Here is a 144,179-nt window from a genome sequence, read left to right on the forward strand (position 1 = left end):
ATAGAGCTTTTTGGTAAAGCACATAATTCTACTGTTTACCGAAAAAGGGAAGGAGGCCTACAAAGAAAAGAACACAATACCTACAGTGAGATATGGTGGAGGTTCAATGATGTTTTGGGGTTGTTTTGCTGCCTCTGGGTGCCTCGAATGTGTGCAAGGCATCATGAAATCTGAGGATTACCAAAGGATTTTGGGTTGCACTGTAGGGCCCAGTGTCAGAAAGCTGGGTTTGCGTCCGAGATCTTGGGTCTTCCAACAGGACAATGACCCCAAACATATGCCAAAAAGCATCCAGAAATGGATGGCAACAAAGCGCTGAAGAGTTCTAAAGTGGCCAGCAATGAGTCCAGATCTAAATCCAATTGAACACCTGTGGAGAGATCTTAAAATTGCTGTTGGGAAAAGGAGCCCTTCCAATAATCTGAAACCTGGAGCAGTTTGCAAAGGAAGAGTGGTCCAAAATTCCGGGTGAGAGGTGTAAGAAGCTTATTGATGGTTATAGGAAGCGACTTATATCAGTTATTTTTTCCAAAGGGTGTGCAACCAAATATTAAGTTAAGGGTGCCAAGAATTTTGACTAGCCCATTTTTGGAGCTGTGTGTGACATTATGTTCAGTTTGCTTTTTCTCTCCCTTTTTTTGTTTTGCTCCAATACACACAAAGAGAATAAACATGTGTATAGCAAAACGTGTTAGTGCAATACTTTTCTGTGAGAAATACTTGATTTTCTGGAAAAATTTCTAGGGTGCCAACAATTTCGACCATAACTGTATGTGGGTGCAATCCAGACAAGGAGAGAAAAATGTTTTCACCATAGCAGAACAAAATAGTGAGTTGCCACATCTCTAAATATATAGAAAGAATGAAATACCCCCCAAGTAAACCTTCAATGGCAACAGCACAGAGCAGTATGTAAAATTGGTCTTTATTGAAAAATAGGGAGATAAAAAAAAAAAATCATCACATATATGACGATTAATAAAAAACACACAAAGACAGTTAAAAAACATTTTCTTGTAGTAGAATATTGGTACATATGTCTAGTAGTTACTCTCCAACGTTTGAGAAAACTCTTCGATACCCAATGCATTTCACATAAGCCCTTTCCTCAGGGGTATTTCTATAGGAGAATTTGTATTCTGATAGATAATAGAGCAAAACTGTTTATAATGCAAAACATACATTGGCATAGCATAATGAACAGGGTACATCCCGGATTCATGAGCGACCTACCGATATGAGGTGAATGGAGCAGCACTCAAGTACACAGATTTTCAGGAAAAATAGAGTTGTCAGTGGATGGCAGAGTTGGAGATCTGGTCTCCGTTTCAGCCTATCATGTCCGACGGATGATACCGAGTCACTCTCTCCCAAGGTAGAGATATTAAGCTGGTAGCGGGAACTAGAGATAGAGTAAACAAAGAGAGAAAGGGAGGTGACACTTGTCTACCACACCTTCCCACCAGCCATACTGTTGGAAAATAGCACTGCATCATCAAAACTATAATTTTTTTTATTTTAGCAGTGTATAAAACAAATGACCTCTTAAGCACTACATTAATTCCATTTACCTTAAAAGCTAAGACAAAGGGGTATCTCAGTAAGGGCTGGGTCAGGCCTTTCCATAATACTTCATTTCAGAGGGAGATGGGAGGTATACTGGGTAGAGTCTCTCGCTCCCTGTTCTGCAAAGATAGAGACATTCTAATGGTGTTTGAAACCATCGCCTATAAATATAGGCATTTTGCATCTTGTATAAACAGCACTTCAATACCAGAGGTCTGTATACATCAAAGCAGCCAGAGAGATTAACACATACCTATGTATGGGGGTCGACGGAGCACACCGTATGCCCTGGCAGTGTCTGCATATTAAACACTGTAGACAGAGACTTAAATATGGCGCTGAACGCCCATGCATGTGCGCTGCAATGTGGTAATCATGCATGCGTGGGACCCAACCAATTATATAAAAAAATAATAGTTTGATGCAGTGCTATTTTCCAACAGTATGACTGGTGGGAAGGTGACGTAAACAAGCGTCACTTCCCTTTTTCTGTTTCTCTCTAGTTCCTGCTACCAGCTTAATAGGATTTTTTGTATTCACGGTAAAATCCTTTTCTCTGTAGTTCACCGACCGACACAGCTCCTCTCTTAGCCATTGGGTTGTTATGCCCTATTACTAGGAGATACTAGGCATTAGTTGTAATACAACACTCAGAACTCTTTAGTTCCGCCCAGGGGGCGGTCCCTTGAGCAACAACCCTCCAGCCTGCCATGCAGTCATCAGCACATCAACAAGCAGTATAACGTAAAGAGAAAAAAGAAGGGCGGGTCCTGTGTCGGTCGGTGAATTATAAAGAAAAGGATTTTACGGTGAGTACAAAAAATCCTATTTTCTATTATATTCACCGACCGACACAGCTCCTTTCTTAGCCATTGGGATGTCCCCAAGCAGTGCCAAATGAGGGGTGGGAAAAACAGCATATAAAACTTCATCCACCATGGCAAGTGGGAACTAGTGAAACTTTACCCACAAAAAACAAAAGTGCGTGGAGAAATCCACCACAAAACCACAGGTACCCTCAACAGGAGTGACTACCCACAACCGCACCAAAAACGGTACTGCGTTTTTACTGAAAAAACAGGAAGACAGAAAATATATTGCATATTCAATTGCAACTATATGCCCACCTGCAAAACTTTGCGGTCAAAACAGGCATCTGCCGATGCACTGACGTCTACCTTGTAGAACTTTGTGTACGTGTGGACAGACGACCAGGTCACCGCTTTACACACTTGAGTGACAGATGCTTGGTGTCAGAAAGGCCCAAGACGTTCCAATTGCCCTTGTGGAGTGGGCCGTGATCGGAAATGGGGGCACCTGCCCCTTCAAGGCGTAGGCTTATACTGCAATCTGTCTGATCCACCTGGAAATGGTGGCCGATGAGACCGCCATGCCTTTCTTTGGACCAGCTACCAAAACAAACAGTGAGTCTGACTTCCGAAAGGGAGCAGTGGCAGACAAATACACCTTAAGAGCCCGAACCACATCCAGAGCGTGAAGGGCTACTTCCTTAGGGTGTTTCAGCTTAAGACACAGAGATGGTAACAATGTCCTCATTGATATGAAAAGCCGAGACCACTTTCGGCAGAAAAGACGATTGCGGACGCAACACCACCTTATCCTTGTGGATAACCAGATAAGGCGACTTGCAGGACAAGGCTGCCAGTTCCCGAAACCCTCCTGGCCGATGTGATGGCCACTAGAAAGACCACTTTCTGGGAAAGAGTCAACAGGGGAATCTCCCTGATATTTTCAAACAGCGGAACAGTTTTAGTGGTTCGGAGGGGCTGGTTCGGAGGGACTGGCCACACTCAGGCCGTCCCTCCCCTCCTGTTTTCTCCATCATTCATCTCTCTGTCCTTCTACGTCTGAGTGGGCAGGTGGCTAGGTGGTTGTGATCTTGCACGTCGCCGCCCCTCTGGGAGGGTTGCAACCAAGGCATTGACCGTTCCCTCCTCCCCCGCCCGCCGGCCTGAGGCACTATGGGAGTTGTAGGCTTACATAGCCTCATCCCACTGGCAAGCATGCGCAATAGCGCTCTTTTCGTTCGCATCAAGCCGGCAACGTAAGACGCCGGCTTGATGGCGGGGCTTATAAAAAGCCAGCGTTACACCGTCATTCCTTGCTAGCTGCAGCCAAGGGTGACGCTTTATTCTCAAGACTTTGTACTTACCAGTGAGTTATCTGCTACATCTATTCCATATTATTATAGCTGACATTCTTTATTTGTCTGGATTCGTCTTTTTTTTCTTTTTTCTTGATTCTTACACTTTGCATTGTTGCTCAGCTCCTTTTTAGCATGCGCATTTAATTCTTTTTTTCTCTTTGGTTTGGTCTTGGCTTTGCTACACACACTCTATACACTTGGGCTACCATCATGGTTTTTACCACCTCTGTATTTATCTATTAGTCTAAAACCTTATGTTTTGGGGTTCCACTTTTTAATTTTAATTATATTTTTTTTATTTATTTATTTTTATCTAATTTTCGTTTTTGTCTTTTTTGATATTTTTTGTTCAGCTGGTACTCTTTCGGTAGTTTCTCTTCTTGAGTATTAAATTATCAACGCTCGCCCATATTTCTAGTCATTCAATTGATGTAAGTACTCACCGAAATTTTTTTTTTTTTTTCTTTTTTCATTTTCATAATTTTTTTCTTTTACTATTTCTTCCATTTTATTTTTTATTTGGGAGGGTGTTTACCCCCTTTAGGTTGACTTATTTTAGCAACCTTTATATTTATATTTTTATATCTTTTTTTATTTACCTATATCTACTGAGACTTGCCAACAATTCTTTTTTTTCATTATATACTTTTATACCGTTTTTTTAGCCCCCTGCGACCCAGCATGGTTGTGGTTAACTCCTGAGGTGGACAAATTCCCTACTTTATCATCTACGTAGTGGTTTAAGGTGGGTTGTTTTTTTTTTTTTTTCTCAAGCCTGCACATGTACTTATCGATATTCGACACACTACACTTTTGTAAATATTTTGTTACTATATTTTGTATTTTGATTTTGTTTGAAATATTCACACATCCCCCGAAGAAGCAACCTATTGCGAAACATGTCGGGATTATGTGTGATTAATGAGAACAACCACTACACTGCATTGTCCTGTGTTTTTATATTTCAAGCATAATTGTTAATGATTTTAACTTTGAATTTAATAAATATTTGTATCATAATTCTGTATCCTATTCAATAATGTTTACTATCTAGTCACTATTTGCACCGTTAAAATCCCTAATTCCCTCTCTTGCTTTTGATTCATTTTCAAATAGCGTTTTTTGAAGCACCGATAACACCAGGTTCAGATCCCACGGGGGTAACGGTGGATGCACCGGAGAGACTACATGTCGCACCCCCTGAACAAAAAGGTACTCACTAACGAGTGAGACGCTAGGGGTCGCTGAAAAAAAGACAGCAAGGCTGAAATTTGTCCCTTAATGGTGCTTAACGCCAATTTCTGGTCTACTCCCTGCTGAAGAAACAGCAGTATCCTGGATATGGAAAAGGAGCGCGGATGCCATCCTTTCTCCTCACACATGGCGATGTAGGCCTTCCAGGTACGATGATATATCTTCCGAGAAGATTTCCCTGCCCTCAACATAGCTGGGATCCCCGAGTCCGATAGACCCCAGTTCCTCAACACCTGGCTCTCAATAGCCATGCCATTAAAGCCAGCGATGGTAAAGCAGGATGGAGGATCGGACTTTAAGACAGAAAGTCCTCCCGTAACAGCAGTTGCCATGGGGCGTCCGCCACCAAGCGCACTAGGTCTGCGTACCAAGGACGCTGAGGCCAATCAGTATAACTGGGATCCCCTCGACTTCCACTCTGCGACACAGACGTGGTAGCAGTTTTAGTGGAGGAAAGGCGTAGATCAGCTGGCACTGATCCCACGGAGCCACCAGCACGTCTGACGCATCTGCCCACGGATCTCTTATACTGGACACGAATCTCGGCACCTTCCGATTGAGACGGGAGGCCAGAAGATCCACGTCTGGTGTGCCCCACCTCAGGCACAGTAGCCTGAACACCTCTGGATGCAACGCCCATTCTCCTGGGTCCAGCATCTTGCGACTCAGATAGTCCGCCTGCTAGTTCTCCACTCCTGGGATGTAAATGGCCGACAGGGCCGGTACATGTCGCTCTGCCCACCGAAGTATGTGAGCGACCTCCCGTGCGGCGGCTGAGCCCCTTGTCCCCCCTTGGTGATTGATGTATGCCACAGCCGCGGCATTGTCTGACTGGATCCTGATTGGACGCCCCTAAAGTCTCATCGACCATGTGGAGAGGCACAGCCTGATCGCTCTTAGCTTGACCAGATTGATCGGCAACTTGGATACTTCCGCTGGCCAGAGGCCCTGAGCCGACTGAACCCCCATCACTCCACCCCAGCTGGATAGGCTGGCGTCCGTAGTAATCCCTGTCCACTTCAGGAGGTAGGAACGACTTCCCGGACTGAATCATCGGGGACCTCAGCCACCAGATCAGAGTCTGACTGACTGGCTCACCTGGCTCTGTCGATCCAGGAACAACTGAGATTTGTCCCATTTTGTCAAAATCTCCTTCTGCAGGACTCTGGTGTGGAACTGGGCATATTGTACTGCCTCGAAAGGGCTACAGAAGCGAAGCAATGGCCACTTGCGGTTCATCAGCAGTTTTACCACGGATCTGAGAGTTTGTAGTTTGTCTGAAGGGAGAAACACTCTCGCTGCCCTGGAGTCCAGTAGCAAGCCTAAGTACTCCAGACGCTGGGTCGGTACGATCACCGACTTCTTTAGGTTCAACAGCCACCAAAATTCTTGCAGGGTCTGCATGGTGATCACCACATCCTCCTAATTCTGAGGCGGAAGATGCCCTCAGGAGGACATCTAGGTACCCCACGATCATGAGCCCACATTGCCGCAGCCACGCCAAAACTGGAGCCAATACCTTGGTAAAGACTCGGGGGGCTGATGCCAGACCAAAAGGGGAGTGGTAGTGGGCTTCCCCGACTGCAAATCGCAGAAACTTTTGATGCCGAAGGCATATGGGTATGTGCAGGTATGCATCCTGGATGTCCAAGGACACCAGGGAGTCCCCTTGATGGAGTACAGCGACTACTGAGCGAACCGATTCCATTCTGAACCTCTGCACTATCACAAAGTGATTGAGGGCTTTTAGGTCCAAGATTGTAGTTCCCAAGAAGGAAGGGGTACGTTCAAACAGATTTGAGTAGAATCCCTGGAAGCGTTCCGATTCCGGGACCAGTACAACCATCCCACGACTCAGCGGGTCCCTTACTGCCCCCAAGAGGGCCTCCCGGCGAGCTGGGGATATGGGTATGCTGGAGGGGAAGAATCTGGCGGCCAAGAGAGAAAATTCATCTTGTAGCAGGAGGAAATCAGATCGCAGACCCATCAGTAGGATAGTCGAGAGGACCACCGGGCTGCAAACTCCCGAAGACGACCCCCCCCCCACCCGAGACATGGGTGGCGGAAAAACCTTCATGCGGTAGCACTTTTGTTCACAGGCTTGTTAGGCTTGCGCTTCCAGGGATGTTTTTGTCCTTCTGTGGTCGTCCTGTCGGGCTGGGGATGTTTAGCCGAAGCTCCAGGCGGACGAAAAAGCAGTATGTGAGCGGAAAAAGAGGGCCCTTGCCTACAGTGTAGCACCTTAGCCTTCCTGGCCTGTAGGAGTAGGGTACTCTTACCACCAGTGGCATTTTTAATAATGACATCCAAAGAGGCTCCAAAGAGCCGGTCGCCAAGGGAGGGAAGATCCGCCAGGGCTTTTTTGGATGCCCGGTCAGCAGACCAGCATTTTAACTAAATCAGGCGCCTCAGCACCACTGCTGACACTGAAGCCCCGGATAGCAGAGGAAGAGTATCCAGGGCCGCGTCACAAACGTACTTAAGGCCTTGCACTAGTTGGTCTGCTAGTTCCACGCAGACAGGAGAAGCCTGTTGCTCTCCCAATTCGCGGTGCAACAGTTTTGCCCACTCAATTAATGTCTGCAACACAAGTGCGGATGCCAGTACTGCTCGCACGGCTGACCCCACAACCGTAAACAAGCAACGAGCCACTGCCTGGGCCTTCCTGTCCGTGGGATCCTTAAATGCAGGAGTCCCCTCTACCGGGATTGTGGTTACTTTATTTAACCTGGATACTGGGGGGTCCATGACCGGAGAAGCCAACCATTTCTTGAGAAGGCTCTCCTCAAAAGGGTAACGCACCGGCATGGATTTGGGGACCGAAAAGGCCCATTGCGGGCAACCCCATTCCTTGTAAATGAACTTGTCAAAATAAGTCAGATACGGGAACCCAAAGGGGACCGCTAAATAAGCAGAGGGATCTGCTGGCTCCTGAATCTTCAGGGTATCATGCACAGCTGTGATAAGTGCTCCAACAAGCACTTTGTCGCGCACGGACCCGGACGGGGACGCATCCTCACCATCCTGGTCAGCATCATCTGCTAAGACAGAGCAGGGGTCACCAGCCTTAGCAGGACCAGAGTCTGCGTCAGAGCTCTCCCCAGAGGACGGGGGGGGTCAGGGGCTGCTTTTTTGCACCATTTTCTCTACGTGCTGCCACCATCTTGGCAACTAATGAATTGAGGACCACTGTCAGGGTGTCCATGGGCGCCCGGTTGCAATTGCCTGGATTTCGGGGGAAGAAACACCAGTTTCTGAAGCCATGCTGACCCTACCCTGTCTGCCACCCGAAGGGGACTTAGGACAGTGACAGTCCCACCCTCTTTACTGCCGCTGGCTGCGGGGCTCTTTCCCACTGAACTCACCACCCTGAGGAGTTCTGCGCTATTCAGCAGGTAGTGCCTGTAGTCCCTGTTGGCTCCCAGGTGCAGAGGAAACAGTGATGTGTCGGTGAAAGCAGCTGCAAATGGTGCTAAAACCGCTCTGAAGTGTGCTCAGCCTTCAAGAAAATGGCTGCCCAGTGTCCAGCACAAGGACATAAAACACAGGGAAAATGGCTGTGAGGGCACAGTAGCCCATGTTGCTGCTAGAGAACACTAAAAAACGTGTTTAGGCTTCAAGAAAATGGCTGTCAGTGTCCTGAATAGGAAATTACCAGGAAAATGGCAGCTGAAGCCCAGGAGAGTTTGCTGCCCTTGCCCACACCTAAAATGGCCACCGAAAGCAGCTCCATGAGGTACAGGGAGAAATCAATGGCAGTGAGCACAGCGCTGCGCAGGACATCAGCATGTCCTCTCTCAGACCCCTTCCAGGGGCATGCAGAACAGGACCCAGCTAGCTAGCCAGCGCAACTCCCCCCCCACGTGAGAGCCCTTGCATAGACACCCACACATGCCGCTCAACAGCCACATGCAGCATCCCCCACAGGGAGGGGGGAAGATAGGGACAGGGAGAGAAGAGAGGGAGGTGGGGGACCCCCCGAATTGACCTCCCAGGGAATGCCCAGCTGCTCAGCCCCGCCGAGGCAGGGAGAGCTGTACTTACCGGTCCTGTGACGCAGACATCAGTAGCCCAGTCATATGTATGCCCTGAAACAAACGCTCACGACCACCTCTGGAGCTGAAGTTTCGTTGTAGCGCGTAGCTGCGGCCTGCACACGCTCAATGGCTGGAACTGGGGAGACTACAAGGATGAGAGTATCCAGCCTGTTACCCAGCCGGCTGTTGATAGTAGATCACAGGATCAATCATCTTGCGCAAAAAGTCAGGCTTCTGCAGAAAAAAAAAGCACAGACTGATGGGCCCGCAGGGTTCCTAGGTCCTCCTCCTTCACTAGTCAAAATAAAACTGATGACTGCATGGCAGGCTGGAGGGTTGTTGCCCAAGGGACCGCCCCCTGGGTGGAACTAAAGAGTTCTGAGTGTTGTATTACAACTAATGCCTAGTATCTCCTAGTAATAGGACATAACAACCCAATGGCGTTGTCAGTCAGCGAATACAAGAGAAATTCTCTTACCTTAGGGGAGAGTGACACGGCATCATCTGTGGGACATGATAGGCTGAAACGGACGCCAGATCAGACCAGACCTCCAACTACGCCATCCACTGATAATGACCACTCTAGTTTTTCCTGAATATCTGTGTACTTGGAGTGCTGCGCCATTCACTTCATATCGGTAGGTCGCTCATGAATCTGGGATGTATAATACAATGATATTCCCACGCTACCAAATGTGTGTGTTTTTTTTAATAATATGCTGCAACACTGAAGGAAATATCAGAAGCCAGAGAATATATAAAGTGAAGGTAGTGCTGCGCTATGAACCTAAATACTGTGCGTAATAAAGTGCTCAATGAAAAATATGTTTGAAAGAGGCTCAAATGTTCAAAGGTCAATATATATCTAGTCCTAGGCAGTATAAAAACATGTTGCATACCTTGCGATTTCTTTGGATAAAACAATAAATCAATAAGACAATAAGTATATCAAACACTCAAATGATTCTTCGTAGAACAGCGATAGGAAATATATCCATATGGTGTGCACATGAAGTGTAAAAACGGTGCTCAATAAGAAGGTGCACTACTATTGCAATAAACACTGAAGGAATAGGTAAAATCCTAAAATGCATACAAATGTTTCCTCCATATAGGTATATGCTGCGAATGTTCTTATAGGCTAAAGCAAAAAAGATAAGTAGTGTCCATATAAGGTGCAAGGTAGAGAAGTGGCTGTATATTAGCAGCGTCAGCATAAAATGACAAAGTGCTGGTGACAATCCTCTGGCATAAAGTGCTGATGATACATCTATACATTACTCTTCACAGGAACCAGGAAGTCACCAACATCAGCACTTTATGCCAAAGGATTGTGGACACTACTCATCTTTTTTTGCTTTCACCTATAACAACATTTGCAGCATATACCTATATAGAGGAAAGTTTTGTATGCTTTTATATGCCTTTTAGGATTTTACCTATTCCTTCAGGATTTTTTGCAACAATAGTGCACCTTCTTTTTGAGCACCGTTTTTTCACTTCATGTGCACACCATATGGATATATTTCCTATCACTGCTCTACAAAGAATCTTTTGAGTGATAAACTTTTATTGTCTTATTGATACACTTTTATCCAAAGAAGTCGCAGGGCATGCGATTTCCTATGGATATATTTCCTATCATTGCTCTACGACAAATCTGAGTGTCTGATAAAATGTTATTGTCTTATTGATACACTTTTGTTGTTTTAGCCGGAAAAAAAAAATCACAGGGCATGCGACATGTTTTTATACTGCCTAGGATTAGATATATATATTGACATTGAATATTGCCTCTTTCAACCATATTTTTCATTGAGCACTTTATTACGTACAGTATTTAGGTTCATAGCGCAGCACTACCTTCACTTTATATAAAAATCTGGGATGTACCCTGCTCATTATGCTATGCCAATGTATGATTTGCATTATAAACGGTTTTGCTATTTCTGGTTATCTATCAGAATACAAATTCTCCTGTATGAATACCCCTGATGAAAGGGCTTTGAATCTGAAATGCGCTGGGTATCAAAGCGTTTTTTCAGACATTGGAGAGTAACTACTAGACATATATGTGCCAATTTATTCTACTGCAAGAAAAAATAGGATTTTTTTTACTCATCGTAAAATCATTTTCTCTTAAGTTCATTGACGGACACAGCAGCTCTTCTTGACCTTAGGGTTATATCGCCCCTTTAGGAGAGGACTAGGCAGAAAGTGTTAAAAACAGCAACACTTGCACAGTACCGGAGGGTGGTCCTACTGGCTATAACCCCTCACACTGCATCCAGCAGCTCAGTTAGTTAAAAGCAGTACAAACAGAAATAGGAAGGGTGAGTGCTGTGTCCATCAATGAACTTCCGAGAAAGGGATTTTAAGGCGAGTACAAAAATAATATTTTCTCTATCGTTCATTGACAGACACAGCAGCTCTTCTTGACCTTCCCCAAGCAGTGTCAAAGAAATGAGGGGTGGAAACAGCAAACAATAACTCTACCCAAAAAAGCCACAGCTCCTCAACGGAGGAGTTGCAACCTTAAACAGCCGCCTGCAACACCTTGTAAAAGTGTGACCGGATAACCAGGTCGCCACCTTACACGCCTGAGAAACAGACACTTGATGTCGGAAAGCCCAAGAGGCACCAACTGCCCTTGTAGAATGTGCCGTGACAGGAAAGGGAGGAGCCCATCTCCTTATGGCATAAGCCTGAACTACAGTCTCTGATCCCCGGAGAGATGGTGGCCGATGAGACCGTCAGTCCCTTCTTTGGACCAGCCACCAATACAAACAGCGAGTCCGACCTCCGAAAAGGAGCCGTAGCAGACATACACCTGCAGAGCCCAGACCATGTCCAGGGAATGCAAAGCCACCTCTTTAGGGTGTGATGATCGAGGAAATAAGGATGGAAGCACAAGGTCCTCATTTAGATGAAAGGCGGAAACAACCTTTGGAAGAAACGAAGGCTGCGGACGCAGCACCGCCTTATCCTTGTGGAGAATCAAGTAGGGAGACTTGCAAGACAAGGCCGCAAACTCAAACTCTCCTGGCAGATGTAATGGCCACTAGAAAGCCCACCTTCTGAGAGTGTCAATAAGGGAATCTCCCTAATGTTTTCAAACGGCGGTTTCTGAAGCACCAGATTCAAATCCCACAGAGGTAGCGGTGGCAGAATCGGAGGGGCCACATGTTGAACCCCCTGAACAAACATACTCACCATTGAATGAGCCACCAAGGGTCGCTGTAAAAAAAAAAAAAAAAAAAAGGACAGCCAAAGCTGATCTCTGCTCCCTAATGGTGCTTAATGCAAGTTTCTGATCCACTCCTCACTGAAAAAACAGCAGGATCCTGGAAAGTGAATTTGTATGCGGACCCCATCCCATCTCCTCACACATGGAGATGTAGGCCTTCCACATATGATGATAAATCTTCATAGTGTATATTACCAAATCCGACAGATATCGGTCCCTTAGCACCTGGCTTTCAACAGCCACGCCGTTAAAGCCTGTGACAGTAAAGCAGGATGAAATATAGGACCTTGCGACAGAAGGTCCTCTCGCATCGGCAGTCGCCAAGAAACACCTGCCACAATTTGTACTATGTCGGCGAATCACGGACGCCAAGGCCAATCTGGGGCAATCAAAATCACCGGAATCCCCTCGGGCTCCACTCTGCAAAACAGACGTGGTAGAAGTTTGAGAGGGGGGGGGGGAGGGAAGGCATAAATCAGCTGATAAAGCCCCCATGGAGCCACCAACACATCTGCCGTGTCCGTCCAGGGAGCCTGGCCACAAACCTCTGTACCTTTCGATTGAGTTGAGAAGCCAGGAGATCCACATCTGGCTTGCCCCACCTTACACAAGGAGCCGAAATACATCCGGATGTAGCGACCATTCCCCCTGTAGCATCTGACAACTTAAGTAGTCCGCTTGCCAGTTTTCTACACCTGGAAAGTACACGGCCAGGGCGCTCTGCCCACCACAGGATGTGAACGACCTCCAGTGATGCAACCGAGCTCCTTGTTCCTCCTTGATGGTTGACATACGCCACTGCTGTGGCGTCCGACTGGATCCTGATTGGACACCTCTTCAGCCTCTGATCATGTGGAGAGGCACCGCCTGACTGTCCGAAGCGCCAGTACATTGATCGGCAGGCGGGATTCCTCCTGGGTCCACCGACCCTGGGCTGACTGTACACCCCAAACTCCGCCCCAACCAGTCAGGCTGGTATCCGTTGTGATCACCGCCCAATGAAGAGGAAGGAAAGACTTCCTGGACCAAAGGGCCAGCGACCTCAGCCACCAGAGCAGGGAATCCCTGACTAGCTGGCTCCCCCTGAATTTGACAATCCAGGGACAACGAAGATTTGTCAAATTTGGACAATATCTCCTTTTGCAAGATTTAAGTGTGGAATTGAGCATATGGCATCGCCTTGAAAGTGGCTACCATGAGACCCAGAACTCGCATGCAAAAACGCAGCAACGACCACCTGCGGGACACCAACAACTTTACTGCAGCTTGAAGAGTCTGCAACTTGTCCGAAGGGAGAAAAACTCTCGCCTGAGGAGTCCAAAAGCAAGCCCAGGTACTCCAGGCGTGGAGTCGGCACCAACACTGACTTCTGTAGGTTCAGTATCCAAACTCCCGAAGAGTTTGCATGGAGATTGCCACATCCTCCCTTAATTGAGGCGGAAGCTGCCCTCAGAAGGAGGTCATCCAGGTAATCCACGATTGCAATCCCTCGCTGCCTCAGCAAAGCCAAAATTGGGGCTAGCACCTTGGCGAAGACCCTCAGTGCCGATGCCAGACCAAAAAAGGGAGAGCTACAAATTGGTAGTGCTCGTCCCCAACCGCAAATCACAGAAACCTCTGATGCTTGATGCATATGGGGACATGCAAGTATGTGATGATGTCCAGGGATGCCAGAAAATCCCCCTAATGGAGTGCAGCGACCACTGAGCGAACTGATTCCATCCTGAACCTTTGTACTTTCACAAAGCTGTTGAAGGCCTTCTGAGTGGAAAAGGAGGGCCCTTGCCTACGGCGTGGCTCCTTACCTTTCCTGGACTGTGGGAGCAATGTACTCTTACCCCAACATTATTAATAATGTCATCCAGCGAGGCTCCAAATTTTTTCTCCCTGGAAGGGCAAGTCCACCAGTGCGTCCTTAGATGCCCGATCCACAGACCAGCATTTCAGCCAAATCAGGCGACGTAGCACTACTGCTGATACCGAGGCTCTAGAGAGCAAGGGGGCCCTATCTAAGGCCGCATCAGACACATACTTAAGGCCCTGCACCAACTGCTCTGCCAGTTCCATGCAGACTGGGGAAGCCTGTTGCTTCTCAAATTCATGGTGCAACAATTTAGCCCATTCAGTCAGCGTCTGCGATATCAGGGTTGTGGCTAACACTGGCCACAATGCTGACCCCATCACAGTAAACATGGACCGGGCAACCGCCTCGGCCCTTCTGTTGGCAGGGTCCTTGAAAGCAGAAGTCCCTTTCACCAGAATCGTGGTTACTTTATTTAACCCGGATACTGGGGAGTCAACAATCCGAGATGTCGATTTCTTCAGGAAACGCTCCTCAAAGGGGTAATGCACCGCCATGCGTTTCGGGACTGAAAAGCCCCACTTCGGTTTTTCCCATTCCTCATAAACTTATCAAAATAAGTTAGGCAAGGAAACATCTTATGCGTGCAGGCCGGCTTGTGGGACCCGAAAGGGACTGACACCTCTGTAGATGCCCGCGCCATATCCTCCATTTCTAGGGTATCCTGCACTGCTGTAATAAGTGCTCCTACAAATGCCTTTTCCTGCGCTGACCCAGACACTGAGTCACCCTCACTGTCCTAGTCCGCATCCTCCGATGCATCAGAACAGGGGCCGCCTTCCAAGCGGGACCCGAGTCTGAATCAGAACTTTCCCCAGAAGACGGTGGGGGAAGGGAGATTTTCTTACCCCCCCTTGCTCCCGCACGTCACTTCCACCCTGGCAACAAAGGCCTCCAGGACTGCCGACAGTGTCCATAGGTACCGCAGGCGCAGGGGAACCAGTTGCAATTACAGGGACGTCTGGGGAAGAAGCACCAGCTTCTAAAGCCATGCTGACCCACACTCGCCTGTCACCACTTAGGGACCTAAGGCAAGTCACACAAAAATCCACCCTCCTAGCTGTACAGACAGAGCGGCCCCCCGCAGGACTCACCACCCTGACCCAGGTACTGTGCTGCTGCTGTCCGCTCTCCCCTGTGCCACCCACGAGCTGTCTGTGTGGAAGCTCGCTGTTCTATAAGGAAACAAGCACCCAGTGCTAGAGGCAAAAGCACCTGAGGCTACTAGAAAATGGGCGCCAGCCGCCTCAGCAAAAAAAAAGTCTGAGAGCGCTAAGAAAATGGCCCCCTAACTACTAAAAAATGGCTGAAGGCAAAAAAACTGGCTGTGGCTACCACAAAATGGCCACGGCCCCAGGAAAATGGCCTCCCTACATGGCTCACACAGCACAGACATCCAGAAAAAGGGAAGAGGATGACCGGACACCCAACACCTAGCGCAGCCCCCTGCCAGGACCCAGAGGACCCCTGGCCAGGTACCTGCACCGCAGCCCCATGTGCCCAGTCAAACAGCGGCCCATAGCATGGGGAGGAGGGAAGTGACAGGGAGAGAAGAAAGGGAGAGTAAGAGACCCCCTATTCAAAGGGAATGCCTAGCTGCTCCATGCTGCCGAGACAGGTGGAACCATACTTACCCCAACTGCAGGAACTGCTGGACGCATTCCAGAGACTACAAGGATCTACATTATCCAGCCTGTCACGCAGCCTGGCTTTTGATTGATGATCACATGAATCAAAAATGCAGAAAAAAGAAAAAAATTCCCAGGACCAATGGTCCCATTGGGAGCCAGGTCCTTCTATATTAGGCAGAAAAGAAAACTAAGCTGCTGGATGCAGTGAGGGGTTATAGCCAGTAGGACCGCCCCCTGGGCGGTACTGTGCAAGTGTTGCAGTTTTTAAACACTTTCTGCCTAGTCCTCTCCTTAAGGGGCTATATAACCCTAAGGTCAAGAAGAGCTGCTGTGTCTGTCAATGAATGATAGAGAAATATGTTTTTTGTTAACTATCTGTGTTTTATCAATCATATGTGAGTGATTTTTTATCTCCCATTTTATAACAACCAATTTTACATACTTTTCTGTGTTGTTGCCAAAGTCCCACTTAGGGGGTATTTCATTCCAGAAAAAATGACATGAAGGGCCTTTACAAGGTAGCTGGCTGGGCATGTGCAATGAGTGTGGCAAGGTAGCATCCAGAGGATAGATTGCTATAGGTTGACACACACAGTAAAAGGAGCCCATGGAAATGGCAGGATCAACCAGGTATTTACTAATAGGGAAACCATTTACGGTTATAAGTTTCTGTACACTGGTTTAACACATACTATTTTTAAGACAGAAACAGATACAGTGTTTGGGTTTAATGACACTTTAAATACCAGTTATAGTGGGAAGGTCTTTGCTGCCATAAAAGCTCTAAAAAGGACCTATGCCTGAAATCGAATGCTGATCCTGTAGGGGCAGGGTGATTAATACTGCATCAGTTAGATTTGAAACAATCCCTTGGAGGCCTAGAGGGGTCAGGTATACTCTGCCAGCGCTTAGAGCTTCTTCAGGCAGATTGTTCCAGTAATTGTGCACAAACTGACAAAATCATTGTGGATAGAAGGGGTCTTGAAGATGATTTAGATGAGGATGACCCTATAATAGGATTCCCTGGGTCTAGGTTACCGTGCCTGCTCCCCACAAACCCAAGAAGCTGGTGCTATTGAGGGTTGTAGGTGGTTAGAGGTAAGCAAGTCACTGTAGGCGGTCAATGGAACAACACAGAAAGATTCATGGAATTAGTGAGTCTTCAGCCCAACCAGCCTTACCCACAAAGTGAGTCTTGAGACTGGGTCACACCATGGTTCTGGACTTGAAAAGCACTCTGTAGCCAACAGTACAGAAGGGTCTGGAAAAAGACACAATGCAGAGCCCAGTGCCTGATGGTTACATTTCAACCATCTTCTAGTTCAACAGTCAGGGTATGGCCTTTAAAGCTGATGCTAAGGTCATGCTGATTATCAGGATCGCTGTTGTGCAGGGCCTAGTCCAGCTGCGATTCTGAAGTACCGATTGACCCAACGGAAGAAAACATCTTTGTGCAGTAGATATTTTGATTGAAGAAAAAATACATTTATAATAGGAATTACAAAGGACAACAACAGTTACACTTTTTTCAGCAGAGCTGAAGTAAAGACATCTAATTTCTTTCTTCCATTTGATGCTTTGTTACTATGTTGTAGTCGGCTATGATTAAGACTGCTTAGCCGTATCTGTTAACCTTTATGCCTGCGTTCACAAAGCAATGGAACTAATGTGCTAGCTGTGTGCAGGATACTTTTCCTATTTAACCTACTAGAACTCTAGAAAAAAAAAAACAAGTTATGATGGTTAGAGTTTGGGTTATATGGAGCTAGCTTGACATTTGTCAGTGTCGGAAATGTCCTGTACAACCTGACCGTTTAAGAATCTCCACGATAAACTGCGGCCTACAGGAGTTTTGCACATTATACAAATATAGCAGTTGCATCATCCCGCATTTCTGTCTGCTACCTAATGGCCATGGCCAGCTGAACACTGCAAGATGGAAAGAAAAAAAAAAAGAAAAAAAAAAACACAAGACATGCCACTATTGTCCTTGTACATTTATTAGTGAACCCTCTCAATTCAGCCACAACATTAAAAAAAATAAATGATTGCACTACCAGGTCAAGCAAAACTAGCAACTTTCATTTTAAAAAAAGTACAAATCTGTTAAAAATTTCAATCAGTATACACATATATATATAATACAATATTACTAGTTAAATGTTAAATGCTACAAACCAATATTATTCCAATGGAATGGAGGAAAAAGAAAACACACTCTGATAGCTTCAAGAACCATTTCTATATATTAGCATTTTTTCAAATACATACATGGGAAATGAGGTAACCAGTAAATGTGCAAGTACCAAAAGCAAAAATAAAGTTTATATATAGAGATATATCTATATGCTTATACCAACATATAGATATACAGTTCTAACACAGAAGACACCTCCGGGACCCTGAGTAAGGGAAGCCACAACTCTGGGGGAAGGGGGCAGGAATGTTAGTGGAAGGGACTAAATGAACAATCAGCCCAATGTGAGTAGGGGTCCAGGAGGTTAGGATGATACAGTAAACAATCCACTATATCCCACCATAGGGGTGCTTGAAAGTAATGACAAATTAAAAATGTGTGTGTATATATATGTATATATACACACACACATCTGCAATCACAGACATCCTAAACCAATGGGTTGTACTTCTAGCAAAATGATAATGAGGAGCCAAGTGCTACAGCTCAGACAGCACTCAAATTATGGTTTCTATGGTTGTGGAGTTCCAACTAAGATTAGTGGAAGAACTATGCATTTTATACAGTGGAGCAGAGGGCAGATGAAGGAATAACCCCTTTAGCGACTGGACTGGGGAAGGCCTTCTACAACAGGACTGAGCACTTCCCCAGCAGTTGATGAACTTCTAACGGATATGCAGCAGATACTGCTGTTGTCTTGTGTAAGTCTGCTAACAGGATTCTGAAGTGTTGATAGATATATACAGTAAGACCTTTGGTAACTTGTGTGCTGTAAAACTAGGGCTTGATGTGGTTTCTGCTGCAGTTGCTGCTGCCTCTTTTCCATAAGCCCCACTGTGGCAGTTCTACAAATCTGACTTGCTTTTGAGGGGAAAGAAAACGGTAAAAATACAATCACGCTCCAGCATATGGAACAGTTTACATTCTCCACTGTTCTCACCATTAGCATATGGCTTTAATCTCCATGGGCTGCCAATATGCAGAAAAAAAATAAAAAAGACTGGTTCATCTGAAGCCATCACCTGTATGATCAACAAGTGATAGGCTAAGCTTGGCTTAGGGTGAGGTGTGGACCATATTTAGATGATTGATACAAGGGTGAGGATGACAGATGAGTGTTCAGTGCTTTGTAATTTGTGTATTATTTAAACATTTTCTTGTTTATCCATCATGCAGAATATGTAAATACAGCTCAGTGCATCAGTATTTATCAAACTATACAAATTGTCCTGAAACCTTCCAACAGTGAGAACAGCGAAGGGGATGGTGGAAAGGAAGACGTGTACAGCTGAATGGTAACAAACCCTCTGAGATGTAACTGCAAGAATGGTGTCACTATTCCTACTACTTTAGATGGGTCCTGGAAAATATTATAAAAAAAAAAAAAAAAAAAAAAAAAAAAAAAGGGAAGGGGGGGGGGGGGGGCTTTACTGAAAATAAAAATGGTTTTGCCTACAGCAACCAGTATGCCAAGTAAGCAAGGTGGTGATCCTATTTTTTTTTTTTTTACAATGTGGCTGAAGGAGCACCAACCATTGTATTTACAATTTTTGGAAACTTCCCTTCAATTGCCATGAACACTACAATTAAATTACTCTTGATATATTTAGGGAGCTTTTACGCCGATGCAGTGCGGTTTTCCATACCACAGGTGCAGTGCAGTATGCCCGCAGTGCTGGAAAACTGCACCTCAGTAGTGTCAAAACTCCCTTATGTGGGCCATTATTGGGTTCATTTGAATGATTCTAATCACTTCAAGCAGTGCAGGTTAGCTGTGCTTTGCCATAGAATTCCATTATATCCTGCGGTTTTGATGCGTTCTGAAAGCATAGATGTCTATGGCAAAACACTGCTAACCTGCAACAAAAACAGAGGTATATTGCGCTGCATCCGCCGTGCGGGAAAAGCACGCCTCATCATTATGAAAGCGCCCTTATGTGGGCCATAATTGAGTTCATGTGAGTGATTCTATCACTTCAACAAGCAAAAATCAGCTGGTAAGTATAAAGTGCAGGTACCTATAGGTGCATACACTTGTGGTAGCCTTCAGTTGCCCCATTCTGCCCGAATACCATGTTGTAGATCTCATGTGTGAGAGCTTGCACACTCTCTCCTGCCCCTCTATCATAATTATGGGCCAACAGCTGTATAGATTGCCTCTCTGGCTAATAGGGAGGTACAAGGCAGGAGGGAGCAGGTAAATTTGAACTTTGTCAGAAGTGCTGAAATCTTACCAGATCTGAACAGGTTGGTGTTCTGAAAGCTGGTCATGTTTAGCAGTTTATACTGCTCACCAGCTTTTTTTTCTTGTTTAAGTTACATAGTTTTGCATTTCAGTTTTGGGTGAGGCTAAAACAGTAAGTTTTAGAAAAGCACTCAATGTGCTGCAGAAACTCGACTGGTGACTGAAATGACCACTTTACCACCCAAAAAACAGAAAAATAAACATTTTGGTTGTAGAAATACTTAACATCCTTTCTGTTTTATGGCTCAGAGTTGGGTAGGGCTACACAGTGGTGAATGCAAGAATGACTATGTTGAACTGGTTTACATAGTCACTGTGAAATGTCCAGCAGTTACCCACTGTAATGTGCTATGGGCCACTCTTTTTGCTGAATTACATTACATTTGGTCTAAGAACACCCCATCGCACACAATCCCTGCCCGAGTGTGACCATTACAGGCAACAAAATAAAAAAACAAAAACAAAATCCCAAAAAATAGTTCAGGTGCCTTCTGCTTGTGAACAAGTGCACAGCAGGAATCAGCTCAGCATGATACATACCCCTATATAATGCTTATCCCAGTCCCACCCACCCCCCTCACGTCACTCCACAGACGGCCAAGGGTTAGCAGATACCATATTCCAAGCTGCTCAGACATGCATATTGTGAAACATTTAGACAGACTCTTTCTGTCCGACCATTAAAACGCGCACACAGATCGAAAATGATTGGTTGGCTCTTCTTGTTTTCATTGCTGTTCTATCATGCAAACTTGAACTAAAAACGGATACAAATCATTAAATAAGGCAGCCGCTTGCCCACAGGTGACCCCGTGTTCGTTTGCTCACAGGGAAGCTTGAATGGGGAAACTGCGGGTGCCGAGTGCAATCACTAGAACATAGCTTGGCGTGCAACAGATTTGACCCTGTGGCGTCACACCAGCCTGCAACTGTGTGATCTGCTGCCTAACACACACTATGGAGGCATTACCAGGGCTTCTGCTAGCAGAAGACAGGAGAAGGAACACAGGCAAACAGCTCCTGCACCACTAGACTGGCCAATACAACATCTGCTAGACAGCTAGTCTAAAACTATCTAACCAAGGATATTGCTAGAGCAGAGATTCCTGCAACACAACTGCATTAGCAATAATTACTTGCATTACATGAAATGGCACATGGCAGTAGTGACTCGTTAGTAGAGGTAAAGAAAGGGTTAGCTGGTGATCAAAAAACTGCGAAGAGCCCTCATCTTCTTTTATCTGTTATTTAGCAGAGACAAACTGTGATGCCTTCCTAGTTTTCACCTCTGCTCCATTAAAAAAAAAAAAATTACTGATCTAAAGCAGAGCAAAGGTTGAGATTTCTCACTGGGTCACAAAAAACATCTATTGCGTTACTGTAAATCATGCTTGTTTCAAATCACACCATTTCATTGCTCTCAGGTAGACTGGAATGGATTGCTAAAACCACACACGTTTGAACAAAGCTGGAGACAAGATTAAAAACAGATTACGGAACAATACTAATAGAAAGTTTAAAAAGGCCAAACTGATTTTACAACCTTCTCTGAATGTGATTAGTTCTCATGGCATCAAGTAATAGAACATAAAATGCTGGTCCACAGAATTAAAAGAAAATAACAAAACCGCCCTCTAGGGCTTCAGTGCAAACATATTTAAATAAGCAGCTGTGACATCCCCCTTAACTAAGGGACTAACAGAAGAATTTTGCAGACAGGGAGCCCCTGGTAATGCCTCAAATTCCCGTTCGGGGGTCAGCACTGGCCTTAAAGATCCAGGTCTTTTTTATTTGTATTTTTTTAACCTGTTAGCCTCAGCTACTCACATTGGAGGAAGGGAGAAAAAGTTACTCTCCAATGTACAACCCAATTCATCTCCAACACACCTCAAATCCCTCCCAAGTCCCACAACTACAATACATAATGTAGGAGCTCAGCTGGGAAGTACTGGGGTGTAGAGGTACTAGGATGGAGACAGTGGAATGTATGACTCGACACCACCTCCAGATTCAAAGCTGCTGTGTCCTAGCCGCTAGGACAAGTGCAAGTGGAGGGGGAAGCTGAAGCATCCGAGACAGGCAAGGAGGCTGGTTTACTTTATGTTGATCCCTCTGGGTTTGTGCACTGGCAGGAGGTGAGAGGGAAAATTCCTGTCCTCACTCCCCATCTCTGTGAGCTTCAGAGGCATCAGCCCGGCAGATGGGACATGTGCGGTTGGACTAAAGAATAAAAAGAAAAAAAAAAATAAAAAAAGTCAACAATATACACACTACCAAACCCCAACATTAATTTACAAGAAATCAAAATCTTTTAACCTGGATCGGTCAGGCATACTATTGCAAAGGATGTGGGTAGGCATTAGCCTACACCCAATTCGAAACATTTGAGAGTACCTGGAGTCCTGTCACATTGTGTTTATGGACCTTGCACAATTTTTATTTTTTTAATAAAAGGCTCCATGGTATCATTGAAGTCAGGAGTAGGCAACCTTGGTCCTCCAGCCGTTTTGAAACTACAAGTTCCATGAGACACTGCAAGACCCCAACATTCACAGGTATGACACCTAGAGGCAGAGACATGATGGGATTTGTAGTTTCACCATAGCTGGAGGGCTGAGGTTGCCTTCCCCTGATAAGTGTTCCTGGGAAGAAGAAGCAACCCTTGACAGAAACTTGCATAGTTAGGTTGAAAAAAAATAAAAGACACAAGACCATCTAGTTCAACCATTAAAAAAAATAAAAAATAAAAAAAAATTTGCATTTAGAGAAGCTGTTGTATCAAAAAATAAACCTCAGAGAGAAGGTTGGAGTGAAAAGAAAACTTATCTGGTATCTCTGTAGATCATATTTCACCCTCTGCATGGGAATACCAGTGTTTGGCACTTTAAGCTCTCACTTACCTCCTTAGTAAGGGCTCATTCACATGTTTGTTGATTATAAACAATGAAGTAATGCTCATTAACATGCCTATAGCATTTATGATGCGTTTCTGTTGCTTTGAAAAAAACTCGCTAGCTAAATGTTCATGAAATTGTTGCTTTTCTAGGGGCAAGTTAATAAAAGGTTACTAAACCTACAACAATAAAATCAGTCTGTATATGCAGTAAGGCATGCTTGTTATACTCACTGTGGAACCTAAGGAGTTAATCCTCTGCATTGTGCAAAGACTGTTTTGATCCTGCCTTCTCTGACCCTCTCCTTCCACAGTCCCCAAACCATCTCCTGATCAAACAGAGCTTTGAGGGCAAGCTGCACATGCTCAGTTTGGTGTGTATTTCTAGAGTTTTTTTTTCTTCTTGGAAATAAATTTTTTATCAGCACAGGGCCCTTTAGAGCTGTCCAGAAAGAGTCAGGGGTCCTGCAGCCTCATAGGACAGTCAGGGGAGAATGAAGACTCCTCCTACAAGCTTTAACCAGACAAAAGACGGCTATAAACTGCTAATGAGAAAAGGTATTTAGCAGTTTATATTTGCTAAAACGATTGCATTTTCATGTTCTGTGTACTGTGGGAAACCAGATATAGTGAATGCAGGGCTCTGGGTTTAGCAATACTTTAACCATACTTCAACCAAAAATATGTAGAATACATAACGGCCTAAAAAAGTGGGATATTTATTATTATAGCAAAAAAGTAAGAGCTAGTGTTTTTTTTCAAAATTTCAAAAGAGATGATCAAATGCCACCAAAAAAAAAACAAAAACCTCTTCCCTATATTTGTGGGGGAAAAAAAAAAGCACATAAATTTTGTTTGGGTACAGCAACGCACAACCGCGTAATTGTCAGTTAAAGCAACGCAGTGTAGTATCGCAAAAAAAATTGACTGGTCAGGAAGGCCGTAAATTCTACCGAGGCTGAAGTGGTTAAAGGGAAAAGGATGTTGAGAAAATGCTCTACTTTGAGGCATGTTTTAGGTGGTGCTGTGATAGACATTTTTGGGAATTCTCTGCAACATGGATTTGTATACTTTGATCTCTTGACACTTGGCTTGGTTTCTTTCCTTTCTGAAACAAAAAGCTTTGCCCCTGGCAAAAATATGCAATGCCTCTGCTCCTGCCTGGCACCATTGCATGCTTGATGCTTCTGCCTGCACACAGAAGCAAATGGTGTTAATGGCTGGTTTGTAAAAATAGGAAGTGTCTGGATCTGCTCTGTCCAGGTTCTGTTATTTCCCAGTGCATTCTGGGATACAGGAACCACCACTGTCTCTCCACCATTGCCCAACTAACACTTTATAAACGCTTCACTAACACGCCATAAATGCTATAGGTGCAGTTACAGAGAAAATACCATTGAAATCAATGGAGATGGCTGCCAAGTGTCCATGCCTAATGAAAGCAACATGCTGCTTAATTTTTAACACAACGCACCGGTGTGTACTGCACTGTGTGGTGCCCACTGTTGTATTCATGGCAGGTGTTGAAAGGTGGTTATGAGGCTTAAAAATTACTGAATAAATGCAGCATAAACACATGATATCGACAGACACAAAATTAAGGCAAGTGCTGAAAAATTCTAGTCTGGCTAAATTACATACACGATATGGAGAAAAAAAAAAAAAGAAGAAGTGTACAGCAACATACCTTGAGCCACTTATCAACACATTTTGCATGGAACTCATGGTTACAAGGTAACACTCTAAGAAGCTGCCGACTTTCAAAGTCACTAAAGCACACCACGCACCTGTAAGAGATCAACAGATTTACTTACAAAACTGCCAATCTGTAAGTGTAATGTATTAATGATTAGGAGGTTGTAGGCATGCTTTACTGAAGAAAAAAAAAAATTGCTTTATGTTTAAAAAGTGGCAGTTGTTTTCAGCATATCCCAATAAACTTTGAACATTACAAATCACATGGGCCATTCACACCATACATGCATGAAAACAGATAGGAACTGAATGGAAAAGTGTGCAGATTTCACTTACAGAGACATCAGTTTAACTCAGTTTTCATGCGTGTCAGTTATGTGCCCTAGTCACACCAAAGTTGAGGTCATGCGAGTTTTACATACACGTTGCAAATTCCTGCACGGAAAAAGATCTGCACGCTGTGGTGTGAACGGGGCACAAAGAGAACCATTTTTTTGGGGAGGTTTTTTGAGCCCATGCAGAAAAACGGACGTCTCTGCACCATCGTGTGAAGTTTGCTTTTGTTAAAAAAATAAAGCTCCATTCATAAAACTTTAAGTGCTTGTTTACACCATATGTGCATGAAAACCGATAAGAAAACTGCAGATTTCACTTGCAGAGACATGAGTTTACATAAGTTTTCAAGCACGTCAGTTACGTGCCCTATTCACACCACAGTGTTAATGTCATGTCTTTTTTCCACGCAGAAAACTGCATACATGTTATAGATTCCTGAGAAGAAAAATAGGATTTATATAACAGCTTACCTGTAAAATCCTTCTTTGAAGTACATCACAAGACACAGAGCCATAGTAGTTACTATGTGGGGTCATAGGCCACCTTTAGGTGATGGATAATGGCACGCCCCAAGACAAAAAGTGCACTCCCTATACAACCCCTCCCACTTATACTGCAGCCTGCAGTACACTGCAGGCCAAAGGCGATATCCTCATGACCTTTTACATCTACTTGATAGAATCTGGTAAATGTATGGATTGAAGACCAAGTTGCGGCCTTACAGATCTGAGCCATGGAGGCTTAGTGATGCACTGCCCAAGAAGCACTAACAACCCTGGTGGAGTGCGCTTTAATATGAAAAGGACAAATTTACCTCTTTAAACCATAAGCTTGAACAATCATAACTTGATGAATCCATTTAGAAATAATAGATTTCTATGCTGCCTGTCCACTTTTAGGACCATCTGGCAAAACAAACAAAATATCTGTTTTATGAATCCGAGTGGTCACTTTCAAATAGACCTTGACCGCTCTCACCACATCAAGAGAATGTAGTGGCTTTTCTTCCACAGAACAAGGTTCTGGAAAAAATGAAGGCAGAACAATATCTTGGTTTAAATGAAAATCTGACACTACCTTCGGTAGGAAATTAGGACGAGGTCGTAATACAATCTTAGCCTTAAGAATAATCAACTATGGCTCTTAACAAGAAAGAGCAACCAACTCCGATACTCTTTTTAAATCAAAAAAGACGTTTATTGGGCATCAGAAAAAAAATAACAGGATACATAGGCAAGAACCAAGTGCAACGTGCACTAAACAAAAGGATATCACATTTGACATAAAATTACCATTGGGTATTCTGCATTTCTATACAAAGCAATCAGGATATCTCAGATAATCAGGTGCCTGTAGCAATTAGACCATCCAAAGGAGTGATATTCCTGTGTGTGTATATATATATATATATATATATATATATATATCTATCTATATCTATATATCTATATCTATATATCTATATCTATATGGAATACAGCAGATGACGGGTATTATACATTGCAGCTTATGGGCCTTAGGACTAAAGGGTAACATCAGGCCTTTAGTTTATACTGGACACTATTATTATGTCTCAGCTGTTATTTGGGATTGGTCAGTGCATGTGGACACATCCTCCATCCACCTATCCCATATTTTGTTGAACTTGGCTGGGCACCCTCTATGTACATACAGCATCTTTTTATAGGGGAGTGTGGAGCTAACCGCTCCCATCCACCGCTGAATAGTTGGAGTAGTTTTAATCCAGGTGCGGGCGATTTGCATTCTGGCTAAAAAGAAAATTCCTTGTAGAAATATGCAGAGATATTTCTCCTCTTCAGGGAGAGAGATGTTACCTAGTAGACACTGGCGGGGGCACAAGGATAGGGAAAAGCTCATGCGGTCGTGGAGAAATATAACTACCTGGGACCAGTAGTCTTGAAGTTTCTGGCAGGACCATAGCAAGTGGTAGAAAGTACCCTGGGGGTCTCCAGACTTGGGGCATGCCGAGCTATAATTGGGTTTAAACTTAGACAGACAAGTTGGCGTTAACTCAGTTTTTTTGTTTTTGTTTTTTTAACACTCTTTCCCCAAAAAGGATGGAAGAAAAAACAAAAACAAAAAACACACATTGGGGCATCTGGTGGGGAGAGGGAACCCCCCTGGAGGTCTTGTTGCTGGCCGGAGGAGAAAGAAAACCTGCTGCTTCCTGGATACAACGTGGCTCTTTGAGAAGCATGAGACGCAAGTGCTCTATACAGCCCCCAGTGGTGACACATAGGCATGACAACACTTACTAAATTTAAAGGAGACATTCATAAGAAAATTGAAAAAATTTCTTGGAAAACTCCACTTACCTTTCCCGCTGGTTTCTGTGGTAAATCAACAGACCCAATCTTCACCCTTAACGGTGGGTTCTGTTAAACCTTCAGGAGCACTGGGGATCCTCGAGGAAACCCACAATCCTGGACCTGTATTAGCATCTCCGCCAATAAAACTTTATGGCCTTAATATCAAAAAGTACTGGATCACGGGGTCCAGCTCTCTAAAAAGAGAAGCATTACAGGCAAAACCTTGTTTATTCGGATACGAGACCTGGGTACCATTCAATTCGGTCACAAAGACACTTTGAATGGATCCGGTCTGCATGGCTTGCCCCAGCAAGGATAGATCCAGTGTAGTTCAGCACAGCACACCTTCACTCGTGACCAACACCTTAGACACCCAGCAGTGGGAGGAGTTATATAGGAGTGCACTTTTTGTCTTAGGGCATGCCAGTGTCCATAACCTAAAAGTGGCCTATAACCCCACAAAGTAACTACTATGGCTCGGTGTCCCGTGATGTACGATAAGAAAAATCTGCACGTGATACCAGTGTTGTGGTGCGAACAGGGCACATAGAGAACAATTGTTTTTGTGTGCCCTTGCTGAATGCTTGCAGAAAAAACTGATGTCTCTGCACCATGAGAACGAGACCTTATCCTTTTCTTTGGAAACATCACACAAAACGTGGAAAATAGCTGAAGTGCACAGATTTAAACTATTTTTTTTCAGGTGTTTTGAAACTATGATACAGTGGTGTGCCTATGCCTACATAGTTAGGGACTTTGTGAAAACAGCTTCCCATTTGGAAGTCACATGATTACCGGTGTTTTAGGAAATAGTTTAGGATTCCTTTGCTTAAATGCTAATGGAGGTTCTAACTGTCATGCTTTTTAAATAGCTTTTTACCCTCAAGGAAGAGATGGCCTAAACAAATTAATTCAAATGTTCCAATCTGACTAAACAGGAAGTTAAAAGGAGGAGGAGGAGGAGGAGGAGGAGGAGGAGGAGGGAGGAGGGAGGGAGGGAGGGAGGGAGGGAGGGAGGGAGGGAGGGAGGGAGGGAGGGAGGGAGGGAGGGAGGGAGGGAGGGAGGGAGGGAGGGAGGGAGGGAGGGAGGGAGGGAGGGGAGGGAGGGAGGGAGGGGGAGGGAGGAGGGAGGGAGGGGAGGGAGGGAGGGGAGGGAGGGAGGGGAGGGAGGAGGGGGGGTGTGGGGTGTGGGGAGGAGGGGGGGTGTGGGGTGTGGGGAGGAGGGGGGTGTGGGGTGTGGGGAGTAGGAAGTGTGGACACTTTGCTTTTGGGGAAGGAAGAGAAAATACACCCGGCAATGTGCTCTGAACAAAAACAGAACACTGCCATTGGAAGCATCACCAAACTATGTATCAGCCATTAGAGCTAGCTGCTACCAAAGTCTCCATTTAAATAATCTTTAATATAGTTAATAGATTAATGTAGTATATTGGTAACCAAAAATTGCATATATTTTCTTTACCGAGTTCTGTAGGACTGCAAGTGTGAGTGTAGGTCCAGGTTAAGTTTCTTTCTACAATACCATTCGTAGTTCGTATATTTTAATCAATCATTATAATATCCATTTATTAAATATTTCACTTAAAAGTGACTATTACAGGTAGTTATATTGAGCTGTCAATTTACGCAGCACTTCACATATATATTGTACATTTACATATCTTATGAAAATACATCTGAAAAATCTCTACAATTTCTTATGAATATTAATTTCACAGAATACACTGTTAAAATATGTGTATTAAAATACCGTATTTATCAGCGTATAACACGCAACCCAAAGTTTAGGAGGGAAGTTTAAGGAAAAAACCTTACATTTTAAATGCCCATCAATGTAGCCCTCCACTGTCCCCCTGCAGCCTTCCACAAAATTGCAGTATGGTTCGTTTTAAAATTTACCGCCGCCATCTTCGGCTCCTCCCGCCGCCGAGATCTTCGGCTCCTCCCGCCGCCGACAAAGACCGAGCCGAGGGTACTCGGCTCTGCTCGCAGTAACACCCCCGTCCCGCCCCTTGTCCTGGCTCCTGTGATGGACACAACACCGGGCCAATGGCGGGACGTAAAGGCTAGGAGGCGGGACTGGGCGTGACAGAGCGGAGCCGAGTACACAGTACACTCGGCTCAGCTCGGTAAATGTCGGCGGCGCTCCACAGAGCGCAGATCGGCGTATAACACGCACCCATGATTCTCTCACCCCCCCCCCCCATTTTAAGGGGGAAAAAGTGCGTTATATGGCGATAAATACGGTAAGTATGTGTTATTTAGTAAAGCAGGTTTATAAAATTGCTTAGGCCCATAGGAGTGTGAACATATAAAAACAGGAGGTAGAGGGATCTCCCTCAATACTCACAATGTCTGTTCAGACTGGTGGCTCTCAAGGTTGAAGCGGTATGATGGAAGCTGCTCAATGTTGGCTTTGGTGAGTCCACGGGGTTTTGCTTCTCCTAAGCGTTCAGCTAAGTTAAGCAATGCCTAAAAAGGAAAGATCAAATTAACTGAATAAGGCAAGTCAAATGTCTCACTGACAAGTTGAATACATACATTTCACACTTTGTTGGTGGCTGGCTCACTAGGAGAAGCCACGGAATACAACAGACATGTACAGATAGCATTTAGACCATTGAGCTTCAATGCCACAATCCCAGGTGTAAAGTGTAACCCAAGCAATACGGCTCTGTGCACACTTAAAGGCCTGGCAATTACAGGATGATGGACAGTTCTCAGAATTGCCTGCCAGGTGCCAAAAATCTGCTGGGATGTGCTGCAGTTTGAGTGAGCTCAACAGGCTATTTTTAGATCAATAAGGAAATTGGGTACAACGTCACCAACGTAATACGGATTACATCAGGCATGTCTAACAATATAGTAACTTATATTTTCTCCACTAGAAGGATAGCATAATGTAAAAACACAACTTTGCAGCTATAAGCTACTAAATAAGTAGCTTAAGCTACTTAAGCTATAGAACAGTCATGAAAAAAGGGGAAGAAAAAAAAGAAATTATAAGAGGAATTCAAAGTTAAACCAACCTCATAGTTCTCCATTTCCACATCGTCCACATCCAAATCCAAACTAATTGCTGGGCCAACAGAAGTGGGAGATACAGGAAGCATGGAACTGAAAGAAGCATGTGAACAATGGGATGATTCAAACACTGTACTAAATTAGTATTTTTTTACAAAAGCAAGAAAATAAATATTATATTTTTTTTGATATTATATTACACACACACACACACACACGTATAGTAGCATGCATATTGCTGGGACAAATGCATGAAGGAAATCTAAGAGATAAAAAAAAAAAATGTAATAATAAAAATAATAGTGATAGCGATCCCAGGATTTACAGCAAGAAATACTCACAGAAAGTAGGGGAGAAAGCTGGGATAATATGAAGGAGGCAGTGCAGGAGGCGGAAGTGGTTGCTGCAGGCGATATCGTTGGGCATTTATTCGCCGTGGCATCAAATGGGCATATGGCTGCAAATTTGCAAAAGTAAAAACGCAATTATACTTGACAAACAAAAATCACTTAAAACCATAAGCAAAACAAGACAACAATAAAAATAAAATAAACTAAAAAAGGGGATACTAGGTTCAAGTTCATTTTCTTTTTAAACGTAGATATTTCTAACCTGTAATATCCAAACACTTAACTGGAGAAGTGTAGGACTGTGCACTTACCACTGGAAAGGATAACTCCTGGTGCAGTGCATCATGGGAGAGGTAATGCATGGGCGCAGAATGGGGTATTGCAGGCACAGGGTGAGAGTGGTGGAATGGGAAATTGCCCATGTGATGTTGGTCCCCTCGAAGCTCTAACTCATTGTCTATCCTCTGTAGTGGCTAGATGGTGAAAATACAAAAAGATTAAAGAAAATAAGCCATGCAAAAAAATAAAACCATAATATGAATGCCATGGCAATATAGCTAAACATACAATATGATGTTCAATTAGAAATACATATGCCACTCTATACCTCTCACGTATCTAAAAGGCAAAACTGTTTTAGATTTTTTTTTTATTCGTTATTATTAGGTATTTCCAAGCAGACAAGGGCATGGCTGCACCATTATTTTAGTTTTAGATTAGTAAAGGGTTCAGCAACCTTGTGAAAGCATCTGATCTTGGATTGCTCAGATCCTTTTAAGGGCAAGGAGAGATCTGGGGTCTAATAGACCCCAGATGTCTCAGAAAAAAAAAAAAAAGGTACAAGGAGTAAAAAATAAATAAATAAATATTTAAAATAAAAATTTAAAGCTCCCCCATCCCTCTGTGCTCACGCGCAAAGATTAACGCACACATAGGTCCCACACGCATATGTAAACGTGATCACACCACAAACGTGAGGTACTGCCACAAACATCAGGAGGAGAGCAATAATTCTAGTGTCAGACTTCTTGTGTAACTCTAAACTGGTAACCTATAAAAAGGTTTTTAAAGCATTGCCCAAGGAGATTTTTAGGTACTGTAGTTTGACACAGTTCCACGGGTGTACACAATTTGAAAGTGTGACATGTTATGCATCTGTTTACTTGGTGCAACATAATCTTTTCCGTTTTACCAAAAAAATTGGGTAAACCGCTGCACAAATTATATATATATATATATACATACACACATATATACACACACATACATACATACATACATATACACACAGTGCCGATTTATACATGTATGAGAGAAATGTAAGAATTAGCAGGGACTGCAAGTGAAAACTGAAAACTGGGTGCCTGCTCTGATGAATCCTAATTACGCTGTGGCATGCAGATGATAGGGTCACAATTTGGCATGAGGTTGAACAGGAGAGGTTTGTAAAATGACATGCAAATTAAAAAAAAAACGTGAGGGAAGTGCACGATACCATCAAGTTAGCGTATGCTAAACTAACTAAAGAATACTTCATGCACCTTGCGAATTCGATACAGTAAATTAAAGCGGGGTTCCATCCACATCTTTGATTTATTTATTTTAATTACTATTAATCTTGCATAATGCATATCAAGCTATTAGTCATTAGCGCTGCCTTTATTATATATTTATCTTACAAAATACCTCAGACTTTTCCTTCTTATGGATTCCCATCTAGCTTGGGGGCAGGAGAAGCCCACAAGCATATTCTTCCTGGATAAGGTGCTGATGTATTCCCAGCATGCACCGCCAGTTCTCGCATAAGCGCAGTAATAGCATTTAGCGGTGCTGTAAACTATACATGTTGCCATCACAACAGGCGGTGTAGTCGGATGTGCCCGCCCCATTGTTATGGCATCCTAGCCTTCGGCACTGCCCACTGACTCCTGGGAAACGACACACATCTCCCAGGAGCAGTAGCGAGCAGAGGAGCTGAGGGAAGTGATGTCAGGAGCCGCGGCTAGGAAGGAGAAGATTTAAGGAGACCACATAGCAACAGGGATTAAAAGGTAAGTGTAGCGCCCTGCTCCTAATGAGCAGATGCTATTTTTTAAATTTAGTTGTCTGAAGCTGCAATTGGGCTCAGGCTAATTATTACAAAAAAGTTCTGGCTTCTGTGCCAGTCCAGCTGGGTTGCACTGGTTCCCACTTGACCGTAGGTGTCGCTGTCACCACCGGCAAGTGTGGAAATACAGCAGGCTGGATGTATTGAATACCACCTCTTGTTCGGTGTAGCTCAGTGGGAGTGGTTTTCCTGCTGTGCATTCTGGGAGAGGGTATTTAAGGTACCGACGCCATTTTTGGTGGTTCATTTCCAGGGTCCGCTATCCCGACCTCGTGGCCCTCCTGGCCTGGGGTCTGCGTCGCATGGTCCTGCTCCTCAGGGCCGGCTGGCCCAAGGCTCTGCAACCGAGAGGATAGGCCCGGAAAAGTCTTGGGGCCTACTGATCCAGGGGTGGTCCTGTGCTGTCTCATCTGCAGGGAGAAGCCAAGAAAACTGGAGAATCCAGGGGTGGACTTTTCTAGTAGAGGACTGAGCGCAAGGCTGGTATCTCTGGAGGAGCCTGGAAACTCAGAGGACGCAACCTGTATCAACACCCATACAGTATCGCTGGGTCGGCTGAAAGAAAACTGGAACTGTATGGCAGTTCTTTAAACCTCTCAAGAATGCTTTAGTTTAATTGACAAGTCTGTGGCAGAGACTTTGTTGAGCATGTCACAGGCTGCTAGGTCAAGTGAGAGGGGCCTATCCGGTGGTTGCTAGATCCAGTCTGTGGAGCCGTTTGTCCTCTGGATCTGACCAATACCTCTAACCCACAATTACCAGGTGCCTGAACTCCCCTTAACCCTTTGACCCTCTATTGAAGGACTTTGTGCTTATCCTGAATGAATGTTAAAAAAAAAAAAAAAAAAAAAAAAGGACTAAGTGTCGGATTCAACATTATTTGGGCTACTTTCCAACAGGACCCCTGTGACGGAGAAGCGAGCAGGTGAGGAAACGGTAAGCCCAAATAAAACCAGCAGCTCCTTCGGGGGTCAGTGCTACATAAGTTAAAAAAAAAAAAAAAAACACCACACATTTCTCCAAATGTAATTTATGTTATTTGCTGCCCATTTATGTAAAATTATTTTTTATGGGTGGAACTCTTAAAACACTTTAAATATAGGCTGGTATGATGAAGGTTAAAAGGGAGTGGTTAAATGTGTGAAGATGCTGACTGCAGGCCAATATCACTAAAGCTAGAACTTAATCCTCGTACACACGGTTTGATTGTTGTACAACCGAGCATCTGATTTTTGTCACAAGCACTTGTGCAGGATTTTGTCTAGCATACTACATATCCGCAAATTGTCATTCGACAAACATGAACCTAGTGATGTACTATGAGAGCATAAAGAGGAAGTTTATTTGTCAAGCGCCAACCTTTGGGCCCCTTCTGCCAATTTCATGTTGGTAGAAGTTTGGTGAACATTGATTCGCACTTTAAGTTATTTTTATTTGGATGGTGGCTAGCATCTCAAATTTAATTTGTTTGTTCTGCACAATAAAAAATTGTGTAAAATACTTGGCTATGTGTTTTTCTTCAAATGACAGTTTTGGCAGTAGGCAGTTACATTAACCACTTCAGCCCTGGAAGGATTTACCCCCTTCCTGACAGGGGCCATTTTTTGCGATATGGCACAGTGTCGTTTTAACTGACAATCGTGCGACGCTGTAACCAAACAATTGGCATACTTTTTTTCCCCTTAAATAGAGCTTTCTTTTGGTGGTAACCTCTGCGGTTTTTATTATTTACGATATATAAAATAAAAAAATAAAATAAAAAAAAGCTACAATTTTGAAAAAAATATATTAATATTTACTTTTTGCTATAATCAATATCCCCAAAACAACACATGCCTCTATATTAGCTTATGTGTCCATGCACAGGCATATTAGAAGAGGAGCATTTACAGATTGGGAGGAAAAAAATAATAATAATTACCAACATGCTCAGGAGGGGAGATTTTTAGCAGAAACAATGTGAAATGTGCATAAATGCTAGACAAGTTTAGGGGCATTAAATGCATTGTAATGGCTAGAATAATTTGATATTTTGGCATTAATGCCAAGTGTGGCTTTAGGTGCATTTAAGCTTTTTCCTGCCAGGGGGTTAAGAGCGTTTAGAGGAAAAATTAAAATGCTCAGTATACATGAGCCCCAAGTATATACATTTTCTATTTAAACCTGCCAGGATAGAAATTTGACAGATAACAGTACTGACTTATTTTTAAAGGCGCAAGCTACATAGCGGTCATCCTTACTCTTTCGCTACTTTACATCACTACAGTGACATTAAACAAGAAATGCACATCAGCTGTCCTAACTTGTTTTACACAATAAAACACTATGAAGTTAAGAAACATTAAAGAAATTATAGTAGCTCCCATATACCCACCCTGATAGGTTCTTTTAGGCTGGGTTCACACCACAGAGATACGGGAACGCCGCGAATCCGCGGCGTTTTCCCGCATCGCATGCCTCCCGCCGGCAGTTCACACTGCCCTATGCGAACGGCTGGGAGTGTCAATGAAATGTTAATGACACCCCCAGATACGTCCGCATATCGCAGTGCGATCTGCAGACTCGCACAGGAATCGGATCGCATGGTGTGAACACCCATACGATCCGATTCTGCTGCCGACTAAAAAAAAGGGTCCCGTGCGAGTTTGCTGCGGGAGCGATGCGAATTCAGCCATACTATCTGTATGGCTGAACTCGCATCGCTACGGAGATGGGATGTGATTTGCACTGCAGTGCGGTGCGAATCACATCCGGATCTCCCCCCGCAGCAGTGTGAACCCGGCCTTAAATTAAATTATCAAACTTGAACTTTAAAATGTGCACATGCACCCATTAGAGATCCAACTTGTAGCCGCAGCCTCTTGTTTTGTTGAGAACAGGGGGGCAAAATTCTTTATATCCAATCAAATGGACCTGAGACAAGTGGGGCAGGACTCCAGCTGCTGTTTGTTAAGCGGGAAAACACACAGGGTATCTCATTTATGCTACTGCACTGAAGAAGTGGAAGCAGGTCCTGCCGTTCACTTAGGGCTGCTTCACACCATGTCCTCACAGAAATCGCACAGGAGCGCCCTGTGCATTTCAGTGCAATTCACACTGCATTCAAATTGCAGTCCATTTGCGAACATAAGCAGGTGTATAATAAGTTGACACCCCAAACGCACGTTGCAAAGGCAGTGCATTGCCATCACTGGATTGCATGGTACTTTTATACTAGTTGCAGTGCATTTTTAAAAGTAGTGCATGCAGAGCAATTTTTTACCATTCAAAATGAATGGGCTGAAAACGCACCACACAAAGCCACGTGAAGAATGCAAAGTGCTATTACTGAGCGGGCATGATATGAACCAGCTCTTAAAGTAGAAACCCCTGCAAGTGATGAAACTAATGGAAACCAGCTCTAGATCACACACAAGAATCACATAATAAACTTAAGTACCACAGATGCACACTGAAAGAAAGGTCACGTTAGAAGTACAATGCCATACAAGTACACAACGAGTCATGGTATATAAGCCCAGCAATACTTTTTGGACAAGATTCTGAGGCGTGGATATCATTAGCATTACAATCTCTTATCTAGCTGGTTGTAGAACCTCAGGCTGTAAACCAAGCATTGGAAATCACACAGGATTATAATTCAGGCCAAAAAAAAAAAAAAAAAACACAATTTGTGTCATCTTGGCACTTACCACTCTCTGTGGTTGTACTGTAACAAACGGGGTCAGAGAGGCCAAATGAGGTGGCTGGTGCGGTGGCAGCGGTGGGTGAGGGTGCAAGATGTAATGTTCGCTGGATAAGAGAGGAGGAAATGGCTGGTACGAGACAGGAAGCTGCTGCATGGTGCACCCTGGTATGATCTTCAAGAAAAGTAATACTGGTTATTGTTTCAAACTAAATAAATGACTAATTAGTGCAAACAGTTTATAGGTTATTTTAATAAGACTTGGTTTTATTTTATCACATCAATAAACTGGTAAATTACCCAGGTATTACAATTCGTACAAATAGTTTGTTAAAAACTGAGTGTACTATGCTTACTCAGGGCAAAGCAACATGTCCACCTTGAAGATGAGAGGGGCTTTTTCCACTCATTCATCTGCCTTTCTGTTCACCAACTGGAGTAAAACCTATTGCTTCTGGGTATAGAAGTGCATGACTCTCTCCCTGCAGCCAACCACCAGACTGCTGTCTAGTGGGAGCAAAGAAAGGGTACTTAACTCTGTGTAAGCTCCAATCCAGTATTGAAAAATAGGGGGATGGGGGTAATTGGAAGGCAATTATGTGCTCCTCACCTTCCCAGCTTTCCCTGAAAGGCATTTTCTAAAAGATTAAAAATGTAAGATGTTTTCAAAAAGATACACCATCAATAAAACTGTATCCCACAATTAGCCATTATTAGACCCAATAAAACTTTGTTAACCACACAATAAAAGCCTTACAACACTGAATCCCTTACTCTAGCCTGCAAGAGATAAAGTGATACTTAACTTATAACACAATTTATTTTAATGAACACTCCACTGAGGCACACGTAAAGTCCCACTCTACTTCTTTCTGAATTAAGTGATACTAAACTCTGGTTTAAATCTATTCAAGTAAAAATTTTTAAAAGGGGTTTTACTTCTCTGAGCACCTTCATTCACTCGGTGGAGATGCGCTCTCCCTCTCTCCACTGGGTCCCGACTCCTAATTGGATAGATTGATAGCAGCGAGAGCCAATGGCTGCTCTGCTGTCAATCAAATCCAGTGACATGGGAGCCGGGGGCCAGGACCAAGTCTGGCATTCATGTCTATGGATGCAAATGCTGGACTCGGGAGGGCGTCTGCAAGGTAGCCCCCTCAGGAAAGCGCTTCTTCTAGGGGGGTTATCTGATGCAGGGAGGAGCTGCGAGAGCCCCAGAAGACGATGATCGGGGGCCACTCTATGCAAAACGAGCTGCACAGTGGAGGAAAGTATGATATGTTAGTTAAAAAAAAAAATGAACTTTCAAAAATACCTTCTATTGCCCTCGGCTGCCTCTGCCCCTGACTATCAGTTAGGGGGGTGGCTACATTCATTCTCTATGGCCCCCACTGTATATAGGAACATAGCCATCCTCTCTTGCTCACTCTTGAGATGGACTAGGGGCTAAGGGATCTGTAGTGCGCAGAGAGCACTGCACATGTGCGCGACCCATGTACACTGCATTATGTTTAAAAAAAACTTCCAATACTAGCTTCCCCCCTACCTCCCTAACACTTACCCGAGTCCTACATCGATCCAGCACTGTGCCCAGCTCCAGCTCTTCTTCAGATTAATTTGCTCCTGCTATCAGTCAAATCCTATAACAGAGCAGGGAAAGGGCCAAGTCACGCTGTGTGCGTCTATGGATGCACACAGCCAGACTCCAGGGCGTGCCCACACCTGTGCCGCCACGCCAAGCAGCTTGCTATGGGGGAACACACACAAGATGAGAGGCAGACAGCTCCAGCCGGGGACCCCAGAAGAGGAGGTAAGGGACCGTTTTGTGAAATACCATTGCACAGAGGAGGCAATTAAAAAAATAAAATAAAAATTACATTCACTTTAATGGCAAACGCTCAAAACCTTGACCAACACTACCTGCTCAAGGTACACATAAACGAATGTTAGTTTTTCAAAAATGGGTTTGAACTATTTTTTGTATAGTGTATTGCCAGCAATTCATTCAAAAATGAAAAAAAAAACTAGTTACCGCGTTTAGCCACGTTTCGTTTATCTGCGTTTAAAATGCCGCTAAACACAGCTTCTGAACGCATTTTTTTTGAGTTCCAAAAAAAGCCTCTAAAATGCAACTGTCTAGAAACGATTATAAATTCTTTTCAAACATTTTTATTAAAGTATAGATAACGATACAGTCAAAGTAAATACAGTAATCTTAACAAAATCAAATGTATATTCAATCAGCAACTGCCATAAACACGGAAATATCAGTATACCTTCTATTAGTATTATCACCTTAGACTGCTAGTTGTTATTATAATGTAAACCAAGTGAATATGGCGTGTTTAGAGCTAGCTGTACAACTGTGGTATTCTTAACAGGATAGGCAGCTAGGTGTAAGATATGTAGAGGTCGAACATGCCTCTCGGGTAATGAGTGGGGATTTCACGGAGCGCCGACCCTCAGTACAAGGAGTGTGCAGTGCAGGGGAATTTAGAGGTACAATTTGGGTAGTCTATATGCGTGAAGACTCCAGCTCAGTTGGCCATAGTTGACGGAGGGGTTCTAAGGGTTGTGTCTAAGACCAGCAGAGCTATAAACAGGCCCTGTGATTCCCATCCATCCACCCCTATTGTGAACTCGCTGTGAGAAACGATTATAAATTAACCTGTGTACATTTATCGATAAGATAACAGAGGAGAGTCAAGGAGCAGTTAAAAAAAATGCACAACTGCTCCTAAACATCCGTTTACCAGCAGAAGTGTACATGGAGACGCCATCAGATAAAGTACACTTTAATCTACCAGCTACTAAACAATACAAATCTAAAACAAACCCTTAATTATCTCAACCATTAAATGGATACCACTGAAAACTATGTAAAATTTATTTTTCCTAAAACGTACAAGGTTAAGGAGATATTCGCTCTTTCAAAAGTCAGTGACGTCAGCAGCGCATGCTCTCTGAAGAAACTGCTTTATGGTGCATGCACAGGGGTGACGTCATTGTGGCTCAGCCATTTAAATATTTGGAGCCTGCAAACCTAGAAAAAAGACTGAGTAATGGAGCACTGTCAGCGCTGACATTGCACCGCTGGAGGGCTTCCTTCTAAGGTATTTTATAATGTGCTAGTATGCAATGCTCCGGTTTCAGTTCCCTTTTAAGCTGTTCATTTCCTCCATTTCTGTGCAGCCCATGTGACTATAGAGTCACATGTGGGCCTATACACCGTGGTAAATGACACTCCTTCCCTCCCCTTTCATGTTCCTTTATTACTAAACAGTATGGAGGCAGGATATTCATCTCCCTGTTAGTCCCAGCACATACACAGGCCGGAGGTCCATGACACAGCCTCCTCCAGATATCTTTACAGTCTGAACAAAGTGAAAGCTATTGTCAAGTTAACTTAAACTCCACCTTTGAAATATAGGATTTGTACAAAGCTTTAACACACTTTGGCGCTATTCATTTTTTTGACTATTCTGAAAGCTTTTTTTTCCCTCACGTGACTGGCACAGCACCAATTAACGCTGTGCAGACACAGATTCATACATCAGCAGAGTATTAGACATTCCACCCTCTGAATGACAGGAAAGAACCTACGAAATATAAATTTGACCTATGAGCAGCAATGATTAAACAACATTTTTGCCTCTTCATCAGACTGATGCTGCATCTGTCCCCTGCTGCCTCTTCAAACCAAGCCACAGCACATCGCTGATGGCTCAGTTCTCTTACCTCCATGCATAGAGCTGCTGTCAATCAGCAGCTCTCCTGCTCTGCTCCTCCATGCTCACTGGAGCGCTGAGCTATGGAGGGACGGGGAGCAGCTGCCTCAGCAGCTCGCTGAGAGGCTGAGACTACCATCAGTCCAGGCAGCTGGCGGATCCAGACTTCCTAAGTCCCGATGACACGCTGTCTCGACCAATTCCAGTGACATCAGACTGATTTCCTCTAAAAACGGGTCATAGGAGTGAAAAACGAATTGCACTCCTGTGACCCATAGGAGAACACCAGCCTAAAAAGCTCAGGCTTGACTTCTCCCTAAATAAAAAAAGGTACTCAGATGTTTAATATTACATTTAAAAACGAAAAAAAAAAAAAAAACTTCACAGCAACTATTGCCATTTTTTTAAAGACTTACTTACCGGAGGAGGCAGGCAGCAAAGTGGGTAGTGCTGGCTGCTGAACATGACAGAACATGCTGGCAGCTGCTGCGTGCTGCACCCTGGGATGTGCTGCCCAGCGTGCAAAGGGAAACCTTGAGTTACTGTTGTAACAGTGTATGAAAGAGGGACAGGTCCCTGGTGCACCTAGCAAAAAAGGAAAAAAAAAAAAAAAAACTGAAGTTGTAAAACATAAAAAACACACATAGCACTACTGTAAATATGTACAGCTCTAATCTCTAAAGCCAATCAATTTTCATGCCTCAAGTTTACCTAAAACAATTCATCTTTTCAAAAGAGCTTCCAGTTTATCTACAAAGTGATTGTTCCGTGTATTCCTATAGAGTGCACTACAAACCAAGAGACATGGCATCTAGGTTCAGCGTCTATAAGTGCATTTTCCATAAAACATAAATATACGGTTCCAACAGCACCCAAAGCGCAACAGAAAACTGCACTAATCCTGTTAACAGCAACACATTTATTAAAGCACCTACTTATCCCAAGATCAGCAATCTCACTGGTTCTGCCAGTTAAAATTTAATGGCTGAGAAGCTGTCTGGAGATATCTTAACACAAAAAAAAAAAAAAAAAAAAAAGAAGAAGAGGAAGGACTTCACAAGTGGAATTATATCAAAGAAGTCATCTTTTTTTCTTTCCCAAAGTTTAAAACTAAACACTTCCAATCAAAGCCACAAACTAAGAAAGACCCTGAAATCAAGCTCAGGTGGTGTAGTGTCACAGTTTGATGCCTATCACAGGATGGTGCGGAAGTGACGTTGTTGCGTACTGCGCATGCGCGATGCGCTCCAAACGCTCGCGCCGTGCGTTCCAACATAGTTTCGGCAATACAGTTCAGCGAAACCATCACATAATGTTACGGAAGTGATGTTACACACAACACAAACACGGCCACGTTGTTGCGTACTGCGCATGCGCGATGCGTTCCAAACACTTGCGCCGTGCGTTCCAACATAGTTTCGGCAATACAGTTCAGCGAAACCATCACATAATGTTACGGAAGTGAAGTTACACACAACACAAACACTGGGCCGTTCGTTACAACACTAATACTTCCCTTGTTACCTAGTAGGTTTTGCATTGCTGGGACTTGTAGTGCCTATCCTGAGCTACATGCTTCAATGTACAGTGTCCTCATCCCTATCCCCATGCTTCAATGTTCAGTGTCCATCCTTATCCCCGTGCTTCAATGTTCAGTGTCCTCATCCTTATCCCCGAGCTTCAATGTTCAGTGTCCATCCTTATCCCCGTGCTTCAATGTTCAGTGTCCTCATCCCTATCCGCGAGCTTCAATGTTCAGTGTCCTCATCCTTATCCCTGTGCTTCAATGTTCAGTGTCCTCATCCCTATCCCCATGCTTCAATGTTCAGTGTCCTCATCCCTATCCGCGAGCTTCAATGTTCAGTGTCCTCATCCTTATCCCTGTGCTTCAATGTTCAGTGTCCTCATCCCTATCCCCATGCTTCAATGTTCAGTGTCCTCATCCTGATCCGCAAGCTTCAATGTTCAGTGTCCTCATCCTTATCCCTGTGCTTCAATGTTCAGTGTCCTCATCCCTATCCGCAAGCTTTAAATGTTCAGTGTCCTCATCCTTATCCCTGTGCTTCAATGTTCAGTGTCCTCATCCTTATCCCTGAGCTTCAATGTTCAGTGTCCTCATCCCTATCCCCCTGCTTCAATGTTCAGTGTCCTCATCCCTATCCGCGAGCTTCAATGTTCAGTGTCCTCATCCTTATCCCCGAGCTTCAATGTTCAGTGTCCTCATCCTTATCCCCGAGCTTCAATGTTCAGTGTCCTCATCCCTATCCCCCTGCTTCAATGTTCAGTGTCCTCATCCCTATCCCCGAGCTTCAATGTTCAGTGTCCATCCTTATCCCTGTGCTTCAATGTTCAGTGTCCTCATCCCTATCCGCAAGCTTCAATGTTCAGTGTCCCATCCTTATCCCCATGCTTCGATGTTCAGTGTCCTCATCGAAGCAGGGGGATAAGGATGAGGACACTGAACATTGAAGCTCGCGGATAGGGATGAGGACACTGAACATTGAAGCAGGGGGATAGGGATGAGGACACTGAACATTGAAGCTCGGGGATAAGGATGAGGACACTGAACATTGAAGCTCGCGGATAGGGATGAGGACACTGAACATTGAAGCTCGCGGATAGGGATGAGGACACTGAACATTGAAGCAGGGGGATAGGGATGAGGACACTGAACATTGAAGCTCGGGGATAAGGATGAGGACCCTGAACATTGAAGCAGGGGGATAAGGATGAGGACACTGAACATTGAAGCTCGCGGATAGGGATGAGGACACTGAACATTGAAGCAGGGGGATAGGGATGAGGACACTGAACATTGAAGCTCGGGGATAAGGATGAGGACCCTGAACATTGAAGCAGGGGGATAAGGATGAGGACACTGAACATTGAAGCTCGCGGATAGGGATGAGGACACTGAACATTGAAGCTCAGGGATAAGGATGAGGACACTGAACATTGAAGCACAGGGATAAGGATGAGGACACTGAACATTTAAAGCTTGCGGATAGGGATGAGGACACTGAATATTGAAGCACAGGGATAAGGATGAGGACACTGAACATTGAAGCTTGCGGATCGGGATGAGGACACTGAACATTGAAGCATGGGGATAGGGATGAGGACACTGAACATTGAAGCACAGGGATAAGGATGAGGACACTGAACATTGAAGCTCGCGGATAGGGATGAGGACACTGAACATTGAAGCATGGGGATAGGGATGAGGACACTGAACATTGAAGCACAGGGATAAGGATGAGGACACTGAACATTGAAGCTCGCGGATAGGGATGAGGACACTGAACATTGAAGCATGGGGATAGGGATGAGGACACTGAACATTGAAGCACAGGGATAAGGATGAGGACACTGAACATTGAAGCTCACGGATAGGGATGAGGACACTGAACATTGAAGCACGGGGATAAGGATGGACACTGAACATTGAAGCTCGGGGATAAGGATGAGGACACTGAACATTGAAGCACGGGGATAAGGATGGACACTGAACATTGAAGCATGGGGATAGGGATGAGGACACTGAACATTGAAGCATGTAGCTCAGGATAGGCACTACAAGTCCCAGCAATGCAAAACCTACTAGGTAACAAGGGAAGTATTAGTGTTGTAACGAACGGCCCAGTGTTTGTGTTGTGTGTAACTTCACTTCCGTAACATTATGTGATGGTTTCGCTGAACTGTATTGCCGAAACTATGTTGGAACGCACGGCGCAAGTGTTTGGAACGCATCGCGCATGCGCAGTACGCAACAACGTGGCCCGTGTTTGTGTTGTGTGTAACATCACTTCCGTAACATTATGTGATGGTTTCGCTGAACTGTATTGCCGAAACTATGTTGGAACGCACGGCGCGAGCGTTTGGAGCGCATCGCGCATGCGCAGTACGCAACAACGTCACTTCCGCACCATCCTGTGATAGGCATCAAACTGTGACACTACAGTGGCCAGTATTGGATAGTGGGTAGAACAGTTTGTAATAAAACCTGACAAATGTTTTATGCTCTGCTGTAAAAAAATAAATAAAGTGTTGACAAAAATTTGACCTCACTTCAGAGAAGTTTCTATTCACTGTTAATGGGATTGCTGACTGTCATTTTAAACAAGCAGCTAGGAGGTTTTCTACAAGCGCTCGCTTCATTGAAGTGACAGACAGTACTCTCATTAAGATCGGTATTTAACCGCTATAAACTGGAGCTGAAGGCTTGGGGGAAAAAAAAGTTCCTTGAAGCCGGCAAATGCTTGGCTTTACACACTGCTAAACACAGCATTAACAGCTTCCACAAGTTTGACTGTATAGTGCAGTCCCCCTGAATTACATTAGAACATGCTTTAGATTTCTCACAGTATCAGTCAATTAAAAATATCATTTTGCAAACCATTACCTGTTCATGAAGGTCAACCATGAATGGCGTTTGCTGAGTGGAGTGTGAAGTGGGGTGGAGCATTCGTGGTGGAGTGCTGGTGAGGGCGTAAACTCTATGTTCATCTACAGGAAAAAAGGCAGCCCACAAGGAACTATCATCCTGACTGACGATACTCTGCTGGGGTCTGTCCCTCCTTCCCCACTGACGCCTCACTGGAGGGCTGGATGGGATGAAACAAAAGCAATAAATAGTAATGGAATTCAAGTGGCATTTAAGAGGAAATAAAGGGAGCGACTTAAATGGATTCACATCAGAACCAATATTTCTGCATAGTCTACTGAGGGTAACAAGTATGCCCAATAGGCAAACACATAACTTAGAAAGTATTACATGAAACTTTATGACCAACTGTTAAACACATTCACATAGGGGTTTATTTATTTTTTTAAATAAAGAAAGGTCCATTGTCTAAAACTTGGAAAATTAACATGCAACACAAGAGTAGTTAGCATATATGATTTTTTTCTCCTTCATGGAGCACGTTTTGGGTTTTTCAATCCATAAGACATCTTTTGTTTTTTCTCCAACTGCCAACTAAAAAGCACGTGCTGGAGATACTTGCCTGTGCAAGATAAGATCTTAATGCACACTGTAAAATCTTATTCTTGAAATCCATTGAGGGTCATAGGAAGCCAGCAACTCTCTCTGAAAACAGTCAGATGATACCACTTTCTACAGGAATTTAGGAGAGTGGCAAGTAGAAAAAAAAAAAAAAAAGTTTTAAGCAAGCACCCCCCCCCCCCCCCCCCCCCAACTACCCAGCATGCCTAATTTTTTAATGCAAACAGTACATAGGGCCAAAAAACACAAAGGGGTGGGACTTGTGTCCTTCATTGGACTTTAACCAAAAATAAAAGTTTTGAACAATAAAGAAATTTCACATTCTTTTAACAGTCAGAAGCAATCCAACTAAGGGGTTGTAACAGTCACCGATGAGTACAATTAATGTGGGAACTACCCCACAACAGTCTGAATGAATCAATGCGGCTGGATGGAAAAAGAAAAAAAAAAAAAAAAAGGGAGGATATCCCAAAAAGGGAATAGCAACAAAGATCAACCTGGTGCTTCAGACCATGACAGAAAAATCAATACTATGGAGAAAATGGTAGCTGCAGAAACAATGGGCCTAACCCAGCGAAACTGAATGACCAACCAACCATCCACATCCACTCCGGATAATGTCCATGCTAAATTCCCTCAACCTTGTTCCATCACTTAGATGGCAGGAAATCTGAAAAAATGCTAAAAAAAAATAGTACAGCTATGAGGTAGCTCCTGGTGCTTCAGCCTGACAGGACTTACTTAGCAAATCTTTAAAGAAAAAGGTCACATCAGAGGCTGTGCCATGGCTCTGGAACCAGAAAGGACTCTACGGGTAACCAACAGCACACAGAGGTCTAGAAAGCCCCAAAATGCAGAGCCCATTGCCTGAAGGTCACATTCTACAGTATGCTAGCCCCACAACTGTTCATTACAGTAGGGATCTGGGTACAGCCTCCAAAGCGGTTGCTGAGGGTACAAGGATCCACATAGCTGCTATGTAGGGACTAGCTCCAGCAGTGATAACTTGACTAAAATCCACTAGCTAGCAAAATTTGTGTTAGAGGTCGCTCCACCTCCTAGGACACTAGCAAAAAAAAAACATGAGGCTTGCTGGGAAGAAAGGGTTATATGGGGGCTGCAAGTACAATCTTTTTTCTGTTTGCAAGTGTTGCAACCTCCTGTTGGTTGCAGTATAAGCAGCCCCAAAATTCCTGAATTACTACAGACAGAGGAAAAAAGTATTTGATCCCCTGTTGATTTTGTACATTTGCCCCACTGACAAAAATGATCAGTCTATAATTTTAATGGCAAGTTTATTTTAACAGTGAGAGACAGAACAAAAAAAAAATATATATATACAGAAAAATGCATTAAAAAAAGTTATAAATTAATTTGCATTTTAATGAGTGAAAAAAAAATAAAAAGTGACACCTTCGCAAAACATGACTTGGTATTTGGTGGCAAAACCCTTGTAGGCAAACACAGACAGATGTTTTCTTGTAGTTGGCAAACAGGTTTGCACACATCTCAGGGGATTTTGGTCCACTCTTCTTTAAAGATCTTCTCCAAGTCAATAAGGTTTGAGGCCGACGTTTGGCAACTCAAACCTCCAGCACTTGCCACGCATTTTCTATGGGATTAAGGTCTGGGTACTGACTAGGCAATTCCAGGACCTTAATGTGCTGCTTCTTGAGCCTTTGTTGCGTTAGCTGTGAGTTTTGGGTCATTGTCATTCTGGAATACCCATCCATGACCCATTTTCAATGCCCTGGCTGAGGGAAGGAGGTTCTCACCCAAGATTTGATGGTACATGGCCTGTCCATCATCCCTTTGATGTGGAGAAGTTGTCCTGTCTCCTTAGCAGAAAAATGCCTCCAAAGCATAAGGTTTCTACCTCCATGTTTCACAGTGGGTATGGTGTTCTTGGGGTCATAGGTAGCATTCCTCCTCCTCAAAACAAGGCGAGCTGAATTGATGACAAATCTTGATTTTGGTCTCATCTGACCACAACACTTTCACCCAGTTCTCCTATGAATCATTTAAATGTTCATTAGCCAACTTCAGACATGCCTGTACATGTGCTTTCTTGAGCAGGGGGACCTTGTGGGAGCTACAGTATTTCAGTCAGTCATTCACTGCATAGTGTGTTACCAATTGTTTTCTTGGCGACTATGGTCCCAGCTGCCTTGAGATCCTTGAAAAGATTCTCCCGTGTAATTCTGGGCTGATTTCTCACCATTCTCATGATCATTGAAGCTCCACAAGGTGAGATCTTGCATGGAGCCCTCAGACTGAGTGAGCTTGACAGTTATTTTGTGTTTCTTGCATTTGCGAATAATCACACCAACTGTTGTCACCCTGTTACCAAGCTGCTTGGTAATGGTCTTGTAGCCCATTCCATCCTTGTGTAGGTCTACAATCCTGTACCTGACATCCTTTGACAGCTCTTTGATCTTGGCCATGATGGAGAGATAGGAATCTGATTCATTGATACATTGCTTCTGTGGACAGGTGTCTTTTATACAGGGAACAGGCCAAAATTAGGAGCACTCCCTTTAAGAGAGCGTGCTCCTAATCTCAGCGCCGGTATAGAAGACACCTGGGAGCCAGAAATCTTGGTGATTGATTGGGGATCAAATACTTATTTCACTCATTAAAACGCAACTCAATAAATAACTTTTTTGAAATGACATTTTTCTGGATATTTTTGTTATTCTGTCTCTAGTAAAATAAACCTACCATTAAAATTAGACTGAACATTTCTTTGTCAGTGGGCAAACATACAAAATTAGAAGGGGGATCAAATACTATTCCCCCCCCCCCCCACTATGTCCCTCAATAAAATATAAATAATTTCACTTCAATACCTTCTCAGACACTGTAGCTGAAAGGGGTGTACTAAACACAAACAAAGCAGATTAATAGCTTAATTATTTTGTTCTTAGGGCTACAATTGTAATTTATGGCAACTCAAATCACAAAACCTTGTCACTCATGTGGCAATGCTATAGGAGTAGAATATCAGGTTTGTTAATTACTATACTTCCCAATGAACACACACACACACACACAGACTAAGATAATATCCAACACAATGTAAAAAAAAAAAAAAAAAAAAAAAAAAAAAAACACTGAGTAGAGAGTTTTCTCTCAAGTTCCTTATTTTACAGGAAACCTGTGGAATAACCTTCAAACAAGGTGAAGTTTCAAATTATATTTAATTTGATACATATTTACAGAGAACACATCCAAACAAGGCCATCAGTGTGCTCTGCTGACTCTTATCAGAGCGTCTCTTATATAGGATTCTTAAAACACAACACTCATCCAGTGGCGCACACATGAGAGAGATGGCAAATTACCCACTGACATATTACCTGACAATTTACCAATCAGACTCCCAAATACCAGGAAAGTCCCAGAGTTGTTTATCCCAAACTATGCATGTTTTGTTTATTACGGAAGCTCAAACATATATATATTTTTTTTTTTTAATATAAGAGGCAATTTTGAAACGAATGGTAGCAAGACATCTTAAAGTTGGGACAATGCAACAAAATGCTGGCAATATAAGTGGTACTAAGAAGGAAGAGCTGGAAGAATATTTTGCCAATAATTAGGCTAATTGGCAACATGCCAGTAACATGATTGAAAAAAAAGCGCATCTTAGGCTGGCCATACATGGTTGAATTTGAAAAGAATTTTATTTTGAAAATCAGAAAATTTTTGTGTTTTGTGATGTAACGGTGCCACCATTCATTTCAAAATTCGACCAACGAAGCCTTCAATTTCACCTCATGTTGCTACAGAAAATAATTTTTGTGGCTGGGAATCTTTTCTTTTTTCAATTCATTTCTTTTTCAATTACATTTCTCGCATGAGTCCCATCATTGATCAGAAAATTGTTTATGAAATTTTTTTTCCAACATGTCCGATTACTCAAAATCAATGGCCGCACGAAAATCAGCTGTTGCTGTAGCCCACTAATGGTGCGCAATACAAACAAAAATTCTTAGATAAGATTTTCTAAAGAAAATTATTTCGAAATTCGACCCATGCCAGTCAGAGTGTCTCAGAAGTAAAGATGGGCAGAGTTTCACCGATCTGTGAAAGGCGGTTTGTAAAAATTGACAAACAATTTCAAAATAACGTTCCTTGTTAAATTGCAACGGCTTTAAAGATATCATCATCATCTACAGTATATAAAATCAAAAAGTTCTGAAAATCTGGAGAAATTTCTGTGTGCATGGGACAAGGCAAAAGTGCAATATTGGATACCAGTGTCATCTTCGTCCTTCAAACGTCACTGCTTTAAAATCTGGCATGATTCTGTAATGGACATCACTGCATGGGCTCAGGAATTCTTACAAAAATCACTGTCTGTGAAAACCGTTCACTGTGCCATCCAAAAATGCAAGTTAAAGCTCTATCATGCAATGAAAAAAAAAAACATATCTGAACATGATCCAGAAACACAGCCATCTATGGGCCAAAGCTCATTTAAAATGGTCTAATGCAAAGTGGAACAATGTTCTGTGGTCAGATGAATCAAAATTTGACATTCCTTTTGGCAACCATGGGTGCTGCGTCCTCCAGAGTAAAAGAGAGGGAACTTCAAGCTCGTTATCAGCTGTCAGTTCAAAAACCTTAGCACGTATAGAATGAGAAGCTTGTACATCTGTAAAGGCACCATCAATGCCAAAAGATATATCCATGTTTTAGAGCATATGCTCCCACCCAGACGTCTTTTTCCGGAAATGTCTTGCAGAATTCAGCAGGACAGTGCTAAACCACATACTGCATCTATAACAGCATGGCTTGTAGTAGAAGAGTCTTGGTTCTTAACTAGCCTGCCAGCAGTCCAGACCTTTCACCAATATAGGGAACATTTTGAAACAAAAAAATATATAAAAATCAACAAAGATGACCCAGGACTGTTGAGCAGTTAGAATCCTATATCAGGTAAGAATGGGACAACGGCCCTCTCCCAAAACTCCAGCAACTGGTCTCCTCAGTTCTCAGACATTTACAGAGTTTTTAGAGGGGATTCTACACGGTGGTAAACATGGCTCTGCCCAAACTTTAAGAAATATTGCCACCATCAATTTCAAAATTTACCGTATTTTATTTTTTGTCCTAAAACGATAGGTTTTCATTTTATTTTATTGAGATTATATAGGTTTATGAGATTTGCCAATCATTGCATTCTGTATTTATGTAGCTTTTACACAGCGCCCCAACTTTTTTGAAATCGGGGTTGTAAATTAATGAACCGTGCCTGTGAGGGTTTGAGAAGGATGGCATAGACAAGCTTTACCAGTGGTCGTCTTCAAAGCCGAAGCTGGCATATTCATTTCTATAATCAGGCAGATCCAGTAGTGCAGGTTTTGAAGAAAAAAATAGATTTTTTAATACAGCTTGCCTGTAAAATCCTTTACTTTGAGTACATCATTCATGACTATCTGGATTATATGCTACCTTTAGGTGATTGGACACTGGCAACCAATAGCAAGAAGGTTCTTCCCATATAACCCCTCCCATACAGGAGTTACCTCAGTTTTGTAGCAAGCAATGAAAGTTCCAGAAAAGAGGGGAGGGATCTCTGTGTCCCATGATGTACTCAAAGAAAAGGATTTTTACAGGTAAGCTGTATTAAAAAAAAAAAAAAAAAAAAATTCTACATCACGGGACACAGCATTATTCATGACTATCTGGGATGTCCTAAAGCAATGCACCTGCGGGGAAGGAGACAACCTATACAAGTCCCAACCAGCCCCGGTCCTATAAGGCTGCCTGCAACAAGCTGTGGCCAAAAAACAGTCTCCTTTTGAGATCTAACATCCACCTGGTAAAAACCTGGTGAACCAAAGACCAAGACCTGAGCCATAGACACTTGTCGATGCACTACCCATGATGCACTAACCCCTCTAGTGGAATGTGCGTTCAAATCTCTAGGTGGAATCCTGTGCTTCAACTCATACGCCTGGATGATAGCCTGGCGAATCCACCTCGAGATAGTTGAACTTGTAGCTGCCTGTCCTTTAGGACCTTCCGGCAGAATAAAGAGAGTCAGTCTTCCTGAATGGAGCTGACATACTCAAGTAGACCGATAGCCCTCACTACATCAAGCGAATGAAGTAACCTTTCTTCCGTAGACTTTGGGTTTGGAAAGAAGGAGGGCAAAATGATATCCTGATTTAAATGAAAATTGGAATCTACGTTTGGCAAAAAATCCTGACGAAGGCGCATGACTGCCCTGTCCCAGTGTAGAACCAAGTAAGGCTCTTTGCATGAAAAGGCGGCTAATTCTGACACCCTTCTGGCGGAGGTTATGGCCACCAAAAAGACTAATTTTCTAGTCAATAGAACTAAGGGAATATGCCTAATAGGCTCAAAGGGTAGACCCTGAAGAGCTGACAGCACCAAGTTCAAGTCCCAGGGGCATAAGGGCGGTTTAACTGGCGGCCTTAGTTGCGTTTCTCCCTTAACAAAAAGGTACGCACCAAAGAATGGGATGCAATCGGTCTCTGGAAAAAAACTGATAAGGCCGAAATTTGACCCTTAATTGTGCCTAAGGCCAATTTTAAGTCCACTCCTGCCTGAAGAAAGGCAAGGATTTTCCCAATCGTATATTTACGAGTGTTCCATCCTTTCCCTTCGCACCAGGAAATGTGCGATTTCCAGACTCTGTAGTAAATCGCTCTAGAGACTAGCTTCCTAGCACTTATCAGTAGACAAGACTGAACCCCTGACCCCACGTTCTTTTAATATCCTGGCCTCAATAGCCAGGCCATCAAATTCAGCAACCATAAAGCAGGAAGGAATATGGGCTCTTGAGACAACAGGTTCGGAAGGAGCAATGGGTCCCCCACTGCCAACTTCACAAGTTGTGTACCAAGACCTCCTGGGCCAGGCTGGGGCCACCAGGATCACCGGTTTTTGTTCTTCCTGTATCCTGCGTAGCAGGTCTGGCAGAATTTGAATTGGAGGAAAGGCATACAACAGCGAATACTGGTGCCAAGGAACCACCAAAGCGTCTGTCCCGACTGAAAGCGGATCGTTGGTTCTGGAAACGAACCTGTCCAGCTTGGCATTGAACCTGGACACTAGGGGATCCACATCCGGGGTCCTCCAATGTTGACAAATTTGGAGGAAACCCTCGGGATTAAGGGACCATTCCCCTGGCAACAACTTTTGGCGACTCAGAAAGTCTGCCTGCCAATTGTCCAACCCCAGTATGAATACTGCTGAGAGAAACGGCACATGCCTTTCTGCCCATGTCAATATGTGATACACTTCTTTCTGGGCCATTGGGCTCTTGGTGCCTCATTGATGATTGATATATGCAGCCACCGTGGAGTTGTCGGATTGAACTTGGACCGGAAGACCCCGCAACCTGGATGTCCAGAAATGCAGATCTAGCCTGGCTGCCCAAATTTCCAAAAGATTGATGAGCAAGGTCTTTTCTGTTTGAGACCACACCCCCTGGACTGATTCCTCCTCCAGGACTGCTCCCCAGCCCAGACTGGCATCTGTAGTCACCACTTTCCAAGCCACTGGTGGAAAAGATCTTCTGACTTTTAAGTTGCTGGTTTTCGCCACCAAGAAAGGCTCAGTTGTGTCTGTGGGGACAGAGTCATAGGATGAGCTAAGGTTAGAGCAGTCTTGTCCCAGGCTTTCAGAATGTTGTTCTGGAACAACCTGGGAGAGGAACTGAGCATAAGGAACTGCATTGAAAGACTACACCATCTTGCCCAGAAACCTCATACACAGCCGAACAGTTTCTCTTCTCTTTTCACCCTCCGGACGAGCTCCACTAGGGAGTCAATCCTTAAGGGGATAAAAATACCTTTTCTCTGGCGGTATCCAAAATTAGACCCAGATACATCAATACTTGAGTTGGATGAAGGGTTGATTTGTCTATATTCAGAATCCAACCTAGGTGCTGTAAAACCTAAACTGTTTTTAAAATGTTTTGGACCACGATGGGATAAGATTGATCCTTCAGAAGATCATCCAGATACCCTACTACAGAAATCCCCTGGGATCTTAGGGCTGCCCACACTGGTGCCAGAATCTTTGTGAAGACTCAAGGGGCCGTGGCTAAACTGAATGGCAATGCCACAAACGGAAAATGGCGCCCATCTACCGCGAGACGCAGAAACCTTTGATGTGGGATGCAGATAGGCATGTGAAGGTCCTTGCTGTCTATGGACACCAAGTAATCCCCTTTTCTTTGGGATGTTATCACTGAACGAGCCGACTCCATACGGAAGGTCCGGACATTTAGGAAACAATTGAGAGACTTGAAGTCCAAAATGGGCCTTCTCTCCCAATTTGGTTTCGGCACGGTGAAAAGGTTTGAGTAAAACCCCTTGAATCTTTCTTCGTGCGGGACCTTGACAATTACCCCCTGCATCTGCAGATACTCCAAGGCCAGGAACAGACATTTCATTTTCCCTGGTTCCGCCGGCACACTTGATCTCAGAAATATAGAGTTGGAGGAAACTCCCGAAACTCTATTCTGTAACCTTGTGTTATGACGGAAATGACCCACCTGTCCTGAACCAGTCCCTCCCAAGCATCCAAAAACAGCCGAAGTCCTCCCCTCACCCGTAAGAGTGGGGGCACCCCTTCACAGGGTAGACTTGGAGTTGGGCTTGGCTGACCTTTGAGTCCAGGGTTTTTTCTGACCCTGCGTTTTTTTAAACCCAGATTGCTGATGCCGTCGGTACCGATTGGGAGAAGAAGAACTAGGCCCTGGAGCATGGGGAATGTTAAAGAAGGCTGTTTATTCTTCCTATTAATAGGAAGTAGGGCGCTCTTTCGTCCTGAGATCTTTTGGATATACTTATCCAGATCTTCGCCAAACAGGTGTTCTCCATGAAAAGGAAAAGCTGCATGAAGTTTCTTGCACGGCACCTCGGCAGACCAGTTCTTTAGCCACAAGACTGCGCATATGTACCGACAGCAGTGCACAAGGGACATCTGCTGAATCTAGTCTTTTAATGCAAAGCACAAAGAGCGAGGGAGCTCCGATAATGCCTCGGTAGTCTCCTCTTAAAAGGTTGGTTAGGAACCTACATTGTCAAAACGGTCCTTTAGGGACTGGCAGATGCCGATAGCTGCTGCCGCTGACTGAACTGCCGAGTTGGCCACTGCAAAGGAGGCTTTTAACAAGGATTCTAGCTTTTTATCAGCCGGATCCTTAAATACTTGGGCGTTATCCACCGGGCAGGTTACATTTTTATTCACTGAAGAAATGGCAGCATCCACTAAAAGGTGTATCCCACTTCTTCCTGACTTTCTCCTCCATAGGATATAAAAAGGAAAACCTTTTTGGAGGCACATATATCCTGTCAGGATGATCCCAATCTGCGTAAACCACCTGCTCCAGTAATGGATGCACCGGGAATGCTTGAGGACCTTGCTGAGGTCGCGGGGATCCCAAAGTAGAACAGGAGGGTCCAGTCTCCTGAACTGGGGGTAATTTAAACCCAGCTTGAACCATCTCTGCCAGAGGTTGGATGAACAATTTCTGGGAATGGGAGGCCGAGAATGGTTCTTCTCAACCAGAATCCCTTGTAGAGTCCTCAGCCTCTCCTTCCCGATCCTTTGGGACCACTTCCGCTTCCCACTCTGGCTCACCTGGACCTGCTGGGCTATTTTGAGCCCTGATGCTCAGGTGATTCACCACTGGGGTCAGGCTCAGGAGAGGGAGATCTATTACGTTTCCTCCCTCCTTGTGTTACTGAGGCAATCATACCTGCCATTTTGCCCTCAAGGCCAGCTAAGGCAGATGCCAAATCATCCTTGGCAACATAAGCAGAGGCAGGGACACTGGCAGTGGCCACAATGCCTGACAAATGCAATGGCTCAGTCAGGCCAGAAGCTGCAGGTCTTTCAGGGGAGACTGAATATCCACAAGAGGTTGGTCTCCTGACTTTAAAGGAGGTACACTTGCCCCTGCATTTGCCTTGCTCCCTGTTCCTCTTTCTGGAAGACATAGCTTACAAGTATAAGGAAGACAGTACTCCCTCCGAGCCACCAGCTGCAATCCAGCATACAGCAGCTATTACAGCCTATAAAACACTCGTTGCCAATCTGTTGCAACTGTGTCCAAACCTGCAGAATCATGTGCTCCAAACAGCTCTGTGTCTCCAAGGCGCACGCCAGGGAACTCCAGCCTCTAATGTTTCAGGATGCGTCCTTGCGCACCAGCTCATGCCACGCAAACTGTCGTGCACGCGCCGCTCAAGGGCGCCAACACATGGCGTATGCGCACGCATGCGCAACTTAATGGTGCCAAGCAGTGGCGCATGTATGCCTGAAAACCGCCAACACCACAAGGCGCATATTCCACGGCGTGCGCCATTATATGTCAGCGGCACATGCACCAGTGCCAACGGTGCACCATACCAGACAGGTTACAAGCCAGCAGTGCACCAAAAGCCAGCAGCGCACCACGTGGGGCAACAGCACGAGCGCGGCTAAAAACAAGCAGTTGGAGACTGTCTGTAACTTTCAACATTAAGGGAGGACACAGTAACAGAGGGGAATATAAATCAGCCATCCCAGAGGGAGTACTCCACGATGCAGGACCTGGAATATCAGGCCCAATCTTCCCCCATCATGGCTGGTAGCGCCTCTGTGGACCTTCAAGGACCGGGTCCCCCATTTTGGACCTGTAAAGCACTTTTGGGCTTGGGCAAGTTATTGACCAGAATATCACTACACAAGGATCCAGCACCATAAAGGACACATTACAAGCAAAACCTTGTTCTTGCACTGAGGCTCGGGTACCATTCACTTTAGCTTTGTGTCATCCGAATGGATCAGATTACAACATCCTCACTGGGACATCTATTGAAGAAATTGAAGAGCTTCAACGTTCGTGACCATCACCTTGAAGACACTGGCGAGAAAATTTTTTAGGTAATTCCCGTATGGGAGGGGTTATATGGGAGGAACCTTCCTGCTATTGGTTGCCAGTGTCCAATCACCTAAAAGGTAGCTTATAACCCAGAGAGTCATGAATAATGCTCTGTGTCCTGTGATGTACGATAAAGAAATGTCGATCTTGTAGCGGAAGCGTCCCAGGTAACTTAACACTGGATCTGCCTGATTCTAGAAGTGAATCTGTTAACTTCAGTAAGTCCACTGCTAAAACTCAGATATCATCTTTCCTGAACTCCCACCCCACAGGTACAGTTTTTGTCATACCAGACTTTAACATTTCTTCAACTCAGGCACTGTTTGTTTATTATAGCCAGAGACACTGGATGATTGCATGCCAAGAACAGCTGAGGATTAATGCAGTTGTAAAGGTCTAATTTTGATTTCCTAAACAAAACACGTTATACTTTCCTGTGCCATGCAATGGTGTTGCACACCGCTGCCCTGAAAACCCAGGAAAACAATGAAGGTAAAAGAGGAGGACAATGGCAGACACCAAAGAACCACCACGATATGGCTCAAAAACTGACAGGAGGTCCTACGGGGGGCAGAATGTGACCCAACCAGAAGCATCATGAGCATGACACTTTGAACAGAAAACATGCACCCAAGAACAGAAAGTAACTGGCCCTTAAAACAAAAATACTAAGGCCAAAATCTGTCCCTTGAATGTACTAAAGGCTAGCTTATATCGACTTCAACGAGGGGAAAATGTCAAGTTTCAGCCCATATCTTTGCAAGGATGGATCTTCGTATCCCCACAAGATTACCAGGACCTATAGTAATGTTCCTCGCAGTAGCCTCCCTGGCCCTTTCAAAGTGTGGGAATAACTGCACCAGACACACTCTCAACTTTTAAGACTCTGGTTTCAATAGCCATGCTGTTAAAACAAATGGTCATAAGGAAGGATAGAAGCAGGTTTCTGAATCCCACCCCTTCCACAGCCGTGTGGCAGGCTAAAAAGGAGAAAAGTCAAAAATCAGGGAGAACTGGTCCCACACCGACACCAGAGCAAATACTACAAAATATAAAAATTTAGAGCCCTGGCAATTTCCATTTAGCATTGAACCTGGGTGCCAATGGGTCTATTACTAGCATGTCTCAACGTCGACCAAGATATCTCCAGCGAAGACAGTCAATGGCAGAGGAATCCACTAGCCAATGCCTTACCTCCCGATGTACTGCGGAAAGATTGAGGACATGAAACCTCCTCTTGGACTGCATGGCTACTGGTGCCCTCCTAATGACCAATATATGCCACGGCATTATCCAACTGAAGTTTCACCATAGATCCCTGTAACTAATCCGACTGCTGCAGGAGAACCAGGTAAGTTGTGCCAGTTCCACGTTATTGATGGGCAGCAACCTCTCCAGCGTAGACCACATTTCTTGGACTAAAGCGTGACTCCATGAATAGAGGAGAAAGATTTTCTGGTCTTAAACCTAGGTGAGACATCCACCAGTATACAGACCATTGGAGGAACAGAGCAAAAAGAATCAAAACATGGCGACAATCCTCCCTAAATTTTCTCCAGCAAAGACAAATTGAGGGAAAACTCAGGGCTCTGCAAGAAACCACACAATTCCTTAGAGCAAGGCACTCCGGAGGAATTAACACTAGGACATGTAGCCAGCATGTTGCTTGATACCACAAACTCCTGGCTAGAACAAGCCCACTACTGTATGCACTGACTCCCTCAGACAGAGAGGTGATCCCCTTTGGCACTTACGAGAACCAAAATTTGCTAAAATACTAGAGAACCAAAACATAGGCTGAACGTCGCCCTTTTACTTGGGACCGAAAATAGATTTTAGTAAAAACCTACTAACTTTTTGTCCACTAGAAAAGCATCATTACTCCTTGCAACAGAAGGCGATCTAGAACTTACAACAGCAACAAGCTCTTGACAATGTGGGGAAACTGCTTAATTAAGAAGGCTAAAGCCCCTACACACCATCAGATTTTTTGCTGATTTTTGTCTTCAGATTTACCAAAACCATATAATATGAGGTCAAACCTTAGGAGTTTCAATTTGTATGCAATCTGGCAGGCCCTTGCACTACATGGTTTTGGTAAATCTGAAGGCAAAAATCAGCAGATCTGATCATGTGTATGGGGCTTTAGACTTCAATTTACTGTCTTGGAGGAGCAGGCCCTAAGCCTTCACTCTAGAGAACAGGTGGCAAACACAAGGCCAGCGGGCCAAATCTGGGCCGCCAGGCCTTGACATGTGGCCCGCGCATCGGTCGCCAGTCTCCACCTCCTGTTCTCACCAGCCGCTTCCCGATATCACAAATACATCTTCTTGGCAGCTGGAGTAAACACTTCCTCTGTTCTCCTCCTCAGTCTCCCCAGCGGCGTTCGCCGTGCGTGTGTGTAGCTGTGCACTGACGATCTGGCATTGCCTGTCATTGGCAGAGGTACCTGATGGCTCTTCACGGCTGTGTGTTATCTACATCCAGTGGCTGCATTGTGAGGGGAGGGGTTTTGAGGACTGGCCATGAAAGCCTTCTTGTAAATACCATCTTACACCAGGTAGGAGAGAGTACAGATGTGAGGTTGAGGCAGAGTGCTGGGTGAAGGGGTCAGAACCCAGGAGGAGGAATGGAAGTCAGATGTTGCACATTGGGCACAGCGCACCCTTGAATCCTGCCCTCTGTACGTAGTGCAACCCTGAATCCTTGTACTCTGTACGTAGTGCACCCCGCACGCTTTACATTGCGCACTCCTGAACCCTGCTTTCTGTATGTAGCCTTCACGCTGTACGTAGCATAATTCTGACGTAATCCTGAACTCTGTACGTAGTGCGACTAGGGTTGCCACCTCATCCCTTTAAAACCGAACACATATCAATTACACAGGTTCTTTGGCTATGTTAAGGTGGTAATTAAACTCACTTGTTGCTTTATCTGCATTAAATTACCCTCAAAACCTGTGTAATTCATATATGTGTTTGGGTTTAAAGGGATGAGGTGGCAACCCTAAATGCGACCCAGATACAACCGGCCCTTTGAGGGCAAACACACTGATGTACGTCCCTCAATGAACCTGAGTTGGACACCCCTGCTCTAGAGGCTGAAGCCTGCAAGCAGCCAAGGATTGTGAAAACTGGGGAAAAAAAAAAAAAAAAAAAAGTGATAAGAACAGAACTTATTCTTTTGAAAACCTCCGAACATACATCCCAAGTCTGGCCCAAACAGGCCATCCCCATAGAATACAACCAAAAAAATGCAAACAGGTATTTCACAGGGTAACATATTGTTTAAACATAATCTGAGGCAGGGGTTGACAAATTTGCTTTGAATTTAGGAGCCAGTTAAAAAAGTTAGGAGACAGTTTTTTTTTTCCAGCTCCCGGGGTAAGGCCACTCATTTTCACCCCCTATCCCCAACTCACAATGGAGCACCCAGTCAATAACTCCATTGAAACGCTGTTACATCAGGGGTATGGGCTGACCAGAAAGAGTAAGGCTGGCAACAGATGGAACTGGCTGGCACTGGCAGGTGGCATGTGGAACTGCCAGATGGCACCGACAAGTGACACTGGTTTGAAACTGGCAGGGGGCCCTGGTTGGCGACGGCAGGGGGCCCTGGTTGGCGATGGCATCGATAGTGAGTCGGCTGGTGGCAGCTTAGGTGCCAGGTCGCGATTTCTGGTCGCATTGGCGACCTGGCGCCTGGGGTTTGTCGAGCCCTGATCTGAGGAATGGAAACCTTTAAAGCCATTCTACCACAGAGCTTAAAGCAGGCCCATACATGGTTCACATCTCGCCCGGTGCAGAATTTGAACCATGTATGGATAGCATGAATGTGCCAAGTTGATTGATCGATCAACTTGGGTACAACTAGCCTGCCCGAATTTACTTGCATTTATAGCTAGCGGCTGGTATAGTCACTAGCAATAATCACAGTCTCTCAGAACACAATGGCTCAGCAGAAGGGATTCCTGCATCAATACAGCCTGTGTTCATGGGGGAATCAAGCAATCTTCTTTCCCACACTCCCTGGTTGCTGAAGTTTGCACCGTGTATGGAAGCCTGCCAAATCTTCTTGCAGTTCAGTCTCACTATCTCTATAGATTACCTCCTAGACCAGTGATGGCGAACCTTGGCACCCCAGATGTTTTGGAACTACATTTCCCATGATACTCATGCACTCAGCAGTGTAGTTGAGCATCATGGGTAATGTGGTTCCAAAACATCTGGGGTGCCAAGGCTTGCCATCACTGTCCTAGACAGACACTTAATTTCCTCTAGGCTCTGGCAGGCCCCTACGGCTGCAGATGCATTCTTAAAAACCTCCATGTTATCCCCTGGTTATGTAAGGCTCTCAAAGATAAGAGACAGTCACCTCCACAGAGCATACTCCACTCTTTAGCAAATTCTTCCTTCACACAAAAACAACTTAGCAAACCCGTTTGGAGTAACAAACACTCTGTCAGGGTGAACCTCATTCACATACAGCATCTCTTTGAGGCGACGTAGCTGCCATGATACCAGCAGTGGAACCGGGCATTAAAGGGCCAGTTCAAACCAGATGCAGTTCCGCGCGCTTTTTTTCTGCACTAAAAAAATGGATTCCGATGGCTCTAGTTCAAACCAATGCAGTCAGTTCCCGCAGCGTAAATAAAGCGGAATTGACTGACATACATTTTTAGGGCCAGATAGCACCACAAAAATGCAGTAATACGTTCTGGATCAGTTTTTGCTTACAGTTCAAACCACACACAGTTCCAGTGTGTATTCAATACAATTTGCTAGGTTTCAGACTTTCAGTATGCTTTTTTTTCTGCACCAGAAACTGACTGCACTGGTGCGAACTAGAGCCATTGGAATACATAGCACACATTTTTAGTGCAGAAAAAAAGTGCACAGAACTGCAGCTGGTATGAATTAGCACTTGGTGCAGAAAAAAAGTGCATGGAGCATCTGGTGTGAACTAGTACTGATGCCAATAGCAGTTACTGCTGGCTGCCTCAATCAAAGCTAAGGATTTCTTTGAGCAACGTGTCCAACCATTACCAGATGGTTTCTAAAAGACTGGTACAACATCCATCGGACATGCAAGACTCTTTAGATTAATTTGATTGCTTCATCCACTTAGGGCATGCTCCACTTTTTGCTGAATATTACCCCCATAGGGTATAGCTGTGCAACCTCTTTGGTGGGACAAACACTCAGTCCAACATATACGCCACTTCTGCACAGTAAGGGGGTATGACTGGGAACATTATGGTGGACACCATGGACCCAAGGGTGAACCTTTAATGACAGACTCAGGAAGTGGCAGCTTCAAAACAGTGTGGACCATCTCAGACAGAGAACTCACTAAGGCCTTTTAGGTCACTCTCTGACCCTGGGGGTTCCTCAGTCTTAGAATCCTCAGATGACACAGCCAATGCCTCCCCTCTATTGTTCTGGCATAGTCTGCTGCCACGCTGAGGCCCCCATGCCTCCTCTGACCCAGTATAGAAGACAGGAGAAAGAGAAAGTTTTTTCCTTTTACACTCACCCTTATAGTGGCAAACGTCTGTTCTAATCCTTCTAAAGTGAATGACAACCCTCTTTACTGGTGTTCCAAAGGCAGCCACTAAAAAGGGTATGGGATCAGACTGAAATTCCTGAACCCTCAGGGAAACTGCACCAGAAGGGCCATGTCTAATGTCTTCCAGACCCGATGACAGCCCTCTGTAGCCTTACCCTGTGCCCCCATCTCTCTGCACTTTGGTAGACATAAGGCCTGCTGCAATAATCAATGAGATCAGTGCCAAAAAAAGAAGCCCCAAATACAGCTGAGAGGATACCTGTGCAACAATATCAGTCACTCTAGTGGATTCACCCAGTGGCCTTCCAAAAATAGGTGTACTCATGTAAACCAAAAAAAACTGCTGAAAAGCCTGCCTATTTCCCCATGTGACTGCACCCGAGGGAGAGGTCTCACAAGCCTGTCTCCTGTTGTCGTTTCCACTGCTATGACTCTGCCATGCTCTGCACATCAGCATTACATTACCAGTATGGCCATTCTTATATTACACCACTTAGGAACATCTGTGACTCAACCACTGCTTTGGCACAGGGAGTACCAAGATAGCCACTGACAGGCAGGCTCCATCCGCATATCACCAATTACACTGCGCACGCGCAGATCAGGCATTCTGAGGGCAGGAGGAGGGCACAAGCTCTCGTTACCCCTTTCACGAAGGCTACCAAAACAAAACAAAAAAAAAAAAAACCAACAAGCGGCCTGGCAATAAATGAAATATGTGAACACAAGCATACAGCAGCCACAGCCATTACTAACATAGCAAGGTTTTCTTACATAGGCAACTCCCAGCCCATAACACCACTGTCCCCTACAGAGGAGACCAGGAAGTGATATTACAAGACAGCATTATAAATTGTGACCAAATGCTCAAGTAACCAAAAGGGTTCCATATACATATGGTCGAACACCAAGAAGTCGCATTACAAACAATCCCCGCATGTCATCCACTTCCCTTGAACGAGGTCCAGGTACCATTAGTTTGAGCACAATAGCTATAGGAATGGATCTGGATAACCCCAAACTCTTGATCCTTACTGGAACCATCTGAGCATGCGGTAGTATTTGTGCAGAGAGCTGCACATCAGTAACCATCACCTTCAGACACTGATGAAAAACTTCCTGCATGGGAGGGGTTATATAGGGGAGGACTCCTGTCTTTTCAGTGATTAATCACCTGTAGTGTGTACATAACCCAATGAGTAAGGAATAATAATATGGTGGCCCTATATCCATGATGTATGCTAAAAAAAAAAAAAAAAAAAAAAAAAAAAAAAAAAGTATACTTATAATAGAAAATCAAGAGAGTAATGAGGAGAAAAAAAAAAAAAAAAAGCTGGCTGTATAATAAAACTTAGAAGCATTACAGTCTGATTCTTGTTACAATTTTAAAAAGGAGTGTAGCCTGCGATGCACACTATGTTGTATGGTGATACCTTTTCTAGAGCCCCGCAGCTCCTACCTTCGCCTGAGGTGTGCTGGGGTGCTGCAGGGTCCCAAGAACCTCCGCTGGTTAATGGGCGCTGAAGGAGGCCACCTATTCACAGTCAGCTCCCATGGTCGCATTTGTGATGTCGGGAAGGCGAAGTGTCAAGATGGGCTTTCACAATACACGGTATCTTCACTCCTGCTGTCTGCCCTCTGTTAAGTAAAAGGAATCTTTAAAAGCTGACCAAAAAAACAAGCATTCATACACAAGTAATATTATGAAAGATCATTTTATACTGTATACCATTAAAAGGACACGCACAGAATTTAATATACTTCTTGCTTAGAACCATAGTCGTGCAATGTCTGCTTGACCACAGGCCTGCACAAATTAGGCTTATAAAGTACAAGTACACAGCAGGTTAAATCCTTGCCCTACTTTTCATGGGACACTAACAAAGATTTTCCAACAAGCTATCAAATGTATATTTAAAGCCCAATTCTAGAAAAAAAATAATTAGGTTTTAATAAATTGTGCATCAATTATCTTACTCGTGTCTTGATTCAACAAACCACTTCCTACAGTGAAATGGCTCAAACTCATGGTTTCCTATAGGAGAATAGCTAATCTCCTACCCTGGGAAAAACTTTTTGCTGCACAATATCTTCTTGGGCACTGGTCCCCTCACCATCCCTCTGAGTTCTCTTGCCTATGAAAAAGAGGACTTTGATCTCTGGAAAGTTCACCTTCCCCAATAGGAGGCGTGCATATCAAGCAGGCAATGATGTGGATGTCTGAAAAAGGACACCAGGTAGCAAACAGAAGAGAAATGGACCGTCATGTGACTATGGCTTCAGGCAAATTAAATGGGTATTTGTATAGGTTCTCTTTATTTTTTTCCTACCAGGGGTTAGAGGTGAATGTACCAATATCCTGGGAGCAGGGTTTTAACAAGTTTACCAGTAGGACCCAACAGAGCCCACTCCTAATCTGATCAGTGCATAAGGCTTGGATAAGCACTCCTTGAATACATGTGAATGTTAAAGTTGAGCTCTGGGACAAGTAAATATTATCTATATACAGTGTGGGGGGGGGGGGGGGTAATAAAAAAAAGGGATTTGATCTCCTGCCGATTTTGTATGTCTGTCTGACAAAAGAAATGACCGGTCTCCAATTTTAATGGTAGGCTTATTTTAACAGTGAGACAGAACACCAAAATAGCCAGAAAAACACATTTCAAAAAGTTATAAATTGATTTACATTGTAACCGCTTGCCGACCAGCTGCTGCAGTTTTACTGAGGCAGATTGGCACGGCTGGGCGAAACAACGCTATTTTAGGTCGCTTTGCCTTTTGGCCACTAGGGGGGATGCACAGATCCCAGTTCTTTCATGGGAGAGGAGACAGTTGGTGTGTTCATACTATTTATGAACGCTCTCTCTCTCCTAGACCGTCCCACCCTCCCCCAGTTAGAAACACACACGGCTGGGCGAAAAAACGCTATTTTAGGTCGCTTTGCCTTTTGGCCACTAGGGGGAACGCACAGATCCCAGTTCTTTCACGGGAGAGGAGACAGTTGGTGTGTTCATACTATTTAGGTTTAAAAAAAAATGTGTCAGATGTGTCCGCCATAATGTCGCAGTCCTGAAAAAATAAAATCGCAGACCGGCGTCATTACTAGTAATAAAAAAAAAAAAAAAAAAAATGCCATAAATCTATCCCCTATTTTGTAGACGCTTTGGGCAAATCAACCTACATATTTTTGGTTTAAAAAAAAGTGTATAATACATAATCTGCCTAAAAACTGAGGAAATAAAAATAAATAAATAATAATAAAAAAAAAAAAGTGGGATATTGTAGATATTTATAAAAAGTAGAAATCGTGTGTTTTTTCCCCCCCAAAATTGTCACCCTTTTGTTTATAGCACAAAAAATAAAAAACGTAGAGGCAATCAAATACCACAAAAAGAAAGCTCCATTTGTGGGGGAAAAAACGTCAATTTTGTTTGAGTACAGTGCCGCGCGACCGTTCAATTGTCAGTTAAAGTGACGCAGTGCCAAATTGCAACAAAATGTTGTTACCTGTCCACAGAAGCAATCAGATTCCAATGTCTCCACCATGGCCAAGATCAAAGAGCTGGTCAAGGATGTCAGGGACAAAATTGTAGACCTAAACAAGGATGGAATGGGCTACAAGATCATCACCAAGCAGCTTGGTGAGAGGGTGACAACAGTTGGTGCGATTATTCGCAAACAGAAGAAAGACAAAATAACTGTCAATATCCCTCTGTCTGCAGCTCTATGCAAGATCTCGCCTCATGGAGTTTCAATGATCACGGGAACGGTGAGGAACCAGCCCAGAACTACATGGGAGAATCTCGTCAACGACCTCAAGGCAGCCAGGACCATAGTCAACAAGAAAACAATTGGTAACACACTACATCATGAAGGACTGTAATCCTGTAGTGCCTACAAGGTTCCCCTGCTCAAGAAAGCACATGTACAGGCCTGTCTGAAGTTTGCTAATGAACATCTGAATGAGTCAGAGGAGAACTGGATGAAAGTGTTGGTCAGATGAGACCAAACTCACCGTGTTTGGAGGAGGAGGAGGAATATTGCCTATGACCCCCAAGAATGCCATCCCCACCATCAAACGGAGGTGGAAACATTATGCTAAGGGGACAGGACAACTTTACTGCATCAAAGGGACAATGGACAGGGCCCTTTAACATCAAATTTTGGGTGAGAACGGCCTTCCCTCAGACAGGGCATTGAAAATGTCTCGCGGATGGGTATTCCCAGCATCACAATGACCCAAAACACACGGCCAAGGCAACAAAGGAGTGGCTCAAGAAGCAGCGCATTAAGGTCATGGAGTGGCCTAGCATGGAGTTACCAAACATCAGCCGCCAAACCTTAATGACTTGGAGAGGATCTGCAAAGAGGAGTGGGACAAAGTCCCTCCTGAGATGTATGCAAACCTGGTGGCCAACTACAAGAAACGTCTGACCTCTGATTGCCAACAAGGGTTTTGCCACCAGGTACTAAGTCATGTTTTGCGAAGGGGTCAAATACTTGTTTCAATGGTTAGAATGCGAATTTATAACTTTTTTTAAATGCGTATTTCAGGATTTTTTTGTTGGTATTCTGTCTCTATCAGTTAAAATAAACCTTCAATTAAAATTATAGACTGATCATTTGTCAGTGGGCAAATGTACAAAATCAGCAGGGGATCAAAATACCTTTTCCCCTCACTGTATATTACATGAACGTGTATTTTTAATTGAATCATGCTATGCTTTGGGTATTTCTTTCAGATCTGTGAAGTAATCCAACGTGAAGCATTGCCTTTGCACAAGAGCATAGGAGCTTCCTGTAAAAGAGACCATTAACCGCTGGACTTTCTCCTTGTGCATGGTGACTGGTCTTATACCCGCCATACCCCCATAGTTTTTTTTGCAGGCAGGCCTGCTTCATCCCACCACCATGTGCAGAACAGTGATATTGTAACTGCTACATTCACAAGCACAAAAAAGTAGATGTATAACCTTTGTGGCTATTAAAGGGATGTGGTTCAGCTTTACAGCAACTGTCGCTAAAAAATAAAATAAAAAACACACACCTGACAAAATAAAGGTTACCTGGAAAGATTTTAAAAAATTCTCACTACTGTCAGCCATTAAAATTATTACCCAGAATTTATAAAGTGCCAACAGCTGGGTGCAGCACTTTACAAGAAAAATAAAACTGCTTCACAAAGCCTCTGCAAAAGTCAAAACTTTTGGGAGTGTCAGCATCCTGGTACTCTATTACCTGTAGTGGTTTGATCTACCAACATCTACTTTACTACTGTGTCCTATGGTAACTTAAGCATTGGTGGGAGCAACTACAGAGTGCAGCAGGGTGTCAGGAAGACACTCCTGAAGGGTTTGAATCTGAAGAGTCTTTAGAAAGGGGTTTCTTCTAACTGAAGCAGCGTTCATAACAAAAGAGATGAGAATTTCCAAGAAATCCTTTTTTGCCAGCTTTATTTTGACAGCCACTTTAAATAAACAAAAAAACATATGATCATGTATTTTGTTTAGATTTCCAGAATATCTTCTTTCCAATCCATGCAACTTTGGTGACCCTGGTTATTAAAGAGGAAGTAAACCCTTACAAACGACTTTGACCTACAGGTAAGCCTAGATTAAGGCTTACCTGTAGGTCCAAGAAATATCTCCTAAACCTATATGGTTTAGGAGATATTTGCCCGAAAACGGGCACCGCTGTCTACGGCGCATGCGCCGTAGACAGCGGCGCGCAGGCGCACTAAACGTGGCAGTTCCAAGAATGGAGCTGCCGCATTTGTCGACTCCCGTGCGCATGCGCGGGAGTGACGTCATTGCGGCTTTGCCGAATGACAGCGGCGGAGCTGCGAGACGCCACTCCCGTGCGCATGCGCGGGAGTGACGTCATCGCGGCTTCGCCGCTGTCATTCGGCGGAGCTGCGAGATGCCACAAGCAAGATGGATGCGGCGGACTACAGGGGACAGCGGCGACTTCGCTGGCTCCTGTGTCAGGTAAGTGACACATAATGAGCTACTATGCGATGCATAGTAGTCCATTATGCTTTACCTTTGCAGGGAAAAAAAGAGGAAGTAAACTCATCAGGGTTTACTTCCTCTTTAAACTGCAGGTTAAGGAAACACAAATTGCCATTCATTTTGTTCTGTGCAGACTGGGGAGTTAAGGCGGAGTTCTGCCCAAAAGTGGACCTTCCGCTGAAGTTTTACCCGTTTTTTTTCACAGGTACCCTTCCCCACTTCTGGGAGACGGCATTGCCCCACACAAGTTCGGCCCCTCTCCTGCATAATTATATATATATATACACATAGATACATAGATACATACATACATACACATATATATATATATATATATATATACACATAGATACATAGATACATACATACATACATACACATATATATATATATATATATATATATATATATATATATATATATATACATACACATATATATATATATATATATATATATACACACACACACACACACACACATACATACACACCACACTGCAGAAAAGCAGACTAAGGACATGGATTACTGGAACCATGGAGACCAAGATAAACCCATTTGGTCGAAATGGTGTCAAGCATGTGTGGCGACGACCTGGTGAGGAGTACAAAGACAAGTGCGTCTTACCTACAGTCAAGCATGGTGGTGGGAGTGTCACGGTCTGGGGCTGCAAGTGCAGTGCTGCAGGCTACAGTTCATTGAGGAAACCATGAATGCCAACATGTACTGTGACATATTGCACATCATGATCCCCTCCCTTCGGAGACTGGGCCGCAGGGCAGTAGATTCCAACACATGCAAGATTTTGTACTATTACTCCGTTGCCCTTAAAATCCCAATCCTCCTTGGCGGACCCTCTCACATAATATTGTATGGGATGGTGGCAACAAATTAGTCCGCTTATGGTGAAATATATTCTTTTGGAGTTTTCTTTTAACAATCTTATTTAAATGTACACTTGAGTATGACAATTATTCCCTTTTCCTTATTTCGTATCTACCAAGACCTGTTATTGGGGCTTGTACCCTGGCATATGGTGACACATTGGACATATGCCTGACGAACTGCCCTATCCATTATAAAAGTTGGCAGCAACTGGTCGTAGTACTATTGTGTTTCTTTGTATGCTTATTTATACTTATATGATGATAGGTATGTAGAGTATTCCATCTGGTGCAAGAAGTTTTATTGAAAAGGCCTTTGTACTGAAGTTGACAATCAATCATTCTATATTATTATCATGGAGGAAGCGGGCAGTGACCCATGAAACCCGTCAAAGTCACAGCAAGCAACCCATCACCCAATATATAGCAGGGATGATATGGAAACTACCATACAGTATCATAAAACTCTTTGTACTTGTGTAATGTTTGTATTGGTATGAGTCCTTTTACATGTTTTTATAATAAATATTCTTTGTATAATAAATATTTGATATTTTATCATACTTAAAAGTGGTACCGTTAAAGTCTTTAATCTAGTTTCTATTTAGTTTAGTTTTTTTTGTTTGTTTTTTGTGTGAAAGGGTTCCTCCTCCTCCTCACTCCCTTTATTAATCTTCCATTATTCACAAGCCAGGGCTGAATGAAATTAACAAAAAGCAAGCTTCCACAGCATTATACCATTTTCTTTTTTTTATAATAAAAAAAAAAAAAAAATCAAAGTATAAAAATGCACTTGCAACATACAGTATTAGATGTATGGGGCTTTAAAGAAAAAAAAAAAAAAAAAAAAAAAAAAACGCAATGGCCGGGATGCTCTACGCTACTCGGACCTGATATTCCAAGAACTGGAAGTACTGCAATGACGCAAATGGCTTCCATCATCGTGACATCAGGGCGACATTTTTTATTTTTTTTTAAACAAAGTAGTAGCAGCAACATATTTACTTATTTTACACTCCCACCACACTATTTGTTGCATTGACTCATCAGTACTTCAGCTTACTAGGGGGTTACACCTGAAGCTCTGTAAATGCATTTATTTATTTTTTATTTTTTTTTATTTTTTTTAGCACTCACCAGGCTCTTTGGGATCAGGTCATTATTTGAAGTGTGGGTTGGTCATCATTTCAATGCAATCTTGTACTATCCTAAGTAATACCCACATAGAAGGTAGGCTCTCTGACATTTGTCATTTATGAGGATGATGGGAATGTACAGTATACATTTGGAGATTCGATATTTAATGCCTATGTGCATCTGGTCATTCTAATAGTAGTGGCACCTTGGGTCCTGCTGAGGGAGAGACTCCTTGGAGTTTCCCTAGGGGGTTGCCAGGTGGCTTTTCAGCACAGCAATGAGGTTGGCCATATGTTTACCTAGATTGCTTGGGTCTGTAAGCGTGTTCTTGCTGTGATATGAATAATTTGTATGCTTTATACCTTGGATGTTTACCAACTGTTGTTACTCTGAAGAAGAAATATAGTAGTAATAGATTTAAGTGTGTGTGTAGAATCAGAATTCCTGAAAAAAATCTAAACAGAATAAGGTATATAACAAATGTTGGCATGTATAACTACCATCCCACAAACCAGAGCCAAAACCGGAAACAAAAGAGGGAGCCATCACTTGATTTGCATCTGTCCCCTCTAAATGTTTAAACACAGCTGGGAACTAGACTACTGATCTACACGGTGTCAAAACAGTGAACCTTCTAATCACAATTATAGGTCTTAAAGGTAAAATGTATGTTTTATATTCTGGCACTTCATACTTCTTCACAAATATCCTTAGACGTATTTTGGAATAGTATCTCTGTCAATACTAATCTATTGTAGTTCCGAGCATAGGAGGATTCATACTGGAATAAGACGTGCAGCACCAAAAGCCAATAGGTCTTTATTATACTGCACAGGTCACATAAGATGATGTGTGAGTGGAGGTGAGCACACACACAAAAGGTTGCTGGATCTGTAAAGAACCACATAGCTGTGGCCAGTGGCCACCTGCCATTATAGTGAATGGGGCCAGCGGCTGCACTGAGCAACTCGCAGCAGGAATCAGAAGTTTCCGGTCACTGCAATTTGCACCAACCTAAATAATGAGTATAACTGTAGCCTTACAATACAGTGATCTACTGATTCTGACACAGAGAGGGAAGAACAATACTAATCTTGATTTAACTAAACCATAAAGTTCTTTTAAAAATTCCAGGGCCCAAACCAAAAAATAAATAAATAAAAAATAAAAATAAGTGGGGCGTGGCCTAGCAATGGACCGAGATGGCGGCTTGATCGGCGTGCTCCAACATCTAGGGAGAACACAACGGCCCTCATTAGCAAAAGAGTGACGCTCCACAGGAGAGGAGATGGCAGAGAGAAGCGGCCCCGCTGCCCGCTCCCAGACAGATCAAGCCACACAGCTGAGAAGCACCATTTCGGAGATATTACAGTCTCAGCATGCGGCCGCACAGACTCACTTAGACATCTACACAGGCTCCGATTCAGCTTCCCTGCCACGACGCTGTGAGTCAGCCCACCCAGCTCAGCATGCTTGATCCCGGGAACAACTGAACAATGCCAGGTATGCTACACAGCCATCCCCACTGACACGCATGTACAGCACCTCATTGAGATGCACCGTCATATCGAGGACCTTGACAATAGGGGGCGCAGATGCAATCTCCGCATAAGGGGGGATCACGGAAACTGTAGATACCCCTCACAATTGCAACCAGTGGTGTGGGCAATCTGCAATACCCTCCTTGGCAGACCACCGGATGCCCCCATAGAAATGGAGAGATGCCACAGGGCCCTTAGACCCAGAGGCCGAGGCCCCCCCCCCCCCCCCCCCGTGTGCTGCCTAGTCAGTTTCACAAAAGGAGGAGGACATATTATACCTAGTACGTAACGACAGGCAACTGCAGCATGAAGGCTCTACCATACAGATCTTCCAGGATTTATCTGCCATCACACTACAACACAGAAGAAAGCTCCGCCCCTTCTCAATGTATTGCGAGACAGACATTATATATCGCTGGAAATACCCATTCTGTCTGCCAGCAACAGTGGGAAACCGTACAGCTCTCCTACGCACACCAATGGACCCACGTGCATTCTGTGACACCCTGAACATCCCGGTGGTTGCTGTCCCTGAATGGTACAGCTTGTTCATGCAACCTGAACCCTGGATCTCCACACATCAAAAAGCGACCCCTCGCTCACAACGCTCTAGCCAGAGACGCCGCAGATCTTCCTCCAATTTCACAACGGAGACATGCAGATGACATCACGGATCGTGAACCGAGATCCTCACCCTCATCGGCCCATCAGAAGACAGCACACACCAGCTGAATCTGAGTAGCCCCGCACTTTGAACTCTCCCGCACCCCTTGTTGGCATGTTTGCCACTGCCTAGTTTCTGTGTTCTACCTGGATCCCTTACGTTACCCCTCACTGAGACTCCTGCGAATGCTTACATGTTTATGCTGTTATACGATTCGTTATCAGATTCAGATTTACCAAAACCATGTAGTCGAAGTGCCTGCCTGATTGTATACAAATTGAAACTCCTAAGGTTTGACCTCATATTATATGGATTTGGTAGGCGACTTCAACGTACCGCTGGACCCTCTAAAAGACACCTCTACTGCCACTTCCTCCCGTCCATATTCTGCCCTACACCTAATTAAGCTCTGAATCGCATCTCTGACATTACACGACACCTGGTGAACCATATACCCCTGAGACAGAGACTACACTTTCACACACACACACACACACACGCACGCACGCGCACGCACGCACACGGTATTCAATTTTGGATTTCCTCTTTACAACACAGGCAGACCTACCATATCTTCATGGTATTAGCACTATCAGATAAAATACATACTCTGGAAGCTCAGCACAAAAACGCACACTAGCACTTGCAACATCGCAGAAGTTGACGGAAACATGCTCCCTTCTTCTAGAAGAGTTTTTTTAAAAGGGCACGCCGGCGTATAACCTTGACTCAAAAGCTGTTTTATGAGCAGAGTAACAAGCCAGGTAGGTTGTTGGCTAGAGCCACTCAACAACGTAAATTAGCCTCTGCGATCCATCATATTGTGGATTCCTCAGTTCAATTCCTTCTATAGTAAATCAATACAATCTGCATTTGGGAGACACAGATCATACTGTGTGATCGAACTGTCAGGAATTGATTAAAGAATTCCTGAGTAAATATAGTCCTTCCGCTTTGTCGACAGATGATTCACAAGTCCTAGAGCAGTAATGGCGAACCTTGGCACTCCAGATGTTTTGGAACTACATTTCCCATGATGCTCATGCACTATGCAGTGTAGTGGAGCATCATGGGAAATGTAGTTCCAAAACATCTGGGGTGCCACGGTTCGCCATCACTGTCCTAGAGGCTCCACTGACACTAGTGGAGTTTCTAGAAGCGATTAAAAACTACAAAACCAGGTAAAAGTCCGGGCTCAGACAGCTATATGGCCCTTTATTATAAGAACTTCTCAGACATTCTGGCGCCACATTTTCTCAAAGCATTTAATTCACTCTCCACTACTCTTAGCAGGTCAGACAGACTCCTAGAAGCTTATATCGCTGTAATCCCCAAGGAAGGGAAAGACCCCACCCAACCTATCCAACCTTAAAATAAAACTACTCGAAATAATTTGCATTAAATATATCCCTACCCACGGTCCTGGCCAAACAATGTCAGCTCAATTTCCCCTTTCAATGGAAAGCGAGAGCCATAACCTCCCTGGGCATTCAACTCCCTGCTGATTTAACAGAGCTCTACAACAGACACCTTCACGCAGAATTACATAAGATACGCCAATAGCTCCAAAAATGGGCTAGACAGACCATCTCCTGGTTTGGACGAGAGTCCATTCTTAAAATGACGATCCTGCCTCAGCTGCTATACGACATGCAAAGTCAAACAGTACACGTTCACCTACCACCCTCCTTCTTTGGACATTATAAGGCCATATGCAGAGCCTCTTTGGGGTAATAAACCCTCACGGATTAGCTGGGCAAAATTGGTACTTCCCAATGCATGCAGAGGAATTGGTCTCCCTGATCTTCAATGCTATTACCGGGCGGTCCATTTAGCACGAATCGCTGACTGGAGACTACACAGTCGATGTAAAGACTGGGTCACTTTACAATATCTGGTGATGAACTCAGATTTATGTCATGCTCCCTGCCTCTAGAAGCCACATCTCTTCACAAGCTTCAACCCATCCCCTGATAGGAGCTACCCTACACAAATTTGACAGGGCATGGAATATACATGCAGTCTCAGCTCAACTCTGCCCCTTCACTCCAGTGAGAGGTAACCCAGACTTTCCCCCAGGACTCTCAGAAGCCTTCCTGAAAGCCAAGTGGCCACACACACGGAAACGTTAGCTAAACACTTCTTCCAAAGAGGTCGCTTCCTAACTGATCTAACCAAACAAGTGACACTGCTGCCGCTAGACTTTTGTCCTGCGCAATATCTTATATTTCGCTGAACTCTCTAGAAAATGATATTACAAGTCGGTTGCCATGCACTTGATCAATGCTGCAAGGATGTGCATGCCGATCCTCAGCAGCACTACCCCCCCCCCCCCCCACTCTTCACTTCAGTGCCCACCTTCATTTGCCTTCACATCTTTTCCTCATGTACCCTTCTTTCTCCACTATAAACTCCCTTTTCACCACTTAAACCTCCCTTTGAAGATAAATACAACTAGACATCATAACCACCTCTGACTCTGCTCATAATCCAAAGAAGTTTAATCCTGGTTCAGAGGGCTTCTGATTGAATTTTAATCGTATATGTATATTGGTAAGACAGGTTCACTGAGCCATGGATATGTATATGCCAAGTTTGTATCTTCTCAAAATGTTTATGCAACAAAAAAGTAAAATAAAAATAAAACCACCCCCTTCCACCAAAACAAAAAAAAAAAACTACACAGCACAACTCACAAAAAATGCACATTTCCCCATGTTTTAGCATCTAAACACCCAACAAGTACAGAAAAACACATGTTGAGACGTCAGAAATGTACTCTGCTCAGTCTGCCCAGTGTTTTTCACTACTCAGTCATTCCTGCTCTCAGATCTTCACAATATAAAGGCTGATCTTTCTGTGGTCCAAGTAAAAGAGCAGTATAGCCAAACCTCTTTTAACTATACTTCTCCTGTAAGCCACAGGAACTGCTCTCTGCTCAGAGCGGAAGGGGAGAACTGAGAGATCAACCTTGTTTGATCATTCAGTTCCCACTGCAGAGCAGGCGCGCATCCAGATGTAGCATCTATCTAGGCGAGTATAAAATATCTGTTTGTTTGAAGTCCATACTTCTTGTTTAAGAACTAGGATGGCTCTTTAAAGGCAACACAGGACAGCTTTGAATTTCTGACAACAGGTTTTGTTCACTCATTAAACGATTCCTCAAGATGGTAGATTTATGTTTAATCACTTCCCACCTGCCAGCCATCAAATGACGGCTGGGCGGCACAGCTCATGATCTGGGTGGACATCATATGATGGCCCTCCAGAACGACCACTCTCACGCACCCGATCGGTGGTGAGGTGTCAGCCTGACACACCGTTAGACTGATCTCTGTAAAGAGCCTATGACGAAGGCCCTTTACCACATGATCAGCTGTGTCCAACCATGAATGATCACTATATAAACAGGAAGAGCCATTGATCGGCTTCTCCTCACACGCGTCCGATAGACGCGAGTAGAGGAGAGCCAATCAGCTGCTCTCCTGACGGAGGGGGGGGGGGGGCGGGGGGGGGGGTCTGTGCAGCACAGGGCCCCTCCCTCGGATGCCCACCCAGGACCACCAGGGATTGCCACCACATTGGACCACCAGGGAAAAAAGTCAAATCGGTGCCCAGGCAGCTGCCAATCAGTGCCCATTCCCAATGCCTGCCAGGCCCATCAGTGATGCCTATCAATGCCACCCATAAGTACCCATCAGTGCAGCCTTTCAGTGCCCAGTGCCCATTAGTGTCGCCTTATCAGTGCCCATCAGTGAGGAAGAAAACGTATTTACAACAAACAAAAGAAAAAACTTTTTTCCCCTTGAAAATTTTAGGTCTTTGTGGGAACAAAATGATAAAAATTCTGTTTTGGTAGAGTGTAGCATGACTGTGTAATTGTCATTTAAACAGCGACACAGCGCTGAAAATTGGCTTGGGCAGAAAGGGGGTGCAAGTGCCCAGTATTGAAGTAGTTAAGGACTAAAAAGGGTCAAATAAGCAAAGTTCATGGTTAGGGTTTACATACAGTCCAGATAAGACTAGATAGTCTGTGTCGCTATCACTGAACATGCACAATGTAACCTATGCAGCATTCGAGATTACATTACAACTAATTGTTGTAATGTCAGATATAGCTAGGGCTGGTATTGATGTTTGCACCAACTCAGACTACGATAAAGATGCTGTAAACAAAGTGAATGTGCACAGCCTGTACTAATGTGCCCAGGACATTCAATGTCTGTATAAGTGAGCCTTTGTGTCTCAGAAAGGTCCCATTTGTAAAGAATGATGCATGCGAAGTAAATACCCAAAAAAACTTGTACCAAAAAAGATCCATCAAAAATGTCCCCATGTAAGCTTGTTATCTTTGTGTCCCACTTTGTTCACTGGAGTGCTGAGGGGTATTCTATGGTACAGAAAGGTCCACGCCAAAAGGGACATCGTGTGTGTGTGTAGAGCAATCGGGCGGTATTCTTTCCTCAACCCATAATATTTGCAGGTGTCCACAGACAGGGAGACAAAAGACTAGAAGAAGTGGCAATCAGCATGCCTTTCCACAAGCCCAGGCCATGTACATTGTCCCCCCATGCCCTCAGCACCCAGGCAGGCCACATATAGGCAGCCAGGTGTTGTGTCTGCAGAGTGCCCCTGACATTTCAGGTGATGGTATAGATCCCCCCACACCATGATGTGCCCGCTGTGTCTTTAAGAAGAGGCTCTTGTCTCAGGCCATGTGCTCAGCAGGAAAACACAAAAGCCACAACAAAGACAAGGAGGCAGACTCACCCGCCGGGCCCAGGACATACACGGAGCCCACTGAGACACAAAAGGAGGGAGATCGGAGGAGAGGGGCGGGGGATGTGCCGAAGAGGAAGCGGGCCGCACACGGCGGAACAACAATAACACATTGTTCTACACGTGCGGACAGCCCGGATCATGGGACGCACCGGACAGGGGTCCCCGACCTTACCGCACACGTTACCCAGGTGACCGCTGTTTACATAGCAGAGGGGAGGAGCCGCACTTCACAACATGCAGCCACTCAGTGGGCGTCATACCTTGTGCCTGCTCCGGGCCCACAGCTCCTCCGTATCCGCAGGTCAGGATCACACGAGGTCACCGGCGGCCGCTTGCTCACCCCAAAATCCCTAGCGGGTAGGGCAAGCAGATTCTCTCCTCCAGGACGAGCAGCGCGCCCCCGTGCTCTACTCTGTCGCTTTAAGACCCCGGGCGCGACCCCGAGACACACAACGAGCAACTTCAATTCACAACATTGTGGAACGCGCACGTCGTCGGCCCGATGGAGGCGTGACAGCTCAGCGTCATCTGTCTCTAACCCAGACACTAAGCGCTTCCACCGACACGCCCACAAGGCCGCATCGCCCCGCCCACAAGTGGCTGAGTGCAACTCTAAGCAGCACATGCTCACCCTACATGTAGAAAAGACTGGGCCAGATGTGTATGACAACCAATCAGCTTCCACTTTTCAAGGCTGAAGCCGATTGGCTGCCGTGCACAGATGCTCTAATTTTAGTAAATTCTGTTCACTAGAGGTCTTACCAATTACACTGTACAGGCCTAGATGAGTACTGTATTTGTAGCATTATAATCTGACGTATAACAAATTGGCACATCTGATTATTTGTAATGAGGGTACTGTATGCTCTGCTGTGCAATCCCCCCCCCCCCCAACATAAATGAGGTCCATTCACACCATTGCATTAGAAAAAGTGTGTGCACTTACCTCAAAGCACAGAATGTAATATGTAACATACTGTACAATTTGTGGAGCGCCTGTTGGAAATATGTCCATGAGATTTAAAGTGGAAGTAAACTCCTATTTTTGACTTGTACTTACAGGTAAGCCTATAATAAGGCTCAGCTGTAGGTTTAGTGAATATCTCCTAAACTTGCACCGTTTAGAGTTCTTCACACTGCATGCAGCCTGTGACGTTACCAGCGTATGCGCTCTGAAGGGAGGGTATACCTGTGCCATCACTTCAGAGCTCTGTGCCACGTTCTGCGACTCCCTCAGGCATGCGATGAGTGACGCCATCACGGTTTGGCAGACGGCCCGAGCACTTAAACCCATTAGGAAGACCAGGCGAGGATGGAAGCTCGCTGAGCAGTGACAACGTATGGCTGGAGGGCTTCCTTCTATGGTAACTATGCCATGCATTCTAGCACATTATGCATTTATCTTGCAGGTGATAAAAAAAATAAAAAAATAAAAGTGTGGTTTACTGCCGCTTTAAAAATGCGCTAATTAAAATTTGTTCATCTTTTCTGCGTTTTCCATGCTTTGCTATCAAGGAAGGCACATTTTTACCAAAATGCAAATCACTGATCCCACCGGTCCAGCAAGTTAATGGGTGGTCTCTCAATATAAAGCGTAGGTCCAAGGCAGCACTGACTTCCCAGCTAAAGTCAAGATGTGCATAACAGGTTTTTGGGGCACCAGGCATGCCCTGAAAAGTTTATCTCCAGGCACCTTTAGGGCCCCTAAAGTTCCCCAAATTAAATAGGTAAAAAAAAATGCCCCACTACTTGTCCTACCTCCCACCCTATACCTGAACATTTACCTGACTCCTGTCACAACTCCAGCACCACCCTCTGACTACCTGTTTTTAGAGGGGAAACAGGTAGCCTAATGCCCCATACACACGGTCGGGAGATACCGGCGACAAAATCCGTCAGATTTTTTCCAACATATTTTGGCCCAAACTTGTCTAGCATACACACGGTTGCACAAAGTTGTCGGAAAATCCAATCGTTCAGAATGAGGTGATGTACAACACATACGTCAATAGCCAATAGCTTTCGTCTCATAATTTATTCTGAGCATGCGTGGCACTTTGTCCTCCGTAATTGTATACAAACTATCAGAATTTAAACGATTGTGTGTCAGAAATTCCGAAGGAAAAAGTCAGATGGAGCCCACACACACACACAAACGGATTTTCTGACAACACGATCCGATCGCACATTTTCCATCAGAAAGTCCAACTGTGTGTACAGGGCATTAGGCTCCTGCTGCTATCAAACTCCTGTGGGGAGGGAGCGAGGGCATGGCTTACCAGCTCTGTGTAGGTCTATGGATGCACACAGTCTGGCTTGGGAGTGGTAATGCACACGGGTGACGCCTTAGGTCTTGGCATGCTACGGAGGCACAAGGAGGGAGGGGAAAGTCAGCAGAGAAGGAACCTTTCTGTGCAATCTTGTTGCACAGAAGGAGGCAAGTATAAAAAAATAAAATAAATATAGCCTCTACTAAAATGACATGTTTACTTTAAACATTAGTCGGTTCTTGACACAGTTAAAGGTTAATGTGAAAAGGATAACTGAAAGTCATTTGCAGTCTGCAGGTGTAAGCTTGCAGTACTTGTTGAAGCGATTTTGCTCATGAGGAAATGATGCACATAGATGGTTTGTGTGTCTTTTTTGCAGACAACATATCTATAGTCTACATAGAAACAGTCTGTGCAAATCTACAGCACCAATGCGTGACCCCCACTGCACCAAACACATCAGCTGGGAGGATACAGCTGAGCAGAGGCAGATGATTGCTCAGTTTTGTTCCCCATTATATCATTTTCCTAGAATCCTGGGAACAACAGTGATGCACAGTTACACATAGCAATCATACTTTGCGTTACAGTGGCTTCATGCAAATAAAAAATTAAAATAAAAAAAGGGGGGACGGGGACGGGACTTTGGCATGTGTAGGTTTCTGTACAGCCTGAAAAATCCCAGAATTCCAGGAAAAGAATTGATAAAAATGAAAAAAAGCTTTTCTATTGTTGTTCATAGGAACACATTTTGTGGCTATTGAAACCTTTATTAATGAGTTATAGATAAGACCAACTGACTTCTGTATGCTAAATGGACTTGGGGGGTTACTGAAGATTACTAAACCAGTCCTCACAGACTATTTAGGAGTCATAGGGATGTATATGTTGTGGTGCACACTTGTCCCGTTCACCTATTAAGATGAATGACCCTATCTCACACACCAACACAAATATAGAACGTCAAACTCTGTCTTGTTAAAGCTCAATTCCAGGGTCAATCCTGAGCTATCCTTTGCAGTACCCTTTCTTTGCCGCAAGATGTCCTCAGTTTTTCTGTTTAAAATAGGATAATGACTGTAGGATGTTATGGCCCCAACTCCCCCCACCAAAAAAAAAAAAAAGAAGAAGAGAAGGACGATAGGGGAGGGGGGCTGTTAGTTTACAGTGTACTGGTTCATATAGTGGCACTGATGTCATTAACAGAGTCCACTCTCTGCATCAGTAAGATCCACACAGCCTGGAAAAGAAAGAAAGGATCATCCAGTGCCATGTGACCAACTTGAAGACTTTGGAAAAGTTAAGCATTAAAACAAAAACAAAAACACAGCAAGAGTGTGTGTGTGTGTGTGTGTGTGTGTGTGTGTGTGTGTGTGTGTGTGGGGGGGGGGGGGGGGGGGGGGTTAGAGTTGGACTTTAAATGCACTTAGATGCCATTATTTGAGGCCCATATTACACAAGTTCCTTCCTCTGCAGAGACTCACAGAATAAACAATTTGCATAGTTCATCAACAATATTTGCTCATTATATGCTGCATGAATTTACAAGCAATGTAGATTTGAGCCGCACTTGTGGTTACCTGGTACGAATATTTGAGTGCTAATAAATCAAAAGTCTACTATGCCTATTGCAGAGGGCTCGTTCACACCCATTTGCTGTGTTGCAGCATACATGGTAATGCAAACACACAGGTGTGAATGGACCCTTCTAGTTTCCATTTAACAACGCATTAAAACTGCAGTGCATCGATGTGAACAAAAGACACAGGAAAGAAATTACACTTCTAACTAAAATGCATTTCCATGCAGTAAAAAAAAAACACATGTTTTTTTTTCCCTGCAGTAAAAAAGGGACAAATGTGAACAGGCCATAAAAAAAAAAAAAAAAAAAAAAAAAAAACTTTGTATTACATTGTCCCATCAGAAGTGGGGGTCAGGCAGTTCCACCCCTACCTGCCTATATGTTACATAAGGTTTACCTGGCTTGTTCTGCCACCTTTTATGTTCCTCCTGCTTTCTTGTTATGTTATGATCCAAAAAAGAGCCTGTGTTCTCTATGTCCAATTATGTCAAGAATGGCAGTTTTTATGTAATTGCAATCTCCTGTACACTGCTGATTGCTTCTTTTAAAAGCCCAAATAAAAATACAATAAAGAAAAATAAAAAGGAGGTAAAAATGCCTAGTGTTTAGGAAAAAGCAAATGGCTCAGGTTAAACAAGAGTCACCAAAGGAACGGACAATTGTGAAGACACATGTAGTAAACAATACATGCCTAAGTCAGTCTATTGTTTAAGTCTAAAATGATAAAACTCACTGCCAACCCCTCTATTAGAACCTGGTATACCACACTATGCAAGTTATTTCTAAAAATGCGCATTGTAAATATCCATTCAGAGCTATCTTCTAGCTGGTCACGTGACTCGCAGCCACTTTACAGCTCCGATACATGGCTTCTGTGGGAAGGACCGAGGTCTCCCTCTGACCTCAGCTGGTGAAATCACATGAGATCATATAATTCCTCTACATGTTTTTTGGTAAAAAAAAAAAAAAAAATTATATATATATTATATATATATATATATATATATATATATATATATATATATATATATATATATATATATATATATATATATATCATATCAATAGACGTATACTGATTTGCGCAAAAGATATCGCATCTAAAAACTATGGGATAGATTTAGGGACTTTTGCATTGTTTTTACTAGTAATGGCAATGATCTGTTTTTTTTTTTAGCGGGACTGCAACAGAGCCACCGAAAGGGGACGGCGTTTCACGCAGGAGAGCCGACGTGCTGCAGTATATCCACGTGAGCAGGTCGGCAAGTGGTTTACTGAATAAGGAGAGAGATGGTCGGCACTCAGGATGACATTGAAAATAGTATTTCTTTATTAAGTACGTGAACAAATCTGTAAATTTTACATTCAGTACAAGAACTAGTAGCCCCCAAAATGCTACAAACTGGGTTATTCATTTTAAATAATAAAAATATTGTGAGCTACCATAAACATATACCGACTTCTATCTAGACTGCTAGTACTGATCATGCTCCATATGACCATGCAAAAGAATAAAACATAAAAAGGAAAGTGCTGCGCTAATATTGCCGTGCGATAACCACAAATTACTATTTCCGTGTGTACTTCCACAAATCACTGTAAATTATATACCGGTACTCAAGAATGTATCTAAAACGTTACAAATAGTGCCCTAGTGACAAAAGCTGTCATCAATAAAGTGACTGTGCACCAATATAATACAAACACGTAAACTCATATCATCATATATCATAAAAAGCCCTGAAGTGCTGAAAAAGTGTTCCAGTGCACTAAAGTGCTACGTGCAAAATTCTGTGTTGAAAAATTTATTAAGCTTGGTCAAAACACGCTTGTGAACCACCTTCTTCAGTGTCTGTAATGGGATCCTGGGCTGATTGCTGGCACGTTTTCCACATACATGTATGTATAAGAAAGGAAACTAGATAGTGTGATATAGTGTAAACTATTTTTATTTATAAACATTACCTCCTTTTAATAGGGTACTCACATTTCATAGGTGCTTCAGTGCAGCATTCTGCAGGGGAACACAGAAAAAAAAAAAAAAAGTGGTCACTTATTTTATTCTGTGTTCCGCTGCAGATCCCAGCGCTGTGTGGACAAGGGGAGAAGGAGTGGGGAAGAGACCTCTGGTGACATCAGGAAATTCCCGGTATCGACACACATTTGGGAGGGGGCAGGATGGTGCAGGAGGCAGTACATCTGTCTCAGAGCGGAAAGGACACACCAGTTCAGCGGTGGCAGCGTCCGTTTGGTCTGTCCGTTAGAGTGGTGCACTGAAGCGCCCATGAAATGCGAGTACCCCATTATCCCCGCTGGTGGTACTTCAGAGTCTGACTCGGGGTGAAAATTCAGAACCATTAGCGGTGACCCCGAGCCAGATTCAGGATTGCATCACAGGATCCAGGATGAGTATGCTTACCTTATCCCCTGGATCTAGCAATGTCTCCCCGCTGTGAGAGCGGCTCGTCTTCCGCTCGATCACGGAGCCGGGCTCCCTTCCCTGCGAGCGTTGTGACGCACAGGAACGGAGAACAGCGCCAAATTCAAAAAGTGAAACACACACATTACATACAGTATAATGTAATCTTACAGATTACATTGCTGTATGTAGTTATTTCACATCCCTTTTGTCCCTAGTGTTCTGCCAAGTGCCCTGCAAGCAGTTTTTTTTTTTTTTTTTTTTTTTTAATATATATAAAACTGTTCTTTCTGCCTGCAAACTCGAGATTGTCCATAGCAACCCAAACCACCCCTTTACATAAAAAGTGGTTTTAGACCAGCTAGAAAACAGCGATAATAAATTAGAATCACTTGCATAATTGAGGGATAGTGATTTGTGGGGAGATCCGTCATCAAATACTGAAAAGTAATGACAGTGACAGTTCTGCACCTGAGCAAATTTCAGTGTTTTTGATTTGATTACATTATTGAATCATGTATTATTATTATTAGGTATAATTCTTTATAGTTATTATATTTTAATTTATGATTGTTTTTCAAACTTTATCATACCTGGGATGTCTACTAGACTCTGGTTTGGACAGATTTAAGCAAGTTATTGCTAAGAATTACAGGACTACAATATAAAACACCAAATTTCCATGCAAAATAATTGCACCACTTACAGCACCAAAAATCTGAAATAATCATACCGCCAGGGAGGTTAAAGTAGCTAATGTTTATAAATAAAAATAGTTTAAACAATAATCACACTATCTAGTTTCCTTTCTTATACATACATGCAAGTGGAAAACGTGCCAGCACTCAGCCCAGGATCCCATCACAGACACTGAACCCAGAGGTGGTTCACAAGCGCGTTTTCACCAAGCTTAATTGCAAGGTCACACGCTCCAAGCGTATACTGAAGGGGGGTGGGGGCACCTGAGTTGACACAAGAAGACATTTGCCATCACCATTTTTTTGGATTTGATTATTGTTTTTTGGAATGGACTTCACATTTCTTCACATGAATTTCACATAGACTTTTGCACGTAGCACTGGAACACTTAGATAAGGAATTTTTTTTTAATGATATATGATGATACGAGTTTACACGTTGTATTATATTGATGCACAGAGTCACCTTTACTGATAATGACAGCTTTTGTTACTAGCGCACCATTTGTAAAATTTTAGATACATTCTTGAACATATCATTTACAGTGATTTGTGGAAGTATACACAGAAAGAGTCATTTATTGTGGTTATCACATGCCAATATTAAAATTGGCGCAGCACTTTTCTTTATAGGTTATTCATTTTAACCACTTCAGCCCCCTTAATGACCAGGCCATTATTTGCGATACGGCACTACATTACTTTAGCTGACAATTGTACAGTCGCGCGACTCTGTACCCAAATAAAATTTATCTCCATTTTTCCCCCACAAATAGAGATTTATTTTGGTGGTTTTTGATCACCTCTGTGGTTTTTATTTTTTGCGCTATAAACAAAAAAAGACTGGCAATAAAAAAACAAAAATAAAAAAAAAAAAACAAAAAAAAAAAAAAACACATCCAACAAGCTTATATTGATTGATTTATGCAAAAGTTATAGTCTACAAAATAGGGGATTTATAGCATTTTTATTATTATTATTTTTTTTACTAGTAATGACAGCAAGTAGTGATTTTTAGTGGGACTGCGACATTGAGGCAGACAGATTGGACACCTGACTGACATTTGACACTTTTTTGGGAACCAGTGACATTACAGTAATCAGTGTTAAAAATGTGCACCGACATTGTACACTGGCAGGGAAGGGGTTAAAGTGGAGGGCCACCCTGAAAAAAAAAATACAGTAAAAAAACTAAATAAAAAAAAAAAAAAAATGAAAAAAGATTTTTTTTTAACTTACCAGAAATGCCTGCTGCTAGGCACATGATCCTAGTCTGCCTCTTCCTCCTCCGCGGAGATCTTCTATCTTCTCTCCTCCGTGTGGCGCCTTCTGGGTATTGGGTCACGCTGTGTTCTGGGAACTGTGTCCCAGAACACAGCGCGCCCCATTCACAAAGCGCTGCGCGACTCGCGCATGCGCAGTAGGAAACGGGCAGTGAAGCCGCAAGGCTCCACTGCCTCTTTCCCTTAGTTGAAATGGCGGCGCCGGGACTCGAGGGACGGGTCAGCCTCGGGCGGCTGACATTGCGGGCGCCCTGGACAGGTAAGTGTGTTTATTAAAGCGGTAGTAAACCCGCATTTTTTTTTTTTTTTTTTTTAAACCTGCAAAGCAAAATGCATAATGAGCTAGTATGCACCGCATACTAGCTCATTATGAAATACCTTAGAACGAGGCCCCGACATCTGGCCCGATCCACGCCGAGGGAGCCGACATGCTCCCTCGGCGTCTCTTCCGGGTATCGCGGCTCCGGCGCTGAGTGGCCGGAGCCGCGATATCGTCACTCCCGCGCATGCGCGCGGGAGATTTCAGTCCGGCCGCACGAGCGCTGCCGGATTTTCACGGAGAGAACCCCCTTGTGCGCATGCGCCGCTGCAGTCAGCGGCGCATACCGAGGGGAATATCTGTACGGTTTAGGAGATATTATTTTTACCTACAGGTAAGCCTTATTATAGGCTTTCCTGTAGGTAAAAGTTAAAAAATCGACCATACTACCACTTTAAGTCAGCAGCTACAGTGTTTGCAGCTGCTGACTTTTAAAATTTTTTTTTTTTTTAAACCGGCCCTCCTCTTTAACATCAGGGGCGATCAAGGGGATAACCATTTTCCCTGGGTGTGTTTACTAACTGTACGGGGGATGGCTTGCCTGAGATAACAGAGATTGGTCTTCCTACATGTTTATGTAAAACAAGGCAGACCGTCGTTCTTTGGCCTGGTCATGAAGGGGCGTGAACCTCCTCGGGCTGAAGAGGTTAAAATTTACAGTGCCATCATCCACATACAGAAAGGGCAATGTAAATTAACGGTGTTTAGTATTACTTTAAACTAGGGCTGTGGAAATTAAATATTAATTCCTCGATTAAGTGATTCATTTTTTTTGATCGATCAAAATTCTTTTGATCGGTACACGTCTCCACCAAATTCCGGGTCTTCATGGAGTTCCGTCAGATCCGGTGACGTCATGGACATCAACGTCACCGGACTCCTCCCCCCTTCCGCAAGTCCCTGCTAATGAAGGGGGGTAGGAGTCCAGTGACGTTGAAGTTCTGATTGAACGTAACGCGTACAGGGGAGGAGCTACGCATGACATCACCCGCTGCTGCCCTATGGAACCAACACGATTGTCGGCTTTACATGCTGTGTTTTTATCATATTTATGTTAGTAGTTTGTGTTTGAACACAAAAATGAAATCTTATACTTAAGCGGTGGGTGAGCACTTAGATCTTTTCTTTCTACCCATGACCTGGCATCCTTGCTGAGATCTAAGGAGACGTGAGAGAAGTTTATGGTCCGTGTTAACCCTTTTGATAGCCGCTTGCATGACCACATGTTTGTAAAGGGCTCCATGCCATGAGGTGGGAGTGATTAGACCAGAGGTGGAGGGATTGTTACTCTACTGTGGGAAATAAATAACTTACGTCAGTGCTACAGTTTGAATTTAAAACATATTTGTGTGAATAAAATAACAAATATGCTCAAAATATAAAATATTACAAGCATGGACAGCACTAATTATAGACATGCTCCTATATAGCCAGGTAATGTCCCATAAGGTGCTGAGTTTGAAGAAAAGGTGAACAAGTAATGAAAAGGTGCACAAATCAGTCCCTTCAAATATCCAATGAAACACTAACAGTCAGTGTGCATTGCAAGAAGCGATATCGTACACCTGTCTACCGAAAGAAAGTTCCTTAGGGTAAGCAATCTCCACCACCAAGTAACTGCTGCAATTAATTGCTGGTAATCCTAACACAATATTCTGAATACTTCAACTGTTGATCCTCCACCAATCCACCAGGTGATTCCCCCTTGTGTGTAAGCTTACCAAATTTATAAACCAACTGAGCCTGTCACCACTCCCTCCACCGGAGGCTGCTGTCTCTCCTGGTTGGCGCTGGGAATTCCCTTAGGCAGATCGATGGATTATGTAAAGTGGACCAACCATGCAAAGATACAAGAGGACAGGAAGTGTGTTACTGGCAGGATTTCCAGGTAAAAAGGAAAAGAGAAAACAAATGCAGCCACCACATCTACGGACTGCAATTGACCGGTAACAAAATGTATATCTGCATTATATCAATTTGCTGTTCTTGAATTAAGATACGCTTTAATTATACAGCCATCTATTAGACATGAAAATAAAAGTCACCAATGTCTGAATCAGTTCCTGCTGCACACTCAAAACATTATATACAAGAATACCTTGTTGTTTGGCACTTGGAACCTTTTTCTTCTTTAAAGCAGATGTACAGTGTGAATGAATGTTTAACTACTTGCTAGATCGTCTTGTGTGTCACCTAGCAGTACAGTCAGACTGTATGAAAGGGGGGGGGGGGGGGGGGGGGTTGGACTTGCTGTTTACATCTGTCTGCTGGCTGACCTTTAAATGACTTTCACTATAGAGAGATTTCTGCAAAGCTTTGAGTCTCAACGCAAATTCACAATGGACAGTGTGCGGAGTGTAGTCACATCAGACTACTGATTTTTCCTTCAGTCCTTTTCAAAGCGAAAAAGCCCGGGGCTTATGCATGTATTAAAACATTTGGCTAGATATGTTTATTTATAGTTCAGGAACATGTTTATTCCAATGTTTGTCAGTTTCATTTATTGAAAACATATTCAGAGTCCGTTCTGAAAACAAGGGCCTTTATTTAATAACATGATTCACGGAGCAGTCGCATGTAAAGGACCTAGGACATCACAAAACCTGCTCTTAGTCCTTGTACACCTATAAATGCCCTGGATTTCTATGGGCAGCCAAAGACATCTGTGTAAGGGCCGGTTCACACAGCGAGCCGCGGCGAGGCGTCTCCGACTTACCTCGCCGCGACTTGCGGGGAGCTCAGCGGCGACTTGCAGAGGACTTCTGCATAGAAGTCAATGCAAGTCGCCCCCGAAGTCGCCCCGAAGTAGTACAGGAACCTTTTTTATGAGTCGGAGCGACTCGAGTCGCTCCTCTCAGAATGGTTCCATAGTACTGAATGGGGGCGACTTGCGGGAGCGAGGCGAGGCGAGCCGTGTCGCCTCGCCTCGCGTCGCAGTGTGAACCGGCCCTAAACAAGAACAAGCTTGTTTAAGCCCATTACAAGGTAATAAGACTTTTTTTAAAGAAAAAAAAATAATAATATTTTATATATATATATATATATATATATATATATATCCATATCCTGCACTGAAAGACAAACACCACTTGCCTGCATAGAGATTCTTGAAATATCCATGACTATGTGGTTCCGGTTTTTCTTTTAAATTAGGAATTACTGTTGAAGCGGAGGGTAATCTACGATTCCTGAAGTGGATATTGTGGGCAGCTCTGTGGTAGAACCCTGGCCAAATAACAAGCTTGTTTTGACCGCTCTGTAATAGGGGGTCAAATCGCTCCGGCACATTGGTGTATGAATATATGGCCACTTGCTGAATATTTCACACTTGATTATGATTAGACTTCTCACTTTCACTGGACTTTAATTGAATTCACTAGTTTTCCTTGTTATTTATCATCATTTGCACTATTTTGTATTTGTGCAGCACTTCTGTAGATTAAATCTTAATGCCCACCTTCAGGAATTAGAAAACACACGAAAACACACACACACACACACACACACACACACACACTTGCAATGGGAAAATATATCTGGCGGTGCCAGAATAGGGTATAATACTTACCTTATGCTGCTCTCCAGCAGGGCCCCTCCAGCTGTGTGACTGATCCTACAGCCTCCTCATGTCCACAGTTGCATTCTTACCCGCACCACATACAGTGAAGCATTAAAAGCTCTGCATTGTACATGACGACACTGAGGGCGCTAAGACTGATGCTTTGGTAAGGAGAGTGTAGCATTGGAGTGGGGGATAGCGCAAGTAATTATACCCGTTACGCTACCCTGGAGACATGAAGAGCATCAAATCCTTTGAACAAGAACTTGCCTCACTGCAAGGGTGGATTTTTTTTCTTCTAATTCTTAGCCAACTGACATTTAATTTCAACTTAATACATCTTTGCCATAACACGCTGTGCAAAACTAAATCCTATGGTTTTGCAGCATGTTCATTTATTATTATTATTCAGGATTTATATAGCGCCAACAGTTTGCGCAGCGCTTTACAATATGAGGGCAGACAGTACACTTACAATACAAATCAATACAGGAGGGATCAGAGGGCCCTGCTCGTTAGAGCTTACAATCTAAAAGATTTGAACTAAAACAATAAGAATGCTCAATGTCTTTTGTCTCCAGAACAGGTGGTCCCATTGGAAGATTGCTCCTCAACCTTTGTTTTGGGGGCAACTCATACATTTGGATTTCCCCTCACTTTGTTTTAGGGACAATGGTAATCAGAACACACACGGGGGGGCTCCAATGGGGACACAGACAGCAAGAACTTGGCAGGATTAAACCCCTCTAAGTTTTGCTTAGAGAAACAGCAAGCTCTGCAAATATTGAAACATTATTTAAAGGGAAAGTATAGACTAAAAAGTAATGTCTTTGTAATGTAATGGTTCTACAAATCAGTGTTTACAGGATACCATAGTTATTAATCATTGGGCTTTTTTTCTGCCAGTCCTGCTGCCATCATTAATACAATGTAACAGATGCACAGGAGAAAGAAAGGCATATGACTGCATAAAGAAAGCCTCTCTATGGGGGGCAAGTGAGTCACACACAGTAGAGGTCTGTCATCGAGTTGCCTATTTGGCAGGTGTCAGCAGGTGTGCTACTGATACAGAGAGCTGGGAAAGCATTAAAGAAGAAGAAGAAGAAAAATAAATAAAAAAGCAGAATAATTGTATAGATTTTTTATATTATACACACACACAAAATATATCCCCTTATCTCCGGTTTAATATTACTTTGCCTGAGTCTGACACTTGGGGTTTGAGCTTAACTAAAATCAGGGCTGTTCCAGCCTGACAGGGCTCAGTTATTTGACCATGTTATTTATTCTCAAGAGTTAGGGGACAACATGATGGCCAATGAGTAGACAGGCCAGCAACTGTCAGATTTTTTTTTTTTCCCGTTGACCTCTGACCCTAAAACCAATGCTAAAGTGTCAGACTCACATAAAGTAAATCTAAAAGAAGCAAGCAACAATGACTCTTGTATTTGTTAACTCTGTACAATTGCATTCATTTAAAAAGTGTGCCTAAAGTAAGAATGAAGTTGTGAAATGTTTTAGACCCCTTTCACACCACACCGCCCATAGCACCGGCAGTAAAATGCCACAATTTTTAGCAGCGTTTTACCGCCGGATTTGCGGCGCATTTCGGCCACTAGCGGGGTGCTTTTACCCCCCCCAGCACCCGAGAAAGGGTTAAAACCGCCAGCAATACGCTGCAATAGCCAAGCACACCTCCTGCCTGCATGCTTAAACAAGGGGGGGTGTTTATCAATGTGACTTCTCAGAAAAATAAAGCATGGATGGATGAGGGGTTCTCTCTGAATATTGAAAATGAATTAGTGTTGTTGATGTGTGGTGCTCAGGTGCCGTGTAGTCAGGGTGGATAAAAATCAATAATAAAAAACAAAAATCGATTTTAAAGTGGACCTTCCGCTCATTGGAATCCTCCCCCCCCCCCCCCCCCGGCGCCACAATTGGCACCTTTCGGGGGGGAGGGGGGTGCAGGTACCTGTACAGTACAGGTATCTGCACCCACTTCCGGCGTAGATTCTGCAGAAGGTACGCCCCATTCCGAAAGTCCCCCGCTGCCTGCTGGGAAACACACGGATCCCAGAGACAGCGGGGACCATCCTTATTGCGCAGCACGACTCGCACATGCGCAGTTGGGAACCGGGAAATGAAGCCGAAAGGCTCCACTTCCTGATTCCCATACCCAAGATGGCGGCGGCAGCACCCGAGAGACGATCGAGAGATCGGCTCCGGGTGCTGACATCGCAGGCACGCTGGGCGGGTAAGTGTCATTATTTTAAAAGTCAGCAGCTGCAGTATTTGTAGCTGCTGGCTTTAAAAAAAAAAAAACGGCGGAACTTCCGGCAGACTCCCGCTTTAAATAAATCTGATTTGTTTTTTTTATCAAAATGTATTTTAATAAAAATGCTTTTGGAGTAAAAATCTAAAGACAGTTTGATTTAAGATACAATAATAATTTTGTTTATTCAGCATGAAATGGAGCTGTTATTTAGCATGAGTCTGTATATTCTGCAACATTTACATTTTTGGTAAACTCATTCAATGTATCAAAGCTCTGCAAGCTGAGATAATATGCACTGCATTGATGCATTCACACAATTTCACAGTAACCATGAGCTAACAAAGTTCCGGAATATTCCTTTATCCCATTGTTTTGAAAAGCTATGTACACTATAAACTGTACGATTGTTTGAAGAGAAATGCATCTATACCAGGCTATAAGTGTGAGGAGGAAGGTCAAGCAGTAAAAATGAAAGTGAAAACTTCCAAGCAGCTTATAAACCTTGTGATCTTTCTGCACATAGCTTGAAGTGCTTAATTTCTCCCTTGAGGAGCAAAATGGCAGCAGGCTGTAAGAGACCCAGTTTGTGAATATTTTTATGAAGTCCCTCTACCTATGGGTAAAGCAGATATGCATGCAAAATGCAAGCAATGCAACAAAGAGATGCAAGGCTTTATGGCCTGAATGAAATCATGAGAAGACATGCATTATTTTTTTTAATGTGGACCCAGCTGATACTTTGTTTAAGTTCTTTTTTAAAGATATGTTGTTTATGCACTTCAGTTACTAACGTTTTGGCAAATACAAGAATATGTAAAATAATGAATAGTATTGTTTTTTAAATAAAAGAATTTGAGTAGTTCTCCAACTATGGACGATTAACCTATAATAGGTTCTGAGATCGCTGTTTTACTAACCTGACAGCTTATTCTAAAATAAGAAACCTTAATTTTGTCCTTACATTTAAAGAGCACCTGTCATTTCAGATTCATCATGGCAGTGCCTGTTAGCGGGCATGTACTCACCTGCGCCACGTCCCTCACCTTGTGTCACTGCCGCATTACCAGCCTTCCCATTAAACTGAATGGGACCGTCGGTGAGTCAACAGCATGTCAGGAGAAGCCGCTGCAGGACAGAGATGACAGTTACTCTTTAAAAACTATGATTTAATTTGAGTCGATTTAAAATCGAATCCACTCTGCGTGTAGTTCACTTTAAAAGCAAGGTATCACAAGCTTAAGAGCCATTCTGTAGCCTAGGTAATTACAAGCAACAAGGCTACAGGAGGTCCATCAGGTAGTCATCACTGTTGCTTGTACTTATCTGTGACTAATAAATGACTATTGATGAAACGTGCCATGGGCTGGTGATACTTTGCTTCTGAACACCAGTCTAATAAGTTGCCACCTAAGACTCATGATCAACACAGCACATTATCCAATAAGAAGGCCAAATTCATGTTCTGGATCACAAGGAAAGCCCATTGGGTGGATACAACATTTTTAGATTCACCCAGATGGACTGTTTAGCATATCTGGCCTGGGAGCTGCAGCATATACCTGCTCGGACCCCATAGCCACCAGATTTTCCTGTGGTAAATACTAAATATTGTAGCACATTCAACTTGCCACAGCAATCTCTGAACAATCCAAGGCCTTCCTGATTCAGGCCACTGCAAAGCTCCATCAATACACAATCTTTGTTTTATTGGTTAACAGATGGCTCTATTCACACCTGCTATATATTTGCAATAGGTGGGATTAAAGAAAGAAAGAAAAAAAAAAAAAGGATTCTCTTAACCAATAAATGTATTGTAGTTTTCTGTGACATATTTTCACATTTCACATTTTCCTGCAGCGTGTTATAACCACTAAACAATGTAACACAGTAGCAGTACATTTGCAATGTTGTTATGAAATTGCACCATGGAAAAATATTTATCCAGAATTCCTAAACTATGCAGAGTATCACCAGAGGAGTCATACGAGGAATGGTTTTATTTATTCCCAGTGGAGTCAGATTGTCTCTTCTCCCTGCAGAAACTAGGATTGCAAACCTGCAATACACCCAAATCTAGGTCAATTCTGCTATAGGGATTAGCCTGGGCAGCAGCAGCGTGCATGCTCTCTTCAAGGGATATTAGCAATTGTCCTCTGAATATAAAAACCTTCAAGAAGACACAAATATGTCAGCAGCATGGACAATGCAACATTGCAAGGCTATTCCTGTAGCAACACCTAGGAAAAAAAACTCAGTGTTTTGAAAGTAGAAGACATCCAAAAGCACAAAGGTTTACAAAGAGGCAAATTGTAAACCTATTCCAGGCTTGCAATATAAGATTTCTGGATACATGTACCTCTACAATTAGAACTTCATATTCACCTTTTTTGAAGTTCTATCTATGGAATCAAGAACATAGGGATGAAGGGTTTAATTGACCATTCTGAAGATGCAAACTGGCAATCCCATTACTTGCTCTGCTGTATGGCTTTACACAATCCAATGCTCAGAAATGGTGCAACTTATGTGTCGCCTGTGATAACTAAGCAGTTGTAAGGTTAATTCTGAAGTGATAATGAGAGTTTGCCTGCACTGGATAGACTCATTATCACATTCAGAGTCCCCCCCCCCCCCCCCCCTCCCCAACATCTTGGAAGATTGTTGCAAGTGATCAGTGCACAGGAAAGGTAATAAAACCTTCACCATGTGCCACATATGAAGTCAACCAGGCAAGGTAGCAGAGCACAATTATTTGGAGGAGAAAATCTAGTACTCACTGGCCATTCACACCCACCTAAAAGATAGATTGTCAGACAAAGGTATCAAACACAAAGAGGAAACTGGGTTCTAAAAACATCACAGTTTTTTAATTTGCATGTGTATCGTTTAACATATTTTGCATTAGGCACATGATAGCTACACCCAGCAACAGCCTCTTAGATACTGCCTATATTTTAGAATTCATTACAATGTATTACACATTTCTCCCAAACGCAAGAATCAAGACAGTTGCTGCTACTTACTGCAGTGTAGCTTGTAAAAATGTATAAATCATCTGATTTTTAATAAAATGTCAAATGCGGTTTGGAGTCAGATATTATAAGCACGCAAAACTACTACAAATTTATAATTTAATGACAAGCTATTAATAATGACCACTTACAAATCCTGTGTGGCAGTTAAATTATCAGCAAAATTGAATATATTCTTTTGAAATAATTGCTTTTTTTTTTTCCCCCTTTTCTAAACAATACCTTTCGGAAGCCCGGGTATGACCATATGCAGTGCTGTTAAAATCTCAACAAGATGTTAATGAATGCCTGTCGCTTTTCAAGAAACCCCCCCCCCCCAGTAGTACTACACAGGCTGTTCATACCTCAGACTGCAGTGCGTATGAGTGACAAGTAACCTCCTAGATCCTTACATTACCTCCAGTCTTAGGATTCGGAGAACATTTTGCTAACTGTGCTGCTTACCAAAACAACTTGTTCAATAAGTGACCACAGCTATAGACAGAAAGTCAGCATTTAACAGTGGGCTGTGATGGCCAATGATGGTTCTATGGGCGGTCGCATGTACAGTTGTGCTCATAAGTTTACATACCCTGGCAGAATTTATGATTTCTTGGTCATTTTATGTTATCAGGCCAAAATCACATTGCATGTAAACTTTTTATCAGGGTCATTTGGGTAGTTGCTGTTGCCATTATGATTTTTAAAGAGTAAACACAATTGATTGATAATAAATGGCTTCAGCCAAACAACCATGAGTAAAGTTTTGGTCTCATCATTCATAGTCTCTTAAAAATGGCCAAAAGAAAATCTTAAATTCTGCCAGGGTATGTAAACTTATGAGCACAACTGTAAATGGACTTTTGTCTGTCTACCTGATCTGTCACCTTTAGCCCCCTTTCACACATATACGACTTGTCCCACGATTTTGGACTGCAAAAAAAAAAAAAAAAAAATCGCATGACAAGTCATTCTCCGTGATTATGAATGACTACCATTCATATTAACACGACTGTCGACTTCAAAAGTAGTTCCTGCACTATTTTTTTTTCTGAAGTCGGATTCCGTATTAACTGATTCGACTTTGGCATGCGACTTGTGCATTATTTTTTTTAAAAAGGAAAAACCAGAATGGGTTCCCCCTTCATGAGCATACTGGGCCCTTCGGTCTGGTATGGCATTCCCCCCCCCCCCATACCAGATCCTTATCTGAGCACCAGCCTGGCCAGTCAGGAAAGGGGGGGGATGAGCAAGTGCCCCCCCCCCCCAAGACTTACAAGGCTGCATGCCCTTAACATGGCCTCATTTTGATTTGGACAAGGGCCCCTTCCTGACAACCCTGGCCATTGGTTGTCGGGGTCTGCGGGGGGGGGCTTATCGGAATCTGGGAACCCCCTTTAATACGGGGGGGCCCCAGATCCTGCCCCCCACCCTATGTGAATGAGTATGGGGTACCCCTAGCCATTCACCAGGGGGGGGGGGGGGGGAGATGGAGGGAAGTATCAATAAAAACAAACACACTAGATCGGTTTTTAAAATAATTCATTAGGCAGCTCCGAGGGTCACTTCGGACTTCTCCCGCTCTACGGTGCCTTTGCCGGGCTCCTCCGCTATCTTTTTCCAGCTCTTTTACTAGCGCTGGCCCGGTCTTCTCCGTCACCTGCTTCCCTCTTCCGATGTTGACACAACGCTCCCTCCTACTGTAATGCCGTGTGAGCGGTGCGCTACGATTTATATAGGCATGGGGCGTGGTCACCGGGTGACATCAACCCCCTTATGACGTTAGAGGCCCATCATGCCCCGGCTGTGACGTCATAAAGGGGTGCGGCCACGAGGTGACATCACCTGGTGACCACGCCCCATGTCTATATAAATCGTTGCGCGCACACAGCATTACAGCGGGAGAGAGGGCCGTGTCAACATTGGAATTTGACTGAGAAGACTGGGTCAACACTAGTAAAAGAGCTGGAAGAAGATAGCGGAGGAGCCCGGCAGAAGGCATCGGAGAAGTCGGAAGAAGAACCCCGGAGCTGCCTAATAAATTACTTTAAAAAACCTGTTGTTTTTTTTTTTATTTATTTTTTTATTATGCTCCCCCCCCCCCTCAGGTGAATGGGTAGGGGTACGATGTACCCCATACTCACATAGAGTGGGAGGACCCCTTTTTAAAAGGGGGCCCCCAGATTCTGATAAGCCCCCCTGTCCGCAGACCCCAACAACCAACAGCCAGGGTTGACAGGAAGGGGCCCTTGTCCTCATCAATATGGGGGAAAGGTGCTTTGGGGTGGGGGGGGGGGGCGCAAGGTCCCCTGCCCCAAAGCACCTAGCCCCATGTTTAGGACATGCGGCTTGGTACGGCTCAGGAGGGGGCACTCGTTCGTCTTTGCTCATGAAGGGGGAACCCATACCAGTTTATTTTTTTTAAATTGCCATGGAGTTTCCCCTAATTATTTGGTAATAAAAGTCACATCCCTGCTCACTGAAGTAGTACTTCAATTCGTGGGGCAAAGTCGGATACACAGTCGTATGACTGTCTTGTCAAGAATCACATAGCTTTGGAGTAGCACAAGTGTGAAAGGGGCCTTAGGGCCATAAGAAAAAAAAAAAAAAAAAAGGGATTGTCGGGGAAGGTGGGCACGACTAGACGGTCTTGGATTAATCCATAACATCCACTAATAACAGACAACTTGTACGACTTTAAGAGTACATTCACACCAGGTGTGGTAGGACTGCGTTGGGTGGCTATTCAAGAGCAGTCCCACCACACCTCCATTGCAAGACAAGGCAAAATGCCTCATCACACACTAGTGCGTCATGCTGGTATACAGGTGGTATGTGCTTAAAAAAAAAAAAAAAAAAAAAAATATTACAGTGCGCAGTACTTCTTTCCCCCCATTGCCGGACGACCGATAGAAATCTATGAAGTGTCACTGGGTGACAGTCTAATAAAGTAAAAAAACAAAAAACAAAGTGCGGATCAGCACATCAACACTGTGCTAGCCGGACAGACCGCACCACACACTAGCCACTGCTTTGCAATGCAGAGGCTGCTGGGATGAGCCTAACATTAACCACCTTAATGCTGGTACGTTTCTTCAGTTCCAAATACCTGTGGCAATTACATACCAATAAAACTATTGTCTCAAAAGAATATAGAAAATGAATTTATCACGACCAAGTATTTCTCAAAATATCACCGAACTGAAAAGGTAAAAAAATAACAGCCTAGTAATGAGGGTGGGTGTTACTTGCCCAAAGATGTGCTTAAAGCCCTTTCCACAATTGTCAAATAGATGAATGTGCTCCTGATTAAAGAAGCCCATAAAATTTTTATTTTTTTTTGCAAGCCACTGTTGGAGAAAAGAAGAAAAAATAAAAAACCCTGACCACCACACTTTGATTTCCCCCATTCATACACTCAATGTGGATGAGAGAATACAATGTTAGTGGGAGGATTCTAACAACAGAGACACTTTCCTGCCATCAGAATGCACTGTCAGCATAGCCGGCAGTGCTGATCAAGGCAAGGAAAATCTGACAGACTTGGTTGTACTAAAGTCGGTTAGTAGTTTGACTTCTGTACAACCAGCCTACCCATACAATGATTGAACTTCAGCCAGTCCCTGCTGAACATACAAATCATCTGAAGTATGAACACAGTCAACTCTACAATTTCACATTATAAAGACAATGACAATGTTCATGGCAGATATTGCTATCTGAAGCTTAGACAACAGGCAACTGCAAGAATTAAAGCACAATAAACATTGAAATACATTTGACAATTCAGTTTGGTGGGAAACAGACACATAACATTGCCTGAAATAAAAGCAGAAGCTTGAAATACTTTGCATGAATAACAAACATAATAAGACATACAGAACAAATATTACAAAACATATTTTATGTGCAAACGTCGCTTATTCAAATATTAGTATTAATATAAGTATTCTTATCACTGAAAACAATGTATACAGGTGATAATATTGTACAATTATATGACTTGAGTCATTTAAGGATAGGAACACACTTCTGAACCTTCATTCAAAGTTTGGTGCGCTTTTGATGTGGTACCATTTTATAAAACATACCACACTAGAAACGCGATGTGAATTGTGACTAACTGGTCTACACAAAGAGTGGTGGACAAAACTACTGCCAGACAAGTATAATCTAGGAGCAAGTTATGGATATAAAATACTAAACTGAAAATAAATGCTACAAATGAGAGCTGATAATGCCAGATACAAGGTCATAAACATATAAAAGCCACAAGGCCATACAAAATACTGACCTAAACAACATTAATCTCTTGCCTGCCTGCCAGCAATGATAATGAAGTAGTAATGCGGATCAGGAAACCAGAAGTGTCCTGCCTCCCGTTTACCTCTCCATCTCACACGGCTGAGGAACATTACCAGGCAGAAGACATGTTTTCAGTGACATCAGCACAAACAGCCACAGCAAGCTGCTTCTAGTCTCCAGAGATTTCCAACTCCCAATCTGGTGCACACCTACCTGCTGCTCTTCATATGCTAGAGCTAAGCAGAGATGTGCTGTCACTCCTCTCTCAATTGGCAGATACTTGTAAGCATCTCCAGGGGCCTGAACTGCACGGGGAACACATCCTTAGCAACAGCTGAGCCCTAAACTCTACCCAGCACACATTCTCAACAAGAGCACATGTAGAAGCATCTCTGGGGCCATAAACACAAGGGTCATTCAGCAATACTCATTGATAAAGATTTGCTCTGCCACCCCAGCCTGCTAGATAGGTTTAGGGATCCGAAATTGCCAAGGATGTCCAACCCTAGGGCTATTAAATCTCCTTTCTACAGAGAGAATTAGGGCTGATATCAGACAGGTGATTCTGTTGCCCAAGAAAAATCGCTGGTGGCAGGATTGCTAGAGGCTGCTTGTCTGTCCCTGTGAAATCTCCCCCTCTGTAGCCAGATGCAGTGATCGCTTAAAGTAGAACTCAAAAAGGAAAAAACTTTTTTTTTTTTTTTTAGTCTTGGATAAAGTGCAGAGTGTTTAGTTTAGAACACCAGTCAGTTTTTATTGCCGTCTGTGTCCCCATTAGGGAGATACAACCCTTCCAATGTGTCCTATTTACCATTAATCCAGAAGAAACTGGCTCAGTGGGTGGCCTCCCACCACACATCCCTCAATTGAAAACTGAAGGCGCTAGGCTAAAGTGTCAGGGAACAGTGGTCGCATCCAATCAGAAACAGCCACTTTGACAGCTAGAAGGCTGGCTGTCAAAATACAATACAATAGCTGCAGCGGGCAATTCACCCATCTGTGTTGTATAGTGGGTAGGGATGGGCGAACGGTTGGGGCCGAGCATAAGTTTGACCCAAACTTTTGCTGTTCAGACATTCGGCGAACAGCCGAACAAACGGGTCGTTCGACCATTTGTTCACCACCCCAACTGACCACAATGCATTGCAACACTGAACAGTGCATTGCAAGCCCCGATTGCCTGAAGCAGTGAAAGCTTCAGCCAATCAGGTCACAGAGCACTGTCAGAGTCATAATTTGACACGGTCATCATGACTTTAACCAATCATGGCTCATTCCCGCCCCACAGTATAAAAGTATTCTTTCAATGGCAACCATTTTCAGTGTGATTTTGGTGTGGAGAGAGATAGAACAGGCTCTGTTCAGTGCTATTAGTTAGTGTGCTACACTGTGCCATTTTGCTTCAATTATCAGTATAGAATATTAGTTTAGTGTCAGTCTAGGGATAGTGTGAGTGTAGTGAGGAGGACATCATTCAGCTTTGCATAGTGTGCAGCTAGAGTAGAGACAGCTCAGATAGTTTCACTGTAGTGTAGTGAGACGGTGTCAGTAATCTTTACATTAGTGTATAGCTAGAATAGGGACAGTTCAGATGCAGATCCAAGTGTGTCCTGTGTCAGACCATCTAGATGGAGGGTTCCCCACTATATAAAAAAGTATTATCCTTATTTGTGGAGGAGGAGTTGTCAGGAGTAACAAAGGTGGCAGGACTAAACGATCTTCATTGAATTCAGGGCAGCTTTGCCCCCCTGTGAAAGAAGGCATTTAACTGGCAGGATCCCTATGTATTTAACTCCTTCAGATCCGTGCTATAGTCAAACGATGGCTACAGCGTGGATCGGCTTTGCTGGGAGCACGTCAATAGACGGCCTCCCCTTTGCACAATCCCCACGCGAGTCAGAGACTCGGGTGATCAGAGTAAGGGGCCAATCCTAGGCCCCTTACCACGTGATCAGCAGTTAGCCAATGACAGCTGATCGTATGATGTAAACAGAAATTGTTTTTTCCTCCTCATGCTATAGCGCGAGGAGAAAAAAAAAAGCTGATCGCTGGCTTCAGTGCAATGGACATCAGTCCGGAAGAGGCAAAGCCGCCTCATCTGTGCCCACCAACACCACCTTCCAGTGCCCACACAGTGCCACAAATGAGTGCATAAGTTTCACCCATCAATGCCCAGCAGTGGTGCCAATCAGTGCCACCTAGAAGTGCTGCCTATCTGTGCGATCGCTGCCAGCCATCAGTGCCCATTAGTGCAGCCTCATCAGCATACATCAAGGAGAAAAATTACCAGTTTTCAAAATTAATATATAAAACGATTTTGTATTTTATTTTTTAATTTCTGTCTTTTTTTAATAAAAAATAAAAAACCCAGAGGTGATCAAAAACCAGCAAAAGAAAGCTCTATTTGTGGGAAAATAATTGATAAAAATGTAATTTGGGTACAGTGTTGTAGGACCACGCAACTGTCATTCAAGGAGTGACAGCTCTAAAAGCTGAAAATTGGTCTGGGCAGGAGAGGGGGTTTAACTGCCTAGTAAGCAAGTGGTTAATAAAGAAAGGAAATGTTGGCGGTACAGGAAATACGTACTTTGATACACTTTAGTGGGACATTAGGATTGAAGAATTTTCATGCTACGGTATACAATAGTTGTTCTATTTCCAAGTAGTACAAAGATGTCATCACCCCAAACATAAGCTGCCTACACGTTACAATCTCATTACCTACATAAAGGAGTACCAATTATTCAATGCAGTAACCCAGAACAACCAAACAGAAGTCAGATCAGCACTGATGGGTTGCTATGGGATACAGCACCCAGTAATAAGAACTGAATAAAGCAGACCTGCCTGGTCCAGTGTACAGAATATGTCCAGATCACGGCCCTAGATATTTAGGCACAGTAGTCAGCAAAGTGTTTACAGGCTCTGGGGAGATGTGCCAGTTGTGGACGGTGCGCACAGTGATCAAATAGGGAAAGTGTGGATAGGCCTAAGGTGCTCTGCACAGTGACCATTCATGGAAAGTGTTGAAAGTAAACATGGGCCTGGGGGTGTTCTGCCTGTTGTGGACAGTGTGCACAGTGATCAGACGTGGAAAGTAAACACAGGGTCCCCCAATGCAGCTCTTCCGGTCGTGGCCAGCCTGCAGTCTTCTGTTTGGCCTGTTTCACCATCAGCATCAGCTTGTAGAAGAGCAGTGTGAACAGGAAGCTTTTAAAGTACCATTCAGCTCCAGTTTGTAAATGTTGAACACAGTACCTAATGGGAGGGCTGATGTTTGCTTTAAACATGCTGTTGCTAGAAGAATTTTTGGAAGCTTGTTGCAAGCCTGCCCAGCAGTTTGCCTAAAGTGGCAACCAACAGTCCCATTAGGTTCTGTGTTCAACATTTACAAACTGGAGTTGAGTGGTACATTAAAAGCTTCAAAGCTTAGCGATAGCTCTGCAAATGCTTTTACAAAGCTTGCTCTTCACACTGTTCTTATACAAGCTGAAGCTCTGCCTGGTGCAGTCAGTGTGCACAGTGACCAGGTTAGGAAGATGGACACAGGCCTCAGGGACCTCTGCCTGTTGTGGACAGAGTGTGAAGTGACAAGACAGGGGAATGTAAACACAAGCCTGCAGAGTTCTGTCTGTTGCAGTCAGTGTGCACCGAGGTAGGTAAGGCGAGTACAGGCCCAGGGGGAGCTATGCCTGTTGTGGTCAGTGTGTACAGAGGTAGATAAGGTGAGTACAGGCCCAGGGGGCAGCTGTGCCTGTTGTGGTCAGTGTGTACAGAGGTAGATAAGGTGAGTACAGGCCCAGGGGGCAGCTGTGCCTGTTGTGGTCAGTGTGTACAGAGGTAGATAAGGTGAGTACAGGCCCAGGGGGCAGCTGTGCCTGTTGTGGTCAGTGTGTACAGAGGTAGATAAGGTGAGTACAGGCCCAGGGGGCAGCTGTGCCTGTTGTGGTCAGTGTGTACAGAGGTAGATAAGGTGAGTACAGGCCCAGGGGGCAGCTGTGCCTGTTGTGGTCAGTGTGTACAGAGGTAGATAAGGTGAGTACAGGCCCAGGGGGCAGCTGTGCCTGTTGTGGTCAGTGTGTACAGAGGTAGATAAGGTGAGTACAGGCCCAGGGGGCAGCTGTGCCTGTTGTGGTCAGTGTGTACAGAGGTAGATAAGGTGAGTACAGGCCCAGGGGGCAGCTGTGCCTGTTGTGGTCAGTGTGTACAGAGGTAGATAAGGTGAGTACAGGCCCAGGGGGCAGCTGTGCCTGTTGTGGTCAGTGTGTACAGAGGTAGATAAGGTGAGTACAGGCCCAGGGGGCAGCTGTGCCTGTTGTGGTCAGTGTGTACAGAGGTAGATAAGGTGAGTACAGGCCCAGGGGGCAGCTGTGCCTGTTGTGGTCAGTGTGTACAGAGGTAGATAAGGTGAGTACAGGCCCAGGGGGCAGCTGTGCCTGTTGTGGTCAATGTGTACAGAGGTAGATAAGGTGAGTACGGGCCTGGGGGCAGCTGTGCCTGTTGTGGTCAGTGTTTACAGAGGTAGGTAAGGAGAGTACAGGCCTGGGGGCAGCTGTGCCTGTTGTGGTCAGTGTTTTTACAGGAAGTAGATAAGGCGAGTACGGGCCTGGGGGAGCTGTGCCTGTTGTGGTCAGTGTTTTTACAGGAGGTAGATAAGGTGAGTACGGGCCCAGGGGGCAGCTGTGCCTGTTGTGGTCAGTGTTTTTACAGGAGGTAGATAAGGTGAGTACGGGCCCAGGGGGCAGCTGTGCCTGTTGTGGTCAGTGTTTATAGAGGTAGGTGAGGTGAGGTGAGTACAGGCGGGTGGGGGGGCTGTGCCTGTTGTGGTCAGTGTGCACCGTGTTGGGGTAGGAAAGGTAAATCCAGCCCTGGCAGTTGCGGTAAGTGTGCACAGTGTTGGTGTTGGAGAGGTAAGTCCAGGCCTCCCAGCTGCGGTAAGTGTGCACAGTGTGGGGTGAAAAGAAGCCAGGTCTGTAGCGGTAGGTATAGGCCCGGGTAGTCCCCGCTCTCCTCCCTCCCGTGCCCTCACACACCTTCTTACCTGGATCCTGTGGTCTCCTCCTCAGCCGCTCGTCCTCCCCCTTCCCTCCTGTGCAGTGGAGCAGTCCGCAGGCCCCACCATCCGCTTACCTCGGGCCGCTCATAGACTCCTGTAGGCGGTAATCACCGAGAGCCGGGGGATGGAGACACCGGGACCCCCCCTCCCCGGTACTGAACAGATGGGGCGGGGGAGACTACCGTGCATCACCTACCAGCCGCGCACTCTGCCACAACATACCGTACTCCCCCTAACAAACACGCAGCCTCAGAGAGCCAGGCTACCGTAATAAAGATACCACGTGGACATGTGAACAAAGAAAGGCATAGCCTTCTAGTAGTACGACCAATCCATACAGCCGACAGATAGGGGGCCTTCACCGAGCCAGATACTGCGACCAATCAGAGTGTGTCTTTCATCAACGTGGGGTTCCGCTCAGTCCTCCTGAGCTGGTCAGATGTATGACCTCTGTAATCAGTGGACGCTACTTGGTATTGGTAAAGGCAGTACCAGTGGAAAAGAGCGTGGGGGGTGGGCAAAGGATGTTTGGGTTTAAATTAGAAAGTTACTTCACCATAACCAAAAAGCAGCAAATGCCAATAAGGGGTGTCTGTAAATAAAAACAAACTAAAGTTGAATACTGCCCTTGCTATAGGTGTGTGCCAATTCTGTACCACATGAAGCCTGCGTGGAAAACTTGTAAGACGTTAGATTGTAAGCTCCTTGAGGACAGGCACTGGTGTGAATGACAGGCGGGTGTCTTGTTTCTTCCGCGACCCCACCATGAAAGCCACCGCGATGTACACACTCTTTCCAGCCTGACTAGTCATGTCTGCGGGGGATTTCTTTCACCCTCCTCTCCGTTTCATTGACTCACTGAATCTAATGTAATGTGTTCAGACCTGAAGGACAGATGCTGTCTCTCAGATAATCTCGTGCAATTCAGGCCTCCACCACCAGTCGGGACATCCAGCCTGAGAGAAAGGGGATTCCAGGTGAATATCGAGGCGCATCTGCACTGAGTGTGACTAATCTGGTCACCAGGAAAACCTGCTGTTCCAGGATATTTGTTCGGGCCTTCATCACTGGATTTGGTGAGAGGGCGTTTTGCCCATCTGCTGGGAACAGAGACACTGCACCATAGAAGGAATATGAACACTGTATACAGACATCGTTGCTGGTAGTCATCTTCCTGACACTTGAAGTGCCACAGGGGTAAGGCTATCCATTTCTGGGACACTGTATACAGACATCATTGTCCTCTCGCCTTGCTGAGGAGGATCTTGCCTGTTCCACTTCATAAGCTGGATCAGTTGTGTTGTTTGGGCCCTGCTATCCAGGCATTTAAGTGCACCAACCAGAGTGGCTAGCTGAAGACACCAAATCTTATCTTTTCTTCAAAAGGACTGAAGCTACTAGTGCCAAACACACACACATATTCAGGGCTCTGCATATGCATTGGATGTATGGGACAGTTTATCTAGAAAGTTAAGCCATTACCTGTTGACTAAAAAAAAAAATTTCAGGGAGGTTTCAAACTAATTTCAGGGAGGTGACGCTTCTGTCAGAAACCATGAACCAGACCGAGACAGAAGTACAATTAAATCCCACTTGTTTATAAATAAAAAATAAAAAGGTAAATATAGTAAGCGTAGTCAAAGCATAGCCAGAGTCTAGTAACCAGATCAAGTAGTCAGCCAGTCCAGGGTTCAATAACCAGATCGGGTAATCAGCCAGGCCAGAAGTCAGGGATCCAAGTGGAGCAAGCAGCATAAGGAGCCGGAAGAGATGTCAGCAAGCCAGTCTTTAAACAGAACCGCAGGAGATGGTTTCTTGTGATGTGACCAAGGCGAAGGCAGATATGAAGTGAGCTGGACAGCTCTAAGTTGGCAGGTCAGACGAGTAGGATCAGGAACAGCTGGTAACTGTGGAGAGAGATGAGAGCTGGCAATTAGCCGACAGCTGAGCAGCCAGCCCAGAGAAGAAAGGGCTAAACCAGCCCTGACAGTACCCCCTCCTCAATGACCCCTTCCCCTCAGAGGGCCACCAGGCTTGAGGGGAAAACGTCTATGGAACTCGTGGAGGAGGACAGGGGCATGTACGTCTGAGGATGAAACCCAGGAGCGTTCCTCCGGACCGCACCCCTTCCAATGCACCAGGTACTGTATGTGCCCATGGTTAGTGATGGCCGAACGGTTCGCCCGGCGGTCGTTTCGCGGCGAATTTCCGACTTTCGCCGTCCGCGGGTTCGAACGCCTTTTTCCGTCGTTCGCCCCGGCGGACTTACGTGTTTAATGTATACAAGAACTTTAACCTTTCGTGACACGTTTATCATGTGTTACAGGACAACCAATTGAGACATGACAGCTCATGGACACTTGGACATTCCCCCTAACCTATAAATACACCCGATCCGGTGGCCATTTTACATTCTTTCTTCTGTCACTGTAGGGAAAGGATCCTGTGTGGAGTAGGGACAGAGAAAACGCTAGCTATTTGGTACACAAAAGTTCTTTTCAGGACTGGTATAGGTGTTAGGTCAGCAGCCTGAGTTTCTTTTGTCAGTTTAGATAAAGGGACAGAGCGCTGTATGCTGCTATTTTAGGGACAGCTCAGCCAGATTAGTCTTTCTTCATCATCATCATCATCATCATCATTAGCTGTTACTATCAGGTCCACAAAAGAGCTGTTCCAGCTAATCGTTCCAGCCTACTCTTTTTTGCCAATTTGTATAGGGACAGGCAGGAAGCAGTGTGTCAGGCAGTGAGGATAATTTTAAAGACTTGCTGTTACTATTAGTTCCACAAAGGTTCTTTTCAGGACTGGTATCAGTGGTACGGTAATAGGCTTGTACACGTATAATATTCTTTCTTCCAAATATAGAAAGAATATTATACTTGACTGCTGCCCTTCTGCTGCAGTCTGCTAATCATTCACAACTCACTTGTTCCACAAAGCTCTTTATCAGGACTGGTAACTTGGTCTGTCTAGGGTGCTACGGTACATAGGCTTGGGTGCGGTACAGTCTGCTGTTCTGTAAGGACCGCTATCGGTCCACAATACATAGGGTTGCCGTGCACTACTGCTGACCGCTGCCCTATACTGCAGCAGTCCTTCATTGGTATAGGGACTGACGTACAGTCTGCTAATCACTAACACACAACCTGCTTGGTCCACAAAAGTTCTTATAAGGACTGGTAACTTGGTATAGGGTGCTACGGTACATAGGCCTGAGTGCGTTACAGTCTGCTGTTCTGTAAGGACCGCTATCGGTCCACAATACATAGGGTTGCCGTGCACTACTGCTGACCGCTGCCCTATACTGCAGCAGTCCTTCAGCGGTATAGGGACTGACGCACAGTCTGCTAAACACTAACACACAACCTGCTTGGTCCACAAAAGTTTTTATAAGGACTGGTAACTTGGTATAGGGTGCTACGGTACATAGGCCTGAGTGCAGTACAGTCTGCTGTTCTGTAAGGACCGCTATCGGTCCACAATACATAGGGTTGCCGTGCACTACTGCTGACCGCTGCCCTATACTGCAGCAGTCCTTCATTGGTATAGGGACTGACGTACAGTCTGCTAATCACTAACACACAACCTGCTTGGTCCACAAAAGTTCTTATAAGGACTGGTAACTTGGTATAGGGTGCTACGGTACATAGGCCTGAGTGCGTTACAGTCTGCTGTTCTGTAAGGACCGCTATCGGTCCACAATACATAGGGTTGCCGTGCACTACTGCTGACCGCTGCCCTATACTGCAGCAGTCCTTCATTGGTATAGGGACTGACGTACAGTCTGCTAATCACTAACACACAACCTGCTTGTTCCACAAAAGTTCTTATAAGGACTGGTAACTTGGTATAGGGTGCTACGGTACATAGGCCTGAGTGCGTTACAGTCTGCTGTTCTGTAAGGACCGCTATCGGTCCACAATACATAGGGTTGCCGTGCACTACTGCTGACCGCTGCCCTATACTGCAGCAGTCCTTCATTGGTATAGGGACTGACGTACAGTCTGCTAATCACTAACACACAACCTGCTTGGTCCACAAAAGTTCTTATAAGGACTGGTAACTTGGTATAGGGTGCTACGGTACATAGGCCTGAGTGCGTTACAGTCTGCTGTTCTGTAAGGACCGCTATCGGTCCACAATACATAGGGTTGCCGTGCACTACTGCTGACCGCTGCCCTATACTGCAGCAGTCCTTCAGCGGTATAGGGACTGACGCACAGTCTGCTAAACACTAACACACAACCTGCTTGGTCCACAAAAGTTTTTATAAGGACTGGTAACTTGGTATAGGGTGCTACGGTACATAGGCCTGAGTGCGTTACAGTCTGCTGTTCTGTAAGGACCGCTATCGGTCCACAATACATAGGGTTGCCGTGCACTACTGCTGACCGCTGCCCTATACTGCAGCAGTCCTTCATTGGTATAGGGACTGACGTACAGTCTGCTAATCACTAACACACAACCTGCTTGGTCCACAAAAGTTCTTATAAGGACTGGTAACTTGGTATAGGGTGCTACGGTACATAGGCCTGAGTGCGTTACAGTCTGCTGTTCTGTAAGGACCGCTATCGGTCCACAATACATAGGGTTGCCGTGCACTACTGCTGACCGCTGCCCTATACTGCAGCAGTCCTTCAGCGGTATAGGGACTGACGCACAGTCTGCTAAACACTAACACACAACCTGCTTGGTCCACAAAAGTTCTTATAAGGACTGGTAACTTGGTATAGGGTGCTACGGTACATAGGCCTGAGTGCAGTACAGTCTGCTGTTCTGTAAGGACCGCTATCGGTCCACAATACATAGGGTTGCCGTGCACTACTGCTGACCGCTGCCCTATACTGCAGCAGTCCTTCATTGGTATAGGGACTGACGTACAGTCTGCTAATCACTAACACACAACCTGCTTGGTCCACAAAAGTTCTTATAAGGACTGGTAACTTGGTATAGGGTGCTACGGTACATAGGCCTGAGTGCGTTACAGTCTGCTGTTCTGTAAGGACCGCTATCGGTCCACAATACATAGGGTTGCCGTGCACTACTGCTGACCGCTGCCCTATACTGCAGCAGTCCTTCATTGGTATAGGGACTGACGTACAGTCTGCTAATCACTAACACACAACCTGCTTGTTCCACAAAAGTTCTTATAAGGACTGGTAACTTGGTATAGGGTGCTACGGTACATAGGCCTGAGTGCGTTACAGTCTGCTGTTCTGTAAGGACCGCTATCGGTCCACAATACATAGGGTTGCCGTGCACTACTGCTGACCGCTGCCCTATACTGCAGCAGTCCTTCATTGGTATAGGGACTGACGTACAGTCTGCTAATCACTAACACACAACCTGCTTGTTCCACAAAAGTTCTTATAAGGACTGGTAACTTGGTATAGGGTGCTACGGTACATAGGCTTGAGTGCGGTACAGTCTGCTGTTCTGTAAGGACCGCTATCGGTCCACAATAGATAGGGTTGACGTGCACCACTGCTGACCGCTGCCCTATACTGCAGCAGTCCTTCAGCGGTATAGGGACTGACGTACAGTCTGCTAAACACTAATACACAACCTGCTTGGTCCACAAAAGTTCTTATAAGGACTGGTAACTTGGTATAGGGTGCTACGGTACATAGGCTTGAGTGCGGTACAGTCTGCTGTTCTGTAAGGACCGCTATCGGTCCACAATAGATAGGGTTGACGTGCACCACTGCTGACCGCTGCCCTATACTGCAGCAGTCCTTCAGCGGTATAGGGACTGACGCACAGTCTGCTAAACACTAACACACAACCTGCTTGGTCCACAAAAGTTTTTATAAGGACTGGTAACTTGGTATAGGGTGCTACGGTACATAGGCCTGAGTGCGTTACAGTCTGCTGTTCTGTAAGGACCGCTATCGGTCCACAATACATAGGGTTGCCGTGCACTACTGCTGACCGCTGCCCTATACTGCAGCAGTCCTTCATTGGTATAGGGACTGACGTACAGTCTGCTAATCACTAACACACAACCTGCTTGGTCCACAAAAGTTCTTATAAGGACTGGTAACTTGGTATAGGGTGCTACGGTACATAGGCCTGAGTGCGTTACAGTCTGCTGTTCTGTAAGGACCGCTATCGGTCCACAATACATAGGGTTGCCGTGCACTACTGCTGACCGCTGCCCTATACTGCAGCAGTCCTTCAGCGGTATAGGGACTGACGCACAGTCTGCTAAACACTAACACACAACCTGCTTGGTCCACAAAAGTTCTTATAAGGACTGGTAACTTGGTATAGGGTGCTACGGTACATAGGCTTGAGTGCGGTACAGTCTGCTGTTCTGTAAGGACCGCTATCGGTCCACAATAGATAGGGTTGACGTGCACCACTGCTGACCGCTGCCCTATACTGCAGCAGTCCTTCAGCGGTATAGGGACTGACGTACAGTCTGCTAAACACTAATACACAACCTGCTTGGTCCACAAAAGTTCTTATAAGGACTGGTAACTTGGTATAGGGTGCTACGGTACATAGGCTTGAGTGCGGTACAGTCTGCTGTTCTGTAAGGACCGCTATAGGTCCACAATAGATAGGGTTGACGTGCACCACTGCTGACCGCTCACCTATACTGCAGCAGTCCTTCAGCGGTATAGGGACTAAGAGTTTTGTCACAGGGTCATTTAAAAAATGACATGCAGAGGAAGAGGCAGGCCCTTCCGCAGGGGTGGTAGGGGTAGGGCAGGAGCAACAGGCTTGAGCCAAAGTGGGAAGTTGCAGAAGGTGCGTTCAATTACTTTAAAGGATGCACCAGACTTGGTTGAGTGGCTCGCTCAGCCTTACTCTTCTGCACCCTCCTCATCCTCTCGATCTGCACCCTCTTCTTCACTCTCTGCTATGTGCACCCCCAAAGACACTACCACCAACAACACGACCACCACCACCACCACCACATACCTTCCGCTTGAGTCACTGGAATTATTTTCCGATCCATATCAAGAGGACATTTCTGATGCGCAGCCACTCTTGGTATTGGATCAGGAAGAGGAGGTAGCAACAAGCGCTACTCAGCAGTCTGACGCCAGTACCCAGATCAGCCCAAGGAGGAGGTTGGTCCCCGGTGTTGCTGCCTACTCTACTTATAGCGGTGGGGAAGGTGACGTTGATGATGACGTGTCTAGTGATGTCACGTGGGTGCCCACAAGAGAGGAAGAGGAGGGGAGTTCAGAGGGAGATATGGACCAGCAGATAGGGAGGAGAAGCAGCAATGACTTACATTGCACAGCAGGGACAAAGCAGACTGCAAATGTATCAGGAGCGAGTCATCGACCATGTACGGTCACATCTGGCGCTCCCAGGACACCGGCACATGGCTCCGCAGTGTGGGCTTTTTTTAACGTGTCCGCTGCTGACAATAGCGTTGCCATCTGCAATCTTTGCAGTCAACGCGTTAGTCGCGGTAAGCCCAATACTCACCTAGGGACGACCGCCTTAAGAAGGCACATGAGCAGCCATCACCGAGCCCAGTGGGAGCAACGGAACACACAAAGCCACACTGCAGGCTCTCACCGTCCAGCCTCGTCTTCTACTTCTCCTTCTCCTCTCTCCTCACAATTGTCCTCCACTCCACCTTCCATCACGCCAAGCTCACATTTTTCTGCAAAAAGGCAGGCTTCCGTGGGCCTAATGTTTGAGCGTAAAAAAATGATGACGCCGGATAACCCTCTTGCCCAACGGTTGGCGGCTGGCTTGTCAGAACTCATAGCCCGCCAACTACTGCCATATAAACTGGTGGACTCGGAGGCCTTTCGCAAATTTGTGGCCATTGGAACACCACAATGGAAGGTCCCAGGAAGGAAGTATTTCTCAGAGAAGGGCATCCCAGAGCTATATGGCCATGTTCAGCGGCAAGTGAATGTATCTCTGGCACACAGTGTCGGTGCCAAGATACATCTGACCACAGACACGTGGTCTAGCAAACACGGGCAGGGAAGGTATATCAGTTTTACTGCCCACTGGGTGAACCTTCTGACGGCCGTCAAGCATGTAACCCGTGGCACCCGTGTAGATTTGGTTTTACCGCCACGGATTGCATGCAGGCCTGACTCTTCTTCTCCTCCTCCTACTCCATCCTCCTCCCTCTCCTCCTCAGCTGCCTCCTCCTTTTCCGCTGCTAGCGTCTCTTCCACTGCACCGCCCAAGCTCCCCAGAACCTATTCCACATGCCAGGTGAGACGTTGCCATGCCGTGCTGCGTCTGTTGTGCCTGGAAGCAAAGAGCCACACTGGCCCGGCACTCCTTTCAGCTTTGCGTTCACAGGCAGATGAGTGGCTAACACCGCTCAATTTGACAGTTGGTAAAGTGGTGTGTGACAACGGTGCCAATCTGCTTAGCGCATTGAAACAGGGCAAAATCACGCACGTGCCGTGCATGGCACACGTCTTAAACTTGGTCGTGCAGCGATTCCTTGTCAAATACCCTGGGGTCCAGGACATCTTGCGGCAGGCAAGGAAAATCTCGGCCCATTTCAGAAGATCTTACACGGCCATGGCTCGCCTTGCTGACATTCAGCGGCGACACCATCTGCCGGTCAGACGTCTTATTTGCGATTGCCCGACGCGATGGAACTCAACCTTCTATATGCTTGATAGGCTGCTCCAGCAGAAACGTGCAGTTAACGTCTACCTGTATGAACTCTGCGAAAGAAACGGTTCTGGGGAGCTGGGTTTTTTTTCACCGCGCCAGTGGCTGCTCATGCGCGACACATGCAGACTTCTGCGGCCATTTGAGGAGATCACCAAACTGGTCAGTCGCAGCCATGGCGCCATCAGTGACATGGTACCTTATGCCTTCTTTCTGGAGCGTGCATTGCGTCGTGTCATTGATCAGGCTGTGGAGGAGCAGGAGCGGGAAGATGAGGAAGTCGCAATGCTGGATGAATTCCCAGGGGGGGCTACTCTATCTGAGACAAGTCAACAACAGGAGTCTGATGAGGAGTCAGAGGAGGATGGTGCCGGGGCGGATGAGCAGGAGCAAGAAGAGCATGCTTTAAACCTTTCTGGGATCCCTGTTGTGCGAGGATGGGGAGAGGAGAATGAAGAGGACGACATTATCCTGGATGATGAGCAGGAGCCAGGCCACCACACCGCTTCCACTTTAGTGCAAATGGGGGCCTTCATGCTCCAGTGTTTTAATAGGGACCCCCGTATAAAAAGCATGAGGGTCAAGGACCAGTACTGGGTGGCAACGTACTTAGACCCCCGGTACAAACACAAAATGGCGGAAATGTTACTGCCGTCGCAGAGGGCTGTCAGAATGCAGCACTTCCAGGCCTTGCTTCGAGAAATGCTGCATTCTGCTTTTGCGTGCGCTGGCAGAGGAGCAATTCCCACTCCCAGAGAAGGATTTGCGGGTACCAATCCAACAGCGCCTGCAAGAAGAGGCCGGTTTGAAGATGTGTTGGTGACTTCGGATATGAGGTCATTCTTTCAGCCGACCCATCGACAGGTGTCATCCGGATCCAGCATCAGGGAACGCCTAGACCGTCAGGTGTCCGACTACATTGGGTTAACGGCCGATGTGGACGCTCTGAGGAGTGATGAACCCCTAGACTACTGGGTGGGCAGGCTTGACCTCTGGCCAGAGCTTGCCCAATTTGCAATCGAACTGTTGGCTTGCCCCTCATCCAGTGTCCTGTCCGAAAGGACGTTCAGCGCAGCAGGGGGGATTGTGACCGATAAGCGTACTCGCCTAGCTCACGACAGTGTTAACTACCTCACATTTCTAAAAATGAATGAGGCATGGATCTCGGAGGAATTCAACACATGTGATCAGTAGACCATGTATATGTCTATAAACAATTTTTGGAATCAAGCACACAGACCTTCTTAATTCATTTGGCTCACTTCCCTGACCCAAAAAAGCACACCGTACTATATGCCCCTACCCTCCTCTTTGAAGAGGTTGAGCGGTGTCATATTTCTACTGGGGCTGCTTATTATGAGGGGTTCCCACCATCCCTGTGCTGTGCTGACTTCCTCCTGGGTGTTCTTATTATGAGGGGCTCCCACCATCCCTGTGCTGTGCTGACTTCCTCCTGGGGGTTCTTATTATGAGGGGATCACACCATCCCTGTGCTGTGCTGACTTCCTCCTGGGGCTGCTTACGGTGCTGCTGTCAGCGCTGTATGTCACGGAGCTGCTGTCAGCGCTGTATGTCACGGAGCTGCTGTCAGCGCTGTATGTCACGGAGCTGCTGTCAGCGCTGTATGTCACGGAGCTGCTGTCAGCGCTGTATGTCACGGAGCTGCTGTCAGCGCTGTATGTCACGGAGCTGCTGTCAGCGCTGTATGTCACGGAGCTGCTGTCAGCGCTGTATGTCACGGAGCTGCTGTCAGCGCTGTATGTCACGGAGCTGCTGTCAGCGCTGTATGTCACGGAGCTGCTGTCAGCGCTGTATGTCACGGTGCTGCTGTCAGCGCTGTATGTCACGGAGCTGCTGTCAGCGCTGTATGTCACGGAGCTGCTGTCAGTGCTGTATGTCACGGAGCTGCTGTCAGCGCTGTATGTCACGGAGCTGCTGTCAGCGCTGTATGTCACGGAGCTGCTGTCAGCGCTGTATGTCACGGTGCTGCTGTCAGCGCTGTATGTCACGGAGCTGCTGTCAGCGCTGTATGTCACGGAGCTGCTGTCAGCGCTGTATGTCACGGAGCTGCTGTCAGCGCTGTATGTCACGGAGCTGCTGTCAGCGCTGTATGTCACGGAGCTGCTGTCAGCGCTGTATGTCACGGTGCTGATGTCAGTGCTCTGTATTACGGTGCTGCTGTCAGTGCTCTGTATCTCCTGCACCCTCTTGTTTGCCTACCCTGGTCCCTGACCTTCCCTCTCCTCCATTGCCTTCATTAGCTCCATAGTCCTGAATTGTCAGAACAATTTCCCAAATAAAAAAAAAATGCTTGTAGTTATCGATCCCAAATTCACCTCATACATGTATTATGCTATTGTCCAGGTGGTGGGACTACGTGCTACCCCCTAATAATTACCCCGTGGCCGCAAATTCGACCTAAAGGTTTGCGAAATTCGCCTCCCATTGAAGTCAATGGAGCCCGCGGCGAACGGTCGTTTTCGCGAACGTTTGTGTCCGTTCGCGTTTCGCGTTCGCGAAACGTCCCGTCGGAAGTTCGTCCATCACTACCCATGGTACCTACTGGAATAAACAATGGATTGTACCTCATACTCCTCATGGTTCTCAACCTGAATAGGGTGAGGACGTGGCACCGAGGTGGTAAATCGGTTGCAGACCAAGGTTTCAATAAGGAGACATAAAACACAAAGGCCCAATAAACCAAGGTGCAAACTTCAGTGAGGGAACACAAAGTCAGAGGTTGCGAGATGACAGCCAGACCCTGTCCGCAACCTGGTAGAAAGGCGCAGGCAGGCGTCTGCGTTCAGCATGGAGTCTGTACCTATCATTAGCATGACGCAAAGCCTCCTGGACTTGTACCCAAGTGGAACGAAGACCACAGAGATGCTCCTCTAATGCAGGAATACTCTGCGGAACAAACAAGTCAGGCAACATGGAAGGTTGGAAACCATAATTCGCCATAAATGGAGACAATCGAGAGGCAGAATTCAAGGCACTGTTGTGAGCAAACTCATGGTAAGAGGCCTGACCAGTTGTTATGGTGGTCAGAAATATAGCAACGTAGGAATTGCTCCAAGGACTGATTGGCTCGCTCTGCGGCCCCATTAAACTGCGGGTGATACGCAGAAGAGAAAGCAAGCTGGATTCCATCTGTGCACAAAAGGCTCGCCAGAACCGGGAGACAAACTGACTGCCCCTGTCCGAGACAATCACCTTGGGTAGCCCATGTAAGCGAAAGATCTCCCGACCAAAAATGGAAGCCAGTTCCTTAGAAGTAGGCAACTTCTTTAGTGGAATACAATGACACATCTTTGAGAACCGGTCAACCACCATAAGGATAACAGTGTTGCCTTGGGAGTTGGGCAACTCCACAATGAAATCCATTGACAGGTGAGTCCAGGGCCTATCTCCATTGGGTATGGGTTGTAGGAGGCCCATTGGAAGGTGTGGTGGAGTCTTACGCTGAGCACACACGGAACAGGCAGCTACGAAGGCAGTAACATCAGCCCATAGACTAGGCCACCAGAATTGTTGGAAAATGGCCCAAATGAATTGATTTTTCCCAGGATGGCCAGCTGCCTTGGGAGAATGGTAAGTCTGGAGCACGGCAGTACGGAGACTCTCTGGGACAAAGCAGCGGTCACAAGGTTTATCAGGAGGGGCATGGACCTGAGCAGCAAGAATTTTGTCACCCAAAGTAGAAGTAAGACTGGTGCGAACTGTAGCCAAGATACGATCAAGAGGAATCACAGGAACCGGAACCGACTCCGACTTGGAAGTGAAGGAAAATTGTTGTGACAAGGCATCAGCCATTACATTCTTAGTAGCGGGTAAGAATGAGACAATGTAATTAAAACTCGACAAGAAAATAGCCCATCGCGCTCTTCTGGGAGAGAGGCGCTTAGCCTCAGACAAGAATGTAAGATTCTTATGGTCAATAAGAATAAGAACCAGCACAGTGGTACCTTCAAGGAGATATCTCCATTCTTTCAGGGCTAAAATGATCGCCAACAGCTCTCTGTCACCAATCTCATAATTGCGCTCAGCAGGTGACAATTTCTTGGAAAAGTAGCCACACGGACGCATAGCTCTCTCAGAGTTAGGACGTCGAGACAGAAGGGCGCCAACTCCAGTCTCAGAAGCATCAACTTCTAGGATAAAAGGCAACGTAGGATCAGGATGTGCCACTACAGGAGCAGAAACAAAGGCAGCCTTGAGAGTCTGAAAGGCCTTAATGGACTTCGGAGACCAACTCTGTGGGTTTCTGTCCTTTCTGGTCATATCAGTCAGGGGCTTGACCAGAGAGGAGAAGTTACGAATAAACTTCCGATAGTAGTTGGCAAAGCCCAGGAAATGCTGCAGAGGACGTAAACTCATGGGTCGAGGCCACTGTAGGACTGCAGAAAGTTTCTCTGGGTCCATCGAAAAACCAGCAGTGGAAATGACATAGCCCAGGAATGTAACATTATAATGATGGAACTCGCACTTCTCCAGTTTACAATAGAGATTGTTCTCTCTTAGTCATCGAGATAAACCAAAACACATAACTGCAACAAGTCTCGGAAGACATTGTTAATAAATTCCTGGAAAACTGCCGGGGCGTTACAAAGGCCAAAATGCTTTACCAGGTACTCATAATGGCCTGTTCTGGTATTAAACGCAGTTTTCCACTAGTCGCCCTCCTTAATGCGCACTAGATTGTATGCCCCTCTCAAGTCAAGCTTCGTGAAAACCGGTGCTCCCTTGAGGAGGTCAAATAACTCTGTAATCAATGGAATCGGGTAGGCATTCTTAATCGTGACACGATTGAGACCCCTATAATTTATACAAGGTCTCAGTTCACTGCTCTTCTTCTTCACAAAGAAGAAACCAGCACCAGCAGGAAACGAGGATTTGTGGATGAAACCTTGAGAAAGTGCGTCTGCGACATACTACTCCATGGCCTTATCCTCCAAGACCAACAAAGGGTAAACCTGGCCACGGGGAGGTATGGCACCAGGTTGAAGGTCAATTGCGCAATCATATGACCGATGTGGAAGCATGTCTCACTGCATTGTGGTGACCAGGAGAGAACCTCAGCACAAAGCCAATTAAAAGAGGAGTTGTGCCTCTGTAACCAAGGATAACCAATAACCAGCGGAAACCTGCGTGAGGTAATACCTTGGAATTGGATTATCTCATGGTGAAGAGCCCCTACGGCCATGGACAACGGAACCGTCTCATGAGTCACATGGGCAGGCTGTAAAGGTCTCCCATCAGGAGCCACAATGGCAAGTGGAGTGTCACGCAGCTGCAGCGGAATCGAGTGCTGCGAAACAAATGCAGCATCAATGAACAGGCCTGCAGCCCCAGAGTTGATTAGAGCCTGTATCTCGATGGACAACTCAGCCCAAGAAAGGGTGACCGAAACCAGGGGCTTATCCTTCTGGATAACTGGGGACAAAACAACGCCACCTAAGGTCTGTCCATGACAGGACCTCAAGGTTCGGGCTTCCCTGGACGGGTAGGACAAGACTTCAAAAAGTGACCTGCCTAGCCACAATAAAAGGCACAATCTCTTCCTCCTCCTAAAGGCTCTCTCATCCGCAGAGAGATGCATGAAGCCCAGGTGCATGGGTTCATCTTCACTGACTGACTCGGTACCATGAGGCATGGGAGGTGAGGGAGGCACGGGTGGGACTGAAAAGCTTGGAGGCAAACGTACAGTAGGCTTCCGCAAGCACTCCTTAAAAGAAATAGAACATTTTTTAAAAGCTGCGCCAACAAAGAAAACAGGAACAAGTAGGTTGTGAATGATTAGCAGACTGTACGTCAGCCCCTATACTGATGAAAGACTGCTGCAGTATAGGGCAGCGGTCAGCAGTAGTGCACCTCAACCCTATGTATTGTGGACCTATACCAGTCCTTATGGAATAGCAGACTGTACCTCACTCAACACTATGTACTGTAGCACCCTAGACCTTACCAGTCCTTATAAGGACCTTTGTGGAACAAGTAGGTTGTGAATGATAAGCAGACTGCAGCAGAAGGGCAGCAGTCAGGTATAATATTCTTTCTATATTTGGAAGAAAGTATATTATACGTGTACAAGCCTATTACCATACCAGTCCTGAAAAGAACCTTTGTGGACCTAATAGTAACAGCTACTGATTAAACTGACTGTCCCTCACTGCCTCACACACAGCTTCCTGCCTGTCCCTATATAAACTGACAAAACAGAGGCTGCTGGAACAATAACTTGAACTGCACTTTTGTGGACCTAATAGTAACAGCTAAAGCCGCGTACACACGTAGCCGTCTGTCCGACGTACTTAGTCTGGCGGACGTCCGCCAAACTGTCTGTCGGAATTTTCGAACGGGCTACTTACCCACACACGGCACTTTTTCAGCAGACTAATACGGCGTACTAAGGCCGCCGTACTAAGTCCGCCGTACTTTCGAAATGAGCGGACTCGCCCACACACGCGGAGGAAAGTCCGCTCATTTCGGGCCACCGCGCCTTCTTATAGCTCTTTTACAGGCGGTGGCCCGGTCTTCTGTCGCCGCTGCCGCCTTCCGTTCTTCTTCTTCTTCTTCTTCTTCTCCTTCTTCTCCTGGAGATGTTGACTCGACGCTCTCTCCGACCACAATGCCAGGGACGCGCTGCGCGGCCACTTATATAGGGACAAGGGGCGGTGTCACATGGCTTTATGTCACATGGGTTGGTCACATGGGTTGATGTCACATGGGGACTGTGACATCGTAAGGGGGTGGGGTCACCATGTGACACCAACCCATGTGACATAAAGCCATGTGACACCGCCCCTTTTCCCTATATAAGTGGCCGCGCAGCGCGTCCCTGGCATTGTGGCCGGAGAGAGCGTCGAGTCAACATCTCCAGGAGAAGAAGAAGAATGGAAGGCGGCAGCGGCGACAGAAGACCGGGCCACCGCCTGTAAAAGAGCTATAAGAAGGCGCGGTGGCCCGGCAGAAGAACCGAAGAGGGGGACAAGACCCCCGAAGTCGGGAGAAGAGGCCGGCGGCGAGGAAGAAAGCCGGACTCCTCCGCTAGCAAAAGAGCTACAAGAAGATAGCGGAGGAGTCCGGCGAGAAGACCCCCGAAGACGGAAGACCCCCGGAGCTGTGCAATAAAGTATTTTATCTCGTGTGTTGTGTTTTTTTTGTACTTTTATTTTACAGGTGAATGGGTAGGGGTACATTGTACCCCATACTCATTCACATAGGGTGGGGGGCCGGTATCCGGGGGCCCCCTTATTAAAGGGGGCTCCCGGATTCCGATAAGCCCCCCGCCCGCAGACCCCGACAACCAACGGCCAGGGTTGTCGGGAAGAGGCCCTTGTCCTCATCAACATGGGGACAAGGTGCTTTGGGGTGGGGGGGCCGCGCGGCCCCCCCTTCCCCAAGGCACCCCCCATGTTGAGGGCACGCGGCCTGCTCAGGAGGGGGGGGCGCTCGCTCGCCCCCTTTCCTGGCCGGCCGGGTAGCGTGCTCGGACAAGGGTTTGTTGTGGACTTTGGGGGGACCCCCACGCCGATTTTTTTCGGCGTTGGGGGTTCCCCTTTAAGTCCATACCAGGCGGCGGGGCCAGCGACGTCTCCTTCACGGGCCCCGCCTACCTGGAGACCCGCTCGAAATGAGCGGACTTTTCTCCGGGCGGGAAAAGTCCGCCCATTTCAAAAGTACGGCGGACTGGCATACACACGGCCGGATTGTCCGCCGAAATGCGAGTACGGGCGGGCAGATTGATGTGCAACACGAAATTCTAAGTCCGCCGTACTGTCGGGTCAAAAAAGTATGCCGGAGGCTACACACGGGGGGATTGTTTGGCGGACTTGAGTTTGCCAGACTTTTCCACCGGATTGTTTGATCGCGTGTACGCGGCATAATGATTACACTGACTGTCCCTGCAGCACACAGCGTCCTGTCCCTTTCTCTACACTGACAAAAGACACTCAGGCTGCTGCAACAATCACTAGCACAGCACTGCCTCAAACCTATATCCTGAACTACACCTAACACCTATACCATGATTCCAGTCCTTAAAAGAACTTTTGTGGACCTAATAAATAGCGATTTGGGTCACAGAAGTCTCTCCCTGCTCCACACAGCAACCTCTCCCTATAGTGACAGAAGAAAGAATGTAAAATGGCCGCCGGACCGGGTCTATTTATAAGTTAGGGGGAAGTGTCCATGTGCTGTAATGTCTCAATTGGCTGTCCTGTACCCCATGATGGATGTGTCATCATAGGTCAAAGTTCTTTTACACAGTAAACACGGAAGTCCGCCGGGCGAACGACGGCAATAGTCCGCCGATCGGGCGGACGGCGAACAGCCGAAATTTGCCACAAAACGACCGCCGGGCGAACCGTTCGGCCATCCCTATTCTTATGGTCAGTAAAAATGAGAACCGACACAGTGGTACCTTCGAGGAGATGTCTCCATTCTTTTTGGGCTAAAATGATCGCTAACAGCTCTCTGTCACCAATCAGAGGCCGGACATTGAGACAGAAGGTCACCAACTCCAGTCTCAGAAGCATCAACCGCAAGGATAAAAGATAACGTAGGATCAGGATGTACCAACACAGGAGTAGAATCAAACGCAGCCTTGAGACTCTCAAAGGCCTTAATGGACTCTGGAGACCAACTCTGTGGGTTTCCGTCCTTTCTGGTCATATTAGTCAGGGGCTTGACCAGAGCCGAGAAGTTACGAATAAACTTCTAATAATTGTTGGCATAGCCAAGAAAACGCTGCAGAGGACATAAACCCACGGGTTGGGGGCCACTGTAGGACTGCTTTAAGTTTCTCTGGGTCCATCGAAAAACCAGCAGTGGAAATGACATAACCCGGGAATTTTACCTGTTTACGTTGGAATTTGCACTTCTCCAATTTACAATAGAGATTGTTCTCTCTTAGTTTCTGAAGCACACGACAGACATCTGTGTGGTGGCTCTCCATGAACTTGGCAAATATGAGGATCACCACATATAACTGCAACAAATCTTGGAGGACGTCGTTAATAAATTCCTGGAAAACTGCCGGGGCGTTACAAAGGCCAAAAGGCATTACGATGTACTCATAATGGCCTGTTCTTGTATTAAACGCAGTTTTCCACTCGTCACCCTTCTTAATCCTCACGAGATTGTATGCCCCTCTCAAATCAAGCTTTGTGAAAACCGTTGCTCCCTTGAGGCGGTCAAATAAGTCTGTAATCAACAGAATCGGATTGGCATTCTTAATCGTGAAATTATTGAGACCCCTATAACCACTTCAGCCCCGGACCAATTAACAGCCTAAGGACCAGAGGTCTTTTTACAATTTCGCACTGCACTGCTTTAACTGGTAATTGCGCGGTCATGCAATGTTGTACCCAAACGAAATTTGCGTCCTTTTCTTCCCACAAATAGAGCTTTCTTTTGATGCTATTTGATTGCCTCTGCGATTTTTATTTTTTGCGATATAAATGGAAAAAGACCGAAAATGTTGAGAAAAAATGATATTTTCTACTTTTTGTTATAAGAAAAATCGAATAAACTCAATTTTAGTCATACATTTAGGGCAAAATTTATTCAGCCACATGTCTTTAGTAAAAGAATGTCAATAAGCATATATTTATTGGTTTGCGCAAAAGTTATAGCGTCTACAAACTAGAGTACATTTTCTGGAATTTACACAGCTTTTAATTTACGACTGCCTATCTCATTTCTTGAGGTGCTAAAATGGCAGGGCAGTACAAACCCCCCCAAATGACCCAATTTTGGAAAGTAGACACCCCAAGGAAGTTGTGGAGAGGCATGTTGAGCCCATTGAATATTTTTTTTTTGTCCCAAGTGATTGAATAATGACACAAAAAAAAAAAAAAAAGTTTACAAAAAGTTGTCACTAAATGATATATTGCTCACACATGCCATAGTTATATGTGGAATTACACCCCAAAATATATTCTGCTGCTTCTCCTGAGTACGGGGATACCACATATGTGGGACTTTTTGGGAGTCTAGCCGCGTACGGCACCCCGAAAACCAATCACTGCCTTCAGGATTTCTAAGGGTGTAAATTTTTGATTTCACTCCTCACAGTTTCGAAGGCCATAAAATGCCAAAATAGCACAAACCCCCCCAAATGACCCCATTTTGGAAAGTAGACACCCCAAGCTATTTACTGAGAGGCATGTTGAGTCCATGAAATATTTTATATTTTGCCACAAGTTGCAGGAATATTAAAATTTTTATTTTTTTTGCACAAAGTTGTCACTAAATGATATATTGCTCACACGTGCTATGGGCATAAGTCAAATTACACCCCAAAATAAATTCTGCTGCTTCTCCCGAGTAGGGGGATACCACATGTGGGGGACTTTTTGGGAGCCTAGCCACGTACGGGACCCCGAAAACCAAGCACTGCCTTCCGGATTTAAATATAAAATGCTACCAAACAAATGTTAGCGATCGCAGGGATCAGGCCTGACTCTGCGATCGCTGCAGTTATGTGTTTAGTGTTTTGTAAGTGACAGTGATCGATCGATACTGCACTTGGGTGGGCTGGGCAGAGGGGCAAAACGCAGGTGCCAGCAGGTATCTGGGCTGATCCCGCTAACAATGCGTTTTTTTGGAACCCTAAACTGCTGGGGATGCTAGTATAGATCTGATCAGATGTTGATCTGTTCAGATTCTATACCACTACGGGAGGTTTATGCTTTGCACGTGGGTGTTAGCGGTACTGGCACTAACCTAGCGCTGCCTGGGGCGACGCAGACCCTGACCCTAAAACCTAATTGATATCACCCTTAATGGGTAAACCTTTAATGGGTAATAAATGGTGGGTGCCCTGATGCTATAAAAAGCAAACTAACCAGAGTCACCCGTAACACTTATACGGTGATCACTGGTGAAAGGGTTAACTAGGGGCAATCAGGGGGTTCAAATTTTTATTAGGTAGTATATGGGGGTCCCTGGTGCTATAAAAAAACTGACGGGGAACCTAAATAACTAACTGGCTAACCAGCGTCACCAGTGACACTTATACTGTGATCGCTGGTGAAAGGGTTAACTAGGGGCAATCAGGGGGTTAAAACCATTATTGGGTAGTATATGGGGGTACCTAGCGCTATGAAAACCTGGCGGTGAACCTAAAAAAATAACTAGCTACCTAGCGACACTAGTGACACTAATGCAGCGATCAGAAAAATGATCGCTTAGTGACACTGGCAAAAGGGGGTGAAAGGGTTAACTAGGGGCAATCAGGGGGTTAAAACCATTATTGGGTAGTATATCGGGGTACCTAGCGCTATAAAAACCTGGCGGTGAACCTATGTGTACCTATGTGTTAGAGTAGTGTTTGGTGCACTTACTTTTAGTCTTCTCCTCGTAGTCCGGTCAATAAGACCGCCCCGAGGAGAATGACATCACTTCCTCCCTGCCTGTGTATACAATACACAGTGGGAGGAAGCTTCTCATTCGCCAGGAGCGATCGAGAGGGGGTGGCCAGAAACCAACGGCCATCCCCTCATCCCGGATCGCTCCTGAAGCGAACTGGACCGCCGTATCCAGCGGGAGGGGGTCCGATCGGACCCCCCACCCGCTGGAAGACAAGCACGTACATGTACGTGCTTGTGCCTGTACATGCCATTGCAATGACGTACATTGGCAATACGGCGGTCCTTAAGTGGTTAATCAATACAAGGTCTCAGTTCACCACTCTTCTTTACAAATAAGAAACCTGCACCAGCAGGAGACAAGGATTTGCGGATGAAACCTGGAGAAAGTGCGTCTGCAACATACTCTTCCATGGCCTTATCCTCCAAGATCGACAAAGTGTAAACCTGGCCACAAGGGTATATGGCACCAGGTTGAAGGTCAATTGCGCAATCATATGGCCGATGTGGAGGCAAACTACCAGCTTGACCTTTGTGAAAGACATTGCTAAAATCACGGAGAGTGAAGAGATGCACAGGACCTTGGATACCTTCTGGAAGCATGTCTTACTGCATTGTGGCGACCAGGAGAGAACCTCAGCACGGAGCCAATCAAAAGAGGGGTTGTGCCTCTGTAACCAAGGATAACCAATAACCAGCAGAAACTTAGGTGAGGAAATAACTTGGAATTGGATTATCTCATGGTGAAGAGTCCCTACGACCATGGATAATTGAACAGTCTCATGAGTCACATGGGCAGGCTGTAGAGGTCTCTCGTCAAGAGCCTAAATGGCAAGTGGAGTCTCACGCAGCTGCAGCAGAATCGAGTGCTTAGATACAAAGGCAGCATTAATGAACAGGCCTGCAGCCCCAGAGTCAGTTAGAGCCTGTATCTCAATGGTTGACTCAGCCCAAGAAAGGGTAAACAAAACGAGGGGCTTATCTTTCTGGATAACTGTGGAAGAAACAACGCCAACTAAGGTCTGTCTGTGACAGGACCTCAAGATTTGGGCGTTCCCTGGATGGGTAGGACAACACTTCAAAAAGTTACCTGCCTGGCCACAATAAAGGCACAATCTCTCTCTCCTCCTCAGGGCTGTCTTTAAGGCAGGGCAAAAGGGGCAGCTGCCCTGGGCCGGGTCATTGTTGTGGGGCCCAAAGCAGTTGCCCCTTGAGCCTACACTGCCTGAAAATAGCTGACAAGTGGATTCGGGAGGGCCCAATAAAATGTTTGCCCAGGGTCCAATCAATATTAAAGACAGCCCTGCTCCTCCTAAAGGTTCTCTCATTCGCAGAGAGACGCATGAAACCCAAGTTCATGGGTTCACCATTCACTGACCGACTCGGTACCAGGAGGCATGGAAGGTAAGAGAGGCAAGGGTGGGACTGCAAAGCTTGGAGACAAATGTATAGGAGGGTTCTGCCAGCGCTCCTTAAAAGAGAGTCTTTCTCTGAGTCTGGAGTCAATGAGGATGGCAAATGTGATCAAATTCTCCAGCTTAGTGGGTAAATCTCGGGCTGCTATTTCATACTTGATGGTATCCGAGAGACCATGAGAAAAAGCAGCCAAGAGGGCCTCATTGTTCCAAGTATCCTCTGCTGCCAGAGTACGGAATTCAGTGGCGTAATCGGCAACAGTGCTAGTACTCTGTTTGAGGCACTTGGCAGCAGAAGTGGAGCGTGCAGGAACGCCAAATACCCTTTTAAAAGAAGCCACAAACTCAAGGCAACGCAAGACAACAGGTTTTTGCGTTTCCCATAGAGGGTTTGCTCAGGCCAAGGCTCTCTCAGAAAGCAAAGATATCACAAAACTTACTTTTGCTACTGTCCACGGGAAACGCCTGGGGCAGCATCTCAAAGTATATATCAACCTGGTTGAGAAACCCTCTGCATTGGACTGGATTGCCCCCAAATCGCTGAGGAAGCAGAGCGGAACCAGACATACCTCTTATAGAGGTAATACTCGAGGCAGGTGCCAGACCCTGGGTCCCTGCTGGAGCTAGGCTGCTGGTCCTGGGGTCTGGCTGCTTGAGCTTATCTGCTGGACCTGGAGTCTGGCTACTGGGTCCAGGGGTCTGGCTGCTGGTGCCAAGGGGCCGGCTGCAGGGGCCAAGGGTCTGGCTGCTGGAGCCTGGTTGCTGGAGCCAAGGGTCTGGCTGCTGGGGCCAAATGTCTGTCTGCTGGGACCTAGGGTCTGGCTGCCTGAGCTAAACTGCTGTCCTGGTGTCTGGCCAAGGGTCCGGCTGCTGGGGTCAAGGGTCCAGGTGCTGGGACCAAGGGTCCGGTTGCTGGGGCCAGGGGTTTGGCTGTTGGGGCCAGGGATCCGGCTGCTGGTCCTGGGGTCTGGCTCCAATGGGGCTGGTGAGCCATCCCAGTCAGAAAATTCCCCAGAAGGAAGGGGGTGGGCGGAGGAAAAAAGAAGACTGGGCGTCATGATCTGCAGGCTGTAGAAATTAGCCACTTCAATATAGGGCACTTATACCCCCTTCCTGCTCAGACCAATTTTCAGCTTTCAGCTCTCTCACACTTTGAATGACAATTACGCAGTCATGCAACACTGTACCCATATGAAATATGTGTCCTTTTTTTCTCACAAATAGAGATTTCTTTCGGTGGTATTTAATCACTAGTGGGTTTTTTATTTTTTGTGCTATAAATAAAAAAAGACCATAAATTCTGTGAAAAAAATGCCTTTTCTTTGTTTCTGTCATAAAATTTTGCAAATTAGTCATTTTTCTTCATACATTTTGGCCAAAATTTATACTGCTACATAACTTTGGTAAAAATAACCCAAATTAGTGTATATTATTTGGTGTTTGTGAAAGTTATAGTCTACAAACTATGGTGCCAATTACTGAAAATTGATCACACCTGATGTACTGAAGGCGTATCTCATTTCTTGAGACACTAACAAGTCAGGAAAGTACAAATCCCCTTTTTAGAAAGTAGACATTCCAAGGTATTAAGTAAGTAGCATGGTGAGTTTTTTAAGTTGTAATTTTTTTCCCACAATTCTTTGCATAATGAAGATATATATATTTTACAAAATTGTCATATTAACAGGTTATTTCTCTCACAGAGCATAGGCATACCCCAAAATACATTCTGCTACTTTTCCTGAGTATGGCGATATCACATGTGTGAGACTTTTACACAGCCTGGCCACATACAGAGGCCCAACATTGAAGTAGCACCTTCAGGATTTCTACAAGCATAAATTACATTTCTCAACCACCTATTTAACTTTTGAAGGCCCTGGAGCACCAGGACAATGGAATTGCCCACAAATTGACCCCATTTTGGAAAGCAAACACCCCAACGTATGATCTATGAGGCATAATGAGTCTTTTGACCGGTTCATTTTTTTTCAGAAGTTTTTGGAAAATGTGGGGGAAAAAATAAAAACGCATTTTTTTTTGCACAAAGTTGTCCATTTATAAGATATTTCCAACACATAGCAAATACATAGCAAAAATGACACAAAAATACATTCTGCTAGTCCTCCTTAGTATGGCAATACCACATGTGTGAGACTTTTACACAGCTTGGCCACATACAGAGGCCCAACATCCAAGTAGCACCATCAGACGTTCTAGGAGCATAAATTACATATTTAATTTCCTGGCAAACTATAATTTTTGAAGACCCTTCCTTCATATTTATAACACATAGCATTTACATACTAAGAATTACAATTCAAAATAAATTCTATTGCGGAAAGGGTAAAAAAAAAGTATTACCTGTGCTTTTAGTAGTGACCACAGAGGAGAGCACTGGTCCAGGCAGCAGGCAGGGATGTGCTTAGCGACAGCAATAGTAATTATCCAGGCAGCAAGCAGCAATATTGTCTATAGTCAACACAAGGATATTGTCAGCACAGCCAAAGCATTTGTCCATAGAAATTGTCCAAGCAGAGACAGCCAGCACAGCCATTATATTGGTACACTGTTACCTGCAGACACTCATTATTGTACCGTTCTTCAGCTCTTCATAAATATACTGCCTCTTGCTACAGCTAATTATTTGCATAGACCAGGTAGCAGGCAGAGGTGTGGTCCGTTCATGCGGCAGGCAGAGGCACGATGGCAGTAAGTCAACAGCAGGCCCACTCAAATCTCTATGAAGCCTCCGGACTCCAGACCCTAATCCAGAAATTACGAAACCTGGAGAAAACAAAAAAAAACGTTTTCTCCATCCAGAAAAACAATTCTGGAGCCCCTCACATATATGAGACCCCTGTGTACTACAATAGCAGGGCAACAGATCAGTCCAAGCGGTAGGCAAAAGCATAGTCCATAAAACAGGCCAGGGTCAGTTCACATGCAAGCAGTCCAAGCGGTGGGCAGAAGTATAGTTGATAAACCAGGCCCGGGTCAGTTCATGTGGAAGCAGTCCAAACAGTAGGCAGAGGCATAGTCAAAAAACAGGCCAGGGTCAGTTCACGTGGAAGGCAGTGGCATGGTTATTTGGGGAAGCATGGAAAATGGTCAGCACAGATGATGAAAATGGGGAAATGGTTAAAACTATGGGCTAATATTTTAGGGATGTATGATAAATTTGGAAGCATTCACCAATGCAAAGGCCAGGTTGGTAGGGACACTGGGGACAATCATAGCTGGTATCTCTTCGAAATCCTCTTTTGGTGCAAACGCAACATTTTTTTTTTTGCCATCTTCGGCCTGCTTCAGATGGTGGAATGTTGTACAGGAAGTGTCGCTCATGAAGTCGGCTAACAGCATCAGAGTGAAGGTCTTCTGGGGGGGTCTTTGTTGATAGATGAGGGTAGTGCCAACTACTTCTATGAACTTTAGGTGACAGGCCATGGACAGTGACGGGTGATGATCACAGATGGGTGACAGGCCACAGTCACTGATGAGTGATGGGTGCATCTCTGATGGTCACTGATGGGTGACGGGTGAAACGCTGATGGTCACTGATGGATGACGGGTGATGGGTGACAGGGCACAGTGACTGATGGGTGACGGGTGCACCGCTGACAGTCACTGATGGGTGACAGGTGCACCGCTCACGGTCACTGATGGCAGTCACTTATGTGACAGGCGCACTTTATGGGGTGACTGTTGGATGACAGATGACAATGGGGGGGGGGGGCGATGGGACAACTGTGGTATTGGAGCATACACTACATAACACAGATCGGTAACTCACTGCTTCTGGCTCTTCACTGGAAACGGTGTGTGAGGAGGGAAGAGCCGGTATCAGGTAGTTACCGGTCTGTGTTTACATTTAGTGATCGGCTGTGATCCATCACGTGGTAAATAGCCGCCGGCCAATGGCTGTTTACCAGCATCGGTGACGAGCAATGTTCCCGGGAACATGCTGCCACTGATGTGCATGCACACTGCAATCACACGCATGCGCCGTGTAAAGTGGGGAGGTACCATCTGTAATCGGCCGTGACTTCTTCACAGCCGATCACTTGGAACAGGCCAATGGCCCAATGGCTCTTCACCCCCGTCGGTGACGAGTGGTGTCTCGGTGACACGCCGCCACCAACAGTACAGGGCTGCGCGCACACAATCGCATGCATGCCCTGTTTAAATGGATGGATGTCATATGACGCCCGCCCAGAAGGAGAGCCGCACCACCCAGCCGTCATATGACGGTGGGCGGACGGCAAGCGATTAAAAGAAAATCTTTCCCCTGTCAAGCGGACTGTTTCTCCACTTTCGGGTGCCGCTGCGTAGTGATCACCTATGCGACAAATACATGACAGTCCCGGTGTTCTATCGATATGTGCCCTTCATCGAAAAGTGCCCACACATGCACAGGACGGAGCCGTACTCCAGCTGATTTCCCGATCAGCTGTAGTGACGTGACCATGGTGCATGCACACATCACAGGAGGCATTTTTCGATGGGAGAGGGAATTTGAAAGCTGTTCACAGAGCAGAGGGGGGCACCGTAGTTGTTACATTATGCCTGTTGCAGGGCGGCTTGTGGCTGTTTTGAAGGGCGGGTTTCGTGTGTATTGCAACCTGCCTTAGACACAGGCAACAGGCGCTGATCAAGACACTCAGGCTGGGTTCACACATGTGCGGTGCGAATTGAAGCTCAGGTTTCCCTGCAAAGAGAAAACTAAGTTGTTCAGTGTTCCATGTTCGTTTTTGATCAGTATCTGCTCAGGATTGCTTCAGTATCAGCTCAGGATTGCTTCAGTATTTATCCTGTTCACAACAGAACACATCTGCGAATCAGATGCGTGCCCATAGAAGATAATGGGCCTGAATTCGCACCTGAGCCAGACCGCACTGCCTAGAAAACGCACACGTTTTTTGTGCAATGCGGAGTGCGAATGCACTGAAGATATGTGAACCAGCCTCATTAAAATGAATGTATTTTGAAATGTCCTGCGAATTGGATGCTGTGTAAGCTGCATTTAATTTGCATAGCTGTGAATGGGCTCTAAAGCCGCCGTGCAACACTGACAAAAGGCGACCTTGAGCAGACTGAAACCCTGTCCCGCAACAGCGAGGCACAATATGAGAACTACAGTGTTCCTCCGCTCTGTGAATAGCTTTTAATAGTGTCCGTGACATTCTCTTTCTCGTAAAAAAATGCCTCCTCCGATGTGCACATGCGCCATGGTCACATGACTCCAGCTGATCGCCAAATCAGCTGGAGTACAGCTCCGTCCTGCGCATTAGCGGGGACTTTTTGAGGGAGGGCACATATCGATAGAACACCGGTCTCTTCTATATCAATCCACTGGGCAGACCAGGACTGTCATGTACTTGTCACACAGGAGATCACTGCGCAGCAGCCACCGAAAGTGGAGAAGGAGTCCGCCTAACAGGAGAATAGTTTACACCACTCCTTACCACTCCTGCCCATTGAACTGAATGGGCACCACTGCCGAACTGCCGGCAAAGCGACGCCCCAGTGTGAAAGGAAAAAAAAACAAAAAACATTGTACTCCCTTTTTTTCTCCTTCTACCCCTATATACAGACCCACATTAAACTTTTCATTTTTAGTATTTTTTAATACATTTTTTTTATAGACACCTATTGTACATCTTCTCCTGAAGAGTGGCATAAGCCAAGAAATGCATCAAGCTATTAGATGCTCCACTCCCCCCTTGTTCTCACCACAAGATTGTTACCATTACTTTACTGATTATGCCATACTGGATTGTACCAATCAATTAAGGCTATGTTTACTACATTGTGGAGACGTGCAAAAATTTGTTTGTTTTTTTATGATGTTTACAATGTGAAGTAATATGTTACTTTACCACCATGTTATTATATTTTGTATGTAATAAACAATTAAACATTCAGCTTGCGGCCCCTATCAAAATTGATTCATGGTGGATCACTTTTCAGAGGTGTTTAAGAAGAATGTGATGGGCAGTGGGGAGGTGATAAGTCACCTTCTCATTGCCCCTTTTAACCCTGTAAATGTCATACAACCAGGGGTGGACTGACAACTCACAGGGCTCCGGGCAATAGGAGATTATGGGGCCCCCAGGCAATCAGAGATTATGGGGCCACACAATATACACACACACAGTATACAATCACACAGTATACACATACATGTACACACAGTATACACAGACATATTTCTATTGGCTGAGAAGCTACTGGAGAGGTGGGGCAGCTATAATCTCAGGATTTTTAGACCAAAAGGATGTCGGTAAGGGACATTTCAGAGACAGATGTAAAAAAAAAACACAGATTTTTACATACTTTCCCTGGTTTTACTGAGGCTGGCAACCCTGATGGGGCCCCCTAGTGGCCCGGGGCTCTCAGGCAATGCCCGAGTGGCCAAATGGTCAGTCCGCCCCTGCATACAACTGCACTGCAACTGCATGCATTACACACAGTTGAAAGGCAATTGCAACATGGCCTTTTCAGTTATAATTTTTGCTGTGATCACGAACCATAACATTTCAGCATGTGTACAACCCTGGTGAGCTGCCTTTGCAGGAGTGTTCAGTGTGCACTAAAAGTGTGGCTTACCCACCTGTTTTTACCCCCTGCCCTCCCCTTGAGCTGCAAGTGTATAGGAGTCTTTAGTTTCAGGGCGAGTCTTGGTCCCCTTTGACAAAGGTGGGGGACTTTAGGTGGCCAACTAGCAATTTGCAGGGGTTCAAGGGGTGATACTGCTGCCTCCTGAAGCCATCATTTTTTTTAAAATCCCAAGTGAGACACTACATTGAAATACCGTGCTGTAAATGCTTAGAACGTGTATTGTGATGGAGTCAGATTGACTTCAATGGATGTGTTTTGCAAGCAGCACCACCTGCCAAAGGCAACATGTGGAGTTAAAGTATATACTGTATGAACCGTTACTGTGTAAATCAACCCATACAGTTAGACTATAAATAGTCTGTATATCTGTATCTGTATGTATATATATATATATATATATATATATATATATATATATATATAAAATATCTTTTTTATTTTTTTATTTTATTATAAGTGATCACATGATGTCTGTTTTCAGAGAAAAACAAAAGGAAAGACAAGAGTGCAAATCCCCATACTGTAATATATTAAGCAGAAAGCATTTATTAGATGAATAAAATTGCACTCACAAAAAAATGGCATGTGCTTGGCCTAGCAGTCTGGGTTGCCTGGAAGCGGGGAATTATGAAGTGTGAACCAGGACCCCTGCCTTGGCCAGTGGCAAAGGTATAAGAGCACATTTGTGATGGAATAAAGCATCTATCACTAAAGGAACACTGTCACAGATGCACAACCCCAGAAGTGGAGGCCGCTCGATGTAGCCGATGTTCACATGCACAGCTGGATACAGGAATGCGTTTCCAAGTTTCAAGCTTCTTCCTCAGCCTGTGGAGCTAGGAGAGACACTAATCTTCCCAGTGAATAGCTGTTCAAGGGTTGGGGACGTGACAGCAGAAGTCTGATAATTGGAGAAATGCAGCAATGCAGTTGTGCAGATGTTTAGGGGGTTACAACAGGCAGTTAGAAGATGGTATAATGTCTAGAGATGGGCTGAACACCTCCTATTCAGTTTGCACTAGAACTCTCGAACATCGCAAAAGTTCGGACCTGAATGACAAACCGCATTGAAGTCTATGGGACCCGAACTTGAAAAATCTAAAGTCCTCATTTTGAAGGCTTATATGCAAGTTAATGGCCATATAAAGGGTATGGGGGTCTGGCTACCGCCCTGGGGGACATGTACTAATGCAATAAAAAAATTTGATTTTAATGATGCTTAAAGTGAAACAATAAAAAGGAAAAATTCCTTTAATTATAGTGGGATGTCCCCTTAGTTTGCCTGTAAAGTGGTGTGCATCTGTACCATGTATAGAACCTGCTGCAGAAAAACTGACATTTATAAAGAGAAAAAAATAATTCCCTGCAAGGTTTCTTTATTTGGAAAAGCTAGAATTTAGATGCTGGGCATGTGGGTAGCAGGGAGTGTATTTTTCCAGGTGGACGTACATGTCCTCCCGGAAGGACGTACACGGATGCTCTCCTGGCAATTAAGGCCTGCGCTGTAGCCATCTTTCGGCTATAGTGTGGGCGTGAGATGGTTAAAATATCCGTGGGCCAGTCCAGTGGTCAGGTGCAAGGCTTCATCCAATTAGGGCCCTAGAATGCACTGTAAAGCGTGCAGTGCATTGTGGGATGCCCGGCGGGTGACCATACTGCTGAGCGACCTACAAATTCGGGTGTTCGCTGAACAGACGATGTTGGGGCTCAAACTGTTTGCCCAACACTCATAATTAGGGATGGGCCAAACAACCCCCCGTTCGGTTTGCACCAGAACATGCGAACAGGCAAAAAATTCATTTGAACGCAGGAACACCGTTAAAGTCTATGGGACACGAACATGAAAAATGAAAAGTGCTAATTTTAAAGGCTAATATGCATAGCATTGTCTTAAAAAGTGTTTGGGGACCTGGGTCCTGCCCCAGGGGACATGTATCAATGCAAAAGAAAGTTTTAAAAACGTCAGTTTTTTCGGGAGCAGTGATTTTAATAATGCTTAAAGTGAATCAATAAAAGTGTAATATTTCTTTACATTTTGCACCTGGGGTGTGTCTATAGTATGCCTGTAAACGGGCGCATGTTTCCCGTGTTTATAACAGTCTGACAGTAAAATTACATTTCTAAAGGAAAAAAAGACATTTAAAACTACTTGCGGCTATAATGAGTTGTCGTCCCGGCAATACACATAAAAGTTCATTGATAAAAATGGCAAGGGAACCCCGAACCAAAATGAAAAAAATAAATGGATGGGGTCCCCCCAAATTCCGTACCAGGCCCTTCAGGTCTGGTATGGATATTAAGGGGATCCCCGCACCAAAAAAAACAATGACATGGGGGTCCCCCTCAAAATCCATACCAGACCTGGGAGGGTGTTTTGGGATACCCTCCAAGCACCTTGTCCCCATATTGATGCGCCTCATCCCCACAACCCTTGCCGGGTGGTTGTAGGGGTCTGCGGGCGGGGAGCTTATCGGAATCCGGAAGCCCCCTTTAACAAGGGGACTCCCAGATCCCAGCCCCCTCCTGTGTGATTGGTAATGGGGTACAAATGTACCCTACCATTTCACAAAAAAAGTGTCCAAAATGCTAAAAAAGACAACAGGCGGTTTTTGACAATTCCTTTATTAATGTCTTCTTCTTTCCCTGCTTCTTCTTCCATCTTCTTCTGGTCTTCCTTCGGTGTTCTTCATCTTGTTCTTCTCCCGCTTCTTCCTCTATCTTCCTCTGCTTCTTCCTCCGGTCTTCTCATCCAACATCTTCCTCCGGCTTCTTCTTCTCTACTTCGTCCTCCGGAACGATCCGCTTCAATGGGAGTGTGACTCAACCTACCATTGAGAGTCGGTCTCATTCTCCTGTCATGCGAGTTGGATGCGGAGAAACCCACATCCAATTCACATTAATGTGAACACAGCCCTTATCAGAGATGGAGTTCACTCCTGTGATGGTAAAGGTGAACAGTACCAGCTACGTGTCTCTTAGCAACATCCTAGAAGTTTTCTCAGGTAAATTGTCAGGTATGGACAATTTGGCATGTTTGCCCTTTGCTCTAGGTGACCTTGTCCTGGCACTGACTTGGGGGTTGATTTGCTAAACCTGGAGCATGAACAAATCTGCATAGAAGCTTCCAGGTTTTATTGTGAAAGCTTTATTGAACAAGCTGAAGTTAGAAGTGGATTGGCTCCCATGCACAGCTGTACCAGATTCTGAGTGCTCCAGTTTTAGTAAATCTCCTCCTTGGATTTCTTGAATTTAGCTGGATTGGATTCTAACTCTGCTGTGATCAGTACCCCCTGCTCTTCTCTCTGTCTTAGGTAACGTAACGTTCACATGGGCGATTTGCACACCCCGCAAAGTTTCCCATACCTCCTAACTTTTTGAGATGGGAATGAGGGACACTTATCAGCAAAAGTAGGACACACCCCCTACTACGCCCCTTAAAGGAGCATTGTACAAAAAAACAAGATTGATTAAACCCACAAGTTCTTTTTTTACCACTACTATTGCTTTATATTTGCTTTTGGAATTTACAAATGCAGCAATTTAGAAATCAGGTAAAAGGTTTAGTGCTGGAAAACACTTTTTGATAGATAAAAAGTACATTTTATATACAACTATATAGATCAGACCAAAATGAGGGACAAATCAGGGTGAATGAGGGACAGAGGGACATTGCTCCAAATCAGGGACAGTCCCTCCAAATCAGGGACAGTTGGGAGCTATGGATTCCTGCAGCTGGAATGACAGATGTGTGAGAAGAACTGCAGCTACTCAACTCATACAATGTAATGATAGGCTGACTGCAGGCTCATTATAAGTGACTGTCAACAAATAAACTGCACATACAAACAAGGTTTATAAAACACACATTGATAAGATTATTTATATTATTATTATTATTCAGGATTTGTATAGCGCCAACAGTTTTCGCAGCGCTTTACAATATGAGGGCAGACAGTAAACTTACAATACAAATCAATACAGGAGGGATCAGAGGGCCCTGCTCGTTAGAGCTTACAATCTAGAAATATTAAGATATTCATCTGTTAAAAAAATGAAAACGCAGTTCCCCTTTAAGACACTGGTTTTGGAGGGATTGAACTGCAGTTAATGAATCCCAGACAGCTGTCAGCATTATTAGGTCCACAATTCTGCTTAATACTATATTGTCAGGGACAACTGATATGTACTGTTCCCAGTATGTTCTATCCATCTATAAATAGAAACACTACCAAGAGCCTGAGCAGACAAGCTGGATTGTAATGACTGCACTGCCATCTAGTGGAAAATTGGAGTATTACAAGCTACAGTACAAACGTTTTAGCTGCCTGCAGTCTAACATTCTAATAACCTAAAGAACAGTATAAAAGATGTAAATGATTAATTATCACAAATAAAATAATAGGATGCATGTAAAATATCATACGTGTGTACTTTAATAATCATGCATTTTACCTTTTCTAGTCCTTTATAACAAAATACAATGACCTGACGCTGGAGCCACACTGGAGAAACCCTAAAACGATTGTAAATGATCACCTTGTAGAACAATCCAGCCAGTTTAATATGGAAATGAAAGGCAAAACATTTGTGTGTGAGTGTGTGTGTGTAGCTATATATACATATATATATATATATATATATATATATATATATACATATATATAATCACATAATCGCTGTTCTCAGTTGTGTAAGAGCTGAGGGGAGGAGACACAGCAGTACAATGAGCTTCCCTTTGTGTGTGTGTGTGTGTGGGCGGGGGGTCAGGACAAGGCTGATCATTGCAGGAGAGCAGACTGAGTTCCCAGCACAGCTAGAGAACTGATCATGGTGTGTTCTTCTGCTTAGTGGGGTCAGTTTTTAATAGGAAAGCAGAGGCACTGGCAGGGACAACAGATATTTCACACAAAGGAAGCAATACAGAGAGAACAGGATACTTTTTCATACAAATACATGGTACAGCAGACACATATGTAAATATATAAAATGTTGGGTTTACATATTCTTTAATAAATGAGGAACAAGGAAAGCCCAGATCATAATATTTAAAGTTTAAAGGATAAGTTCATCTTTGGGTACATGTTAAATGTTCCCATACCTCTCAACTTTTTGAGATGGGAATGAGGGACATCTATCAGCAAAAGTATGCAGGCATAGGACACACCCCTTGCCACGCCCCCTTAAAGGAGAATTGTACAAAAAAACAAGATTGGTTAAACACACAAGTACTTTTTTACCACTGCTATTTCTTTATATTGGCTATTGGAATTTACAAATGCAGCAATTTAGAAATCAGATGAAAGGTTTAGCACTGGGAAACACTTTTTGATAGATTAAAAAGTGCATTTTATATACATCTATATGGATCAGACCAAAATGAGGGACAAATGAGGAGGAATGAGGGACAGAGGGACATTGCTCCAAATCGGGGACAGTCCCCTTGAAATCAGGGACAGTATGGAGCTATGTGTTTTCAGTGCTGCAGCCCCCGCCCACTGGCCCCTGCCCCCCCATGGCAGTAGTACAGGGAAAAGTTCCCCATACCAACTGTCACTTTTTAGAAACACTACGGCCTTGTGGGGCTCCGCCCACTTGGCCGCCTCATTCATACACACAGCTCTGTGTGTGAATGAACTACAAGCCTCGACAACCTTAGTGGCTGCCGGCTTGTAGTTCTCAATGAATTATCGTGGTACTGTGGAGCACTGTGGTAGTTTATCGAGCCTTCCTGTCAGCAAGTATAGGATTGCCTATAGGGGATGTACAGGCAAGGATACACTGACAGTGTGCAGGAGACCTGCATGGCATCAGTGATTTCCTGATCGCTGGTGCAATGCTTTACAGGCTTCTACGTCAAAAAATAATAAGTGAACATTTTTTTACCTGCAAAGAAAGATGTGCATGTATTATTTTTTTGTAGAAAGGTGAACTTATGCTTTAATGTAAAATTTTGGATAAAATAGGCAAGGATCGAGACCTTTGTCAATTTTTTGCTCTGTGTCCCCTCTTGTCCCAGAGTCAAGCCCTAAAAGTAAAAGGAGATGTTATTATAGCAAAGGGATATCCCCTTTTTAGACAACAGAACATTTTTACTATTGGAAGCTTTCCCTTCACCTTCTGTTTCGGTGAAAATAAATATTTTGTAGGATAGTTTTGCATTAGCGAGATGTGATCTGTAGAAGTAGTGTAATTGTAGATGTAGTTTAATTCTGTGTTATTAACCACTTGCTTGCAGGTCACTTAAACTCCCCTCCTGTCCAGACCAATTTTCAGCTTTCAGCGCTGATGCACTTTGAATGACAATTTTGTGGTCATACAACACTGTACTCGGATTACATTTTTATAATTTTTTCCCCACAAATAGAGCTTTCTTTTGGTGGTATTTGATCACCTTTGCGGTTTTTATTTTTTGATAAAAAAAGTAAAAAGGCCGCATTTAAAAAAAATATATATATATTTTTTTATATTTTGTTATAAAATTTTGCAAACAGGTAATTTCTCTCCTTCATTGATGTACACCAGGCATGTCCAAAGTCCGGCTTGTGGTCCAGTTTTGAACAGCCCGCCTGGCTATCAGGGCTGTCAGATGAGCCTGATCCCCTGCCGAACTGCACTGTGAGAAGCTCATCAACCTCAAAAGTGAAAGTAAAGTGCAGGTGAGTGTGCTGTGCTCTCTGCTTCCCCCTACAGTGCAGTTCCCGGCTGAATGAGGAAGCTGGAAAGGTACAGTACTGTGCTACAAGCTAGATTAATTTTAAAAGTGCTTTATTCCTGTGTCTGTGCATGTGTGTGTGTATGTGTCTGTATGTATGCATGTGTCTGTATGTATGTGTATGCATGTGCATGTGTCTGTATATATGTCTGTATGTATGTGTATGCATGTGTCTGTATTTATGTCTGTATATATGTGTATGCATGTGTCTGTATGTGTGTGCATGTGTCTGTATGTATGTGTATGCATATGCATGTGTCTGTATATATGTCTGTATGTATGTGTATGCATGTGTCTGTATTTATCTCTGTATGAATGTGTATGCATGTGTCTGTATGTGTGTGCATGTGTCTGTATATATGTCTGTATATATGTGTATACATGTGTCTGTATGTGTGTGCATGTGTCTGTATGTATGTGTATGTATGTGTCTGTGTGTGTACATGTGTCTGTATGTATGTGTATGCATGTGTCTGTGTGTGTGCATGTGTCTGTATGTATGTGTATGCATGTGTCTGTATGTGTATGCATGTGTCTGTATATATGTATGTGTATGCATGTCTCTGTATGTATGTCTGTATGAATGTGTCTGTATGTGAATGTGTCTGTATATATGTCTGTATGTGTATGCATGTGTCTGTATGTGTGTGCGTGTGCGTGCGTGTGTATGTGTCTGTATGTGTGTGCATGTGTCTGTATGTATGTCTGTATGTATGTGCATGTATCTGTATGTATGTGTGTGCATGTTGGGGGTGGTAAAAACAGCTTAACCATGTAGTTTTACTGCCCCTCCAACCTGACATGTGAACAAGCCCTTGGCTCACATCTGTGTGGCTGCGTGCTGCGTGTAGGGCAGCCCATTCATTTCAATGTGCTTCCCTACCCACAAAAATGCAGGGAAAGGAGCTTTTTTTTAAATTGCACTTCACCAAAAGCACCCCACGTTTTCCAATAAAGAGCAGAGCATTCATCTGTGTTGGGTACGAGCGTGACAAAGGCAAGAGAATTCTTGTTGGGCCATGTATTAGTGCTCGGATGAACACACTCAGACCGAAATTTAATGGTTCTTAGCCCTTGTACACACGGTCTGACATTTCGACAACCAAATCCATCGGATTTTGTCCGTCGGATTTTGTCCGTCGGATTTTGTCCGTCGGATCTTGTCCGAAACTGTTGCATACACGCGGTCGGACAAAGTTGTCGAAAAATCCGATCTTTCAGAACGTGATGACGTAATTTCATTACGATGGGACTACGTTCAGGCTAGTAGCCAATAGCTTTGATGTATAAATTTGATCTGAGCATGCATGGCACTTTGTCCGATTGAAATTCTCTACACATGATCGGAATATGTCCTATCGGACCAGTTTGTCGGAAAATATTTCCAGCAAGTTTGAAAATTTGGTCCGACGGATATTCCGACGGAAACAGTCCGATGCATACCACACACAGTCGGATTATCCCACAACACGGTCCGATGGGACACATTCCAACGGATTCTCCGACCATGTGTACAAGGGCTAAGAATTTCAGGCAAAATGGTCGGCCTCACACATGTTCACTTCATCAAATCTGGCCCTCTATGAAAAAAGTTTGGACACCCCTGATACGCTGATGAGCCGGCACTGATGGGCACTGATAGGTGGCAGTGATGGGCACTGATGGGTGGCAACAATGGGCACTAATCGGTTACACTGATAGGCAGCACTGCTAGGTGGCACTGATTGGCACCACTGGTGGGCATTGATAGGTGGCACTTGTGGGCATTGATGAGTGTCACTAATGGGCACTGTGGGCACTGGCGGGTGGCACAGGGGGTACTGTTGGCACAGAGGAGGCAGACGTGCATCCTTCCTCTTCGGGACCGATGTCCTTGCAACATAAGCCGGTGATCGGCTTTTTTTTCTCCTCACGCTGTCAGCGTGAGGAGAAAAAAAAACTGTTACCAAGCTTTTGTTTACATCTTGTAGTCAGCTGCCATTGACTGACAGTAGATCACATGGTAAGGGGCCGGGACCGGCCCCTTACTCGGATCTGTGATCACCCGAGTCTCAGTGACTCTGTGATCACATCGCGTACCCTGCAGCTCCCTGTTCCCTTGCCTCACTTCCGATTATCGGCGCTAGTGTCAGCACTACTTGCGTTATTGTTTTAATTGAATGTGAGTACTTTTCCACAATAAAAAAGTTTGAGACAGTATTAGACTATTGGGATTCCTTTCTCTTTTATATGGCATTTGGTACATGATGGGAGTACCTTTAAGTCACTGAGGACGGGACAGCCTCTAGACTGCTACACAGTGGCAAATACTGTGAATGTTTCAGACCCCAGGAGGGGTAGAAATTTCTGGTGAGTGCTGCCACAATAGGAGTGAGGATAAGACACGCATGCTGTGATCACCTATTGGAAAGTGAACCAGATCAGCGTTGTTCTTTCACTGGCACAAGAGCACTTTATTGAACTTTATTGACTTTATTTATTTTTGGATTACTACTGGATAATTGACCCACACTATTCATTCATTTATTTATTTTTGGATTATTATTGATCAATTTGGCTGTAGTATTATATTGGGTTTGTTTATTTGGTTATTATAATTCATCACATTTGGTATATTTATTTTGTTTATCAATCAATACATATTCACATGCTCTCATTTTTTATTATTGTTATTATTTTTTATTATATTCTACCACGGTCACTGTTTATATATTCATGTGTAAATCATTTAGACGGTAGTAATAGTATATGTACAATTTAATGAGCACTAGTTAGTGTATTTAGGGGCACTTATACACGCTTTATTGAGTCACAAATTTATCATCACCTGTCACATAATATTTAGATTAGCTGCTAGAACAGCACCATATCTACTTCACCTCCCTTCCAGGGGCGGACTGACAACTCATGGGACTCCCGGGCAATAACAGATTATGGGGCCACACAGTATACACACACACACAGTATACACATACATGTACACACAGTATACACAGACATGTTTCTATTGGCTGAGAAGGTACTGAAGAGATGGGGCCGCTATAATCTCAGGATTTTTAGACCAAAAGGATGTCGGTAAGGGACCTAATGCTTAGGAACAATGATCGGTCTCCTCCCCCAGGCAGTCCCATCCCCCCACAGTTAGAAACACTCCCTAGGTAACACATTTAACCTCTTGATTGCCCCCTAATGTTAATTCCTTCCCTGCCATTAACATTTATACAGTAATCAGTGTTTGTTTTTGCACTGATCGCTGTGTAAATGTCAATGGTCCCAAAAAAGTGTCAAAAGTGTCCGATTTGTCTGCCCCAATGTCGCAGTCCCGATAAAAATCACAGATCATCGCAATTACTAGTAAAAAAAAAAATTATAATAAAAATGCCATAAATATATCCCCTATTTTGTAGATGCTATAACTTTTGCGCAAACCAATAAATATACACTTATTGAGTTTTATTTGTTTTTTTACCAAAAATATGTAGAAGAATACATATCGGCCTAAACTGAGGAAGAAATTTGTTTTATTCTTTAGTTTTTTTTTTGTTTTGTTTTTTGGTATTTATTATAGCAATAAATAAAAAATATTGTTTTTTTTTTTTTTTCAAAATTTACTATTTTTTTTGTTTATAGCGCAAAAAATAAAAACTTCAAAGGTGATCAAATACCACAAAAAGAAAGCCATTAAGGTGGAAACATCTTCCAGGACTGAAGTGGTTAAACAAGGTGAAGTTAAAAGCTGATTGGCTACTATGTACAGCTTCACCAGGTTCTGAATGCTCCAGTTTTAATAAATCTCCCCAATTGTTATCTATTGAAAAAGTAACTTAGTGGACTATTTACAGTAGTTACTTGAATTGCTACTTTTAACATCCACAATATGCTTAGAATTAGAATTCTTTTACAGCTAGGACCATTGTGTATATATGTAGTCTGAATCTATGGCAGTCTAGGGAAAATTCAATGGTAGTGGTTTAAATTGAGATATTTTTTTCTATATTTGATGCTTTCTAAAGGTTTTTGGTCTTTAGGTATGTTTTAGATTTAATAAAACAACTTTTGTACATTTGGATAATACTGTGGTAGCAATGTCTCTATTTATTTTCAGAATGGCTCAACAAAGATGGCTCCCCATGAAGACAGTCTCAGTGAATACTGTGATCTCCAGGAGGGGTAATATATATTCATATTTACATATTTCTTAGCATGCATGTACTTTACATGAGAAAAAAAAAATATATGCATTGTTCTTGTTTCTTCTTGCTGGAGGCTGCCATTTTACTGAAGCCAACAGCCCCAGCTGTGAATCAGAAAGCGGAACTAAACCCATTTATTTACCGGTTTAGAAAAATCTGTTTGATTTGCTTGTGTCCTCAATTAATCTGTCAAATCATCAAATGGTTGGTGTAATAACTGATCACATGTGCAGCACCATGACAGTTGCAGATCAAACAGAAGCAGCTTCCTTGGCTGTAAAGGATAATAGGGTTTCATTTTGATGTAAGTCTGTCAGCAGATCTGCCTCTACAAATTCAGCAGTGCCTAAATATAGAGAGCAAATGAGCATGTGCAGAGCAAGGTGAGACGTTGTATTACTGAATTTTAAACAGTATAGATACTTATTTTGAATATTTTACATAGCTATACCTGCAAAAGGGACCAGCCTGAAGTGATCTAGCAGGACTTAATTTTCTAAGAAAAGTTCCACTTTAACCACTTCAGCCCCGGAAGATTTTACCCCCTTCCTGACCAGATCACTTTTTGCAATACGGCACTGCCTCGCTTTAACTGACAATTACACCCAAACAAAATTGATGTCTCTTTTTTACCACAAATAGAGCTTTCTTTTGGTGGTATTTGATCACCTCTGCGGTTTTTATTTTTTGCACTAACAAAAAAAGCTTAAATTTTGAAAAAAAAGCAATATTTTTAACTTTTTGCTATAATAAATATCCCCAAAAATATATATAAAAAACAAATTTCTTTCTCAGGCTGATATGCATTCTTCTATATATTTTTGGTAAAAAAAAAAGTGCAGTATATATATATATATATATATATATATATTGATTGGATTGCGCAAAAGTTATAGCGTCTACAAAATAGGGGTTTGATTTATGGCATTTTTATTATTATTATTTTTTTATTAGTAATGGTGGTGACCTGCGATTTATATCGTGACTGCGACTTTATGGCAGACACATCAGACACTTTTGACACTATTTTGGGACCATTGTCATTTATACAGCGATCAGTGCTATAAAAAAGCACTGATTACTGTATAAATGACACTGGCAGGGAAGGTATTAAACACTAGGGGGCAATCAAGTTGTTAAGTGTGTCCTAGGGAGTGATTCTAACTGTGGGGGGGATGAGCTACCACTGACATGACAGCGATCACTTCTCCCAATGACAGGGAGCAGTAGATCTCTGTCATGTCACCAGGCAGAACGGGGAAATGCTTTGTTGAGAAAGGCAATTTCCATATTCTGCCACTCTGTGACACGATAGCGGGACACCGGCGGACATCAAGTCAGCGGGACCCGCGGGCACGCTCACGGAGCACACGGCGGGTGTATGCCCACAATGCCACATCTTAAAGGGGACATACCTGTACACCCATTTGCGTAGCTGTGTCTTTGTGCCAGTGTATATCATCGTGCAGTGGTCGGTAAGCGGTTAAAGAACCCTAAGGCCTCTTTCACACCAACGTGCCGTTCAGGCCCGCCTGTCAGTTTTTCAGGCGGACCTGAACGGGTGCTCCATAGAGCTCTATGGAGCGTCGGATGTCAGCGGTGACATGTCCGCT

At 44.6% G+C, this 144,179-nt stretch overlaps 1 protein-coding gene across 1 annotated transcript; it reads right to left on the bottom strand.

Annotated features, from left to right (window-relative positions):
• Positions 1-20,221: 20,221 nt before the first annotated feature.
• RNF44 (ring finger protein 44) lies at positions 20,222-103,932 on the bottom strand. The gene is made up of 11 exons (XM_077472398.1): positions 103,623-103,932; positions 63,301-63,479; positions 44,756-44,957; positions 40,774-40,938; positions 36,633-36,800; positions 31,145-31,306; positions 30,825-30,940; positions 30,489-30,576; positions 29,810-29,931; positions 24,786-24,885; positions 20,222-22,425 (listed from the first exon to the last, which is right to left on the bottom strand). The coding sequence occupies exons 2-11, from the start codon at positions 63,402-63,404 to the stop codon at positions 22,363-22,365; spliced, it is 1,290 nt and encodes a 429-aa protein (XP_077328524.1). The 5' UTR covers positions 63,405-63,479; positions 103,623-103,932; the 3' UTR covers positions 20,222-22,362.
• Between the last annotated feature and the right edge of the window lie 40,247 nt (positions 103,933-144,179).

The sequence above is a fragment of the Lithobates pipiens genome, unplaced genomic scaffold (genome assembly GCF_037356315.1).
Source record: "Lithobates pipiens isolate NorthernLeopardFrog02 unplaced genomic scaffold, aLitPip1_a1.2 Scaffold_8, whole genome shotgun sequence".
NCBI classification, from domain to species: domain Eukaryota; kingdom Metazoa; phylum Chordata; class Amphibia; order Anura; family Ranidae; genus Lithobates; species Lithobates pipiens.

Excerpts from the sequence above, each read along its gene's own strand:
- RNF44 (XM_077472398.1), bottom strand. The coding sequence starts at position 63,404 with ATGCGACCATGGGAGCTGACTGTGAATAGGTGGCCTCCTTCAGCGCCC. Across the intron at positions 31,307-36,632 it reads CAGTACAACCACAGAGAGTG|CCACTACAGAGGATAGACAA; the intron begins GTAAGTGCCAAG and ends TTCACCATCTAG. Across the intron at positions 30,577-30,824 it reads AGCTTTCTCCCCTACTTTCT|TTCCATGCTTCCTGTATCTC; the intron begins GTGAGTATTTCT and ends TGCTTCTTTCAG.